The sequence below is a fragment of the Orcinus orca genome, chromosome 10 (assembly GCF_937001465.1).
Source record: "Orcinus orca chromosome 10, mOrcOrc1.1, whole genome shotgun sequence".
Lineage (NCBI taxonomy): Eukaryota > Metazoa > Chordata > Mammalia > Artiodactyla > Delphinidae > Orcinus > Orcinus orca.
Genome location: NC_064568.1, coordinates 66,241,434 through 66,380,920, shown reverse-complemented (window position 1 = coordinate 66,380,920; position 139,487 = coordinate 66,241,434). Strand labels below are relative to the sequence as shown.

Sequence of the window (139,487 nt, the reverse complement as noted above, 5' to 3'; positions counted from 1 at the left end):
TGTAGAATATGTGTATCCTTAGTGAGAGACACTGCAGGAGAGAGTCATTACGGACGGTGTGCTCGGCGCCCACCTTGGCCCTCGCACATGGCCCCATGGGACCCGTGGGACCAGAAGAAACATGCAAACATGAAACTTGTGCCGCTCGCTGTGCTTTGAGTGCAAAGTCCTTTGTCTCTGACCCAGGGCGCTCGCATCCTCTGCCAGCATCTGTGAAACGGTGACCAGTTAATTTGTTAGTTTGCAAGTAGGGCAAAACCTCGGATTCTTCTCAGCCTTTCCCAGGGTCCTTATTTTTTAGATTTTTTTTTTCTCTCTTTTTTTTTTTGCGGTACGCGGGGCCCTCACTGCTGCGGCCTCTCCCGTTGCAGAGCACAGGCTCCGGACGCGCAGGCCCAGCGGCCATGGCTCACGGGCGCAGCCGCTCTGCGGCACGTGGGATCCTCCCGGACCGGGGCACGAACCCGTGTCCCCCGCACCGGCAGGCGGACTCCCAACCACTGCGCCACCAGGGAAGCCCCGGGTCCTTATTCATACTATCTGTAGCGGCCCTTTGACATGCCTTGTGGCTGCTCCAGCATTAAAAATTTCTTTTTTAAAATTGTGGGAAAAAATCCGTGTTTTCTATGATACGGTTCGTTTGAGGTTCTTTACGTGGTCACCATTTGCTTTGCTCGCTATTTCTTCATGCATTTCAGACTCTCCTGTGATCATTTTCCTTCCTTCTGAAGTCCGTCTTCTAGGACTGATAGCGGTATGCGCTCCCAGCTATGTTTTGTTTGGAACTTTTAAACAATTATAAACTATAACACATGTATAGAAAATGCATAAGACAAAAATGGATGGAATGATTATAAAATGGACACTAGACCCCCAGCGTGTTCCTTTTCCAATCGTGTTTCAGGAACTGTCCTGAAGGATGTTAATCACATCCTTGCTTTTCTTTTTAGTTCTACCTATATCTCTATCAAACTCTTTATTTCCTTGCCTCTCGGTACCATTTGTCAGGTAATTTGAATATAGCTTGAGCTCACTAATTCTCTCTTCAGCTCTGTCTAATATGCCTTCAATAAGGTTTTTAATTTCAACCATTATATTTTTATTTCTTGAATTCTATTTTATTTATTTATTTAATTTTTAATTTTTTTTTTTTTTGGCCGCAGCTTGTGGGATCTTAGTTCCCCGACCAGGGGTTGAATCTGCGCCCTTGGCAGTGAAAGCGTGGACTCCTAGTCACTGGACCGCCAGGGAATTCCCTTGAATTCTATTTTAAAATCTGTCTGTTCATTCCTAATTGTCTTTTGTTGAGTGGTTTATTTATAACTGCACCTTTTATTTCTTTAAGTATTTTATAAATATATGTTCTATATTTTGTATATGAAAACCTCCCGTCTTCAGTCCTTTGGGATTTAAACCTGCAGTTCATTTCTTCTGCTGACTCACAGACATAGGAACTGCCTCCCATGTGCCGGTGATCTTTAATTGTGAGTTCATTGTTTGTTTAAAATTGGTAGGAGCTTTGTGGGCCTTAGGTGGGCATTGGGGAAGCAGTCCTACAGACAGCATTTGCTTTTCTACTTCTACTAGTACCAGAAGCACCACCGATCTGGGGTTACTTCATCTCACCTTGAATGAGGGACCCGAAGACTGCCCTTTCCCCATCTGGGCTGGCTTGAGCTTCAGTTTCTCAGCAATGGAGGGAAATTTATTACGCTGCCTGTTGCCCCAGCCCTGCCAGCCCCTGGTCCCTTGTCCAGGTTGGGGTATCCTTGGAGACATCCCTTATCTCTTGTCAGATCAGCCACATGTCAAATAAATATGTTTTTCAGAGTTGGGCTGTTCTCCTCAGCCATGTAATTCCTGCAGCAGAAGACCATTTACGTTCTCCAATAATTTCCTTTCTACTTAAACCACGCCGCATGGGTTCAGTTGCTTGCACTAAAGACCAAATGTGAGGGTGGGGGTACCTGTGGGAAGGGGGGCCCGGCGTCTCGTTCCCTGGCTACACATCTGCTTCCTCAGTGGCCAGGCTGATCTTCTCCCATGACCACGGGAGCAGGGGAAAGAGGAGTGGAAAGAGGGCGGGTGGGGCAGTGCCAGGATGCCTGAGTCTCCCTTGGCCCAGCGGACCCCAAGGGAGGGTTAGGGCCATTCTGCTCATCTTCCCCGGGGAAGGGCTGGCCACTGGGCAAGGGACCCTCAGCAACAGCAAAGGTGGGGTGGAGCCTGGGGTGGTGGGAGGGGCGGAGCCAGCACTGCCAGCACAAGACATCAGGCGCACATCAGGGAGACTTGACACCCCCAAGGAAGTGATGACGGCAGGGGACTTTGAACCCCGGCTCCTCACCTCTCCCCTCCTCCTGCAGGCCCCTTGGCAGGGACTGTGACCGGAAGAAGGGAGTGACCACTGCAAGGTGAGTTTCAGTTGCCGCTGGATGGGACTGGGTTTGTTTGCGTCTGAAAATCACCAGAAAGGCACCGGATGTGCCAAGATGGTGGGACGGGATGGAAGGAGAGGCTGAAGGCTGGATTTGGGGGCGAAAATCAAAGCGTTTTGTGGTAGAGCTCCCCTGAGCTGAGCCGCCTCCGGGCCCAGTGACCAACGCAGCCTCCCTGAGGGCACCCATTCTGTGCCCCAGCGGCCGGCTCAGCGGGAGCCCTCGTTGGGGGGCAGCACAAGGAGCCAGGGGTGAGGGGCCCTGGAGCAAGTGGCCCTGCTCTTGCTGGGCACAGCGTGGCCACTGCTGACGTCTGGAGGGGACTCTCCTGGGCCGGCAACCCCACCCAGGAAGCCCCATCCCAGGGGCTGCTAGACTGAATCCCCCGGACACGGGGCCAGATGCCCCCTCCCTCCCTCCCTCCCTCCCTCCTTCTCTAGGGCTCAGGCTCAGGCCAGGCTCCGCCGACAGCAAAGGGTCCTGGAGACCCAGAGGAGCGAAGCCCCTGGACCTGGAGCGCAGGCTGAGGCCCCGGCCAGGGCAGAGAGACAAGACGGGGCTCCCCTGGTGGCCCCGAGCCTGGGCCTGGCTGCGGGCCCGGGTCAGGAAGCAGCGGTGTGGGCCGCCTCGGGCCCCAGGGCCCCAGAGAGGGCAAGGCTGGAAGGACCAGGATGACCCCTGTGCCTGGGGCCAGCTGAGGACCGCTGGCCAGAGTGAAGGGGATCCCAGAGGGCCCCCGCCAAAGCCTGGTCTCTACAGTTTACGGCCTCTTTGGTTGGTGAGTTTCCCTTACCATTGCCTGTGTAAGGAAGGCCTTTTAGTTTAAGCCTCCAGCTTGCCGAGTGAATGAAGGTGGGCCCAGGTGTGTCCACCTGGTGGAAAATGCTTCCAAAGACAAACTTTCGGATCCTCAGTTTCCTCCCCTGTAAATGGGGTAATAATATTTACCTGAAGGGGTTGTTGTGAGGGACTGTGAACTTGTGAAAGGGTCTAGCACAGGGCCTGGGCCACAGCAGGTGCTCAGGCAATGGTCAGTTATTATTCGACCTCCCATCACACCTGCCCCAGTTGCCAGCACCTTAATGAAGGAGTGGGTGGAAAGGAGAAATGACCTAAAGGGCTGTCAGAGCGCCCTCTGCTGGTCAAGAGTGGTCAGAGGCCAAGTTGGAAAGTATTCCAAGGCCAGAAGAGGGGCTGCACCCACCTGGGGAGAAACTGATGACAGTCCTCCAGGGCCCAGCGTGGGGGCCAGTGGAGGACAGAGCTGTCCCGTCTACTGTCCTGAGATCCCTCATGGGGAGGAGGGAGCAGCTTCCAGTCCTGTAGATGCATGTGTACATCTGCAACAGCAGGGACAGCCAGCCCCCAAACCTGACACTTGCACTGTGAGCGTCTCCTGACTGCCAACACTAGCTGAGGTGTGGCTGGGGGAAGGGGGCTCTGCGCAGGCCTGGAGCTCCCGGTCGCCTGGTCTCAGGCCTGTGGCTTCCCCTCTCAGCTTGTTTCCTGCCCTGTGGACCAGATGCCGCCCATCCCACTCAGTCCTTTGGAATTACCATGGTTTACCTTCAGCCTCCCACTCCATCCTTGGCAGCCCCGTGAGAGAGAGGTTTCCACTGCTACCTGACAGCTGCTTTTCAGAGAGGTTAAGTGACTGGGCTGAAGCCAACTTTGTGGTTGAGTCTGGGACCCCAGGTCCCAGCTCCAAGTCCTGCGTTCTTCGCGGGATGGTGGACGGTGGTGGAGACCCTCCTCTCTGCCCACCTTCCACCACCCACCCTGGACTTCAACCCTGCTGAGTCACTCCTCCCAGCTGGTTGGTTTGGCTTTGCCCTCTTTGCTTTGCAAAGGTGAGGACCTGGGCTGGAAGGAGCAGAGACCCCTTCAGCTGGCACAAAGGAGAACTGTGGTGAGCAGCAGGGAGGCACACGGCCAGGCTGCAGCAAGGGAGCTCCTTTCTTCCTCCTTTTTCTCTATGGATGGGGGATTTTCCTCCCCGCTTAGGCCACGGGGCAGTTCATAATATTCAATCCAGGCACATTATGATCTCTTTTTTTCTCTTGTCCAAGATCCTGGGGGGAAACACACACACACACATCAGGCTGAATGTGCACCCACTGCTGTGTGGGGCAGGGGCCAGGCGAGACAGCCCCAAAGTGCCCACCACCATGAGATTCTCTGAGATCTGGAAGATTCCATCCTTGGTGTCTGCCTGACGGCAGCTCCCCCAACCCACACCCCCAGCTTCCTTGATTTACTCGGTTCTGAGCCTGGTTCCTTTCCTCTAAGTCCCCAGGGTATCTTGAGTTACCCTGCTCAGAATCCCCCTTCTCTAGAAATTCCCCCCATAACATGTATAGCAGGCACATTCTTATATGATCTCAAATCCTTGGCCATGGTGATGGGATCCAGGGGAGGCACCTGACTGAGATTGGACCAAGCATATGACTATAACACTGGCCAAAGCCAGCTGGATCCAGGACTGGATAAAGCCCTTCCCTGTGGATTGCTTATAACTGGGGTCCAAGGAGTAGTGGTCAATCCTTTTCTCATGTGGAAAGCAGCACGAATTCAAATTCAGAAACTCTTGAGGCCACGTGGAGAGAACATTTGTGTTTTCTTCCTTCATCCCCAAGTGATAGCCTGCTGATTTTCTTTTGGGAAGTGTCTTCTTCCCTGTGGTCTGATAGGACTGGCAGACAAAGGTGTAGGCCCAGCAACTGGGCTGGACCAATGGGATTCTCTCCTGGGGGTTTGGAGCTTGTGCAGAAATTCACAGGGAGGTGAGGTGGGTGGGGCTCAGCAAGTCCCCAAAAGGAGGATCCCTGAAGCCCCTGCTTCCTGTCCTCCCTGAGACTTGGTTAGTCACTCTTTGTTTTTTTTTCCAATTCTGTAAGCCAGGAGCTTCCAGTAAATTCTGCTTCTCTTTCTGTTGTTCTTCAATGCCCCCACCCCACCACATGCACATTGGAAATTTTCAGAAGTGGCAAAGTTGGAAGAATAGTGCAGTGAAAGTCTTCTTCCCTTCACTTAGGTTCACCACCTGGTAAGATTTTGCCACATTTGTTCACACATGCACAATCAACTTTTTTTTCTTTCTGAATCATTTGCAACAGTTCAGCCCTAAATCCTTTTGCAAAGTCCCCTGAGAATGAGGACATCCTCTTCCATAACCACAATACCATGATCACATCTTCCAGTTTTCTGTTGTTGCACAATCACCTCAAAACCTAGAGGCTAAAAACAACAATTATTTTATTATCCCTCTTGGGTTTTGTTTTGTTTTTTTAACATAAATAAATTCATTTATTTATTTATTCATGGCTACGTTGGGTCTTCGTTGCTGTGCGCAGGCTTTCCTCTAGTTGTGGCGAGTGGGGGCTACTCTTCATTGCGGTGCGTGGGCTTCTCATTATGGTGGCTTCTCTTGCTGTGGAGCACGGGCTCTAGGCGCACGGGCTTCAGTAGTTGTGGCTCGTGGGCTCTAGAGCGCAGGCTCAGGAGTTGTGGCGCACGGGCTTAGTTGCTCTGCAGCATGTGGGATCTTCCCAGACTAGGGCTTGAACCCGTGTCCCCTGCATTGGCAGGCGGCTTCTCAACAACTGCGCTACCAGGGAAGTCCTCTCTCTTGGTTTTGTGGGTCGACTGGGCTCAGCTGGGGGGCTGTCTCTCAGGACCTCTCTTGTGGTTGTAGTCAGATGGGGGCCGGGGCTGGAGCCGTCTAATGTTCCTCATCCCCATGGCTGGTGGTTGAGACTGCCTGCTGGCTGGGACTCAGCTGGGACTGTTGGCCAGAACACCTCTGTGGGGATTCTCTGTGTTGCCTGGATGGCCTCACAGCGTGGTAGCTGGGTTCCCAGTGTCAGGGTCCCAGGGGGCAGGAAATGGAAGCTACCAGGTTCTTCAGGCCCCTACCAAACACTGGCAGAGCATCACTTCCACCTTAGTATATTAGTCAAGGAGTCACAGAGCCCAGATTTAGGGACAGGACAGAGTCCCATCCCTTGATTGGAGGAGTGTCCAAGAATTGGGGGGCTATATTTTAAAACTAACACACAACCCCATGAATTCAATGTCAACACAATAATTTTACCTAAAACACAGTCTGTACTTAAGCTTGTCCCAATGATGTCCTTTTTTTTTTTTTTTGCAGTATGCGGGCCGCTCACTGCTGTGGCCTCTCCCATTGTGGAGCACAGGCTCCGGACGCGCAGGCTCAGCGGCCATGGCTCATGGGCCTAGCCGCTCCGCGGCATGTGGGATCTTCCCGGACCGGGGCACGAACCCGTGTCCCCTGCATTGGCAGGCGGACTCTTAACCACTGCGCCACCAGGGAAGCCCCCAATGTTGTCCTTTATACCTATTTAAACAAATCCAGGATTCAGTCCAGGTTATGCCCTGCATTTAGTTGTCATGATTCTTTAGTATTCTAGAACCCTCCACATGTATTTTGTCTTTCAGGACATTGCTATCTTTGAAGAATCCAGTTGTCTTGCAGAATACGCTACAATCCATGTTTGTCTGGTGGTGTCCTCAGGATTTGATTCAACATTTTTTGGCAAGAATACTACCGAGATGGCATTGCATACTTCCTGCAGCACATCTGGGGCACATAATGTCATTAAATCAAAAGACATATGAACCCTCCCCCCACAAAACATGTCATTCATTGATTTATTAAAAACTTCACTTCGCTCTACCTATAGGACAGGGTGCTCTAGAACTAAGAAACCTAATAAGTCACTCAAACCTCCCATCCTGTCTGAAAATGTCTGTTATTGCTAATCAAGGGAAACAGAAGATAATTCAACATGAACAGAAAGAAACAGACAACGTCCATTCAAAGAAAAAAAAAATAGAAAATGAGAATCAAAACATTTCAGCTGATGAAAATTCTCCTCCAGAAAACCACCACCAGGCAGTCTAACATAACACTTCAACCTGTGCTAAATATCCTTAAACAAGCTTTTGCAGATATGAAGAAAACACTGTAAATCAGAAATTTTAAGACATCATACAAAAATGGACCCCAAAATGAGAAGCAGGAAATGAGAGTTAGCAAAAATCAGGAAAGCAATAGAAGAAAAAGTCAAAATCATCTCACAAGTGAAGATTAAATTGCAAGGTACGGGACTTCCCTGGTGGTCCTGTAGTTAAGACTCTGTGCTCCCAGTGCAGGGGTCCCAGGTTTGGTCAGGGAACTAGATCCTGAGTGCCACAACTAAAGATCCCACGTGCCACAACTAAGACCCAGGGCAGCCAAATAATAAAATAAATAAATAAATATTTTAAAAATTGCAAGGTACTCAACTGAAAATATCATAAGAGGCATTCACATCATAAAAGGAATGAAAAAATCCAAGAGAACAAAAATAAAATCAATCACAAAGTCAGAAGTGTCAGAGAAAAAGAGATGGTTAAATATAAGCAAAGATGGTCCAACATACACATAACGAGTGCTCAGAGACAGAAAAACAAAACAATAGAAGAGAACTAAGATCACACAAAAGTGTAACTTCCCACAGAAAAAAGAAACTTTCTAGAAATAAATGACATGAACATAATAAAAGGGCCTATCGGGTTTTCCCTGGTGGCCCAGTGGCTAAGACTCTGTGCTTCCAATGCAGGGGGCGTGGGTTCAATCCCTGGTCGGGGAACTAGGATCCCACATGCTGCACGGTGTGGCCAAAAAATTTTAAAAAAATATATAAAAGGGCCTATCAAGTACTTAGAAAAAATGACCTGGAATGGTCAACTCTGGGACAAATGTTAGTAAAACCTAGAAAAAGAAGAAACGTGTCCTGGTCATGCTGAAGGTGGGGGGCCTGGCAGTGTTATTTACTCTCCCTGTTGTTTTCAATGGCTTTGGGAGGATGTGTGGAGAGATTTGGATTTCAGCAGCTGCCATTATCTAAGGGAACCTGGAACCCAGCTCAGGTCTTCTTGGTGAACTGGCAGAGACCACTGGGAAGTTACATGTGAGTTGTCAAGTCAGTTCCTGTTACTTTGTTTTATTTTTGCTTAAGTTGGCCAGAATCATCTTGTTGCTCGCAACCAAAGGTTCTGAGCTGTAATATCGTGTTTCCTGCTGACTGGATGGAGCTGGGTTGCAGAGAGAAGCAGATGTGAGATAGAGAGGTGAAGGAGTTTTGGAGCCTGTGGGAGCCCTCGTTTCAACCCATTCAGAATTCTGTGTATTTACTGAAATTTTTGCTGAAGTACTACACACTTTCACAGAATGGACACACCCATGTCATTAGCATCCAGATGAAGGATGGAACACACAAACCCCGAGAGGCCCCTCACATACCTTTGGGTCACTGCCCCCCCCCAAGGGTAACCAAAATTGATTTCTCTCACTGTGACCTGTTTTTATACTTTGTGTTACTGTGACCTGTTACTGTGACCTGTTTTTATACTTTGTGTGACCTGTTACTGTGACCTGTTTTTATACTTTGTGTGAATGGAATCACACAGAATCCCCCAACATGTATACTCAGGTCTGGCTTCTTCTGCTCAATAGGATGTCTGTGAGTTTCACCCCCGTTGCTGTAGAGATTTAGGATCCATTTTGGAGGTGGAACAGGTAGGACTTGGAGATTCATCATTTGCCCAGTGCCCTTGGGCAAAGCACATCACCTCTCTGAACTCAGTCCTCTCATCTGTAAAATGGGACTGATGCTCATTCCCGGCTGTTAGTGCTGCAGTTTCCTCACTGAGCTCCTTCAAAGGGCCTGGAATAGAGCAGAGGCCACGGGAGCCCTCTCCTTCCTCTTGTCTAAAAGAGTGTAGCTGTGCAGTTTGTGGGAATGTAAGTTGGTGCAGCCACTGTGGAAAACAGTATGGAGGTTCCTCAGAAAACTAAAAATAGAGTTACCATATGACCCAGCAATCCCACTCCTGGGCATATATCTGGACAAAACTATAATTCAAAAAATACATGCACCCCTATGTTCATAGAAGCACTATTCATGATAGACAAGACATGGAAGCAACCTAAATGTCCATCGACAGAGGAATGGATAAAGAAGATGTGGTATATATATGCAATGGAATACTGTTCAGCCATAAGCAGGAAGGAAATAATGCCATTTGCAGCAACATGGATGCAACTAGAGATTATCATACTAAGTAAGTCAGAAAGAGAAACAAATACCATGTGATATCACTTATATGTGGAATCTAAAATATGACACAAATGAACTTATCCATGAAACAGAAACAGACTCACGGACATAGAGAACAGACTGGTGGTTGCCAAGGGGGAGAGGGTTGGGGGAGGGACGGAGTGGGAGTTTGGGGTTAGCAGATGTAAGCTTTTATATATAGAATGCATGAACAACAAGGTCCTACTGTAGAGCACAGAGAACTATATTCAATATCCTATGAGAAACCATAATGGAAAAGAATATATATAAAAAAAGAATGTAGTGACTTCCCTGGTGGTCCAGTGGTTAAGAATCCGCCTTCCAATGCAGGGGACATGGGTTCGATGCCTGGTCAGAGAACTAAGATCCCACATGCCTTGGGCAAGGAAGAGCCAGCCATAATGAAGACCCAGCGCATGCCCCCCCCCCAAAAAAAGAATGTATATATGTATATATGTATAACTAAATCACTTCGCTGTACAGCAGTAATTAGCACAACATTGTAAATCAACTATACTTCAATTAAAAAAAAAAGAGTGTAGCTGTGGCTGCTAGCACTTGGGCTTGGTCGTCCCCAGCGTGTGAAACAGGGGCACCTCTCTCCACCCACACCCCTCCCCACACTGCACTTCCCAATTTGGAAACAGCTCTTTCCCTGGCGTGCTCTTCTCTCAGTGCTCTCCTCAATCCCCAGTCCTTGGCCCATGGGAGGACGTGGCTGTGCTCTCAGTAAACATATTAGGCCAATAATGATGCCTGTTAGGGATGACTTCTTGCAGTTGAGGAAGCCTTAGCTTGCGCACGCCAGCGCAGGGGGCTGAATCCCAGCGCTCTTTCCGCTCTCTGAGCCTCTGTGAAGAGCAGACTGTCTATATACCTCTCAGGGCTGTGATGAGAGCGACAGGAGCAACCTCGTGACAGAGCCAGCCAAACTTGCGCCTGTAATGCCCGCACCGCGGGAGTGAGACGCCGTGCACGTTGCATCGCTGGGATGATTACACATGGGCCCTCCAACACTTTGTGATTTCATTGGTTTGAGGTGCGGACGGACATCGGAGCTCCCCCAGGTGACTCTAATGTGCAATAGAGTTGGCAACCGGGGCCAGGCACACAGTGAGAGCACGGTAAATGTTGACCTGGGCGGAGAGAGGCCGGAGCCGGCTGGGAAGGTTGGAGGGTGCAGCTTCCTGCGGCTGGCGCGCCCCCTTGCTCCCCTTACGCGTCTCCTATTTGCGCCTCCAGCTCCCTTACTCTGCCTTCCTCTCACCCAGGAATCCAGGACATCCCTCACCTGCCGCCTCCTGTCCGGGGTCAGCCCACTTCCTTCTGGATTTGGGGGTAGTGCCCCCCTCCATCCCTGCTGTCAGCGCAGGTGAGCCCAGCCACGCACGAATCGAATCGGAGGGGGCGGTAGCCCAGCCTGGAAACAGCCCTGAAATAGACACCCCCGCCGCCCCCGCTGCCTCCTCCCAGGATCTACTCGAGTGAAAAACAACCCTTTCTATCTGAATGTCTCTCCAGGCGTCGAAGTGGGGAGGCACCGAGTCCTGCTGGCCGCGTAGACCCGGGCGTGGGTCCAGCTATGATGCGCGCACGGACCCTCCCCGGGCGGGCCAGCGCGTGCAGTGAGGGCGCCCGACCACCGGGCGGCGCTGCTGGCCCGCGATGGGAGCCTCGCGGCGGCTGGGGCTCCGAGCCGGGCCGGTTGGGAAGGGAGAAGGCCAGCGCTGTGGCTCTCCAGTAGGGAGGCTCCTCACGCCCCTTCTCCGTCTGGGGCGTCCCGAGAGGTGATCTCCCCGCATATCTGGGGTGGAGCAGGGCCGAATGGGCCCTTCATCCTGAGGAGGCCGGGGCAGGGGGCTTGTCCAGGCCAGTGATGCAGCCTTCTGCAGGAGCTGGCAGGGAGAGAAATGGGGCCACCGTCCCCACTCTCTTGAGTCTTCTTTTTGTCTCACGTTTCCCACATGCTTCCTGAGTTCTGAACTTTGGTGGCAGTCGTGGGGAGGAGGTCAGGACCATCTATACATCTAACTCTTAGTCTGTGTGTCCATCGACCTGTCTACCCAGGTGACATTTGTTCCCCACAGGCTCTAAACCAGCTGGACTGAAGAAATGGGAGGTGGGTAGAAGATCATCCCTCCCAGTCTGGGGAAGGCAAACCAGCGAACGGGATGCCCTGGAATTCCGGATCCAGGTGATGGTTAAGCTGGGCCTTGAAGGTCAGGGAGAGGGTTTCTGGGTGAGAAGGGCAGGTGATTCAGCCACAGAGGTGAGAGGGAGGATGGAGGGCCCAGGGTCACAGGCTGGAGGGAGCCAGGAGCTGCATGCACGATCTCACCCAACCATCCATAGGGACAACGCTGGGGGATCCCCTCCTGATCCATGAGGAAACTGACAGAGGTCAAGGGACTGGCTGTGGGCCCCCCCGGTGGTGAGTGTTCAGCTGGGGCTGATGCAGGTGTATGAGGCTCAGGTGGAGAAAGCACCGGCCTTTAACCACAGAGCACGTTAACCGGGCATACAGGGCCAGGGTCAGCCTGCGTCAGCTCGCAGTCCTGAGCACTCTGACCCTGGCCTCCCAGGAGCACAGGGGCTCTTTCATGCTCCTGCCTTCTACTCTGTGCTCCTGAGATTTCTCCTGCTCTGCTCTCCTCCCCACTCACACATTGCTTTTGGGAGGGGGTCTGTCTGCCATCAACCATGACCTCTGCAGTGTGTGGGAAAAGCCCTTGCCCCTGGTAAGGGGATTCAATTCAGGCTCTACCAGCAGGTAGGGGACACCGGGTGGGGCAGAGTCCATGCTGTAGGAGCCCTGCTCCTCCTGTGACCACCAGGGGCTGGGGCCGGAGAAGCCATGGGCCAAGGGGCTAGGGGCTCAGAGCTGGGGCTGTGCAGAATTGGGGCCAGGGTCAGAAGTCAGACTGAGCTCTGCAGTGAAACTGCTGTGCAGCCCTGGCCTGGTGGCTCCCCATCTCTGGGCCTCAGTTGCTCCCTGAAGGGGTGGGGCAGATCCCTGAGGTGGGGAGGGCAGAGGGGAGGCCCAGGTGTGGGGACGTAGGGGTGGAGCGGGGTATGGGGGACAGATGGGGTGGGATGGGAAGCCCTGGTTCTCTGGGTTGGGTGTGGCCGCCTGTTAGCACACCTGGCTGAGAGGCCCTATCTCCCCACCCAGCCACTGTCCCATCTTGCTTCTGCCTGTCCCCCGCGTATCTCCAGCTGTGGGGCCTCATACCCCACTCCAGCTGGTTGGAGTTCTATTAATATTTCAGTTTGATGAATTAAAGATTCTTTCTCCCCTCCTCCTTCTGATGTCCCAGGTGGGAATTAAAAGCACATCCGATCCGGTCAAATGCCATTAAAATGCAGCCCACGAGGGTAGGAGCTGGCGGGTGTGGGCTTTTCTTTCCCAGCACTGCTTTCTCCTCTTTGGGGGTGTCTGGGTGATGGCTGGTCTTTGTGGGTATGGGAGGCAAGAGAGAGCCGAGGTGGAGGAGCAGGAGGGGTGTTTGCCTAAATGCTGCTGCTTTAGAGGAAGCTGCACCCCCTGTGTGTGGGGCTCGGGTTCCGGATAAATGAGGATGTGGGGATGGGGCAGGGCAGGGCCCCTGCAACCCCTGCCCCGTGACCTGACCAGGACACTCCCATGGGGTGTTTTCCGGGTCAGCCCAGCTGTCCCGGCTCTCCCCGGGTGGCTGCTGCAGGCACCCAGCAGTGAGGATGAAAGCCTTGGAGTCAGCGTGGGCGGGACCGATGCTCCTTGAGGCTCCACTAGCAAGAGGTCCTGCGGGGTCCTTCCCAGCTTTCTGTCCTGCCAGCTGTCTGGCTCCACCTTAGCAGGGAGCAAATGCTGGGACTTCCTTCCATGCTGTCCAGGAGGTTCCTGAGGAGGGCCAAGGCTGGAGTGTGGTGGGGAATGATGCAGGGCCCGCCAGGGATTGCCAGCCTGGTTGTCAGCCAGCCAGCCAGGCTGTGTGGCCTTTGCCCCAACCCAAGGGCCTGGGGCCCGTTTGGAGGACAAGCTAAGGCTCCAGTCATAGGGATCCTTAGACCTGAAAAGCGCTTCTCAGCCCCATCCTTTCCCTTCAACCCTGAAGAGCCCCCAGTGGCAGCAGCATAATGGTCCACATTTGCTGGTGGAGGGAGCTGAGGCTCAGCGTAGGCGAGGCTCATGGGACACATGCCCTGTAGAACAGGGTGGGGGGCATGCTGTGGACAGTGTGTGAGGCCGGGGTGCTCCGTGGCGTGTGTGACGATCGGGGAGGTGTGTGGTGGGCATGAAGGAAAGGACGGGTAGGATCTGGAGAAGGCACTGCAGGTGGGGCACGGGGAAGCAAAGACATCCCCTTTCCAGGTCACCCCCCCACCCCTGTCCCCTGGCCTGGCCTCCTGCAGGCCTCCTCTCTGGGCCAGCTGGACTGCATCCCCTCCTGCCCCGTCACCTGGCTGCTCTCCTGACGCCCAGAGCCCTGCCATCAGCGGAAGGAGCAGGCCTGCCATGAGGCCCAGGGTGGGGCAGGAGGGCTTTAAAAAGTTAATTGTATTTTGATCTCGGCTGTGACATCCATTCTAATGCTATTGGGCTCACAGCTGACAGCCCCTGACATATGGAGGGAGAGGGATAATAAGTAGTTTTAAATTGCAGCATGGCAAAGAGGCTGGAAAACCCAGACTCTTAAGAAAAAAGAGGGAGAAAGAGAAGAGAGAGGAGGAGAGAGTGGAATCAAGGAGGAGGAAGTATCCTTCTCTGGGAGGGGCGGGGTCGGTCATCATTCATTTGTTTAACAAGCCAACCTTTATTGGGCGCCTGCTGCATGCTTGGTACAGGCTCAGCCCGTGGAGGCTCAGATGCCCAGTCAGGCTATGGAACCCCCCTCCCTCCCCCTCCCTCCTCCTCCTTCCCCCCACCCCCCCCCCCCCCGCCCCCCTCCACAGCACTCAGCTCTTCCAAATCCTACTCCTCTTTCAGGGTCTAAGTGATAGCTCCCCTGAGGGCCCTGACCTCCCAGCCTCAGCTGCCCCTCCCTCCCTGACCACCCAAGAGCCTGGGGCTGTGCCACAGCCTCCCCTGCTTTTCCTTCCTCATATCCCCTCCCTCTAGCAATCTGGTGCCCACTGTCCCCTAAATCCTTACCTACCTGGTCTGGCTCCTGCATCCGGTCCCCAGCACTTGGGTTTAGCAGAGCTGTGTTCAGAATCTGCTCTCTCTGCTCCGTCCAGCTTCTCTCCTCTTCCCACATGTCAGGGCGGGTTGGGAGGGTGTAGATACAGCTGTGCTGTGGACCCTGGAAAGACTTTGGTCCAAATGGGATGATTACAGGTGCATAGGTCGCTGGGGCCAGATGGTTTTGGAATTTAGAAAGATAATATGGCACAAATATGATATATTGTGCAACAGCGCCAGGGGGCCTGGGGCAGCATCCCCCAAACAATACACTGGCTCAGGTTCCTGTGGTGAAACAGAGTATCTCCCACCGAGGGAGAAAGACAGTTACAATGACTCGCTTTCACATCAGGTTTTGCAGCCAAATGACTTTGCCTAAAATTTATGGACAAACTGGTTTTCAGAGCCTGTTGGATTTTGGAATTGTGGAAAGGGGATGATGGCTTTAGCCAACTAATTAGTCCAAGTCAAAGGTCTGAGAAAGTTCCGGGGGTTGTGGGAGGATTCCTGAGGTTGGACCCATACCAGCTTCAAAGGAGGGAGTCACTCCCTGGCCTGTCCCCGAGCCTGGCCTGGGGGCAATTTCCGATTACCTGTGTCCTTGAGACTCAATATCTCTGTGGGGCAAAGGAGAGGGGCTGGGGTGGCCCTGGGAGGCTAAGTAGGGGTGACTTACCCCAGGGTGCTTAACCCTGGGCCTCACCTCTCACCCCAGCTCTCCTCAACTCCTCTGAGCCTGCAGGGTGACTTAGGACTCTCTGCAGAGCCTGGGGCCACGCCTTGTCTTGTAGTCAGTTCTTCATGCTGGAAATGTCCTGCCAGGGGACAATCATTGTTTAAACAAATTCCCCTATCAGAGACATTTCCATCTTATGGCCTGGTTCAGGGGAAATCAAAATTGAAACCCATCCGACCCCCAGGCTGAGGCGGTGACTGGTTTCACTCCACATGGGGACCATTTCTCAGGTGCTCCAGGCCTGCCAGGCTCCCCCCAGGCCCCTGCACCTTCAAGCTCACTTTGATCTAGTTCAACAAATTCTAAACTTCAGGATTTTCAAAGACAATTGCCCTCTCCTATTAGGAATCTTCTGAAATGGAGAAGTCCTAGAGCAGCTTGGTGAGTTTGAGTTGCCAACCCAGTGGGTGGGAAAAGGCAGGCAAGTTGTTTTCCCTTGCCAGGGAGGCCAGAATGAGAGCAGGAAGAAAGAATCTGCTGCAGCAGGAGGGAGTTAGGTCAGACCTCAGGAAGAACTTCCAGGTCATAATGATATAAAGTACGGGTGCAGGACTTTCTATGATTCTTTCCTCTAGGACTACCTGCCTCTTTCTCTCCCCCCGAAGCCATCTGTCCATCGGTGCTGAGATGGTGTCTCCTTTTCTCTGGGGAGGCCAATGTGTGCAGGACTGGTGGATTAGAATATCCCCCCCTGAGGACCCCACCAGTGTCAATCAGGTCAAGTTCCTTAAAGATTTCAGAATAAGACCCAACACCAAATCCCAGCATCCTTAGAAAGAACTCGGCCCAGCCCCTCATGTCACTGATGGGGAAACCAATGCTCAGAGAGGCTGGGCAACTCCCCCAGGTCACACAGCCTTAGCATCGAGGCCCTGGCCTCCTGCTTTCAGCCCTGTGCCCCGCTCCCAGTCAGAAAACAGCTCTGAGGAGTGGGAATGGGACGGCTTGATGAAGAGCAGTTTGGAATTTGGGCCCTCGCAGCTGGCCCACGCTGGGGCCCTGCTATGTGATTCCTTGAGGTCACCTGTGGTCACTCTTCTCCCACAGAGGCAGCTCTGTAGTTCCTTTGTCTCCAGGGCAGGGGACAACAACTGATGTTTCTGGAGGTGTGTGTGAGTGTGTCTGTGTGTATGTCTGTGTCTGAGGATCTCTGTGTGGGTGCGTCTCTGTGTATGTGTGTACATATGTGTCTCTGTGAATGTGTATCTGAATGTGTCTCTACGTCTGTGGCGGGGGTGTGTCTGTGTGTGTGAGTCTGTGTGTCCCTGTGTGTCTGTTACCGTGATAAGTCAAGTCAGCCATGAGTCAGCATGAGGGAGAAGATGTGTCCCAGCTGGACCAGGCTGGGGGTCACAGGTGAGGGCTGGGTGGCTGACCACTCTGCGGCTGGAGGCCTGGAGGCCTGGGAGGGCCCAGGACGGCTGCCCAGAAGACCTAGGCCTCAGGCTGAGACCTTCAAACTGGACGAGTCCACAAACTCAGCCATCTGCCAGCCAACAGTGTTTCTTTTTTTAACCCCTGAAAAATATAGCCTACCCAGGCTTCTGCGACACAGCTGGTGGGGGGTGGGATAATTATGGCCAGAGTGCAGGCAATGCTGAGGGCCAGGGGGTGGGGAGAGCGGCTGGGCTCCTTTTGGCTCTCAATAAACCATGGCCCCTTTATGTTCAGTTCCATTCATTCATTCATTCAACAAAAGGCTATTCAACAAAAGGGTATTGAGGACTATATTCTGTGTTAACTGCAGTGGCTCCCACTTCTGGGCACCTAAACACAAGACTGGGTGCCCTGCATCCATTATTTCATTCCCCCTTCATGATGGCCTTGCCAGTAGGGCCCAGGCTCTGGCCCTTACGGACCCTTGGTAGGAATCAGACAAAGGACCCCCATCTTTTAGGCAGACCCATCCTCAAGACAGGATGTGTCCCGTGTCAAGCCCAAGGCAGGCTGAACTCGAACCTCCCAGCACCCCTAACTGGGTGGCTTCTCGCACAGCAACCCGGCCGCCCTGCTCTGAGGTCAGCATCATGGTCCTTGTTGTACAGGTAGGAAACTGAGGGACCCTGGGCAGGAGGACCCAGGTATGCTCGGGGTTTGGTTGGAACCTGGGCAGGCTGTTCTCAAGGCCACGGCCTCTCCAGGAGTGACCTGAGTTTCCTGTAAGCCCAGAGCAGCGCACACGTGGTTGGGCAGAGCCGGCAGACAGAGACAGCGGGAGCTTTGGTGGCCTCAGCTCATTCATGCCTCTCTAAAATGCGTCTGGCCGAGGTGCGCATGGCCATGGGTGCACACTTCAAGGGCAGGGTGCTCTCTTCAAGGGCAGGGTGCTGTGCTGCCCTCTGTGTATTCCTGGGACTAGGAATGCAGCAGTATCTCGGTCAGTGCTGGTTGCATCAAAAAAAAAAAAAAAAAAAAAGGCATGAATGAATGCATGAACGAATGCATGATCACCGCCCTCCCACCAGAGACTTCAGTCTGACTGGGTAAATGAGACATGTATTTGGGGCTATCACATGAGACAGTTACAAAGAGAGTTCATGTTTTGCCAACATGTGTTCATTCACCAAACAGTGACTGAGCTTTCACTAGGGCCAGGCATGGTGCCAGGCCCTGGATGAACCATGGTGAACAAGATATGGTTCTGGCCTGGCAGTGTCTGGAATTCTGGAGGAGGGAGTGCCTGAGTGGGTCTTTGGGAAGGTGCCGGGGCATTGGATGAGGAGCAGGGAGGGAGAAAGGGCAGAGTAGGGGAGGGTCAGACCCTGCTATTCCCAGGCCCTCCCAGACATTCCCCTGATCTAGAAGAAGAAATTATCTGTGGAAATGAGGGGTTGGGCTGTGGGGGGCATGAATCCCCCCAGGCCTGGGCACAGTGGAGCCCAGATGGCACTCTGCAGGTCAGCCAGGATGACTGAGGTACTGACGTGGAGGAGGGAGGCCGCTGGTCAGCCACTCTCCCCCCCAGCTCTCTGGCACTGTGCTGAGCACCCTCCCTGGGACAAGGACAGTCACTTGTCATAGCTCTAACGGAAGACACTTCTGCAGTCTGGGATGGGATGCTCTTGCAATCCTAAGAGGGTTGCAAGTCTCCCTGCCTCTCTTCCTCTCGAAGGCCAGCGCTCTCCTGGGATTTTTCACAGCCCCCCTGGGGAGGAGGAGAGCTGGGGCTCCAGCTCCTCGCTGGCTAAGGGATTTTTCCCCAGGCTCGCTCCTGTCTGCCAGCCAGGCCACCTGTTAAACTTTGCAGACCAGTGCTGGAGGGAGACCAGTGGGCTGTGGGCCATGGAGTGGGAGTTCCCCAAGCCTGGTGGAGTTCTGGGGTGGAAGGGACTTCAGTGGGAAGGGGCTCCTGAAGGCTGTGTGACCAGGGGCAAATGGAATCCCCTCCCCCTCCCGTCCTGTGTCATATGCTCAAACCAGGAGCAGTGGGCTGTGCAAATGAACATGCCACATGGGGGCACACGCCACGTGCGCGGTGCAGATGTGTGATAAGCTGGCCTAAGGTGGGGGTCTTAGTGATGCTCAGGGAAGATGGGGGTGGGGGTGGGGAGGAGTGTGACCCCTTGGCATCACTGTATTTGCTGTACTTCTCAGGGAGTGTGTCGGGATGCTATGTTCCTTGACCCTCGACCTTTGGGGTCAGGAGGGGTCCCTGCCAAGTCCTCTGAGTCGAGGAGCAGACATCCGCCCCGGGGGAGGGGGGAAAAGGGGGCTTCCAGGAGAGGACGCCGGTGGGGCGTGATGACAGGGGGAGCAGAAGGCGGGGCTGTTGCGGAGGGGTGGCGGGAAGCTGGGCAAGCCCCAGCCTTCCGGCGGTGGAGGTGTGGGGTCGGTGGTGGGTTCCCAGGTGCTCTCTTTTTAAAAGGCCGGCGGAAGCCGCGCGCTCGGCCGCACCTGCAGAGCAAACTTGGCGGGCAGGGCTTGCGCCTTCCCGAGTGTGGCGGCAGCAGAGTGGGCGTCGGGCTGAGCGGCTGCGGTCCCCTCGCCCCCTCGTGCTCCCGGCGCCTGCCCCCTCCCGCAGCCTCCCCTCTCGGCGTCTTCCTCGCTTGCTCGCTCGCTCGCTCGCTCTCCAGCGCGCTCTCAAGCTCGCTCTCTTTTTTTCCTGCTGCCGTGCGGCTGCCGCGGCGCCCCCGGGCGCCCGCATCTCAGCCGGCTGAGCTCGCTGCTCGGCTCACGTTCCACTCCCTTCCTAGCCCGGAGCCCTCGGCCAGACCCCGCACCCCGGAGCCGCCTCCTCTCTCCCTCCGGCTCGGACGTCGGGCTCCGCGGCGGACGGAGCAGGGCTGCCCGCCGCTCCCTAGCTCGCTGGCTCGCTCTCGCCGGAGCAGCAGCAGACCGCTGCGCGATTGGAGGCGGCTCGGGCCGGGCGGCCGCCTGCTCCTCCCCGCTGCGTCCCGGACTCCGGGCGGCTCCGCGCCGGGCTCGGACCGCAGCGTTCGAGCCGCCCGCCGCGGCCCGGGCTCCGGCCACCGCGAAAAGCCAGCCTCCGGCCGCCGCCTCCCTGCGCCCCCGGCGCGGGCGGGTGCGCCACCGAGTCCTCGCCGGCGCGCGGTGAGTTGTGGCCCGCGGGGAACGGGCAGAGGGGACCGTGCCCTCCGGCCTCTGGGGCGCGAGCTGCGGCGGGGACTCCAGGGTTCGGGGAGGTGGCCTCTGACAAGCTCCCGGGCTCGGGGCTGCCCAGAGGGCCGGCGGACCGGAGCTTTCGGGGCTGGAGGGCGCGGGACCCGGGCTAGAGGGTCTCCCCTCGGGGCTGGGGCCGGCTGTCCCACCGCCCCGAGACAGGCAGTAGGGCAGTGGCTCTTTCGCGGGCCTGGGAGAAAGTGTCTCTGTGCCTGGGGTTGTTTCGGGTTCCCCCGACTGGGGGGTCGAGCCCGCGCTCAGGTGGGGGCGGCGGCATCAGAGCGCCCCCTCTGCGGAGAGACAGGGCGGGCGGGGGCGCGGGCCGTTCTTTGCCCCGGTTCCCCACGGTCTCCCGGCGGGAGAGCAGCGTCAGCCTCGCGCGCCTCTGCTCCTTGACCCACACCAGCCCCGCGTCCCGCTCCCGTGGCCGCCCCAGCGTCGCCTTCGTCTCCGACCAACCCCGGCGCCGGAGGCTTGCTCTCGGCGGAGGCGGGATGGGACGGCACCCCAGGGTCTGGGGTCTCCCCGCGGCCCCGGGACTTCACGGTCAGGTGCTTCTCGGATATTCGGGACCGACCCTCTCCGGGACCCTGATGAACCTTTGCTTCTACGCGGCCGCGGGGCGGGCAGCCGGGCCGTGTCCGTGTGTGTCCGTGTGTCCGTGTGTGTGTGTGTGTGTGTGTTGGGGGGGTCCCTCCGGGGTCGGCTTTCCCCGGCGCTCAGGAGCTGAAAGCGCCCCCTCCCCGCGCGGGGGCGGGGCTGGGAGGGGGAGGCCCCGACTGCGAGAGGCGCCCCCGCACCGGGGCGGTCTGACGCTGTTTGTGCTGAAATGGGGCGGCAGTGGCGGCGGCAGGGAGTCCTGAGGCCCGAACCTAAGAGCGACCCCTCCCACAGGCCGCGAGTGACACCCCCGCCTTCAGACTTTCGGTCCTGTTTGGAGGAGGCTCCTTGTCTCTTTCCCTACTCCGGTCACCCTCCCTGCCCCTGGTGCGGGAGAAGCTGCCTTGCGGGACTGAGCTGGTCTTGCTTAATGGGGTGCCCCAAGCCGCGTGTCTGTTGGAGCCGTGGTTAGTCTGTCTGCCCCTCTGTCAGTCTGGCAGAAAGCCAAATGACGGTGGAGGGAGGATTGTGTGTGTGTGTGTGTGTGTGTCTGCCTCATAGTCCCTCCTCTCCTCCGTTCTGGGGTGAGGTTGGGGGCTGAGGGCTGGCAGGGCGGCCAGCTCTGTAAGAGTCTCCATACTGGGCACCCCATTCCCACAGCCTCCCACCCCTGGGCCAGCTCATGGTGGAAGTGAAGAATGTTCTAGTTGCCGTTGCCTCTTCCCCAGGATGTGTCCTGGGTCTGCCTTGCTTCCTCCCTGGCTCCACATTGGATGCTGGGCCCCGGGCTCTGGGTGGGCACCTCTGCGCCTCAGAGGCCTCAGGGCATGAGGTGGTGGGAGAACTTCCATGAAGAGGTGAGGACTTGCAGGGGCTTTTCTGATGACCTCTCCTGACGTGGCAGAGAGAATTCCCACGGAGCAGTCTGGAGGCCCCTGGGTGTGGTTATCCACCGGACAAGGGCAGGGGGCTTATCTCCTCTCCTGGGCAGGCCCTGGGACTAGTGGCAAGGGCCCCCGAAGAGGCTACAGCGGGGAGTAGGGGTCAGAGCCCTTGCCCCTCTCCCTGATCCCCAAGAGGACCACTTCCTGGAGGGCCTTCCCAGCCCCTAGTGTTCTGTGCTGGGGATGGGGTGGGGAACCTTTGGGGATGGTGCCTCTGAGCCTCTGCTTAGCCCCGGATGGGCGTGCCTGTCCACTTGTGAAGTTGGTGACCACTGTCTTCATCTCCCCCCAACTTTTGTCATTCTAGCCCTCAACTTTCCCTTGAATGTCAACATCTTCACACCTGTCAGGGACAAAAACATCAAAAAGCACTTCCCCCCTGAGGTCTTGCTCGCTTCTAGGGCTACCCATCCCAGGGGCATTTGCTGTGAAGAGAGATTCAGAGACGAAGAAGGCAATGCTTAACCCAAAGGAATGCTCTACCGGTGGTGGATTTTCAGGAGAGAGATGTATGGGATGTTGGGGGCGGGGCATGCAGCACATCCCATAAAATAGGTCCTGAGCTGGCAGAAGGGGAGGAGGGAGCAGGCCAGGAGTTGAGCTGCCTTCTTGGCTTCAGTGGTCCAGCACAGGCCGCTCCTCCCACCTCCCTCCTCTCTCCTCCCCCAACTTTCCTCTATGTGGCTTCATTCTGTTGGAGGCTTGACATCTCCAGGAGGGAGCGCCTTGCACAGCGGCAGGCAGCCAGCTGAGGTAGGTGAGAGAGTCAGCGAGCAAGCCTGTGGACGAGCAGTGTGCTGGCCAGACGGGTCGGGGGCGGGCCCAGACCAGAGGGGCTCTGCAGCCCCCACCTGTTTCCTGAGGGGTCCCCTGCCCAGCTTCCAGGATGCTTGGCCACACCCGAACCTGTTCCGCTGCAGGGGGACAGCTGGCAGGAAACGATGGCCCCAGGACCATGGACTTCTGAGCTTCATAATTACAGCCACTAGATACATCCTCTCCCCTAGACAAGTGTGGGGCCGGCAGCCCCTAATTACCACTGACCCCAAGACATCTGCCCACCCCTGCTGTCCTCCTCTGCTCAGTCTAGCACCCCATTTTCCAATGGGCAGGCCCCACTGGCAGCCTGGGTAGCTGGGCCCGCCAGCTGCTGGATGGGATGTTATCTCACTTCTGCAGAGTGAGACCGCCTTTGCCACCTGGAGAAGGCGCGGGGGAGCTGGCATCTGGGCTCTGGCCCTGCTCACTGGGGCTGGCAGAGCTGCTGGCTGCCCAGGCCAACCTGAGGGAGGAGGCTGAGGGGCTTCCCCTGGTGGGCAGCGGGCCCGAGTGGAGGGCACCAGCTTTCTGGTCCTCCCCACCCCCCCCCGCAGCCTGGTGCTGGCTCCTGGAAAGAGCAGGGAGGGCTTGTTTCCGTGTCCACTCTGCCCTAGTTAGCAGGGGAGTATCAAAAATTAATCTCAAGATCTCACTGCCTTTGGCCCTTGCCGGAGTGCAGGCTGCCTTTTCTCTGGCTCCTGGGAGCTCTGTTTCTTTCCTGGCTGTGCAGCTTCTGGCCTCCCTCTGTCCTCTGCTCTGCTTCTCTTCCACTGTCTCCCTGCTGCCTCTCAGCCCAACCCCAGGCATGTAGCTTTGCCTTCCCAGCGGGCTTCTGCTCCCCGCCAGTCCTGGAGTCAAGCTCTGGGGGCTTTTGCCTCAGTACCGCCCCCCCTTCTGCTCCCCCAACCTCTCTTTCCCTGCCTGAGCTTTGCTCCTGAAAGGGAGGCTTATAATGGGAACTCGCTCAGGAAAGATGAAGCCTGCCCTGCAGCCCTGCCCCCCAGCCCCCCAGCCCCCCAGCGCACAGGGCAGAGAGAGTCTCTAGCCGCCTGTCCAAGTTTCTCTTGGCTCCTTGGAAAAACGAGCACCACAAGGATAGCAAAAATCACCCTTAAATGAAAGCTGATGACTCCCGTCGAAATGTTTTATAATTAACCTCACTGTTTAGCAATCTCGTGGCAGCAGTGAGGCATAAATATATGTGTACACACGTATATTAAATAAATTGGGGAATGCGGTGCATAATGCCATTATCTGGACCCCATTCAATTAAGGTAGATATTATCTGCAGTAATTGGGAAATGCCAGCCCATAATGACAGCCCGTGCCATTTCGGCTCGAGCCATGCTGACGAGCAAGCTGTAGTGTCTCCTAAGCCTCCCTCTTCTCCTGGAGAAAGCCCTGGCCGCCCGGGGGCTGTGATGACGCCCTGGGGAGCTCAGCTGCCTGGCGGTCCCAGGCTGGGCCACCTGCATCGGGACCAGGAGGTTGGAGTCCTCCCTGGGTCCCCCACACTCAACCCTCCCAGCCATCCCTCTGTCCCTCAGGGGGACAGACTAGTCTCTGGACCCGTGTTCTGGCTGGGCTATGACTTCTAGTAACACTTCATCGCTACAGGGTTATTTTTAGATTTGAAAATAGAAATAAAGATTGGGGACTTGACCTGGATGCTTAAGTTTTTGGCCAGTGATCGCTTCTCAGATGTCATGGCCCCTTCTTTGTGCCTGGCCTCAGGGTGCCTTAGGGTGGGAAGTCTCCACAGCTGTGGTTCTGTTCGTGGCTGTGCAAGGCAGTAGGGTTTGGACATGGACTCCCTAAGCCAGTGGGCCCCAGGTTTCCAGGGCAGTGCCGGGGTTCAGTGAGGGGGACAGGAAGAAGGAGGAGAGAGGAAGAAACAGCATTAGCAGGAAGCCCACATTAGCAACAGCTGCAAACAAAGGCACTTGCCCGCTTGGATGTTGTGCTGGAAAACTGGATGGTCCTGGAAAGTGGGGGTGGGGTGAGTTGGGGCCAGAAGGAGAGGCCTGGGGGTCTGCATGGGGGCTGCTGGTTGGAGGAGACCTTGAGCAAGCGTGAGCTTGGTGGCTGGCCCCCTGGCTCTGGGAGAAGGGGAAGGTCAAGGCTGGGCATTTTCTGAGCTGAATTGGTGGGACCCAGTGCCAATGAGATGTGCTTTCTTTGCCTTGCAACTGATGGGAGCTGCTGTGGCCTTAGCAGGTGGCTGCCTTTGAGCCTCTGGTTTCTCTAGTCCCGAGTCCCTGTCTGCTGTGCTTACAGTGGGCCCTCCTTTCTCCATCCACACCATGGCCCACAAGGTCCTGCTTGATCTTATGCTCGGAGCCCGCTCTGACCTCCTCTCCTGCCTCTCTCCCTTCCCACTGCCCTCCAGTCATGCTGACCTCCTTGCTGTTCCTTGAACAATGAATGCTAATCATATGCCCACCCCAGGGCCTTTGCACTTGCTGTTCTCTCTACCTGGGATGTTTTTCTCCCAGATACATGGCTTGTGCCTTTACTGTTTTTAATCTCTGCTCTAATGCCACCTCCTCTGAGAAGCCTTCCCTGACTATCTTTTTCTGAAAAAGCTCCTCTGGGTCATTCCCTTTCTCCTTACCTGCCTTGTGTGTCTTCATAGCCCCTTGATCCCCTGAAGTGCCACCCATCTGTGTGTAGATGTATTTATTGTCTCTCCTGCGCCACTCCCCCACTGGGATGTTGGCTTCCCAGGGCAGGTGTTTGTGTCTGTTTTCACTTCCAGCGTTTCCCCAGTGCTCAGAACGGAGTCTGGCACACGGCAGGAGCTCAGCACGTATTCGGATGGCACATTGAATAACCGAATGGTCATGGATTATATTCCACGCCTGCCCACACAAGAGGGTTGTAAGAATTCAGGGCAAGGTCTGAGTCCCACTCGGGAACCTGGAATGCTGCTGCAGACCCCCACTCCCTGCCCTGGGCTCCACACTGGTGAGGGTGGTGCTGTGCTGGCTCTGGGCAGGGACCTGGCTTTGTCTGGTTGTTGATTGAGAATTTCCTGCATTCTGAGCCTTGGGCTGGGCACTGGGACACCGAGATGAGGGCGGTGCTGTGCACCCAGGCCCTTAACGTGCTCCGAGGCTTATCAGTGCCCAATAACAACACACAGAGAGAGGCCTTATGGCACTAACTGTGGAGGAAGGAGATAACAGGAACTAGAATCATCAGGGCAGGCTTCCTGGAAGAAGAAGTATCTCAGTTGCTCACTTGAAGGGTAAGCCTCACAGGGAGGAGGCTGGAGGGAATCCAAGGGTCAGGGAAGCATGGGCAACTGGTTTGTTTCCCCCTTCTTAGTTTCCGTTGGCATGAAGCTCAGGAATTATGTCCTCCATCCCTTCCTTCGTTCCTTCCACACGCATTTCTCAGTACCCACCGCATGCCCAGCACAGAGCCAGTCACTTCTGAACCAGGCCCTTGTTTTGGAACAGGGAGAGGATGGCTTTTGAAGTGAGGTCTGGGGTTTCTGAACTTGAGAGGTTCCTGATCAGGCCAGGGAGCTGGAGCAGCTCAGGGAATTGAAGGGAAGGGGGCATGGGGTCCAGACCCCCACTCTTCCCTCCTTCTTGCTCTTAGAACATGGCTCGGGCTGGGTCAGTGCCTGGAGCAGGGCTACTCTTCCTATTATTCTAGAACTAGATTACCTGGGAGAGAAAGATGGAAAGACCCCAGGGATCATTCAGTCACTTCCACAGACCCTAGTGGGGGATGCCAGGCACCGTGCAAGCTGGGATGCAGAGATATCAAGATGAGGATGACGTGATCCCCTCAGGTTGTGGTCCAGGTGGGGAGAGGGTTGTGCTGCCGGGGTTTGAGGGAGATAATTGGTCACCCCCTTTCCTTAGGGACCCAAATCATACAGGTGGAGGTTTGTTGCTGGTGCAGCAGGGGTGGAGCGGGCTTCTGATGACCTGCTTCCTGGGTTAGGCTTTGTCCATTTGAAAGGAGACTGTCTAGCAAACCTCACCTCTGCCCAGCCAGCGCAAGTCCCCAGGGGTCAGGAGAGAGGGGGGCCTTAGAGGTGACCTGCAGTCCCAAGGGGGTGGGGGTGGTGTAGGAAAGGAGGGAAGAGGCCTCAGGTTCTCCCTCACTGTCCCCTTTGGGGAGAGGAGCTGCCAGCCCCTCCTTCCGTGGAAATGTGAGATGTGGGCGATGAGGCGTCTAAACGGCTCAGGGGGTTCAAACCCCACTCCACTCCTCCATTCACAGTCCCTGAGTTCTCCCAGCACCTGGGCTGGGCCGGGCCCAGCAGAGGTCAAGGTGAAGAGAGCTGAAGTAGGTGCTGGAGGGAACCGGGGCAGGCAGAGGGGGAGGGCCACCATAGGTCCGGAGGCCTGGCTCAGGAATGTGAGGAGGGTGTGCTGGGGACCCCGGGCAGGCGGGGAGTCCTTTCTGGACCTGGCTTTCCTCGTTCCACCCGCTTAGCCCTAGGGGCTGGCCTGCTGGCCTGCAGAGGAGCCAGGAGGCTGAGCATCCCCTCGGAGGGCTGGAGGGGGGACTGAGCCGCTCTGGTTGTGGCCCCCACCCCTGGAAGCAAAGCGCAGGGTCCCTCCCTCCGACTCTGCCCTTTATTTCGTGTTTGGGAGAATTCTATTTCTTTAGCTTTTGGAGAAGAAAAAGCAGCTCAGTGAAAACTAAATTGGAGCTTATTAAGTCACAGTAGCTCTCTTCTGGTTGTTGTTTTGTGGTTTGTGGTTCTTTATGGCCCAGGCCCTGGCTGGAGAGGGAAGGGTTGAGGTCAGGCAGGAGAAAAGCCTGGAATCCTGCTTGTTAAGACTCGGAAGGGGTCACTGAGGTAGGTTTGGCCAGTTCCTCGGGCGTCTGAGAGACCCTCAGGTGGTGGGGCTGGCTGGGCTAAGGGAGGGGTGAACTGCAGCTCTCCCCCCAGCCTCCCCTTCCCCATCCCCTTTCACTGAGGAGAATGTTCTGGAAAATGCCATTGGCCAGTGAACTATTGCTCTACCCTGTGCTCCTCATCCCTTCCTGGAGAAAGGATCTAGCAGGGACAGCAGGGGGAAGTGAGTAAGGGGCTGAGGAGGGAGGTGGGAAAGGGAGACTGAGGACGGGAGAGGAGACCCATCTGGGGGTGGGTGGCCATCCTGGTGATTTCACCTCGGGCGGGATCCCCCCTAACTGTCCCAGTTTGAGCTTTCCTGGCTGTTTTGGACCTGGGGGAGTGGTCTGAGGGCTCCCAGCCCCACCCCCCAGCTCCCCCCTCCCCTGCAGGTGGAGGTGCCCCGTGGGGGAGGGAGGATCAGCCGGGCTCCCCCTGTCCGCCCCACCCCCAGCCTCTGCTCTCCTGGCTCCTTTCACTCCCAGGTATTTTTACTTTTCCCTGGGGCCTGTTATGCGGATCAAAGGAAGGAGGGGAGATTGAAAGAGGCGGTGGTTTGCCCAGCTCTTGGAGAAGCTCGGAAAAGGCAGGCCTGGTAGGTCTGAGGGCTGGAGGGGACTCGCTGCAGGCAGGCTGGGACCCAGTCCAATGGAGAGAGGCCTTGCTGGTGTCTGAGCAGCTTGGGGCAGGGCCCGGGGCCTTGCGGTCGTGATTCTCATCTTGCAAGTATTTGCCTTTCTCCTCACTGAGGCCTTCTTCCCCTGTGTGGCCTCTGTCCTTCCCCTGCCTATGGTGTGTGTGTGTCTGTGTGTGTCTGTGTGCGGGCACTGATCAGCCCAGAGGTGCTCAGGCTTCAAGAGAAGCCAGTGTTGAGCCCTCACGAAGGATCTGGAAGCCTGAGCAGGGCCTGACTGTCAGAAGCTGCTGTGCGTTGGTTTCCCAGCCTGAGTCTGCCCTGTTGCAGCCTCGGCTCACCACCTTGTCCTGATGCCAGAAATCCCTCCATTTGAAATTCAAGAGAACCAAGCCTGGCTTCCTAGGATGCGGGAACTGGGCAGGGCCTGAGAGACCGTCGGGGCTAGCGTGGTGGGGGGGGTCAGGGCCTGGGCGGCCTGCCCAAGCTCCGTGTCCCTGGGCTGTGTCACTGTTTGACGTTTGGCGCCTCAGCTTCGTCATCTGTATGACGGGGATAAAAATCCCACCTGGCTCGTAGGGATGTGAGTGTCACCTGAGAAGCACCTGCGTGGTGGCTGGCACACAGCGCTATGTTGTCCTTCGCTGTTATTTCTCCATGGGGCACAATTGGCGTTTGAACAAGACAGTGTTTCATTGTGCGGGCTGTCTTGCCCATGCCATCTCTGACCCTGCCTGGATGCAAGCTAGTAGGTGACTCTCATCATTGTGACAACTGAAATGCTCCCACAGGGACAGGATGGCCTCCAGACTGGGTCTTATTCCAGCCCATCCATTTTACAGATGTTGAAACTGAGGACTCCCTAGGGGACAGGTGTGGCCTCCAGCAGGGCAGCAGCAGGACTGCAGGGTGGTCTGAGGCTTCTGCTGTTTCCCTTCTGAATCCCCTAGAACTGGCCTCAGCAGCTAGTATCCCCCATCCCCTCACTCCCCACGGCCCCCTGGGAGAGAGATCTGATAACTCACTCACACAAAGGGGTGAGTGCTGATGAGGGGTCCACACGGGTGTAGCTGCGCCTCTCTTGTATTTTAACAGCTCTTAAGCCTTCCCCAAAGCACTAACCACCAGCCCTAGGTCACTGAGTCCTGGCTTCCCGCCAGCTTCCCCAGGCTCTCTCAGTGTGACTGGGGCTGGCTTTGAGTCCTCACCCGCCATGACTTGCTGTTTGACTTCGGCAGAGTTATGTGGTCCCTCTGGGCTACTGGTTCACCTGCAGAAGGGGGCTGAGGAGAATTAAGAGCCATACTCTTGGCCTCTGAGGAGCTAAACGGAGGAGGGAGCATTCTGATGCGGGGGTAAGATGTGAGGTGAGGGCTTAGAAGAAACCCGGGAGCTGAGGCTGGATCCTGGGGTGTGCCCCCTCTCCTCCTCTACCCCTTGTGCAGACCTGGAGCAGTCAGGGCCTCTGTGGGGTGGGGGATGGGTGGTTCTGAGACCACCACTTGGTCTTGATAGAGGGACCATATTTCCAGGGACACCTCCCAACCCAAACACAAGCTCTTCTTCCAAATGGCTAGGGAAACTGAGGCACAGAACGGGTGAGTGGCTGCTGGTCTTCATTTGACAAACCCATGGGGAAGGGGGCCTTGGGGTCGCCCCCTAGCCAAGCCCTGGCTCAGCTTTCCGCCTTTCTCCCTGGGGCCTCCTGAGTCGAGGGCAGGGAGGTTGCTGGTGGTAAGGGAAGGCTGGGCCCACACGAGGAAGTCCTGGGGAAATTAGCCCAAATTAGCCATGAGAATGAGGAAGAGCTGGTACTCCCTCCTCCACCCTTGCAGGTAAATATTTAATCACAACAACAATAATAACGACCATCATAATGTGCACTAGCTCAGGCCAGAACCCAAGCCCCACTCGCAGAGGGAGGAAGTGGGGAAGAGAGAAGGAGCAAAGGAAACTAAGAGAGAGAGAGAGACCCTTAGAGAGGGGGAGGGGAGGGGAGGGGGAGGGGAGGGAGGCCCAGCAAGAGAAAATGAGCCTCAGTTGGGTTGACCGCCCGCCCCCCTCCCCCCCCACCCGCCGGCAGGGGCGGGGCAGCTGGGGTGGAAATGGAAGGGTCCACCTAGCCCTCCCCAGTTCAGCAGGAGAACCGCAAACCCCCGGCAGCCCCAGCTTCTCCCTGGCCTTCAGGCTGAGCAGCTCTCAGCCAGACTTCTTCTCCTGGGGCCTCGTTGGCTTTCCTTGTCTCTGAGTCCTCAAGGAGCCCAAGTGTGTCTGGTTCCAGAGCTGGGAGCCAGAAAGCTGGGTTCCAGGCAGCGTTCTGCTGCTTGCCCCCTGTGTGACTCGGCTCAGGTGCTCTCCTGCTCTGGGCCTTGGTTTCCTCATCTCTGAAATGAGCTGTGCCCTGTGGGACCGGTTTCTGCCTGCTCCTTCCCGTGGGTGAGTGTTGAGAGGGGCCTCTCCTCTGCCCAAGCCTCCCAGGCTGTTGCCTGGGGAGAGGGCTCTCTGAGGCCTCGGGTCTGATGGTAGTGGGCACAGGCCTTAAGAAATCTTCAGACACCACCCAACTTCTGCCTCAAATTCTCCCATTTGGACCAAAGTTGAGCAGCAGCTGGGAGGAAACCAAGCTCAGGAGATTTGTGGAGTCTTTGGCTATAACCTCCAGCATCTCCTGCTCTCAGGCTCCTGATGAGAGATCCGAATTGCTAATGTCTTCTTTGGGCTTCTCTTTGATTCTCTCTCTCTCTCTCTCTCTTTAAGGTTGGTAAGAGGAGAGCATTGGAGCTGTTTTCCCCTTGGTGCCAAGATCTGCCAAGCTAGGAGCACTCTCCTCCTTTCACAGTCATCCACCAAGAACAGGCCTGCAGGACGTGGGGACCAAGCCCAGAGCTTTGCTGCACCCCAGGCACTCCCTGCCGTCTGGGAGCATGGCCTGTGCCCGTAACTGAGCGTTGCCTGCGGGGCGAGGAACACCAGCATGGTTCAGCCTGTTGGCTGCCATCAGCCGCCCTGCTGCTGAAGTTGCACTGGAGAGACTTGTGGGGGCTGCTCTGCCCCTGCTCCCCCAGGCTGTGGGCCAGGGGCCCACACGGCTAGGAGGGAGGCCTGCCATTCATGGGTCTCTAGGGATTTCCGAGATGCCTGGGAAGAGGGGCTGGGGCTGGTGGTGGGCCCGGCTGCTCCTTTGCCTGCTCCTCAGCCTGTCTGGGCCCTGGGTGCCTTCCTCCCTGGGGAAGCCCAAAGGCCACCCTCAAATGAATTCCATCCGCATAGATGGTGACATCACTCTGGGAGGCCTGTTCCCGGTGCACGGCCGGGGCTCAGAGGGCAAGGCCTGCGGAGAACTCAAGAAGGAAAAGGGCATCCACCGGCTGGAGGCCATGCTCTTTGCTCTAGATCGCATTAACAATGACCCGGACCTGCTGCCCAACATCACGTTGGGCGCCCGCATACTGGACACCTGCTCCAGGGACACCCATGCCCTGGAGCAGTCGCTGACCTTTGTGCAGGCGCTCATTGAGAAGGATGGCACGGAGGTCCGCTGTGGCAGCGGCGGCCCGCCCATCATCACTAAACCTGAGCGCGTGGTGGGTGTCATCGGTGCTTCAGGGAGTTCGGTCTCCATCATGGTGGCCAACATCCTTCGTCTCTTCAAGGTTAGTGCCTGCCCAGCTCCTTTCTCTTCTTCTCCTCCTGAATCCGAGGGAGAGAGTGTGTTTCCCAGCTCCCCGAGCAATCTCTGAGAATTTGGGAGGTCCCTCTGAGGAGGGACCCAGCTCCGTGGTGCTGACCATGGTGCTGAAACAGCACCTGCTGCAGGCAGCTCCTTGATCGACTCTGCTCCTCTGCGGGGAATTCTGAACCGGGAGGGGAAAGGAAGTACTGGCGAACAACAGAAGGGAGGAGGAGATGGGCAGACAGAAATATAAAAAACCCAGACAGATGGACGAATAGAAATTTAGGTAGATAGAAAGGTAGACAGATTAAAAGATAAACATAGAATGGGAATGTGAACGTTGGAGATTGCCAGGGAGAAAAGCAAGACTTTTGTTTTGACATTGTTTTTCAATAATTGCAATTGCCAAGAGAGACCTGTTTTTCTCCTGGGTAGCTGAGAAAGCCCCGCGTGGCCCTTCCGCTCCACCTCAGGATTATAGTTAGAAGATGTGTCCTGATTTTTTGGATGAGGTGTTGGCTACCGCAGTGAATGGAGATGAGGACGGGAAAAGGCCTGGAGGAGCGGGCAGTCCCTGTTTCTGGTGCCCTTGGCCCTGAGCTTAGCCTCCCTGGCTCATTACCTTCCTTCTGCCCCTCTTCCTTGCACACCTTTCTCCCCTTCCTTCTGGAATCCCTCCCTGCCCCCTCCTTGCCGCCTCCCTTCCTCTCTTCCTGGGGCAGGAGCTGCTGATTTGCAATTCAATTGGAGCCAAGTGCTTCGCTAAGCTGCTAAAACTACTGAAAGCTACTGGGTAGAGAGAAAAACATTACAAGCATTTTACCAATAATTATGTGCCTGCTTCTCTCTGGGAGCCTCCTCGTTTGCTGTGTGTGCGTGTGTGTGTGTGTGTGTGTGTGTGTGCGCGTGAGAGAGAGAGAGAGAGAGAGAGAGAGACAGAGAGAGACAGAGAGACAGAGAGAGAGGGAGAGAGAAGAGGGTGAGGGAGGAGGAAGGTGGCACAAATGGAGCCTCTGGGTCCCTTCTTCACTCTGGTGTTAGATTCTTCGCCTCTGGAATTGGCCCCTTGTCTCTTCAAAGGCTCCAGAGTTAGGGAGTAGACAGAGAGAGGCTGTTTGGCCTCATGCAGGATGGGAAGTGCTGAGGCTGGAGCCGTCTCTCCTGGACCCTTTCTGGAACACGTTTGCCCAATCCCATGATGCATCAGTACTTGGGGGGCATTCCTGGGGGCCGGGGTAGAAGTGGGGATGAACGGTGTGAATGTCTCTGTGTTGGCTGCGGGGGTAGGTGAGTTGTCCTGTCACAGCAGAGGCGGGGTTGGAACTTTGCCATAGGCTGGTCTGGGCCACGTGTGCTGTGCAGTCCTTGCCTTGGGGCCTTCTTGCTGTAGTGTTGGTTTTGCTTGATGATCCAGATGAAAACATTATTTTAATTTAAAAACAAATGGATGCATTCTGAAGGATGCAAAATCACGCTGAAGCTGGAGACTTGAAGGAGACTTTGCCTTTGTAGCGGGCAATTTGAACAATCCCTGGGGAGCAGTGTTGCTTGTGGACATTCGTTGGTGGGATGGTTGGGGAATGGGAAACTGGTCCAGTCCCTCCATCTGCCCAATTTTGCAGTGAGGAGTAGAGACCCAGAGGGGAGGGGGAGCAAGGCTTTGTGGTCCCAGGGCCTAGTGATGGCTTCGGTGAGCTGTGTCACCAATTCAGCCTGCCTTCCCTGGGCTTGGGAGGTGAGGCGACCTGGGTCAGCAGCTGTCATCCTGTCTGAGTGGGGCACAGCCCCCCAGCCTTTGAGAAGACCAGACTACAGGTGGGGCTGCTGCAGTGTCCTTTTCTGACCTTTGTATTAAACACCTTGGTGAGTCTGGGTGTTTTAAAAAGTGTTTTATAAAGATGATAAAACAACGTGATTGGGCCCTTGGGGCTATGACATTGGTAAGGGTCCTTCCCCACCATGTCCCAGAGGGGAACCAGTATGCACTTTATAGGGAGGTGGAAAAGATGAAAGGAGCTGAGAGGTGTCACCAGACACATGGCCAGGGCTCTAAGAAAGGTCGCTGTCAGCATGAGGCCTTGAAGCGGGTTCTTGGAAGCCCCACACAGCAGTGGGCTGTGACTGCTGTGCTGACCTCTCCCAGGATGGGGAAGGTCGCTGGTGGGGTGAGGGGGTCTGGGGCCAAAGGGCCTCACAAGCCAAGGGCTCTTCCGCTGCCCATCTGGTCACATATGAATGTGGCGTGGCCTGGGTTTTGTCCTGCACGGAGAGCAAGATGGGACTGGGAGGTAGAGGCCTAGGGAGGGGAGAAGGAAGGGGGACGGAAGGGGCCTGTTGGGAAAGGAAAGGGGATGGGCGGTGGGGGAGATGGGGAGAGAGGCAGAAGGAGACAGCTGGCTATGGTCCGAAGTCCCTGGGTCCCTTTTAAGAGCGTTAATGTTCCAGGCTGGCGACAAGAGGGCTCCTCAATAATTAAACTGGTAGAAATGAGAGGCTGGGCCAGAAACTGAAAAGCCATTTACAGAGACAAAAAGGTTGAACTTTGAGGAGGGAGGTCAGGTGCAGATCTTCAGACAGGGAAGGATGAGGGAGGGGCATCTTGGGGGCCAGGGGAGCTGCGGTGTCAGGTGTCTGTTTCAAAGGGCATCACTGCGCCCCAGCCCCGCTCCCTGCCAAGGCTATTAGTGGGGTCTGCTGGGAACTTCCCCCAGAGGCTGTGATTACAGCTCTCTTTCCTCCGTGAGGTGGATTTCCTGTGCAAAGCTTAGAGAGGAGCTCTGGGTTTGGGGGCACGTGGGGTAATTTCCTGCCTGGAGAATGCTGATGGGGTTCTGTCAAGGCCAGGGTATGAGCAAAACTCACACCTGCCAGAGCTGGGAGGGGCCAACTTCCTGTCGTACAGTTGTGGAAACTGAGCCCTGATTAATGGACGGGCCAGGGCTGGGAGTCAGGTCCCAGCTCCCAGAACTGACTCCTTCCAGACTGCCTGCCCAAAGCAACTGGGTTGGAAGTGGGGCCTCAAACCCAGGCCTTCATTAGGGATCAGAAGCCCTGACTTCGGGAAGTTGTGGGTCTGACAGCTTATATCCTTTACTCCCCTGTTCCCACCCACTCCTTCATCTTCATTTTGGCTCCATTCTCCTAGTCAAGGGAATATTGATGGAGGTAAAGAATACTTTTCAGAGGAGAGCCTAACGCAGAGGATGTGACCTGTACAATGCTGTGTCGTGGGGACAGCCCAGGTTCTGAAGCCAGTCAGATCTGAGTTTGAATCGCTGTGCCACCAGAGTTACCTCACCATATCCACCATATCTACTCACCATACCAGTCACTTACACCATAGTATGAACGAATCAGTAACATCTTTCCCTGAGAGCAGTTATTGTTGGGGGGAAAAAGAACATAGTAAGTGCCCTGGAAGGAAACAGTTTTCCAATCCTTGACCTGTAAGAGCTCAGAAGGATCCAGAAATCATTGCATTGAGTCCCTCATTAATTTTGCAGTGGAGAAAAAACAACAAAAACTGAGGCTTGAAGATGGGAATGTGGCCTAGCATGGTGGGTAAGCATCTGGAGACTGGAGCCAGACAGCTTTCGCCACCTTGGCAAATCGTTTAGCCTGTTTGTGCGTCGGTTTCCTCCTTTGTAAAAAGGGGATGACAGTGGTCTCCTAGGCCTGGTGTGGGAATTAAGGGTTAATGTCCAGAAAAGGCCTAGCCTGGTGCCTGGCACACAGTCAGCCTGCAGAAAATGTCATTGCACAGCTTGTAACTGGGCCTTAAGTCAGCATGAGAGGCTCCGTTGATGTGGAAGAGGCTGGGCCGGGTGGGCAGGGACAGATGGTGACCTTTGAGGCTGATCCTGGAGAGGACCGACCATCTGCTGGGCCTCAGGTGTCTCCCTGTGGTGTGGAGACTGAGTGGCCAACTTAACTTGCAGGTAATGAGGGTTTTCTGGCCGTCACCACAGTGGGGTTTGAGCACTAAGACTGGGCTGGAGTGGAGGGAGGGCAGGAAGGGGCAGGTGGGAGAGGGGATGCCAGCCAGCAGGTGGAGGGCAGGTGGCCAGCTTCCTAGGAGAGGCCGGGCCAGGGACACTGGTGGGCGACATTGGCTCTCTGTGCCACGTCAGCCTGGCCTGTGAGGGCTTGTCCCTCGCGGGGCTGTGAGTGCTGGTAAGGGTTTGTGGTGCCTTTTAGAGAAAGCTGCCTGCCAGGTGCTTGGCTTGTCTGCCCCTCAGTGCCAGGCCCAGGGCTCCTGGGGAACCTCTGTGGCTCAGCTGATACCCCATGTTCTGCTTGAAAGTGTTTTCACTGCACAACCAGGAGGAACTTTCAAGAGGGTCCACCCACTCTCACACAGCCTGCCTGTCTTCCTTGAAGACAGCTCTGTGCTTGCAGCGCCCAGGCCAAGAGACGTGGTGGCATTTTTGACCTCTGCCTTTCTACCATCTGCAAATCCTGCAGGCTCTCCTTTAGGACACGTCCTCGAGCTGGAGTCTCCTCAACCCCCACCTCGTGCGCTCTCACCCGGATCCGGCAGAAACCTCTCTCCTCTCCCTGCTTCCAGACAGGCCTTTCCACAGCCCAGCCTTTGCTCAGCTAACAGAGCGATCTTGCTAAAAGCCAAATCCAACCTGCTCCCCACCCTGCTTAAACTTGTTCTTGACTTTGCATTGCTCTTAGATTAAAACGCAAACTTCCAAAATGCTTGCCAGTCTGACAGGCCCTGTGCTACCTGGTGCTCTGACCACATCGTTTTGCCTCTCCTGGGTACACTCCATACCAGTCCTACTATTTTCTTTATGTTCCTTGAAGACACTGTGCTGTTTGCCCACCACAGGGCCTTTGCACCTGCTGTCCCGTCTCTATTGGAATGTTCTCCTCCTACTCCTTGAGGCTGCATCCTTCTCATTCAACCTAAAGTTTAAGTGGACTCTCTTCAGAGAAACACCCTCCATCCCCCAGTTATTCTATATTATTTTCCCATCTTCCCCTTCATGACCCTCACCACAGTTTGTAGTCACGTCCGTATTTCTTTGTTTGTTTTCATGTTTCTCTTGGCTTCCCCTCTGGGCTGCTGCCTGTTTTTGTACGGCCCATGAGCTGAGAATGGTCTCCGTGTTTTAAATGGTTGAAAAAAAATTAAAAGCAATATGTCATGACACAGGAAAATTATATGAAATTCAAATTTCAGTGTCTGTAAAGTTTTATGGGAGCGCAGCCATGCCTGTTCATTTACATATTGTCTAGCACTGCTCTTGAGCTATGCCCTTGGAATTAAGTAGATGAGACAGAGACCATCAGCTGACCCCTGCTGGCCTCTAAGTTGCGCCTGTAGGACCCCAACAGATGCCAGGTCCATGGGGGACCCTCAGGAAATCATGGCTGAAGGGACTCATGGAGAGTGAGCCATTTACAGCCCCCATGTCTCCCCAAACTCTGCAATGACAGCAGGGTGGCCCCCGTCTGCAGAGCCTGCATGAGCTCCTGGCTGTGGGGATAAGTGTAGGTAAGCTCACTTTACCGTGGGGTCCAGCCACTGGCCACCAGTGCCCACCACTTTGGTGACCCCTGGGCCACCTGTTTCCTCCTCCCAAATACCTCCAGCCCCTTGCTGACTTACGGAATTCTTTTCGCTTAATGCTTTGTTCCCCGTTAAAGGGTATCCCCGTGTCCCACTATTGGCTGTTATTAGAGATTTGTCCCAAGAAGGTTCACTCAGTGAACGTTCGGGGGTGAATGAGGGACCCTCCTGAAAAGATCGTTGGGGTAGAATAATCGCAGCATTTACATGGCATGTGTCCTGTGTCAGGGTCTGCCCCAGTCCTCACAGCAACCCCCAGGGGTAGGTGTACAGTGGTTATCCCCACTTTACAGACGGAGAACTGAGGCTCAGAGAAGCTAAGCAAATTCCTCAAGGTCACACAGCTAGTAAGTGGTGGAGCTGGGATATGAACCCAGGCTATTTGACCCTGAATCTACCCTTTTCATCACTCTGCTCTCCTTTCTCTTGGTCATCAGACAGTCTTGGGTGAGATCTGGCCCAATACTCACTGTGTGGCCTTTCTGAGTCTCAGTTTCTGTATCTGTAAGAAGGAGTGTGATGATACTCATTAGGCAGCAGCGATAAAGTACGCAAAGCCTTTAGCGGGTGCTTAGGGGTTGCCGGTGTTACGAGAACAGGTTGGATAGACATTAAGGTGTGAGAGGGGGTCGGGGAGGAGCGGAGGAGGTGTAGGAAGTGGTCTTGCTGAGGGTGACTGTCAGGGCCCGTTCTCCTGAGGTGAGGACCACGCAGCCCTCCCTCTGCTTTTACAGCATTTCTCTTTCCCCCAAACCCTAGGTGTCCCTTTGTGGTGGGAGTCTGGGGAGGGGGCCTCAAGACCCAGGGTCAGGCCAGCACCTAAACAGAGTGGGGAGGGAGGGGAGGGGAGGGGAACAGCCCTGACCACTGAGTTGCCAATTCTCTCTGTGCTTCCGGCAAGTCCTTCCCTGTGGGTGGGGCACTGGGGTACAGCTTGCATCGCCTGGTGGTTCTCAAGCCTGGCAGCTCATCATAGTCACCTGGGGAGCATTGGCTTCCTGGGCCTCCAGTGGTGAGGAGCCCTGGGGCTGGGTCTGTATTTGCACACCTGCTGGGAGGCTCAGCTGGCCGCTGGGTGGATGCTCTGAGTCCTCCTTGGTGTCCCGGTATTCCTGTCCCCTCTGGCTTCCCCAGCGAGTGCCCCCGCCCACCCCGCAGCCCTCTCAAGCCCACTTCCTCTGATGCGTACCTTCGGGTTGCAGGACCTCTCTGAACATGGGAAGTTTGGGAGTGGAAGCAACAGGGTTTCAGCTCTGATCACTGGACTGGCAAACAGGCTCATTACTAGGAATGAAAAGGAGAGAGTGGAGGCCTTTGGGGGGCCTCTGGGTAGACTTCCTGGAGATGCCCTGGAGGGAGGCCTGGTGGGCTCCTGGAGCCTGGGTAGGGCTGACAGGGCCCCTGGGCAAGGTGTGTGACATTGTGGAGGGGCCGAGGTGGGGCTGAGCCTGGGGAAGCTCAAGGTCATGACTGCTGGTTCCTGGCTCGCTGTCCCCCACCTGGACCTTGGTTGGCCCATCTGTAAGAATCCATTCATTCATTCACTCACCAGGTGTGTATTGAACATCTCCTCCGGGCCTCGCCCTGCTAGAGCTGTGGCCTCCAACTGGCTACACATTGGAATCAGCTGGGGAGTTTAAAATTCCTGGGTATCCGAGCCCCACCCCAGGATTTTGGATTTAATTGATGTGAGATGGGGCCTGGGCTCCCCGGGTGATACTCACGTGCAACCCCAGGTGGAGAACCACCACGCTAAGCAACTTTACAAAGCAGGCAACAAAGCAGAGGGAGGCCTGGCCCTCGTAGGCTTCCACGTTTGAAGGGAAGGCAGGCAGCGAACAGGTAAAACACATAAACGTATAATTGTCACGGGAGAGCACTTCCTTGTAGGACAAAGCAAGGAGGTGGCTAGAAAGCCATGGTGGGTGGGGGTGCCAACTTAGACAGGATGGTTGGAGGTGGACTTTTCGAAGGGGGACATTTGTGCATAAACTTGAGTCGAGTGAAGGAGGTCGCCCTACGAATATCTGGAGGAAGAGTTTTCCAGGTAGAGGGAACAGCAAGTGCAAAGGCCCTGGGGCAGGACTGTGCTTGGCTGCTGACTTGACCCAGGAGCTCAAGAGGGAGGACCCAGACAGCCCTGGGGCCAGGGGGAGGAGGACCAAGGGGGCTCCAAAACCCACAGCTGCTCCTTCTAGCTGCAAAGGGTATTGGGGGAGGAGGGTTACCAGGATTCTGGTGACCTTGGGCAAGTCACTGGGCCTCTCAGGCCTTCAGTTTCCTCACCTGTAACATAGGTAGGTGGTTCTTGACCAGTCCTTGTGAAGCCACAGAGGTGATGGGGAGGAGATGTAAGGGTAGAGCCCATGTGAGAGGCTAGTTCTTTCTCCTGGCTCTCCCCGTGCTGGCCTCTGGCCTCCCCCTCCCAAGCCCCCTGTACCTCTTCTAACTCCTCCCCCTTCATTTCCCTGCTCCCCGCTCCCTGACCTGAGGATGAACAGAGCTGGATACAGGAGGGAGGCAGACGGGGACCCTAAAGGGCAGTAGCTTTCAGTGGTCAAAGCGTGGGCCCTGGGCCAGATGGCCTGGTTCATACCCCTGCTCTGCCATTATTACCTGGGAGCCCCCTCTCTGTGCCTCAGTTTCATTGTCTGTAAAACTGGGGACCCTTGTAGCCCCCACCTCATAGGGCCTTGTGAGGATTACATGAGGATTACACAGAAAGAGCTCAGGGCAGTGCCTGGCATGGGACTCAATATTGGCTGAGTGCCTGGCCATGGGGGAGCAGCCACACAGTAGGTCACTCAGATCCAGGCCCCAGATCACTGGGCCTCTCTGGACCGCACCATCTCATCTATAAAATGGGCAGAATCACATGCACCTTTCAGGGTGTGGATGCAGAATAAGAATGGGAAGCAGGTGGCAGGCTGGGCGCACAGTAGGGTCAATAATATTTGTCCTCATCTCTTGCTGACAGAGTATCCAAGGGGCCTTCGAGGAGGCGTGTGGTCTGGGCCATGAAGGGTGGGGGGCTCTGTGGGGCGGAGGGGCAGGTTGCTGGCTTTGGGCAGAGGAATGACTCTGGTGAGTGTACCCGAGTCCCCCTGTGTGACGGTCCTGGGGTCCTCCCGACCCTCCCAGTTAGGTGTGGGGGATGGTAGGGTGATCTCCGGCTCCCCCCTTGGGGAGGGCTGAGGGTCCCCTTACCAGAAGTCTCCCATAGCTTAGGGACCTGCGCTCTGGGCCTGGCTCTGCTGCTGACTCACTGTGTGACCTTGGGTGGGTTGGCTGCCCTCTCTATGAGCCGAGGGCGTTGGATTAGGTGGGCTCTGACCCCGGTCCTTTACCTGGAGCCTTTCCTGCAGAAGGAGCGACGAGCTTACTCCTCAGGTTCAGGCTGACCACCCGTGGCCTTCCCTGGTCGTGGGCCGTGCTTTCCAAAGCCTGCCTCCCGCCTTTGCCTGGGCCATGCCCTCCTCCTGGAATGTCCTCCTTGATGCCTGACGGGCAGAGTCGAGCTCCTCCCCCAAGCCCTGACTCAACATCCAAGACTTTCCTGACCCTCCAAGGTCTGAAATCCTGGGGTACATGGGGTTTCTTGTGTGGCATTCTTGGGTCTCCCCAGAGTTCATATGCACATTGAGGGCAGGACTGGGTTGGACCTCTCTTGGTGCCCGGCCTGGATACAGACAGAAAGACAAATCCGGGAGCCTGCCATCCTTGGGACCAGGAGTTGGATGAGGGAGCTGTGCCTGCCGCATGGGTGGGGCTCACAGGCCGCAGGGCTAAGCCCACTTTACTTCCCCCTGCCAAGCCCGGTTTGAACTGTGTACTTTTCGGTTTCCCCTGAATTACTAAACTAGCATTTTTATGACCAAGACATGTTGGAAATGAAAAGGAAAATTCTGCTTTATATTCCAATTGACCTTTCCACTTGCCACCTGTTCAGGGGGCCTGGGCTGGGGCGAGGTGATGAGAGAGAGAGAGGCGGGGGGGGGGGGGGGAGTGAGAGAGAGAGGGAGCCTGGTGTGCTTGTGGGGGCCTGGCTCTCCCACCTGCCTGGGGCTGCAGGAGCTGGGCCTGACCAGGCGGCCGCCTTCCCCACAGGGGTCGCTCTAGACAGCAGGATGGCCTTGGGTCGAAGCTGGAAGGGGTTTATGGGAAGCCTGAAGTGTGAGGAAACGTTAAGTGCCTTCTAAGTACTTTGATTATTTTAAATTGCTTAAGTGGTTTCTAAGACGGTCCTAAGTATCCTGGTGACAAAATCAATTAGGAAAGTACAACAAACTCAGTAAGAGGAGAGTAGCCCCCTCACCTGCCTTCCCTGCCCCCATTCCCACCTGGGCCTGGCCGCTCAGCCTGGACCAGGACCCCCTCCTCTCGCCTCCCAACATCAGACTGGGGCTCCCCCACCGCCTGTGCTGGGCTCTCCTGGCCTTGAGTCCTGACCCCTCTCTCAAGCATTTCAGTTGGTGGTGGGGGAGAGAGGGTGTGTGTGTTTGGGGACTTGACAGGGTCTCCTTTAAAGATGCTTCTCTCTCCGGAATGAGCCTTTTGTCTGGCCGCTGGGGGACCTGGAGCACCGTAGGCACGGCCTCCTTTTCAGTGACAGCATTACTGTGTGAGTGCCTCAGACCTTCCCCTGGGTGTTCAAAGGAGCCAGAGGACGTACCCCAGCCCCTGGAGTACAGCCTGGAGGCAGCCACCGCTCCCTGCGTGCCTTCCAGAGAGCTCTCAGCCTGGGCGTGGCTGCCGTGTCACACACTCCAGGCAACATTCACCAGCACGTCGGGGGGGCTGCACACGTGTGTCCTCCCCCTCCATTTTCACACATCCGCAGCCCCTGCTGGGTGAGCTCGCAGTGCTCTTGGGGTTCGCCTCTGTCGGCGCAAAAGGGCTTTGTGTGGTCCCCAGGACTGCCTGCTTCCTGTCTCTTCAGGACGGACACTTGGTAGTTCCTGATCTCGTGCTTTAACAAAGAGCTGCGATGGGTAACTTTGTGATTGGCCACTCCGCAGGTCTCTGTAGGGTGAATTCCTGCAGACACGTGCTGGGGCAAAGGGCAAGCGTGTTTATAATTTCTTGGACTCTTGCCAGCAAGGGGTGACGGCTGGACTCGGTGGCGCCCCGTGGCCGGGACCGTGGCCCCAGAGGAGGTCCTGTGGCTGATTCTGACTTGGCCCCCGTGCAGCCTCGTGTAGTGGATCGTGGGAGGTAGGGCTGCGCTGGCCCCTGGGCCTCAGCTCAGGAGCTGCCCAGAGGAGCGAGTGGGCTCATGTCATGTCTCACTGGTGGCTGGTGGGGTGTGAGGTTTCTGAGCCGCTTCCTCGGCCGTGTCTGTGCACGTGCAGGGGGCTCTCCCTCCACAAGGAGTCGTGGCAGTGAAGGCTGGGGTGCTGGGTGCTGGGAAGCAGGAGGTGGCAGGGCCCTACTTAATTGGAGCGGTTATCCTGGGAGTGACAGGTGTTCAGGTGCTCCCTTTGGGGGTGGGTGGAAAGGTGGATGTGGCAGGTGCAGCGTAGGAGGCAGAACCAGGTGTCCTCCATGATGCCATGGGCATAGAGCACGGGGGTGGGGAGAGGTGCCCAGCTGGACTCTGCCAGCCTGAGGCCGGGGGACTGTGGCTTCACTTGATTCCTCCTCAGGAGGAAAGCCCCCAAAGCCCAGGAAATTCAGCTCCAGGATTGCAATCCAGCATGGTGGCTGAGGGAGGGTGTGGACAGGGGGCCAGTCCAGCAGGGAGGGGAGATGACATCACTTGCACCATTTGCTGTGGGCAGGAGGGATGCATGGCAGGAGGGGTCTGGGAAAAGGAGGCAGGAGCCCCAGGGCTCCCAGGGTGGCCTTGCCTTGGTACCCATCTCGTGCACCTCAACTCCAGCCCTCCCTCCAGCCCCTGCCAGCTCCAGTCCAGTTCCCCAGGGTCATTCCCTGACCACACCCCTTGCAGTGTCCCATCTGCTAACCTCTGCTTCTGATGTCCCCTCAGCCCCTGAAGAATGCTCTGTCTACCTTTTCTTTACATAAAAAATAATTGAAGTATAACTTATACATGGTAAAGTATACAAATTTCGAGGGCATTATTTGATGAGCTTTTATAAATTAAGATACAGAACATTTTCAGTTCCCTAGAACATTCTCTTGAGCCCCTCCTAGTCCACATCCCTCCGTCCCCAAGGCTACTTGGTAGCCTGATTTCTAAAAGCATAGATTAGTTTTTTTTTTTTTTTTTTTTCCAGTACGCGGGCCTCTCACTGTTGTGGTCTCCCCCATTGCGGAGCACAGGCTCCGGACGCGCAGGCTCAGCGGCCATGGCTCACAGGCCCAGCCGCTCTGCGGCATGTGGGATCTTCCCGGACCGGGACACGAACCCGCGTCCCCTGCATCGGCAGGCGGACTCTCAACCACTGCGCCACCAGGGAAGCCCCCATAGATTAGTTTTGTCTGGTTTTGAGCTTCACACAACCAGAGTCATACAGTCAGTCTTTTGTGCGTGCCTTCTTTCACTCACATTACCTGTGAGATTCCCCCATGTGGTTGGGTATTTTGATGATTTGCTCTTTTTCATTGCTCTGCACTATTCCACTGTGTCATTGTTTGTGTAGTTCTGCATTCATTTACCCATTCTGCTGCTGCTGGACATCTGGGCTGAGTTCAGTGTTTGGCTATTAGGAATAAAGCTCTTCTGAACATTTGCGTACATGTCTTTTAGTGGACATTAGCGCTCATTTATATTATACATATAAATATGAGTAGACGTGATTGCTGGCTCTTTGGTTGCATGAATGATTAGATTTAGGAGAAGCTGCCAAACATTTCCCTAAAAGGATTATATTCCCGCCACATTGTTTTTTGCTTTGGAAATTCCACCTGTGCTTCAAAGGCCCATCTTGAATGCCACCTTTCCTGACACCCTGATGGATAACAGCATTGGTCACTTGGATGTCAGCGCTTCAGGGCACGGTTGTGTCCCTTTTCTTGTCTGCTCTATCTCTAGGGCCTGGAACCTGACAGGTGCTTCATAAAATGAATAGTTGAATTTATGTGACTGGCCCTGTATCAGGAGTTTCACATAGGTTATCTAATGCAAGTCACTGGCTAGGAAGTCTGTCGCACTGGCCCTATTCTACAGGTGAGGAAACTGAGGCTTGTCCAGAAAGCAGTGGAGGCCTGCAGCACTGCCTATCCCTGAAGCCTCTGCTCATTCCACAGTTCTCAGCGGCATGTGTTTGGAATTTCTTGCTCTTTTTCAGCTCGCCCACTTTGATTTCACTCGGCCTCATATTCTAGTCCGGGGGTTGTTGAATTAAATCTCGTGGGTGACCTAGTTAGCTTGTGACCCAGCCAGCTCCTGAAGGATCTGTCAGCTTTTTCTTCATCCTGAGCCTGTGCCCTAGAATCAGGGTTTTCCAGGTTGGGATGGGGTGGGAAGGCTGAAGAAACCCACCCGTATGAAATTAAAGCCCTCTTCTGGCTTTGTCAAAGTCCCTTGTCCAAATCCCTTTCCATTGGTTGTGACAATCCCTGAGGTCACAGCCTGGCCACCGTCATTTGCATTTTCCGAGTGAAAAAATTGGAGCCCAGGGAGGCGGGGTGACCTGCCTAGAGTTGTCAAGGAGCCTGGGGAGGAGCTGAGGTGAGGGCCTTGAGCTCCTGCCTTCCAGCCATGTGCTGTAGGATTGTAGGGGTGTGCTGGGAGTGGATGGAGAATGGGAGTTAGGCTAAGAACCCACCAAAGCTTGTCCCAGGGCCGCTTTGGGGAGCTGGAAAGGCTCTTTCAGGTCATCGGTTTACTAAATGGTCTTTTAGAGCCCTGAAAAGTGTGCTGGGGTGTCTCAGGGGCAGATCCCTAGAGGAGCCTGGAGGCTACTGTCCATGGTGCTGAAACAGGACTTGACTGTTGGGAAGCAGAGGAGGGGTCAGTAGAGCCGGCCTTGGGGGCGCTATAGCTTCCCAGGAGGTGCTATCCTGTCAGTGTTGGTGGGAGCTGGGCATGTGGCCGGGCAGACGGTGCAGGCGCCTTGATATTTTAATTGAAGCCTGGAGACACGGTTACTCTCTCTGCTGTGCTAACAATGTACGGAATAAATAATTCATTGGTGGCTGTGTTGTGCCTGCTGTTCTCACCCATGGGGGTGGCCACACGTGTGCTCAACATGCAAGCTGCTGGGTGGGCCAGGACTGCTATTATGGGCTGGTGGATGGACCAGAGGCGGTGCGTTGCCATTTTAACAGGGCCCTGGTCACCTCTCAACCGCCGTGAATCCGTTTCCTCCCAGGCAACCCCCAAGGAGAGGTGAGTGGAATGCGGGGCCAGCTGCTCCTGTGTGCTGCAATTAAGTGGCACTTAAAGGTCCATTTGTCCTCAGAGCAGCCTGAAATGGCAGCAACTTGGAGGAAAGGCCCCTCTTCATGGGCACTGTCTCTGGGCTGTGTTTGAACTGGTTCCATTGGATTCAGCAAATACGTATGGAGCTCCAAGTTTGTGCAAGATGCCGGAGCAGGTGGTGGGGATGGGAGAGATTGCCAGTGAATAAATCTGGGTCCTTCCTGGATGCGGAGGTATGACATGCATATGATTTGTCACAGCTCAGGTTGGGGGTGTGGGAGGGCTGTGGTGGAGGTACAGGCGAGGGTGTGTGGGGGCTCAGAGGAGGGAGAGGTCGGTTCTGACAGGGCATACACGGGGTGGCTGCCTGGAGGAGGTGTCCTGCAGGCAGAGAGGGAACCATGACAGTACTCCAGTGGAAAGGACAGGTATGGTTGGAATTTCAGGTATGTCTGGCATGGACGAAGCAGGGCTCCTGGCATGGGAGAGGGTCAGTGGAGAGGGAGTTGGGATGGATTAGGGGCTGAGGCCAAGTGTGTGGGCTTGATGCTGCAGGATGGTGCCTTGGTCCGATTTGGGGGTTAAAATATTCCTTTGGGTGTGGAGTGGAGGTTTGGTTGCAGGCCGAGGCCTGAGGCTGAGAGAATGGTTAGGAGACTGATGGAACAGTTCAGACCGGAGGTTATGGTGGCCCGAATGATGACCTTAAGCATAGTGTCATTCATTCATTAATTCATTCAGCAATCAGATAACTAGTGAGTCATATGTTAGGCTAGGTTAGGAATAGAGCAGGGAACAAAAACACACGCAATCCTTGCCTACATGGAGCTGACCTTCTAAAAGGGGAGAAGGACAGTAAGCAAGCAGTAATTCAAGAGGTGACAGGTGCTGTGGAGGAAAATTGCGGAGGGCCAGGGGTTTCAAGAGTGATGGAGGAGGTGAAGAGCTCTTTTAAACCAGGTGGTCAGGGAAGGGGCCTTTGAATATAGGCCCAGGCAAGTGAGGAAGGGAACCAGGTGCCTGGGTGGTATTGTGGGTGAGGGGCACAGCCAGTGCCAAGGCCCCGAAGCAGGAACATGCTTGGTGCATCTGAAGAACAAGGAGGCTGTTCAGAGAGGAGGAGGAGAGGCGGCAGGGCTGGGTCAGCAGGAGCTCTGGGTCCCAGGACAGAGCGTGGCTGTTCACTCCAGATGCATGAGTTGCCTGTGGAGGGTTTTAAGCAGAAAGTGATGGGATCAGATTTATGGTGTCAGAGGCCCTCTGGCTGCCCTGTGTGGGCTGCAGGTGTAGCCGTGTCAGAGGCAGGCATGGAGGAGTTCATGTGTAATAACCCTCCCTCCCTCTCCCCTCCTCCCAGGGGGCAGTCAGCCCCCAGCCCTCCTCCGCAGAAAGCCCCTGAGGAGGCTTCCAGGAAGCCTGGCAGTTCTGCAGAGCCCTGTTCGTCCCGCCCCCCTGCCCCACGCTCCTGGTCCCCAATCCCTGACGCGCTGCGGCTGGGACCCTCAGCCACTGCTGGATGTGCCCTGTCCAGGGCCCTCTCTGGACCTCAGCCACCATGAGGCGAGCATCGTGGCAAATGTCTCCCTCACTGAGTTGATGTGAGGTTTAAATGGGAGAATGTCTGTGAAAGCTGTCGAGGGAAGGCCATTATTATTACAGATTTCACAGCTAGAGGGCAGACAGAAGGGAATGGTTGAAGGGGGCCCTGAGAGTAGTTATTTAGGAACCTGTGGCTGCAGGTGGCGGTCCTGGCTGAAATATGCCTGGATTCAAAAGCTGCAGGGAAGAGATATTTAGGGAAGCACATGCCGGACAGACTGCCCAAGGAAGTGGTGGGTGTGGGGTGCACCCTTGCCCTGAGGGTGCTGCAGTGACCCCCTGATGTCTGAGCCCTGGGGTGAGTCCTGTCCTCACAGGAGGTCCTTCTTCGGCTTCCGCTGTACCCTGTGCCCCCTCTGGCCCCTTCCCACCAAGAGGTTGGGGCCAGGAGGGTGTTTCCAGCTGGAACCTGCTGTGGGCCCCAGAGTGTCCTCATCTGGGGAGTTGCTCACGCTCCCCGCCTTCCATACCAAGCCTTTCTCTCCCCCACGGAGAACCTGGGGACTCCCCAGCCTCCAATCAGCTCAGGCCCAACCGCAGGAACCTCCCTCCGTCCCTCCTCGGGAGGGTGGTTGAGTGATCTGCCGCTCATATGTTTGGCAGAGAGCTGGCGGTGAGACCCAGACTGGGAGTGCGTTCAATGTGGGGCTCCTTCTGGGGGAACCCCTCTGATTGCTGTCGGCAGCCGTGGATCTGCTGAGGCCCTCCAGGAGCTGCTTATAGAGCTGTGAGCGGGAGACACTGCCTCCCTGGGGTAGGGGAGAGGACTCAAAGAAAGGGCCTGTTTAATTTAATTGTGTTTTATTGCTTGTTGGATAAATAACCTTCATTGAGATGGAAGGTGGGGGGGATGGACAGGGAACTTTGATTAATTTCGAGCTGGTTTCTCATTTCTTAATTTTCTCCCAGTTCAGCAGGATTATTAAAACAAATTACCAACACTGCTCTCTCCTCCCTGGGCTGGAGCGGGGCTTGGTTCACAGGAGTGATCCTGCCCCCCTTTTCCACTACAGTTATTTAGGTACGACTTGGGGCAAGTGATGAGGCCTCCCCTGTCTCGGGGTCTCTGGGCAAGGCCCCCATTTCTTGTTGGGGATCTTCACGTCCCTGCAGCCTCATGGAAGTGCTGGGCACCCAGGGAACGGTGGGAGGTGCTAGCCAGCCAGGGCGCTCTCCCTCCAGCAGTGCCAGTTACCTGGGTGGGCTGGGGCCTGGAGTGAGGGACAGGCCTGCCAACTCCAGCCCTCTCCCCAACCCATGGTATCCAAGGGAGCGGGACAGGCGGACGAGCATGGCAGGCGGGCTCATAGTCTCTGGGCTGCCCCTCCCCCTGGTGCCCAGTACCTTCGGTCCTCCTCAACCCCCACTGACCCTGTCTAGGCTCATCAACCCTTGCCCACCTTGAGCTCTGCCCCTGCCAGGCTGGATCTCCTATTGGTTGGATCAACCTGCAGAAAAACCGCCCCTTGACGGGTGGTAATGGGGGAGAGTGGTCAGCACTTTCCTGCTCGCTGTGGGCAGTTGAGAGTTCCAGCTGCTCGATGGGCAGCTGGGCAGGGCGGTGACAGTTCAGGGGGTGTTATGAACATTCTTTTGTGCTCCCCAAAATGCACAGTAGATGCTGCCCCTGCCCATCCTGATTACACAGGAGTGTGTGTGTGTGCACGGGCACACACACACACATTCAGGTATACTTAGCACCGTGAGCCACTGTCAGCACTTGTGCTTGTGTGTCCAGGATGTGTGTGTGGGACTCAGGGCGTGCTTGTGTGAGCTTGTGCTCCTGAATATGGGGGTGGGTGTCTCAGGTACGCTCAGGTAGACCTAGTGGGCATGCCTGGCTCAGAGCGTACCATGTGTCTCTAGGTGTATGTGGGTGTGACGCATGTAATTCTGTGTGTGTAATGTATGCTCTCGTGTCTGTGTACCTGGGTGTATGTGGAGTGGGCAGGGGCAAGCACTCTGTGTGTGTGTGTGTGTGCGTGTGTGTGTGTGTGTGCGTGTGCGTGACGCCCTCGGCACATGCACGCGAGCGGGTCCTTTTGTTTTGGTGGACTGAATCTGCTGGCTCCTGGCAGGGCTGCCAGGTGTGTCCACGTCTGTGTCCGTGTGTGCATGTTTCCTCCTCCCTGGCCCCTGCCCCCATCGGCTGATGCTCTAGAGCATGAGATTGGATTACCTGGAGTGTCCACCTGGACAGGCCTTGGCTGCCCTGAGGGTGACCGTGGGGAGACCTGTCTCTGCTTGGCTCCGCGTTGCTTGGGGGACACAGGGGTCCCCTGGAGAGAGGCTGTTCCCTGTGGCCTCCTGACCCTCCACTCCCCCAGCCCGCCCTAAAGGACCTTCTTGCTGTCTTCATCTCCAGGCCTGAGCTGGAGGAAGGGGCGGGTGAAGGAGAGCTGCCAGACAGGATAGATGGCCCTGAAGCCTGGGCTGGCGGGGGACACCAGCTTGACTCCTAACTCCTGAGGCTGGGCAGTGGGTGCGGGACGCCTCAGCCCCTGTGACTCACAGGCTGTTGAGGCTGCCAGTCCTGTGAGGCACAGCTCACTCCAGACACTTCCTCCGGGAGAAATGTGTTATATCAAGTCGAGTGAGAAGGGCCATGGGTCAGGGGACAGGGAGGGGTGTGGGGCTGCTTGAGATGAGCTGTTCAGTGACAGCGTCTCTGAGAAGGTGATGTTTGATCAGAGATGTGAATGAGTGAAAGGGTGTACTCTGTGGCTCTGCCGGGGGAAAACCAGCCGGGCAGAGGGCACGGCACGTGCAAAGGCTGTGAGGCTGGACCATGCTTGGGGCTCAGGGGCTGTTTAAGGAGGCCAGTGTGGCCAGAGGGAAGTGAGTGGGGGGAGGGTTGGTAAGAGCTGAAGTCGGCCAGGCAGCAGGTGTTGGGGAGATGCTGGGAGGCTTTGGGCCCTTCTGAATTGTACCTGTGGGTGCCCGCTGTCTGCTGGGCCTGGCTGTGCCGGGAGACGGGACCCCTCTCCGGGCTCTGCTCCCAGCGGCTGCTCCCAGTGGGACCTGCTGAGGCCCGGGCTCATGGGCAGACCTTTGTCAACTCTCTGGCTTTATGGAGATTCTGGGGCAGGGCCTGAGTCGGGGGGGACCAGGTGGGAGGGGCCAAGATCCGCTCCGGGCTTTCCTCTCAGAGAGGAGTGTCAGCTCAGATCACCAGTTGCTGGAAACTGGGCATGTCCTGCCTGTCCGCTCATTGTCTGGACAGGCCCCAGATGTGCTGGTGGCTCTCGCTGTGGGCTTGGAGGGAGGCCAGGCAGCAGGATGGAAGGATTCCTGCTCTGGCATTGGTGGGCCTGAGTTTCCATCAGCAGCTGAGGGATTGAGGGCCAACGACTTCTTTCCTGTCTCCAGGTCCTTGCCCATAAAGTGCAGAGAGCAATGTCCACCTGGAAGGGGTGTTGTCAGAATTAAATTAGTGAGGTTAGAAGGCCCAGTCACAGGTCAGACCCCAGAGCAGACCTGAGATGAGCATGACGGGCAGCTTTCCTGGGAGGTGCCCTCCGGATGGAGGAGAAGTAAGAAGGGAAGTTCCAGGGCCACTGCCTTCATAAGCTGTCACCTCGTTGGGTGCCCAGGACTCATCCCACTTGGGCTTCTGGGGGAACAGCGTAGAGCAGGTCCTCAGTACTGGGCTGGACCGTGCTGTCCCCATCCCATCACGGTACCAGGCACACTGTGGTCAGGGGGACTGTGGTCGCTGAACGGAATCAGACATCTGCAGGTTTCTGCAGTAGATGAAAGGAAGCAGAAGGGTCTGGGGAGAGGTTCCCCCCCAAATCATACCTGCCATCCTTTGGGAGGAGCTGGGCCCTTCCAGGCTGGAGGCCGAATTTCTGGGCTGAGAGGCACAGAGGCAGCACAACAGAGCTGGGGTGTCTCAGAGGTGATTCAGGTCAATCCTTACTTCCACGGGGAGGTGGCAGAGGCTGATGGCAGGTGGAGCCCAGCGGCGAGAGTTCAGATGCATGTCTTTGGGCAAGTAATTCAACTTCTCTGGGCCTCGGTTTCCTCACCTGTAAAGTAGGCGGAATGCTAGTACCTTGATGACAGGTGTCTGGTGAGGATGAAATAAATGAGTGCTGAGAACAGAGCCTGGCACGTAGTAAGCATTCAGTAAATGTCAGTTATTACTGTGATTGTTATTTTATGATTATTAGATGAGAAACCTGGGGCACAGGATGGAAGAGGGTCTAGTTTGAGGTCACACGATGAGTTAGTGACAGACTAGAATTCAGGCTCTTTCCACCCTGGCCAGCTCTCAGAGCGGCAGAAGGTGCCGGCAATGGGGGTGAGAGGCGGGGTAGCTTCCCCTCCGCTCTGGGCTGAGTCCCTGGCCCCTCTTCAACATGCTATGTCACTGGGGCAGCTGGAGAATCCCCAGGAGCCCAGTTATCTTGAAGGAATGGGCTTGGCCCAGAGGAGAAGCAGGCAGCTGACCCCGGAGAACTTGTTTGCCTGGCTCCTGGCTTGAGACTCTTCTTTTGGTCTCGGGTGCGCTCAGAGTTCAGGGGAGGGCTCACCGAGAGTTTTGTCATGGAGGGAGACACTTGGAGCTGGAGGGCTTTTGGGGGGGGTCATACTTCTATCTCCACACACACCCCTGGGCCAGGCCACCCTCACCTCTTAACTGGACTAGTGCAGTAGCCTTCCCAATGCTCTTGGTGGTTCCCATCTTGCCCCGGATCTGTTTCCAATACAACCGTGGCTCATGCTATATCCTCCCATCCTCTCTGTGTTTTTGCCTTTCCTTGAACCAGCCACAGGGCCTTTGCACCTGTCTCACCTTCCATCTGGGTTGTTCTTCCCTCTTTACCTGGGTATTGCCTACCCATCCTTCAGGTGTCAGCTCACTGCCCCTCCTCAGGGAGCCCTCCTTCGGTGCCCTGACCAGATTCAGGCCCTTATTCCAGGCTCTCACAGGTGCCCCCGCACCCCCCCGACCTCTTCCCAGCCCATCTCAGAGGCTGTGATTATGTATGTGTTGGTGTGCGTATCTGGTTAGAGACCGTCTCTCCCACAGGACTCAGCTCCACGGGAACAGCAGTTTGTCTGCTTTTGCACACGGTGGTCTCCCCGGTGCCTACCACGGTGCTGGGCACAGAATGAGTGCTCAGTAAATATATTTTATTTTTGTTTAATAAATTTATTTGTTTATTTTTGGCTGCACTGGGTCTTCGTTGCTGCGCACGGGCTTTCTCTAGTTGTGGCGAGTGGGGGCTTCATTGCAGTGTGTGGGCTTCTCATTGCGGTGGCTTCTCTTGTTGTGGAGCACGGGCTCTAGGCGTGCGGGCTTAGTTGCTCCCTGTGGGATCTTCCCAGAGAGGGATTGAACCCGTGTCCTCTGCATTGGCAAGCAGATTCTTAACCACTGCACCACCAGAGAAATCCTGTAAATATATTTTAAATGAATGCATGATGGGATGGAAGGCCCATATCACCTCCACCCTTGCCAGGGCCCAGAAACCCTTGTTTTGCAGATGGAGATGGGACTTCCACAGCAAACGTCCCCCAAGAGGGAACCCTGGGTTAGAACAGCACCCCAGGTACACCTGCATGGGACCCCCTTCTTGGGGGTGCTGGTGAGAGATGGGTCAGAGCCAGGGGCTGCCAGTGCCTGAGGACAACGGTGGGCGCAGCCAGGAATCAGAGGAGCCCCTGGAGGTTGGCGGTGCCCCCTGCAGGCTGGGTTCTCAGAGCTGGCTCCATCGCAGGGCCCCGGGAGGCAGTGCTGGGTCAGAGCGGGGTGGGCAGGGGAGAGATGAGCTCTGCAGGTGGCTCATTGTCAGCCTGCCCTGTGGTCTTGGCTAAATTGCTGCACTTGGCCTACCCATTCCCCTGTCCACCCCAGGGCTCAGGCTCCCTCGCTCCAGTGGGGCCTCCTCCCTGCCAGCCTGGCTGTGGCTGAGCTGTGATATAAATTACCTGGAGTGATGGTGATGTGACTTTTATCGACTTGTGTGTTCGATAATGTTTGTACATCCCATTATATCATATTATATTAATACAGAGCCATATATTCCACGCAGCGCGGCACATTTACCTGACTTGGGAGAACACTGGGCAGACGCCGTGGTTCATCTCTCCCCGCCTGGCCACGCCCCCATCGCTGGCCAGCAGGACAGTGCCATTACAGATGCTCCAGGGGCACCCCGTTCACTGAGGTCGTCCCGGCCCCACCCCCGATGCCCACAGCTTGGGGGTGGGCTCAGCGGGTTCTGTGGAAGAGGCTTCTGGATGTCACCCCCACATCGTGGAGGCCCCGTCCTCTGTCCTTACCTTGTGAGTCCAGGGCTCATTAAATCTCCATTGAACAGATGTGGAAACAGGCTCGGACATGGGAAGTGTGTGTCCAAGAGATGTAGTGAGGAAAGGCCAGGAGCAAGGACTCTTGGCTCCCCATCCTGGCTGCTTCCCAGGGGCAGGGATGGTGTGGGCACAGGGCAGGAGGCTGGCAACGTAAACGGAGTATGTGCCAGGCGGGGCATAGGGGTGAGAGCGCCCAGGTGTGTGATTTTGTTTCCATATTTTCTTGGGCCTCAGTTGTCTTGTCTGCAAAATGAAGGTAATAATAGCATTCACTTCGTGGGGTTATTGTGTGCAGATTAAATGAGAGAATCCCTGTGGAGTGCTGGGCATGGTGTAGGAGCTTCTGAAATGGTAGCTCCTGGACCTGCTTGGATTCCGCTAATACCTGCGCAGCCTCCTGCCTACTGCTGCCCCACCCGGCTCTCAGGATGCCCAGCCCCAGCCCGGCCGGTTCTGAGTGCCCGGTCCCTGCTCAGCCGCACCCTCACCTCGACGCCCTGGGGTACGGCAGCCCCCTGGGCTGGTCCCGAGCCCCTGCCCCTTGGACACTTGGGTGTGGCCTGGTGCCCGGTGCTGCCCGGCTCCCTGGCCCACAGGCAGCCTCATGGCATGGAGAAAGCCCAGCTTGGCCATTAGGTGGGCCTGGGTGTGGCTCCCGGCCCCAACGCTAGGTGACCCCAGGCACGGGCCTCAGCTCTGAGCTGCAGCCTCTCGTGTCAATCAGGGCGAAGGAAACCTTCGCACTCCCTCAGGGTGTGGCGAGAATCAACAGGAGAGTCTGTGTCAGTAGCTGCCGTACCTGGTGTGTATCAGACACAAAGTGATGGCTCCTGGCAGCTTGGATGTTCGTGTCTCTTTCCAAGCTTCCGTGTCTGTTGACAGAGGCCGGTTCTCCCCACTGTGCCCACTGGGCAGATGAGGAGACTGAGGCTTACAGGGGCAGTGACTTGCCTGCAGTCTTGCAGCGAGGCAGTGGGCAGAGGGTGTGGTGGCCTGCTTCTCACCTCCGGAAACCTGGGCTTTGGGCCCTTCAAGGAGAAGGGGGTGCAGGCACTGCAGCCCCATGGGGCTCCCCTGGCCCCTACCCTTCCTCCCCAGACTCTGGGCTCCTCCGTCCCTCGGCCTCCCCCCACATGTCACTCTTGACAAGGTTACGGAGTCAGCATGTAAAACCTGCAGAAGTGAGTGTAATTTATTGATCTAAATTTTGCTTATGAAATAAGACAAGTGCTGATTTGAGGATCTTGTTTCCTCTTGCCCTTATGCCGCCTGCTCCCCCGCCCGCTCTTATCTGCGGTAATTCCCCCGAGCCTGCACCAGAACCCGCTCCTTTGTCAGCCCTTCACTCTGCGCCCTCTATGCTTTTCCAGGCTCTGTGCCGTATCGGCGCCCGCCCCCCTTTTTTCCTGGGCTCCTAAGAAAACATATAATGTTTAAAAGGGTGAGACAAGGTACTGAATAAAGCACTTTCTGGGGAAATATTTGTTCAAAGGCGTGTTGCCTGCATCTGTCTGGTTCTCTCCTGGAAAACATAATTCAGAGCAGGCCTGGAAATTAATCCAAGTGTCCCCTTGCTTTCCTGATAAGAGAGTGGGTGGTTTCCCGGGAGGGGGAGACATAGGTGGGTGGGGGATGGCCCCCCAACGAGTGCCTTCTAGGATATCACTGTGAAATCAGGGGGGTAGGGCCCCAGGAGGTGCATGAGCTGAGCCCTGGGGTGGGAGGAGGGATACCTCAGAGCATCTTCCGTGAGCAGGGCGCTGCTGTGGAGCGGCCCCCTTCCGCAGAGCAATGCCCTCCACTTACCCAGGTGAAGTGTCAGACCATGTGAGAATCAGAACTCGGTCGTCTCTGTCGCCTTGGCAAGGCCCCAAGGCCTCGGCTTCCTCACCTGTCTAAGGTGCTTGGGGCCCTGCTGAGCTTGTCCTCAGGCTGGCTGTGTGGAGGGAATGAAGTGGTCTCTGCGTTTATTGAGCCAAGTTCTGTGCCAGGCATCCGAGGACACAGTGGGGCATAAAAAAAGGCCCCTGGATTCATGGAGCCGATGTTTTAGGGGGAGGCGGATAATAAATGAAATAAGCAAGTAAATCTAGAGCATGTTAGAAAGTGATCATTGTTATGGGGAGAATCAAAGCAAGGGAGGTGGAGATGGGGTGCAGGAGAGGGACGCTGGATTGGTATTAAATAGGGTGGTCTGAGAAGGTGATGTTTGAGTAGTCTTGAAGGGAAGGATGTGAGAGGGCGAGCCACATGGGTCTCTGGGGAGACCTGGGGGAAGAGCAGTCAGGCAGTGGGAACAGCCAGTGCAAAGGCCCTGAGGCAGAGTGTGCCTGGCATGTTCAAGGGAACAGCAAGGAGGTCAGTGTGGCTGGAGCCACGTGAGTGAGGCCAGGATGGTAGCTGGAGATGAAGTCAGAGGTAATGTGTTGAAAATGCTTTGTTAAAATGCCAAGTGTTGTTGATCATTTTGACAGATGGCCCTAAGCTGAGCAGTAAAGGGCATTTTATTAGCACCCAGCAGGGGCTCCCAGAAGAAGGCTGGTGTGTGAGTTTCTCAGGAAGAGGGGAGACCTGTTATCTCTCCTGTCTTCTGCCACCTTAAACATTTCAGTCCTTCCAGCTGCAAGATGATACGAACTCTTCCCATACTATTTCCCCATTACGATGCCAGCAGGAAAAAGATGCCCCTTGTGACTGTGGGGCCGTGCTGTGGGTGGGAGGTAGGTGAGGGTCCTGGTGAGGGGCCCTGACCTGGGCAGTGGGGCCCTGGTGTCAGTGGAGGGACCTACACATGCTGGCTGTGCCTGGGCCCTCAGGGGGAGTCGGGGGCCATGATCCCACTCTCTGGCAGCCATGGGTGGGGTTGGTGACCCTAATTAAAAGCTTGGATCCAAAAGGCTTGATGATGGAATTTCTAATTAAATCAATTTCATCTCGTCTGGGAGACAGAGGTTTGCATATGATAAGCATGAAATTAATAATTATGTTCAGAAATTAGCTGTTGCTCAAAGCAGAGCCATTTACACAATCCTCTGGGGCCCCTGGCCCCCACCCTTGCCCGATCCTCTGTGATGGGGACAGATGGACCACTTCAGCCCATAGTGTGGTAGCCAGGAGTGGAGGTGGTGGCTGAGCACAGAGGGGTAGTGGGGCTGGCTCTCCCCGCTGCGGCCACAGTCGATGTGGGCGGCCCTCCTTGTCACTGGAGGCTACTGCCGTCACCCTCAGGTTCTGTGTATGTTTGTGTGTGTGTGTGTGTACGTGTACGTGTATGTGTAGGCCCACTTGTGAAGGAGGGAGGCTGAGGTTTTACCTGACAGTAAAATGGGCTCTGGAGCTCGTCCCTCTGGGTTCAAATCATAGCTCAATCACTAGCTGTGTGCCCTTGCACAAGTTACTTAACGTCTCTGTACCTAAGTTTTGGGAAAATGGGGCGAATAAGAGGGCCCACTTCATATACAGTTATTGTAAGTTTAAAGGTGTTAGTCATATAAAACCACTTTGCACAGTTCTTGGCACACAGTAAGCACTCAATAAATGCTCATTCTCAGGATGACGATGATTACATCTGTGTGTGTGTGTGTGTGTGTGTGTGTGTGTGTGTGTGTGAATTTAATTCAGTTCAGCCCAAGCCAGCTTGTGATGGGTGTGAACCAGACACATCCAGGCTCTTGAAGTGGAGGTAAATAAGACCCATTCCTTGCTCTCCTGGAGTGAGAGCTTACGCCCCCTGTGTCTGTCAGCATCAGGAGGAGGTGCTGCAAGAACAAACAGCCCCCGCATCTCTGTGGCTTAAAATACGTAAACTGAATACTTGCTGTGTTACATGTCCACATGATTTGTCTGAGTGCTCTGCCCACCTCCTCAGGGACCAGGCTGGCCTGGAACATTGCTGGTCACGGTAGCAGGGGGAACATGTACCCTGTAGGGTCTCACAATGGCAATGAGATGCTCTGGCCTCGAAATGGTAGCATTTTCTGCTCCCAGCTCAGTGGCCAGAACATGGCAGTGGCCCCGGCCAAGCATGAGGGGCAGGTGGTTGGATTTTGCCAGGTGCCAGGAAGTCAGGGAGATGGAAGTGTCTCTAAGGACCAGCACCCACGTTAGTCACGTGTGGGCTCATTTAGTGTCATCTCTCCTGCTGGAGTGTCAGCTCCATGAAAGCAGGGATTGGTCTCTGTGTGTTTGCCCCAGTGCCAAAGATTGTGCGAGGTGCTTAGTAGGTGCTCAGGGAAGCACTGAGTGAGTGAATTCATGACGGAATCAACAGAGTTTCTGAGGGGTGTGGGTGGGCTGGGAGCCTGTGGGGGGAGGGGAGGCTGGTGGCCACAGGGCGGCCCAGGCGAAGGGACCATGTGGCTTTGTGGGCAGATTGCACTGTCTTTTAAGATAGTACTTGCAGCCTTGGAGACTGATGTCCATTTCTCGGTCCAGGAGGGGAAAGACTGCTGGCCTGAGGGGCCTGTGTGACTCGGGCAGAGGAGGACACCCCATCTCTGAGCCTGGGGAGGGGCAGAGCGGGGGAGGCCGAGTGCCCTGGGCAGGAAGAGGGGCAGAAGGCCTAGTAGGGCACCCAGGGTGGGCTGGGCAGGCTGATGGACTGTGCTGGGGCAGAGGTCGGCAGGCCCAGGCCAGGCCGGGACACATGGCCCGGCCCCCAGTGACCCGGTGCTCGGGGTCCGGAGCTGGCGGCTGGGCTGTGTCCGCAGGGTAATGGGATCTGATTGATGACGGCATCCTGAAGTGAGTCACCCTGGGCCGGCCGGGCCTGAATTCCCACAGGGTCTGTGGGAAAGTGGTCGGTGGCCCCCAAATGGCCCAGTGGGTTGGGGGGAAGGTGGTTGTTGAGGGGAAAGACCCCATCGTGTGGCTGGGATGAGGCCCAGGGCAGCTGGCAGACCGTCCTTCCATCTGGGGCCCATCCCAGCCCTTCCACAGACCACGCTGACCACAGACCACCCAGACGCCAGCCCAGCCCCTGCCCAGGGCATCCCCCACTTTCCAGGCTTTGGAAGCCTGCTTCTCTGCTCTTGAGCCCTGGGGTCCCTCTCAAGAGTCGGGCTGTGTCAGGACTGAGAGCAGGTGCCCGTCTGCGTGCTGGGTCCCCCCACTGCACCCCCCTCTGCCGTACCCCAATTCCTTCACCTGATTTCCCTTCCCAGCTGCCTTGAACTCCCCCGACCCCCCTCTCTGCACCACCCCATTTCTCCTCTTCAATCTGTCTACACCCTCGACCCACCCTGCCAGCCTCTGCTCTCTCCTCAGGACCCACAGTCTGACTCTCCCTGCAGTGAATCCCTGTTGCCCCCAACCCAGCACTTCAGCCTGGAGGCATTTCACTCCGAGGACCTCCTCCCCCACCCCCCCAGCAGGCTGGTTCTCTGAAGGTGGGTTATTTATTTATTTTTTAAAAATAAATTTATTTACTTATTTTTGGCTGCGTTGGGTCTTTGTTGCTGCGCGCGGGCTTTCTCTAGTTACAGTGAGCGGGGTGCTACTCTTCTCTGCGGTGCACAGGCTTCTCATTGCGATGGCTTCTCTTGTTGCGGAGCACATGCTCTAGGCACTCAGGCTTCAGTAGTTGTGGCGCAAGGGCTTAGTTGCTCCGCGGCATGTGGGATCTTCCCGGACCAGGGCTCGAACCTGTGTCCTCTGTGTTGGCAGGCGGATTCTTAGCCACTGTGCCACCAGGGAAGCCTGGAAGATGGGTTATTTAAATCCGTGTCTTTAGCGCCTGGCTGAGAGGAGGTGGTCGCTGATCCACAAGGGTATGGGGGGCGCCTACTGTGTGCCTGGCTCTCAGTGAGATGCCCTCCTGTCCCCGAGGTCCCGGGGAGGGAGAGAGGTGGGCTGGCAGCACCTCTGCTCCTCCCGGGCACCATCTCTGAAGCAGAGGGCACGTGGCTCAGGCCATGAGAGGGGTCGGGTGGGAGACGACGGCGCCCCCGGCCTTTGGAAGCTGGGCTTCTGCCCTCTCACTGGCTCTCTGAACCATACATTCCTGCCCGAGCAGCTTTCATGTACCTAAAACCTGGCTGGCTGCCTTTTATCTGCAAAGAAAACAGCCGATGCTGAGAGCTGGGCAGTCGAGGCCTCACGCAGCCAGGATCAGAAGGGCAAGGAGCAGGCAGCCACCCCGGGGTCTGACCTGCCCCATGCAGGGTCCTCTGCTCCCCGAGTGAGAGGGGCTGCGCCAGGCAGCTGGGGGTCCTGGGGTCTGCCTGGGTCCCGGCCTGGGTCGGGCTGGTGGCCAGAGGGGGCTTCAGGATCCCGGCCTCAATCTGTGGCTGCCCGGCCTGGCTTGTGGGTGGAACAGAAAGAGCAGAGTCGGCTGGGAGAGTGTGCAGGGTCTGAGGCCAGGACTGGGGGACGGTGAACAGGGAGGCAGGGGAGCCGGGTCTGTGCCTCGTTTCTGATTTCTCCTGGCCCTGATACTCAGAGGGCACTTTCACCTGTCCGAGCCTCAGTTTCCTCATCTGAAAAATGGGCACTGCGGTCCCAGTCTTGCCTCCCTCTCTAATAATATCTGGTATTTGCTGAGGGCCCCCATGTGCTGGGCACAGTTTTTTTTTTGTTTGTTTGTTTGTTTTTTTTTGCGGTACGCGGCCTCTCACTGCTGTGGCCTCTCCCGCTGCGGAGTGCAGGCTCAGCGGCCATGGCTCACGGGCCCAGCCGCTCCACGGCATGTGGGATCCTCCCGGACTGGGGCACGAACCCGTGTCCCCTGCATCGGCAGGCGGACTCTCAACCACTGTGCCACCAGGGAAGCCCATGGGCACAGTTTTCAGCCCTGTGTGTGTTCTCACTAATGCAGTCCTCTCTGTTGTTTCTGTGACTGCTTTATAGGGGTGGAAACTGAGGCCCAGAGAGGCTGCCTGCTTGCCTAAGGTGGCACAGCTGGATGGCAAAGCTGGGTGGCACAGCCCTGGGCAGGTTGGCTCCAGAGAGTGCTGAGGCGAGGGTTAGGGAAGAGGAGGGAGGAGGAGGGGCTTTTAAACACGCACGCTCACAGGAAGAGGGTTGGGATTCCTGTCAGGTGGCCCTAGGTGTCCGTGGTGATGGCCCCGGACATCCAGCTGCTTGACTCGGGGTTCCCCAGGCCTTGCACAGGTCAGGGTGGGGGGTTCACCCCTGACTGCTGTGAACAAAACCCTGGCCTTACAGAGCCCTGGCCTCCAGAGGCCGTGGGGACGGGGCCCTTGGGGCACTCTGAGATGTCGGGCACCTTGCTTATCCCCCCGACACTCCTCTGGTTGGGGTGGGATGGGGACCGGCCACTCTCAGGGGGTCCTCAGATTCTGCTGGTTGGGAAGCCAGTGACCCAGAGCCTGAGCTGTTGGCACTTGGGGCACCACCTGCATCCCAGCCAGTGTCTCTGTGCCCCGGGGGGTGTTTGGGGCTGCTGGCCAGGCCTGGGGCAGGTTCAGAACAGATTCAGGTTGGAACACACAGATACACATGCGTGTACATGCGTACACACACGTGCATACACGTACATCCACGTGTTCCCTCTGCCTAAAAAGCCCTCCTTCAAATACCTACGGGCTGCCTCCTTCACCTCCTTGGGGTCTTGACTCAAATGTCACCCTGCCAGAGGGGCTTCCCTAGGCCTTCTCCCTAACAGTCCCCTGAACTTCCCTGATTTCTTTTTTCTCCTGGGCCCCATCCCCATCTACCAGCCCTGCATCGCCTTTCCATCACCTGCCCCTGTCGACATGGGGTGCCCCACGGGGCAGTGTCCACCGCCTACCCCTGCTCTCAGAGCTGTGCCTGGCAGGTCGTTGGCACTCGGTGACTATTGGTAAGAGGAATAAATCAACGAGTGTGCTGTGTGCTCAGGGCATATGCTCCAGCATGTGCTCGCACGTGCACGTGTCACACAAACACACATGTGCTTGACATTCATCTTCATTGTTGCTCAAGCCCGGAAGCAGCTTTTGTCTTTCCCGTGTGGCAGGGACCTCCTTGTCACTCCAGAAGCCAGAGAGAGAGAGAGAGGGAGAGAGGGAGGGAGAGAGAGTGTTTATTCATGTATTTCCCCCTTCAGTCACTCACCCTTTTCGTACTTTTGTAAGCATGAGGCTCTGCGGGGTGCCAGCTGCAGACACACTGTGTGCCACTCATGGGCATCCCACCTGCCTCCTCTGCAGGGTGTCCCCCAGATGCAGTGAGTGTTGGGTTTGGGGGTGGGTTGAGCCCAGTTCCCCTCGGTGTCTCCCCAGTGGCCTTGCCCAGCACAACGCGGGGCGCCTCAGAACGCTTGTTGAATTGATAAGTTGGCCAAATACCTAACACATGGGAGGACAGGGAGGATGTGCTCGGTGCCCCTGGGGCAGCCCTACTTGGTGCTGAGGGAGGTCTGAGCAGGCTCTCTGGAGGATGAAGGCTCCTGGGGGGCTGCTTGGAGGAGGTGGCACTTGAGCTGGGCCTTGATGCACCAGGAAGATTTGGATGTGGGGAGATGAGGTCTTGGGCTTTGTGGGCAGAGGAAGGCAGGCAGAGAGGAAAGAGAAACAGGCGAACAGATGGCCCCAGAGTGGGACAGCCGTCGTTGGTCAGGGCCGCTGGAGTCTGACTTCTTGCTGACTCTTGTCCCGTGAGGGCGCAATAGGAAGGTGTAGCCTCCCCAGCACCTGGAACAGTGCCCAGCACACAGTTGGGGCTCTAAGTGTTGGGCGACAGCAAGAGGGAGGCAGAGAGGGAGGAGCTGGCGGGGGGACAGGGTGGGCACGGCTGTTGTGAAGGAGAGGAATGTTTTCTGAGGAGAATGTTAATCCAGTGCCTCCCTCCCTCTCGGCTGGGCTGCGGGGACAGTGAGAGCTGCGGAGATACCAGAGCCCCACTGGGGCCAGGTTGTCACAATCCCCCTGCCCATGGGGTCCCCAGGGCGGTCCTTGCCTCTGCCCCTCCACTCCAGGCTGGGGTGGGGACGGGAGGGAGGGGAGCTTGGGGGGACCTGCCAGCCCCAGGAGATGTCCTCACTAAACAGTAACTCTGTGACTACAGAGAGAGAGCTGGGGGTGGGAGGGGGAGGCACCAGGGACAGTGCTAGAGGGTAAAAACAGGGAGAGAGCTGCCAGGAGGAAGTGCAGGGGGAGAGATGATAGCCCACATCAGAGCTAACCCTTGAGCGCTGACTGCCTGCCAGGCGCTGCCCCTAGCACCTCCTGTGAGTTCCCACACGTGACCCTCACGACCTTATGAGAAAGGGATTGGAATTATTCCCATTTTGCAGAGGAGGAAACTGAGGCCCAGAGAGGTGAAGTAACCTGCCCCAGGTTTCCCAGCCGGTGCACGGCAGACCTGGGATTTGAATCTGAGCAGTTTAACTCCCAAATCACTGCTTCAGGCCATCCTCCTGGGCACCTCAGGAGGGCCTGGAGCTGAGGAGGGAGCCTGCAGGGGCCAGGGTAGGAGGAGCTGGCAGAGGCGATGTTTACGAGGATGCTGGCTTATCTCCTGGACCCTGTTCAGGAAGCTGGCTCTACTCCTCTGCAACCCTCATCATCTCAGGGCAAGGTCCCTGTTTTAGGATCTCAGGAATGGTTGGGGGCAGCGCAGGGGCCCCTCCTGGGCTTCAGAAATCAGAGGCCCTGAGCACTCCTGCAGGCTGACACACACACACACCTGCAGGAACCCCATGCTTGGCCCTCCCACCCTCTATGGGAATGAGGGTGTGCGGGGGGCAGGGGTGGCGCCTGGGTCTGAAGCCGGCTGACGCAGGCTGAGCTCACTGGGGGAGGCTCTGAGTCCCGGCACCTGGACAGCCACCTGTCCATCCGCTGTCCCTGCCCAGGCCGAGTGCCCGGATGGGAGGGGAGGGGGGAGGTGGCTTGGGAGGAGGACCGAGGGGTGAGCAGTTGCCTCGTGTGGGCTGCTCTGCCGCTCTGCCCCCAGCCCCAAGACCTCCCCGGACCTGCTGCCCCTCCTCTGAGCGGGCACTTTTGACTCCGGCCCTATGGCCCTCTGTTGGGAGAACACATCAGAAGTAGGAGAGAAGCTGCTTCTAATCAGGAGGCGAGTGGATTTCTGGGTGTGTGATTAGGGCCGGCAGAGGTGAGCTGGCAAACGAACACGGCCATCTTCTCTCAGGGGCCTGCTGTGGTGGCCCTGCATCTGCGCTGCCCGCTCCAGATTCAGGGCGCTTCTCTTCAGAGGGATGACCCCAAGGGTGACATTTATTTTGTTCTGTTGTTTTACTGTCAAAAATTTTAAATGGAGGCATTTCAGACACGCACAAAAGTGCAACAAACAGGGCAGTGTACCTTCGCGTCCACACCGGTCAACAGTTGTCAGCGCTCGGCCAGTGTTATTTCTTCTTCCACACGTTCCCACAGCGATTCTTTTGAAGCAAATCCCAGACGTCCTCATATCACTTCATGCCTAAATATTTTAGTACATATCTCTGAAACGGTGGGTCTCAACTGGGGACAGTTTTGTCTCCCGGGGGACATTTGGCAATGTCTAGAGACATTTTTGGTTGTCACAACCGGGGGAGGGGTGTGCTACTGGCATCTAGTGGGTAGGGGACAAGGGTGCGGCTAAACATCCTACAAGGCGCAGGACAGCCCGCCAACAGAGAATCACACCCCACTCCCCTCCACAAGCGTTAACAGCGCTGAGGTGGGGAAACCGCGCTCTAAGAGCTAGGGACTCAAAAACCAGCCAGCCAACCGCAGCTGTAATACCCTCATCAGACCTTAAAAATAACGATACTTTTTGAATGAATCACCAAATGTCCAACCAGAGTCCGCATTGCAGGGGGCGCTGCTTTCATGCTAAGTGCCCTCCAGGGCCGAGAGGACTGGGCTAGTGTTCAGACACTGCTGACTCAGGCAGGCAGAGGGACGCATGTGCTCTGGGACGTTCCAGTGAGGTCCGCTTTCTAAACACGTGCTGTATTTGCGTAGTTCTACGTGGAAAACATACAGAGAGTCTAAGGTGGGAGGTCCTGCCCAGCCCCACCTCTAGCCCCTGGCTGTCTTCCGGGAGGCAGCTTTGCCCCTGTTTAGTTTCAGAGCAGGTTGAGTATATACCCCAGTGGAAGGTGGACCCCCGCACTGTCCCTGGGGATAGGCACACCCTAGGCAGAGGCCAGGTGGGCAAACCCATGTGCAGGGGGCTCCCGGTGTCCTCTGGCTCCGGAACATTTTCCCACCCTCAGTTGCCATGTGGACTAAAATTCTGGCCATTAATTTTTTTTCTGCCAGGATTGAATCTTCATTATTCCTTAGGGGGAATCAATCTTCGATTTGACATCAGCCCAGATCAGTATGCCCAGCCCTTCACCCTGTCACCGTGGACGACTGAGGACAGGGTAAAGGGGACACAGGAAGGGTACATGTTGGTGTGGACTAAAGCAGGGGGTGGAGAGCACGGGCCACTGGCCGGTCCTGGGGAGCCGGGGCAGACGAGAGCCCTGTGAGGAGGGCACCCGGGATGTGGGCGGAGGGAGGTGGGGGAGGCTCAGGAGGGTCCACACGACCCCTTTCACGTCCCTTGGGGATGTTGGATGTCAACCACAGGAGGAATGGCACCTTGAGAGCTCCGTGTCCCACCTTTGCCTGGGGGGCCAGGTGGGAGGTGTGAGGGCAGGAGGGTGCCCTGTGACTGGGGGAGCCGGGCTGGGGCCAGGAGGCCCGGAGTCTGCCGTTGAGAGGCTGTGGCACCGGGTGGGCCCTGTGTCCCAGGCTGCGGAGAGACGGTTTCTCGGAGGCCCTAGTCTCTCTGGCCTTCTGGGATTCAGTCTGTGGGGTGGGGCGAGGGCTGCGGGAATTGGAACCTGGGCTCTGTCCCCACTGAGCTGGGCAGGAGGAAGGAGCCTGGGCCCAGAGAGAGCTGTGGGGATGGGGTCTGCTGGGTGGTGACAAGAAAGGCTGCCTGGGGGCAGGGAGTGGACCAGATAAACCCTCAGGCCCCTCTCACCACCCTCATCCCCACCCCATCCCCATTCCCACTCCATCCCTGGGCCAACCATCTGGGGATTCTCTCCAGCTAGGATGTTCCAGCTCTTTATGTAAATTGAGGCACCCAGAGGATCCCGTGGTGTATGTGTGTGTGTTAGCACGTGCGTGTATGTGTGTACAGGCATGTGCGTTATCCCCTAGGACTCTGGGGTGTGTACGTGTGTGTTATTGAGGGACCACCGGCCACAAGACCCAGGTGAGGTCTAGAGGAGGGCTTGATGCTGACATGCCTCTCACTTCTCACCCTGATGCCAGCCTCGCTCCTGCTGGGAAAAGGGAGAGGCCCGGGGAGAGACAGGAGCAGGGAGCTGAGAGGGGGTGGGAAGGATTGGGACCCTGGGTAGAGCCCGGGGCGGGGCTGACCAACCATTTGCCCCACCCTCTCTGGGCCTCAGTTTCCTCCTCTGTCAAGTGCGGCTGGGACCTATTCAGCCCATGTCAAGGGGTCTCCCCCAGGACGAGAGGAGGCAGTGCCCATGGGAAGGGCTGGGGGTGGTGGTCCCAAGGCCATGGGATGGGAGGCAGGTTGGGGTGTAGGGGCTGGTGCTGGCCGGGCAGGGTGAGATGCCAGCCGCCCCCATCAGTGGCCCCTCTCGCCCCCAGATCCCCCAGATCAGCTACGCCTCCACAGCCCCCGACCTGAGTGACAACAGCCGCTACGACTTCTTCTCCCGCGTGGTGCCCTCGGACACGTACCAGGCCCAGGCCATGGTGGACATCGTCCGTGCCCTCAAGTGGAACTACGTGTCCACGCTAGCCTCGGAGGGCAGCTATGGCGAGAGTGGCGTGGAGGCCTTCGTCCAGAAGTCCCGTGAGGACGGTGAGTCCGGCGCCCGCCTTCAGGGTCGTGCTTGGGGACGGGGGGACGTCACAGCGTGGTGGCCGAGCGCTGCTCGGGAGCCGCTCCCTGGGTTCTGCCTTGGGCTCTCCTGCCCCGGGCCACCCCCTCATGGGCCTGAGTCTCTCCTCTGAGCCTGTGGCCTTGTGGGCGGGTGGCTGGGTGACTGCTGGGGGCTGGGGGTGGATGTGAGTGACTTTTGCGGACATGGCTGGGCAGACGGAGGGACTGTCAGTATCCCCAGCATGGGAGCTGATGGAACAGACCCTGTTCTCAGGCAGAGAGGAGGAGAAGGAGGTGGGGATGGAGGTGGGCTTGTTCAGTGGGGTCTCAGGGACCCAGGGGCCAGAGGCCAGCCGGCAGCTTCTTGGAGCAAGGACTTGTTTGAGGGACTGGGAATTCAGAATCCTTAAACTTGGGCCGTGTGGTTAGGGGCAGGGGCTGCGGTGGGGCTGTGCCGGCCTCAGGGAGGTAGGTGCCCTGTGGGTGGGATTCGGGGAAGGGTGGGAAAGTGACGTGCTCTCCTCGGATCCTCCGCACTTACCACAGGCCCCCTTGCCCCGCCGAGCTCACTGCGTTCCTGAATTGCCGTCCCCAGAGTGATAAGCTTCTAGTTACCAGCAAGCAAGGAGAGGCTAAGCAAGCAGGGGTTACCTCCACGGCAGGCCCAGACCTGGGCCTCTGGCCGGTCCTTTCCGATGGTCACACTGAGGCAGGACAGCCTGTGTGGGACTGTGTGTGTGGGCGTCCAGGGCAGCAGACAGACCCCTGGATCGGGGGCCCCACCTGGGCTGGTGAGCCCTGCCAAGCTGATTCAGAGCTGTGGGGGCCAAGGGACGGCTCCCGTGCTGCGTGGGGCATGGAGGGAAGCAGGGAGGCCCTTCCGCTCCTGGCGGACCCTCCTCCCCGCAGACAGGGCCCCTCTGCCTCCTCTCCTGGCCTCTCCCAAGGCCCCGTCTCTAAACAGCTCACTGTGGCGCCCTCGACCTTGGGGGATGGCGTCTCTATATTTATACCCGGAGAACCCGGAACTCTAATTGCTTTTCCTAAGGACCGCAGAGTGTCCAGAGGCTGGCGCTGGTAACACCCTGCGGGCATAATCCTGCTATAAATCTCAGACAAGCCCCTTTAATTGTACAGCCGAAGCAGCTCGGGTGCTTGTAACCTGGCGGCGAGGGCGGCGGGGGGGTGGAAATGGGGTAGTGCTGACTGATGACTGCGGCTCCAGCAGCTGGGCCCCCACGGAAGGAAGCAGGGGGTGGACAGACCCCACTCCCACCTGCAGGCAGGCTGGGCAGTGTCAGTCCAGCGCCCCCCCCCCCCCCGACTGCCCACAAATCCTTTCTTTCTTTGCTCAGACTTGGGTACCTCTCTGCACTGGCTCCACCCATCCTGCTCTGCAGGCTCCTCTCCTCCCTGACGGCTTGAGTCCTTCCCCAAACAAGCCCACTGCCTTTCTGATTCAGGTGCAACCTCTGTTGGATTTGGGGACAAAAGTGCTGGATGGGGGCAGGGACAGAGGTCCAGAATCTTAGTGTTCAGTTGTGTTTGGTCCCTGCCATAGGGACCTGGAAGCCGCCCCCTGTACACAGCCTTCCCTATGCCGCTGGCACATGCCGAGCCCCTGTTTATACCGGGTGTTCTGGGTAATCTGCCCCACCAGATGAAGCAGGTACCCTCGTTTTCCAGGGAAGGAAGCTGAGGCTCAGAGACACCAAATAATTGGCACCAGGTCACAGAGCAAGTTAGAGGTGGAGAAGGGATTTGAATCCAGGCGCGCTGGCTCCAGGACGAGAGGTCTTAACTGCTTTGTATTTTTGTCACTCTGTCTTCTGCCCATTTCCCACTGCAGTGACTGAGACCCATGTGGACCAGTCCTGTGCAAGGGATGGGAGTATGACAGTCACGCGTGCGCACGCGTGCGCGCGCGCGCACACACACACACACACACACACACACTTGGCCTGGAGGGACACATGCTGATGTGTTAACGTGGGAGAGGCATGGGATTGGGGTGAGGTCAGGGCATTGCATTTTGGCTGAAGCTAAGGCTACTCTTTGAATTTTCTGCAAGCATCTAATCAGGCATTGAGTAGTTAGAAAATAGAAAGTCTACTCAAGATTTTTAAAAGGACCCCTAGAAAAATAAGAGAACTAGGTGCTCTGCCTGGGCCCAGCACAGGGGCACAGCTGTGCCCCTGCCGCCTGCATTCCTTCCCATTGCTGAGGGTCTGGCCTCCCACCTGGCCGGACCTCCCTCATCCGCAGACCCCCTGGCAGGGTGTGCAGCCCCGGGGCCCTGGCTGGGCAGCTGGGTCTCCCTGCCCCGCCTGCTAAATGAAATTTGATTTGGAGAACCATCTTTAGGCAAATGAAAAGAAAAGGAGAGAGAAAGCCACGCTCCAGCTGCCCAAATTGAAATCAGAATTGAGCGGCCAGTAGAAAGGGGCCGCTGTACCTTTCGCCTAATTCCTGTGAAAGATTAAAGATGTCTTTGGCTATATATTGTATTGATTCGTCCTCTGAAGTATAAATCATCTTCGCGTTGCTCAGAGGAGTGCCGGGGAGCGGGGAGGACGGGAGGGTGCGCTCGCCAGGCTGAGGGTGTACATCAGAGCCCTGGTGAGAGCTCAGTCAGCAAGTCCTGGGTGCCTGTGTGTGCTGGGCTCTGGTGGGTCCTTCAGGGAGCATAATTATGGCCTTTTTTTTTTTTTTTTTTTTTTGCTGTACGCGGGCCTCTCACTGTTGCGGAGCAACGGGCCTCTCCTGTTGCAGAGCACAGGCTCCGGACACGCAGGCTCAGTGGCCATGGCTCACGGGCCCAGCCGCTCTGCGGCATGTGGGATCTTCCCAAACCGGGGCACGAACCCGTGTCCCCTGCATCAGCAGGCGGACTCTCAACCACTGCGCCACCAGGGAAGCCGATGGCCTTTTTATAGATGAGGAAACTGAGGCCAGAGAGGGTAGGTCACTTTCCCAAGGCTACACAGCCAGAACGTAGAGGAGCTGGGATTGGAGCCCAGCTCCATCCTCTGGGTGGGGAGCTCCTGGGTAGCACCCAGCACCATTGCACTATTGGGCCGTTGGCACAGGGCTTAGAGAAAGCTCTGGCGCTGCACTTTCCAGTCCCCATCAGCAGTGCCCTCCCACCCCAGTCCCTTGGTCATGTGGATTACCCCTGAGCCAGCCTATGGCCCTTGACTGAACCCTGCACTGTGCCAGGCAGCCTCACTGCACTTTCATGAATCCTGATGACCGTGTTTTGTCCCCCTTTTACAGATGAGGAAACTGAGGCTCAGAGGGGTGAAGTGGCTGGCCCAGGCTCACACAGTGAGGTGTTGGAGCAGGACTTGGAGCCAGGCTGTCAGCCCTAGGCCCTTTCCCCCACGCTATCCGTCTCCCCCAGCTTATATCACAGAGATGGCAGTGCATGGTTAAGGAACAGGCCTCGACAGACAGACCTGGGCTCCGACTCAGCCACTTGCTGGCCACGTGATTCTGGGAAGGTCACTCAGCCTCTCTCGGTTTTGGTTTCCTCATCTGCGAAGTGGGGATGAAACTGGTTGTTATCAGAATGAAACGTGCTCCTGGCCTGTGGAGGTCGGCGCTCAGGAACGCACATGGGAGGGTTATGATTAGGGGTGTGGCTGCCTGGGCCCCAGCCCTCCCTGGTGCCAGCCGCTCTTGGGGAGGCCCGGGGAGTGATGGAAGGCCCGAGGGGGTGGTGCTGGGCCCTGCGTGGGGCCACAGGCAGTGTCCAAGGACAGGATGAGGGACAAAATCACAGGAGCCCAGGCCAGCCTGCTTGCCCTGGTGTCTGCAGCAGGTCGTGGGCGTGTGTGTGCTTTTGTGAGGTGTCGGGCGCATCCCCCATCTGTGTGGTGTGCGCTCCTTCTGGCTGCAGGGCTCCCCCTCTCCCTGCCAGGCAGAGGCTGCCCAAGGGAAAGGCTAGGGACACAACCAGGCCTGGGATTAGGTACGTAGAGCAGGCCCTGCCTGGGCTCTGGAGATAATGTGAGTGAGTGACCCTTGGAGGGAGATGAAGGCTAGAGGGGGTGGCACAGATGGGGCCCTGCCCTCGGTGCCCCCCACCACTGTCCTGGGCGCTCTTGGGGGTTGGGGTCTGGAGTATGAACTTGTATACCCCCACAGCCTTTCCGTATCAGTGGGGCCTTGTGTGAGCCTCAGTTTACTTGCACTAGTGCTCCATTTCACAGATGAGGACAACCAAGGCTCAGGGAAGTCAAGGGGCCTAAGATCACAAGGAAGTGTTGAGTGTCAGAGCCCAGGGCTCCTGTGTGGGTGACAGGACAATGGATAATATTAGTAGGTAACATTTATGGAGCCCTCCTGTGGACCAGACCCCATTTTATGTGCTTCATACATGTTAACTCATTTGTCTTTCAAGACAACTCCATTATACAGATGGCAATACTGAGGCTCAGAGAGGTTAAGTAACTCGCCTGAGGCCACACAGCTGGAAAGTAGCAGGAGTGGGATTTGAATCCAGCGTGGCCTCCTGATCTCTGGTGCACGTCATAGGAAGGACACACAGGTCAGCTCTGGGCAGGGGCATCTCCACGGGGCCACCTTGGGAGTTTGGTTCTCTAATGAGTGATTCCAGCACGCTGGGCACATCTAGGCCTGTACTCCTAGGGTGAGAATGGGAGGGCCTTTCTGGGTGTGGCGGGAAGGGACGTGGGAGCCTCAGGCCTGCTCCTTGAAGGATGTCCTGTCCCTCGCACGGTGGAATATTTAAAGTCTCATCTCCCTGCTGTGTCCCCGCATCCCCCATTGGTATTCCGGAGATGCTGGTGAGTCAAGCTGTTGCTGGTCTGACCTCCAGGTCCAACTCCCAGGGCTGAGCGTCAGACTTGCATTTAGATGGGCCCGTCCTCGCGGCGGAGTGGCAGGGCTGGCAGCTGGAGGCCCAAGGCTGGGGCATCTCATCCCTCTGGCTCTGTGACATCTCTAGACTCAACTTCTCCAGCTGTAAACAGAGGCTCCAAGGGGAGTGGGGAGGAGCTGGCCAGCTGGAAAGAGCCGTGCCACCCAGAGGGGATGGCACTGCTCATCCTTCTGGGAGACTAGAGAGGAGAGAGGTTTGCCCCAGGGCACCCCCAGGATCCAGCAGCTCCCCTTTCTGCTGCCTGCCCTCCCGGACCTTGTCTCCTTCCACTCCCCTCTCAGGCTCTTCTCCAGTCACACCAGCCTCCTCACGGCTCCTCTAACACTCCAGGCACAAGCCCACCTCAGGGCCTTTGCACTGGCTTCTCCATCTGCCCAGAAAGCTCTGTCCCTGGTTGTCCATGTGGCTGCATTCTCAGTGCATTCAGCTGCCTTCCCAGGGGTCCCCTCTTCAGAGGGGCCTCTCTGACCACTGAGTCCCCAGTCCACTACTCTCCATTCCATGCTCCCTGCTCTGTTTTTCTTTATAGCATTGACAAGTACATTTTTATTTGTTTATGGTTCATGACAGCAGAGATTTTTTGCCTGTTTTGTTCTCTGGTACCTCCCCAGCCTCTAGCACAGTCCCTGGCACACAGTAGTTGCTCAGTAAATGTTTGTGGGATGGGTGATCATGAAATCCAGCCGCCTACTCACTTCTTTAGCCCTTCTTCCCATCCTAGGCCTGAAAGGTTGCTCTCCCAGTCTATAGAAGGGCAGACTGAGGTGACAGAGCACGGGCTTCTGGGGTCAGGCTGCCCTGGGACCCTGCCCTCCCCTCTGAGCTCCTGGCTGCCCCCAACCCTATCCTGACTCATCGAGGACAGATATCCTTTCCACCACAGCGCCTGCCTCGGGATGCTTTGTTCTGAGGTGCTGCCTGCCCCAGAGGGCAGGAACAGGAAGAGGCTCAGCCTTCCAGACCCCGCTCGAGTCTCCCACTGGCCTGGACTTCATGGATTTATTTCACATCCACTGGGTACCCAGCCCCTGCGCGAGGAGAGGAGAGAGGCAGTGGGCTCTGCCAGCTCTCAGCGGGCGTGGGAAGAGCAGTGCCCACCCAGATCTGGCACCCTGCCCTCCTGCAGGAGGTGCCCAGGAGAATTTGCCTTAATAATTGAATGAAGGGATGTGATGACGCATGTGTTGAGGTGAAGAGATAAACTCCAGGGTTGCAAGAGGCCCAGTGCATCAAGATGGGCAGTCCAGCAGGGCTTGGAGGAGGGATACTTGGACAAGTGGAGAGGAAGGAAGGGGTGTGCCAGGTGGGGAAACAGCGTGAGCACAGCCTGGAGGAAGGAGTGAGCAGGCAGATGGGACCCCAGTGAGGGGCCTGGCCTGGTCCTAGTAGCCGTGGGATGGCGACCCATGTGAGATGGAGCGGAGCTGTTTCTTTCAGGTCAACCCTGCGTTTAACAGTTTTTTGGCACTTGGGGTTGTTGTGTCCACCTGCCATGTCCAAGTTACATAGGGCCCTGGGGAGTCTTCTCTGCCCATCACGGCTCAGTGCCAAGGCCCCTCCTCCCTGCAGACTTGCTTACCCAGGGAGGCATATGATCTTCCCCTAGGCTGGCCTCCTGGGAACCCCAATCATACCTGTCCCAGTGCTTGTTGAATTCCCCCTCTTCCTCCTCCACTTGACTGGGCCCCTTGAGGCCGTGGAAGGAAGGACCCCCTTGGCTCTGTGTCCTTCGCTGTCCCTCGCCCACAGTGGGGCCTCAATAGATGTCTGTAGGATGAACAGATGACCAGCCCTGTGCCCTTGGGCACGTCATTGCCCTTCTGGGGCCCCCGTCTCTCATCTGTGACAGGAGTGGGCACATCAGCTCATCTGCAGGGTCCAGCTCTGACATCTGGCAGGCTGGGTCCTCCTAGCCCGAGGCCCCTGACTCCAGGCATCCTTCTCATAAGCAAAGCCTCATCATGGGGTCACTTCAGGCTTGGTCTTTTGGTTCAGGGATGAGTGGGTCCAACTGTATGGGGACAGAGCCTGGAGCATGCGACCTTCTCACCCTCAGTCAGGTGAAATGTGGTTGAGATTAGCTGATGGGGCAGGGCGCTGGAAACAGGGAGGCATCCTGCCACTGGCTTTGGGTTGGTGTATAAGAGAGCAGGGTGGCTTGTAGCATCTTCTTGAGGGGAGACCTCTGGGCCTTACAGCCCAGGGACCTTCAGCCCTGCCCACTGACCAATGCATTTTCCAAGAACGTGGGAGGGGAGTGGGCCCCACCCCGGAGCCAGTCCCCACCATTCTAGCTTATCACCCAGGCTGCCCCCAACTTGAGACAAATTGCATCTTCCTCTCCCTTGCTCTGCTGCCCGTCACTGCTCTGTGGGTGGAAATTCAGTGGACTTGGTATGGGCATCCCCTGCCAAGCTGTGAGGCCCACCACGTGCCAGCTGGGTCTCCGGGATGCTCTGCGAGATTGGCAAGGTGCTGCCATCAGTGTGGCTGCTCAGTGATTACCCAGTCAGTCTCTGTCCCGCTTTGAAGGTGAACCCTGCGCTGTCTGGCCTGCCGTGGGGACTTCGCCTGTCCGCTCTAATTGCTCCGCCCCCTCGGCCTTCAGTGCGGTGCTGCTCTAATTGCTCCGCCCCCCTGGCCTTCAGTGCGGTGCTGCTCTAATTGCTCCGCCCCCCTGGCCTTCAGTGCGGTGCCGCTCTAATTGCTCCGCCCCCCTGGCCTTCAGTGCGGTGCCGCTCTAATTTCTCCGCCCCCCCGGCCTTCAGTGCGGTGCTGGCACCTCTTGATTTCGTGAGTCCCGTGGGTTGGGTGTCATCAGGCCACTTTTCCTCTCTCTCTGACTCATCTCTGATGTGTTCGCCCTGGCCTATCACAATGGGGACATGCTCCCATCTGAGTTCGCCTCTAAGCTTGACGGGATTGACAGGAGGAAGGAGACAGAATGGACACTGAGCCCTTTTTGCTCTGAGTTTGCATCCCTTCCCTCTTGGACAGGAAGCAACATTTTCTTTCACCAGGCTTTTTTGTGGAACATGTTTGAAGATTTCTTCCAGGTCTAAAAAAGTTTTCCTTTGCTGGTTGCGGCCCCTTTGTGAATCCTGTCCTCCCTGGATGATGCAGTAGAGTGGAGGGCTTAAGAGCCCAGATGCTGGCTTGGCCACCATGAACTGTGCAATCTTGAGCAGTCACTTGGGGGCGCTGGGCTTCAGTTTCCACCTCATGAAATGGGAATATTTATAGCACTTCCCTGGACTTCCCTGGCAGTCCAGGGGTTAGGACTCCGTGCTTCCATTGCAGGCGGCCCGGGTTCGATCCCTGGTCAGGGAACTAAGATCCCACAAGCTGTGCAGTGCTGCAGGAAAAAAAAAAAAAAAAAAAAAGAAGCACTTCCCTTCTAGGTTGCCATGAGCATTAAATGAGTTAATACATGTAAAGCACTAATTAGCACAGTCTGGGCCCTGCACTAAGCGCTAAGCTTCTGGAGGTGTAAGTTTCATCATTATACATCAGAGTGGGAAGTGAGGATCGGGACCCAGTTCTAGTCCTGGCTCTGTCTCTGGGTGGCTGTGTAACACTGGGCTGGTCACTTTCCCTCTCTGAGCCTCAGCTTCATCACCAATGTGAAGGCGATGGGTCAGGGGACCTCTGAGGTCCCCCGTGATGTGGGTCTTTGCATCTCTCACCCATCTCTCTTGGCTTTTCTGTCCTCACCACATGGAGGTCCGGGTACCATGGGGTGGGCCTCTGGCTTCTGCTGTGTCTATGTTCTTGAGCCCAGACCTGAGCCCACAGAGTAGCCACATCCGCAGCATCTGTTTCCTCAGCTCCTTTGGCCTCTTTGGTCTATTTATTTATTTTTTACCTTTGAGCCTTTTGGCAAACACATCTCTAAACCTGGTCTGAACCCCATTGTCTTCAAGTTCATTTTCCTGCCCTTGTTTATTTTTCCTCCCCTTCCTTGAACCTCTGCACTGGAGCATGTTGGGATCTATCCTCCGAGGCTCCCACATTTAGGGATCCCTTCCGATTTCTTCCCCTTTGTTAAAGAGCAGGTGGCAAAGGCCGTTGACCTTTCCCTGCCCCCCACCACCCCCAACTCCGGTCTGGGCCTTGACCCCCAGGAAGCCCTCTTCACCTGTTTGTTGACTACTGGGTTTGAGCCTGTTTTCCTATCTGAGGCAGGGTTCCAGCACCCCCAGCCCCCACTCTGAGCTTCTTGGAGGTGTCACCAAAGCAAGCCCCATCTCCCCTTTCCCTGCACTGTGGCTTCCTTCCCGCCCTACCCTGAGGCTCCTACTTCAGGCCAGTATGGGGCTGCTGAGTGTCCTGGGTGGGTTCTGGTTTCAGCCTCATCCCCTACTCCTCTGTGACCTTAGGCAAGTCACTGCCCCTCCCCAAGCCTCCAGTTCTTCATCGTAAGACCAGGAAGAGGCTGTGCGCCTTTTTCAATGGGCTCATGCATGTCGTGGACACACGGAGGGATGCCTGCAGCCATTTTTGCCTTATCCTGTGTCACCCACCCAGCCCTCTTCCCAGAGCCTCTGAGCCCCAGGCTCTGCCTCCTGCACCAGCCCCTCAGGCAGCCCGGCCTGGTCTGTGTGAAGACCCCTGGACCTCCTTCTGTTTTAATATACAATTTTCTAGGGAACATTTCATTACCCATCCTCATCGAAGCTACCAGACCCTGGCCCCAGCTCCTACACAGCCGCCCTGAGAATTGTCCCTGTTTTACAGAGGAGGTGACCGTGGCTCAGGCTGCCCAAGGGCTGGTGCAGTCCCTCACAGCTTGTCGGATGCAGAGCTGGGATTTGCATTCTGGTCTGTGTGACTCCCAGAGCTCAGCTGGAGGGAAGGAAGGTGGGTGGAGCCCTCCTTTCAATGAGCTGTCTGATGCCTTTCACCTGGCTTCTCCAGGGAAACGTTGGTGGGTCAGTCAGATGGCTGGACCTTGGAGGACCCCCCCTTCCCCCTCCCCCCCCCCACACCGCCGCACACAGAGGCCAGAGGTTCTCTCAGGGCCAGGGAAGGAGGAAGGGGAGTGGCTCCTGTGATGGACAATGTTCGTGTGACAGGAGTCACCAAGTCACGTGTGGCCTTGGATGAGCCTGTGAGGGGCTCTGTCTAAAAGTGGGTGTCATGGGGCCTGGAGATCAGGAGGAATGCATCCCCTGATGGTCACCTTTTCAGTGATGGCTTCCCTCGTGCTCCTGGGGTTTTTAGGGACTCAGAAGGAGAGAGTCCAGGCCTCCAGATCACAGAGCCTGCTCTGCGGGGATGTGGCTGGTAAGGAGGGCGGTGGGGGCATTTCTCCAGCCCTTTCACCCCTCACTTCTATACAGTAATTAATTCATTTGCTCTATAGATATTTACTGAGTACCTATTATGTACCAGACATTGAACCAGGACATGGGGGATACAGCAGTGAACTAAACAGATGAAGATCCCTGACCTTGTGAGCTCATGTTTGGGGAGAGAGATAGAGGCAGCTTATAGTAAACAAGTAAATACATCACCGTATAACAGAATTTCCGATAGGAACTGATGGGCATTTCTATGAAGAAGAACAAAGCAGCATAAGTATACAGAAGGTGCAGGTAGGGGAGACTATAACACAGGTGGTCAAGGAAGGCTTTTCTGCAGAGGTGACATTCGGGCAGAGCCCAGTGAGGGAGTGAGCCATGCAGAGATCTGTAGGAAGAGTGCCCCAGGCAGGAGAATCAGCAAGTGCAAAGGCCCTGAGGTAGCAGCCTGCCTGGCATTTGGGGACTATAGCCAAGAAGAAGGAGCAGAGTGAATGAGGGGGAGAGACGTAGAAGGGGAGGAGCCTATCACAGGGGACCTTCTGAGCCACTGTGAGGACTTTGGCTTTTGCTTCGAGTGAGATGGGAGCCATGGGAGCGTTGTGAGCAGAAGAGGGACGTGAATGGACTTGGGTTTACTAGGATCCCTCTGGCCACTGTGTGGGGCAGAGACTGTGGGCCTGAGGCAGGAAGGCCAGTGAGGAGGCTACTGCTGTCCTCCAGGGTAGAAGGGATGATGACTGGGACCAAGGGGCTGGGAGTGGTGAGAAGAGACAGATCTGGGGTATGTTTTGAAGCTCGAGCCCACAGGACTTGCTCCCGGGTCGCGTGTGGGCAGAGGGCAGGGGCGTCGCCCAGGCGTTCCTGGCTTCAGCACCACGGACAGCGCCAGCACCAGACACGGGGGAAGCCCTGGTTGGCTCAGGTCCCCAACAAACAAACGGCCAGTCCCTGGGTGCTGACCGGAGCCTCATCTGTAAAGTGCTGGTCCCTTCCCCTCGATTTTGTTATCCATTTCTCTTTTAGCCAAATATGTTTATTTCTGGGCACTGCTGCGAATCCATTTTGGGATGAGGCAGGTTTGAATGCAATTATATAGCTGGGATGAGAGGTTTGGAAGCAGTTGTATCCAAAAATCTCTGCATCTGGCTAAATTGTGTTGTATGGAGTGGGGTGCTAGGATGGGAACTGGGGGAAGGGGAGCTTCCTTGAGGAGGGGGTGATGGGAAGAGAGCCTTGAAGAACGGTGGGCCTGTCTCAGAGGAGCAGCAGGGTGCTCTGGGTAGGGGAGCTGAGTGACTGAATGTGGTTATTCATGATGCCCTCCTTCTGAGAATGAGGAGGGGGCAGCATTCCTGACACTGAGCAGGGTAGGTCGGCCCATGGAAGACAGTGCTGACCCTCAGGGCTTCCACGGACTTGCTGTGTGTCTGTCCTTCGGCTCTCAGTTTCTCCAACTGTAAAATGGGGTAATTGTAGTCCCTACTGTGCTGGTTATTGTAAGAATGACAAAAATGGGTGAATTAACCATCAGAAAGGCCAAGAAAGGGCTGGAGGGGTGAGGGGCTGCCTCTGAGGCCTCAGACCCCAAGGGTGAGCACTTGGCCTCTTCCTGGTTGGTTGTTCCCAGTCCCTTTGTGACCGTCCTCCTTGTTCTCCCTGACTCATGTGGCGGGTTATATCTGTGCCCCATTTTGCCGTAGACAGAATGATCATATGGATATTCTATGCAAATTCTTATTTTTAATGAGCCAGAAGGAAAGCTAACGACCATCTTGCAGATGTATTGGGGCCCGAGGGAGGCCTTGGGATGGGGGAGGAAGCAGGCGACAAAGTGACAAGCAAGAGGAGAGAGGAGGGAGGAAGGGGAGAGGAAATGGAGCGGGGTTGGGGTGGACGCAGTAGGGACTGCAGAGCGGTGGAGGGGAAGCACGGGCTCTGTTTACCATCTCTCAGAACTTCTCTGCCTGCCCCATTTTAAGATGGGGAAACAGGCTCGGAGAGAGGTGGAAACGTGCCAGATACCCCAGAAGCTGGGAGAGAGAGAGAGAAAGGCAGAAGAGAGGGAGCAGATGGGCTGGAGAAAGGGAAGGTGGAGGCAGCTGGGACTAGGCTCTGGGACTCGGTTTCCTTATCTGTATGATGGTCATAGCACCTAAGATGTGGGCTGATTGGGAGGAACTAATGAGAGAACATGTGCAAACATTATTCAACTGAAGAGTGCTGCCTGAATATGAGGGGCCGTGGAGTAATGTGTGTGTGGGGGAGAGGGAGAGGATGGGGCAGGGGACCGAGTCGGGGAGACAGGAAGACGAGGGTGGAGGGACGGGAGCTGGAGACGGGGGTAAGAGGCCTTCTGGACAATAGGCCAGCTCTTAATTAATTAGTCCATTCAGTCATTTGTTCATTCATTCCTCAGCATCTATAGTCTACTTCATAGGGGGAAGTCAGCTCCCAGAGGGCAGGATTCTTGTCTGTCCTATCCGTGGCTGCCCCCGTATTGTTGAGGGCAGCATCTGGCACCAGGAAGAGCTTAAACTGTTGCTGAATCAATGGATGTTCTGTGCCCGGCAGTGGGCCCAGCAGTGGCCATCTCCCTGGAGCTCAGCGGCATCTAGTCCAGTAATTTCCCTTCCCTGTGCTAAGTGCAGTGGTTGAGACATTGCGATCGTTACTGGCACCCAGGGGAGAGGGAGCCTGGGGACAACTACGAAGGCTTCCTGGAGGAGGGGGCCTGAGATGAATCTTCGAGAACTGACAGAAGCTGACTTGAAGGAATCTGGGAAGGGGAACTGGTCATAAAGGCAGAGGGAACAGTCTAGTGTTCTAGAGCACTGCAGGTGCTCTTGGAGGTGGGGAGTGGTGGTAGCTGAGGCCGCAGGGCCTGAGGACTGGGCTGAGGGGTTTGGATTTTGCCCTGAGCCCTGAGGGAGGTGAGAGCCAGCGAAGGTGGGAGGAGGGGTGTGCTGGGTGGGATCAGTTTTGGTGGAGAGGTGGGGTGGCCAGGCTGGGCAGGCTGAGGTGTGCAGGCAGGTGTGGGGCTCTGGTCTGGTCAGGCAGTGCCGACAGGAGTCGGGGGGCACAGGGGATTCGGGCCTGAGGGGTCAGCTGGCTGCTGCCAGTTGAGGCTGGACCCGCCCCCAGGGCATGGAGCCAGCCTGGAGAGGGGCCAGGGCTCTGGTTTAGATTAATTAAAAGACCTCTTGGGCTTCCCTGGTGGCGCAGTGGTTGAGAGTCCGCCTGCCAATGCAGGGGACATGGGTTCGTGCCCCGGTCCGGGAAGATCCCACGTGCCGCGGAGCGGCTGGGCCCGTGAGCCATGGCCGCTGAGCCTGCGCATCCGGAGCCTGTGCTCCGCAATGGGAGAGGCCACAACAGTGAGAGGCCTGCGTAACGCAAAAAAAAAAAAAAAAAAAAAACCTCTTAACTCTGGGCAGTCCCACCGGGGCCGGAGTGCCTGGAGAGCATTTAAATGTCAACATAAATATCACAATGACCCGAGTCCCTCCTGTTACTTAGTGTCTAGATTCCCAAGATGTCCCTTGTATTACAACATGGGACAGTCTCTCACTATGAAACATGTCCGACCCCAAATGCCTGTTGAGAAAAGCTAGCAGATGGTAGCATCCCCTGCCGCATCTCTGGCCTTCCACAGGAAGGGCAAGGTCAGCTGAGCACCCTTCTCCCACCTCCCCTCCCCGGATGCCCTCCCGAGGCCCACTCAGTGTTACTCCCAGGATCCAGGCCTGGAGTCCCCTTTCCAGCCCTCCCTGGTCCCTGTCTCTCCACTCCCAGATCTGGCCAAGCAGGCCCCCAGGCTGTGGGGCCCCAAGCTTTTCCCCAACAGCGTCGGGAAAGCCTGGGGCAGGTTTTGGGGGGTGGGGTGAGTGCTTCTCCAGCTCAGGGCCACATCTGGGCCTCTGCCCCTGACCTTTGTCTACCAACTCTTAACTAACCCGAGTCCCAGGCAGCCCAGCACCTCAAGAAAGCCCCCGACGGTCCACAGGGCCGGGCTGGTGTCTGCGCTGTCCTCACTGCCCTCCTCCACCACAGCCAGTTTGTGGAGCACACTCACGCCCACCGTCTCATCCTCGTTCCCGGCCGGGGGCATCAGCGGCCCCATTTTCTGGCCGAGGAAGCTGAGGCCTCACCCCAGGTACATCCAGAGCCAGGGCTGGGCCCAGACCCCCCATTCCTTGCATTTCTTGCTGTTCTGCCATCGAAAGGGTCGGCCTGGAGGAGCCAGAGCCGGGCTGCTCACCGTCCCTCCCCCTGCCCTGGCCTGAAGAGGACGGCTGGTGTGGGAGAGGGTCCAGGAGGACTTCATTACCCAGTGCCTGCTTGTGGCACGTTGGGGGGGCCTGAGCCCGCCGCCGGTGGGGAGACATGCTTGGCCTGCCTGGGTAATTACATCTCAACATTTCATTTTGCTTGTCAGTTTCCACTTCCTGGGGATGTGGGCTCCTAAATATTTCATCCCAGCCTGCAGCTGCCTGTTCCTTTCTGGCCAAACCGCAGGCCCGGCTGCCGACCCCGAGCCCTGGCCCCTCCCTGCCCAACTGAGCCTCACTTCCTGTTCTGGGCTGGAGCTGGCCAGAGGTCATCTTCTCCATGCCCCTACCCCACACGGAGGTCTCTACCACCAGCGCAACGCTGTCTTCTCTTCCCAAGGGATCTGGGGTGAAGAGGCCAGACAGACAACATTGCCAGAAATTAGGCTCAGTTCAACCAACATTGATTGAGCACCTCCTGTATGCCTGAGACTCTGATGGAAACCAGGGAGTTAGGAAAGAGAAAGATATAGTCAAGAAAGAAAGCCCCTTGAAAGGGCTTATGGGCTAATGGAGGAAAGGGACAACAGTGTTATAACAGCAAACACTTATTGAGTACTTATATGCCAGGCACTGTTACATGGATTAACTCACTTATTCTTCATGCTTTGTTATGAGGAGACAAGGCCCAGAGAGGTGAGTAACTTGTCCAGAGTCACACAGCTAAGAAGTGGCAGAGCCAGGATCTGAACTCAGGCAACCTGACTCCAGCCTTCATGCCCTGAAGCATGAGAGTCACAAACCGGCAGCCTAGGCAGAGGATGGCGGGTGCCAGTGGAGAGGGGTGAGGTGAGAGCCGGGCTGGGCAGTGATGAGTCCCCACTCGTGGGGGACGAGGCGCAGAAACTGAGCCCCGAGGTGGGGTTGGGCAGGTGGGGAAGCAGGAGGGGTATTTCTGGCAGAGGGACCAGCAGAAGCTCCAGGGTGGGAAGATTTGAGTTGCGTTGGAGAAAGTGGTCTTGCTGTAGAGTGTGGAGTGAGGCTGAGGAAGGGGCTGAAAAGCCACTATGTGATCTCAGCCCCTAGGTGTGTCACTGGAGCTGGGCTGTCTTGTTCTGAAAGGGGTTTTTCAGCAGAGGACTCTGAGCTAACACTCATGGCTGCTGGCTGGCCTGACTTGCTGTGTGAGCCTTGGGCAGACTCCTTTCCCTCTCTGAACAAAATCTGAGGAATGCGCGGGATTCCCTCAGTAGAAGAATGCCCGGCATGGCCACTGAGAGTGGGGGGAGGTGGGCCTGGGGGGAAGGGGTCTCCTGGGGGCCCTTGGGGTGGAGGCGGGCCAGAAATCAGTCTCAGGGCCCCTCCCTGCTCAGTCCCCTCCTGCCACCACCTGCCTCCACCACCTCTGCTTCCTTCTCTCTCTCTCTCTCTCCTTTTTTCTGCTTTTCTTGCTTCAAAGGTGTTTTACCTAAATGGGTTTGTGTTAAGATATTAGGTCGATCACTCAGCAAATTTCCCTCTGCTCAGAGCTGAGCACCATGAATAATGCAGCTCTGAGCAGCTTGTGCTGCTCAGCGGCCTCCCAGCGAGGGGACGGCAGCACTCAGCTCAGGGGCTCTGAGCCCCACAGCTGCCCTGGCTGGTCCCCCACACCCTGCCTCCCCCCCCTCCCCAAAATATCCCCCCAGGGGCCAGGTGATCCCTTTAATCCTCACAACACCCCTGCCACGTCTGGGGAGTGGCGAGAATGCCCTCCCATTTTACAGATGCAGATGTGGAGGTGCAGAGAGGTTGGGTGACTTGGCTCTTATCAAGTAAGGGATTGAGGTGGGATGAGGGCCCCATCTGTGCCCAGCCTCGGCCTCCTGTGTCACAGCAGGCCAGCTCTCTGATGCCTGTGCCCCCCGTACCTGCAGGTCCAGCCCGATTCTCTATGGGGGCAGGAGGGTGTGAGTGGACGGCCTGGTTTCAGAGGAAAGTTGAGGACTTTGCCCTGATGGGGGCACTGAGGCTCCTCGGTAAATAGTTGTACCCCTCCACCCAGTCACCACCCCATCCCCGTTAGCACCCCCCCGCCGGGCTCCCCTGCACCAGTAGCAAAGGAGAGGTGTTGATGGTACTAAGGTGTGGCTGGGCTGGCTGGTGGAGATGTGGACAGCTGACTTGTGTGCCTGGGTCTGCGGCTATGTGGCTGTGTGGAGGGTGTGACTTTGGGAGTTTGGGCGTGGTGAGTGTGGCTGTGTGGGGCGGTGTGGTTAGTGTGTGAGCCTGTGTGGCTGTGAGATTGTGTGAGGTTGTAGTGATGTGTGGTATGTGATTGTGTGAGGGTGTGTGTCACCATGTGTGTGTGGTGGGGCGGGGCTGGGAGTGATGCAGGGGTGGGGAGATGAGCTGAGTGTGTTCAGGAAAGAAAGGATGTGTGTCCTGCCTTGGATAGACCCTGGGCCTCTAGGCTAAGGCCCCAGGTTCTGCCTAGCACTCTGTCCCTGGGGACATCTCTCAGTTTTAGCTGGTGTCTCTGGTCCCCAGAGCATCTCTTACCAGCCCTGGGTCCTGACCCAAGCTGGGTGATGAGGTCCCTGCCCCCCTGCCTCAGCAGCCCCCACCCCCACTAGGACTTGCTCCCCAGTGGCTTTGGCTCCAGGAGGCCAACCCAGGCCTTCACAAACACCATCGCATTTGACCCTCACTCCAGCCCCACCGGGCTTTTTTCCCATTTTACTGATGGGAAGCCTGATGCTCAGAGAGGCTAAGTAACTTGTCCAAAGTCACACAGCCAGGAAGCAGTGGAGCAGGCGTCTTCCCCTCTGTCTCAGACTGGAGGGGAGGGGAAAGCCGGCAGGTGCAGTATCCACGCTTTGCACAAACCTTTGATGGGGTATATCAGGGAGACACCTGCAGGTGGGAAACCGGAGTGACTGTTTCCCCCTCATTGTCCCTTGGTACCTGGGTCTTCCTGGCTCCAGCCAGATCTCTCACAGTGGGCCCACCGTGCCCACAGGGCTGGAGTCGCCCTGCCCTCATGCCCTTCTCTACTGGCCCAGCTATCTTCGGCTCTGGGCCCTTGGGGCCCGGCCAGTTTGCATGGCTATCTTATACTTCTCCACTTGTTCTTTTGCATGTGCATTTCTTGAGCGCTCGTAGCAAGGAATTTGCCTCTAGGTGGAGAAGTAAGTTCCCAACAGAAGGCAGGACTGAGAGAGAGGTCCTGGTGTGCATGACACCCAGCACCATGTGTACTTGGAGCTCACCAGTGTGTCCTGCAGGCGCTGTGCATGGATAACCTTTGCAGCCCAGAGCCCGGCACAAAGTGGGTGCCCAGAGCCTGTGCATGCAGACATTCGGGCACTCCGTGTGACCAGGTGGTGGCTCAGAGGGGAGGTCATAGTGGGCTTTGGGGGTCAGGGAGGTTCCCAAAGGAAGTGGGAAGGTTTGAGCAGGTGGCTACCTCAGATTCCTACAGAGCCTCTGCCCCTCTGCCCGTGCCAGCGGCTTCTGCCCTGCCAGCCCTCCCATCCCTGTCAGTCGGGCACTCAGTGACTCATTCAGCCGGCAAGCGTGGGTCACTGCCTGACCCGAGCAGGCACAGCGTGTGTGCTGGGCCCCATGAGGGCTGGGGTGGAGAGACAGACACGGAGGAGAAACTGGGGCCCAGCAAGGGAAGGGCTGGCCGAGGGAACAGCCTCTGCTAAGGCCTGTTGGGGCAGCAGATGTGGTCGGATGGTGGATTTTTGTAGGGACCAGACCTGAGGAGGAGATGTGGCCTTGAATGTCACACACACACACACACACACACACACACACGCACACACACGCACACACGCACGGGTGGGGAACCACCAAGGGCTGCAGGCAGGGAGCCATGTGTCAGAGGGATTTGTGCTTTAGAAAGAGGATGGAGTGGACACCGGAGGGTGGAGAGTCGGGCCGGGAGTGGAGCAGACAGGGGGATGGTGGCCGTGAACCAGGCTTGAGCTGCCGCCTGGAGAGCCCTCAAGCCCTCTGTGGAGCCAGAGCCAGCCAGAGTGCGGGTCCACCCCTCGCTGTGCCCCCCAGCCCCGCTCACCCCGGACAGCCACAGGTTAGGGGGCATTCGCTCAGGGCCTGGGTGCCTTCCTGACCTCAGACACCCTTTTAGCCACAGCTCTACTGCCTGGAATCTGCCATGTGGCTCCATTTACTTAGACAAGGACTTCCTTCCTGGTTGAAAACAAAAGTAACACCATGTTAGTCACTGAGCCCTCTGAGTAACTCCCTTTCCTGAGAGATGGTTTGGAGTGGGAGGGAAAGAAGGGAGGACCAGGGAGAAAGACCTCTGTGTGTGTGAGTGTGTGTGTGTGTGTGTGTGTGTGTGTGAGGCCATACAGTCCCGGGTAACTCCCAGCCTCCTTCGTGCCTTTCCCCCAACTCCCTCTCTGGCAGGAACGTAGCGGAGCTGGGGGACCCCCTTGGGTTGCTAACAGTCCCCACTTTCTCTCCATGTTGCAATGTGCTGCCTTCACATTTTGCCATAATGTAGATTTTTCCACTTGATTTCCTAGGATTTGTCTTTCATTGTTTTTCTCCCATTTTAAATTTAAAAAGACAAAAAAAAAAAAGAAAAAAGAGAAAGAAAGAAAGAAAAGGGAAAGAGAGAGAGAGGAGAAGAGCCCAGTCTTGCTGGTCTCCTGCACTGTTTGAGCCCAGAGCCCGGGCTGCTGCTTGGGACGAGGGAACAGCCTGCGTTGCAGAATGTGGTCCCAGGGCTCTGGGTGTTAGAGCAAGAGGGCTTTGGAGCTGTGGACACAGTGCCCTGTCTGGGTCACCTTGCTGCCCACTGCCTGCGGGCTGGCTGCTTAGCTGCTTCCTGGCGAGGGTAGGTCTCTTGGTGAGTGAGAGAATGAAGGATGGGGGAACAAGAGGATTCCCAAGCCTGGAGGATGTGGCTGAGGGCTCTGGGAAGGCACAGGGGAGCCCAGGTCCCCGATTGCCCCCTACCTGGGGTGAGCTTGGAAAGAAGCGGGCTGCTCCAGGAGGAGGCTTTTCCTTTTTGCCTGCTCTGGGCCACCGGGTTAGGTTCAGCCCACAGGTTGGCGTGTCGTGCAGGCAGGGGGTCTGGGGGCTGCTTGGAGCGAGTGGGGAGGACTTATTTAGATGGGTGGAGTGGAGAGAGCCGTCCCGTGGGGGACAGGGAGGTGCCAAGAGAAGAAGGAAGCTGAGCACAGGTGCAGTGATCCTACTTGGTGTAACCCGAGTCCACCAGGACATTAGGGAGACACCTCAGGCGGGAAACTGGGCTGATGACCAACCCCCCGCTGCTCCCCTGCCCCCCCCCCGCCCCCCCGCTGAGTCCTTAGTGCCTGCAGGTCTCCGTGGCCCTGCCCTCAAATAAGCTCCCTGGGTCATCTGTGCTGATGGAGGGAGCCAAGTGTGGACAGTCCCACACAGCGAAGGGTAGAAAAATGAGGGCATTTCAGCAGCGATCTCTCACCTGCAGGTGGAATTTACAAGTCCAAAGTGTCTTCAATTCCTGGCTCTCAGGCCAGGCAGTAGCTCCTAGAGAAAAGTCTGAGTAGAGTCCACATGTGCTGCTGCCACTGCGTGGCCCGGCCTCCCTGCCCCCTAGGATGCAGCCCCCAGCCTCCCTCCATCACTTCACTCCACTTCTTTCCTCCTCTGCCCTGCAATGAGAGCTGTATGGGAGGAGGGGCTCTGTCCTCTTCATGGCTGCATCCCAGCATCTAAACGGTGCTCAGTAAACACTTGTTGACTCAGTGAAGGAAAAGCAGCGGTAGCACACAGGACAGGGTGCGTTGTTGGATGGCTGGTGTCTGGGGAAGCATGCGGTGGGCCTGGCACCCAGGGGGCCTTCCCCACCACCAGTGTGGCCAGCAATGCTGTCTCCTGAGCCCCTCCTGGGGCTGGTTGCTCTCTCTTCCTGTCTTGCTTCCCAACTAGACTGAGCTCCCAAGGAAGGGGTTTTACTTGCTATTGTTTTTCTTTTCTTTTAAATTTTATTTATTTATCTGTCTATTTATTTATTTATTTTTGGCTGTGTTGGGTCTTCGTTGCTGCGCGCGGGCTTTCTCTAGTTGCGGCGAGCGGGGGCTACTCTCCGTTGCGGTGCGCGGGCTTCTCATTGTGGTGGCTTCTCTTGTTGCAGAGCACGGGCTCTGGGCGTGAGGGCTTCAGTAGTTGTGGCTCGCGGGCTCAGTCGTTGTGGCTTACGGGCTCTAGAGCGCAGGCTCAGTAGATGTGGCCCACAGGCTTAGTTGCTCCGCGGCATGTGGGATCTTCCCGGAGCAGGGCTCGAACCCGTGTCCCCTGCATTGGCAGGCGGATTCTTAACCACTGCGCCACCAGGGAAGCCCTCTTTATTATTTTTTTTAATTAACTTATTTTTTTGGCTGCGTTGGGTCTTTGTTGCTGCGCGCGGGCTTTCTCTAGTTGTGGTGAGCGGAGGCTCCTCTTCATTGCAGTGCGCGGGCTTCTCATTGCAGTGGCTTCTCTTGTTGCGGAGCACGAGCTCTAGGTGCGCGGGCTTCAGTAGCTGTGGCACGCAGGCTCAGTAGTTGTGGCTCGTGGGCTCTAGAGCGCAGGCTCAGTAGTTGTGGCGCACAGGCTTAGTTGCTCCGCGGCACGTGGGATCTTCCTGGACAAGAGCTCAAACCCATGTCCCCTGCATTGGCAGGCGGATTCTTAACCACTGTGCCACTAGGGCAGTCCCTACTTGCTATTGTTTCTTAAGGACCAAATGTGCCAGGAACTGAGCAGGACACTTCTTGAATGAATGAATGAACGAATGAACAAACAAACACGCAGAGCCGGCCCTGCCCTTGGGGAGTGCAGCTGGAGGCAGACACTGACCCAGATATATTGGCTGGACCCAGAGAACACTGGGAAAGGTCACCAGACTGCAAATGGAAAGGGCGCAGAGACCACAAAATGCAAGAGGAAACCCATATCAAGTTTCACTAGTGGAGTCTCCATGTCACGTTCAAGTCAGGGCAGGTGCCTGGAGCCTGGGGGAGGCGCAGGGTTCCAGTGCCAGGGAGGGCTGGCCAGGAAAGAGCCCGTCCTCGGGGGGAGGTAGGATTTCGAGAGCCAGATGGCCGGAGGAGGAGGGCAGCCCCAGGTGGGCTCCCCATGTGCTTCCCCTCCAGTGTCCTGTGGATTCCACCGAGCCAGGAGTGGCCGAGTGACCTCGTGTCACAGATGCACAAAGAGGCTTAGGGCAGCGCACACAGGGACTGAATGCCTTCACTGTCACTCGTGTCTGAAAATTTGGTCTGGCCTGGGTTCTGGGGTCCACATTTACCAAGCATTTACATCTTTACATCTTGTATTTGCTTCTGATTTTTTTTTTCAAGAAATAAAATGGGGATTGCCTGGAAGCCCTTTCACGGAGCCCTCAGTCTTGTTCTATCCCTGCCTCCCTTGAGGTACCCTCTACCCACAACTCTGAAGGGGATGAGTTCCCTTCTTGTCCCCGTTTAGTCATTCAACAAGCATTTATGGAGCACCTAATGTGTGCCAGGCACTGGGAGATCGCGGTGCATACAATAGAACAAATCTGCCTTCATGCAGCTTTTGCTCGTATATATGTGTGTGTCCCTATAGAATAAATCTTATATGTGGCTTTTAATTTCTACATAAATGGGACAGATTGTGCTGCACTTGGCTTTATCAGCCAACTTTATGTTTTCAGGGTTTTGTCGTGCTGATACATGAGAGCTGTTTTATGAATCTTAGCTACGTAATATTCCATTGTGCAAACACACCACGGATTAGCCATTCTTCTGCTGTAAAATATTTAAGTGGTTTCCATTTTTTTGCTGTTTCAAACAGCGCCACAGTGACCGTCTTTGGGCACGTTCCCTTGCACCCGTGTGTGACTTTCTCTGGGAAGGATGTGGAGGGGGACACACTGGCCTGTAGGATTCTAGACCCCCTGGTGCAGTCTGCCCTCAGTCTCCTTGTTCCCAGAGCACTTGGGCCAGGAGCTCTCCCAGGTCCCTACTGCCCCCAGGCACTCAGAGGCTCCTGGCAAGTGCTTGCGGCTTCCTGCCCCCGGCCCTGCACGGAGGCACCGGCTGGGCGGACGGCGGAGCTTGCAGCTGGCATGTGGCGGCAACTGGTGCTGGACAGGGGGCTGGGGCTGCGTGTGGGGTGAGGGGCTTGCCAAGAGTGACCCAGGAAGGCCTAGGGGAGCCACGGGGAACGCCAGACTCCTTCATGCCCCCCTTCTTATAGTCCTGTTCCTGGAGCCTGGGACAGGTGGAGTGTTCCAGCTTCTGTGCAGAGATAGGGCATGGGCTCGTTCCTCGCTGCTTGGGTTTAATTGGATTCTATTTGCTCTCAGTATGGACTCATGGATTTTTTTTTTTATCCAAAGAGAGAGTCCGTGTGGTAAAGGAGGAGGGGTGCAGAGAAGTGCCCCCGCCCTGGTGGAGAGGTTTGAAGAGGGCGTCCCAGGGGGGTGCTAGTCATGGTGCTGCAGAGGCGGGGGCTGGACATGGGAGGGCTGGCGGGCTTAGCGTGAGACTTGGGATCTACCCAGGGGTGGGGAGGGGCTGCAGGGGATGGGGGTTAACAGAGACCCAGCGACTGGGGCCTTCCCTTTCTCTGCCGGAGGGAGGCTCTGGACACAGACCTGGATTACAGGCCCACTGACCGGCCATGTGACCTCCGTCAGGCTACTTAGCACGTCCGAGCCTCAGTTTCCACATCTGTAAGATGGGGCTGTTAGCCCCTGCCCCAGGTTGTGTGAGGATTCACTGAGTGCCAGACATGCCGTGGGTGCTTGGTAAATGCGGTCTCTCTTGGGCCACTCCAGTCCTCTGTGGCTGTGGCATGGGGTCAGGAGGGCCGTGGAGACACTTGGTTTCTCACTGTGGGACCAGTGACACCAGTGGTACTTAGCCCAGGGTAAGCCCTGTGCCCAGCCATATTTACGGGTCCCGGGTTGTCCCTGATTCCATGTGACCGGTCGTGACACATCGGACTGGGCGAAGGGGTGGTCTCGGGAGCCAGACAGCCTGCATTCAAACCCCACTCTGTGCCTGACTGTGTGACCTTGGGGAAGCCACTTAACCTCTCTGCATTTCTGCGTCCTCATCTCTAAATTGGAGCTGTGCTGATGATACTGACCTCAGATGAGTGAATCCATGCAAAATATGCCGAATCATGTTCAAAGGCATCAGGCACTTTATAAACGTTCGCTGGTACTGAGCTCTGCATAAACCCCCAAACTCCCCACCAGTCCCCCCACCCTTGTGGCTGTAAGAATAGCGCATTCCGCTCAGACCAGCTCTCCTCTCGAGTACCTTGCGACTCGCTCACATTTGAGCTGACGAGCTGTGGTCACCTCATTCTTCTTTCACCAGCAAAACGAAGGCTGCAAGCTATACCCTGGCGTGTCAGGTGGGGCCATCCTATGGAACTTCTTAGGGGAGCATTGCCCAGAAATATGACTTAATCTAAAAGTTTCTCCCTCCTTGAGAGCAATTAACTCCTATTCTATGCCTGCCTCCCCTCTGCCCCTTGGCCCCCTCCTCCCTCCTGGAGCCAGGTGGCACATCCTAACCCCTCAGCCAGCCTCCTCCTCTTGTCCATCTGTCTCCCCAGATGGGGGGGCGGAATGTAGCAATTGGCCCAACTTCTAACTGGAAAGGAACCATATGAAGGGTTTACCTGGGAGCTGAGTGTCTGCCCGGCCGCTGTTAGGGCAGAGCCAGTGCTGCGGGCAGCAGACTGGCTCCCCGGGCTCTCTGTGAGCCGGGACCGGAGGGGCCCCGTCCTGCCCCCAGACCCTCCCTCCTTCTCTCCTCCTCTCCCTCCCCCATGAGCCCCTGGTAGACCTGCTTTTCTCCTGTGCTTGGGGCTTCCTTGGGTGTCTTAGGAGGTCTTGAAGAGCTTGGTCTGCACGGAAGTGGCAGAAAGTAAGAGAAGTGGGTGCTGGTCAGGGCAGGGGGCAGGGGCCGTGGTTGCCTTGCCTGGTGCAGAGAACCAGGGGGTCTACTTTCCTGGCAACGTGAGAATGTGTCTGTGTCGTGTGGCTCCAGGCCTTGCAGGTGCCTGGCACAGAGCAGCCCCCATTCTAGTGTGAGTACGTTGTTCTCCCAGAACGCCCCACCCCCCGGCTGCTTGCGCCTCCTCCTGCTAAGACTCAGCTCAGGGTCACCGCCCTTGGGCAGCCTTCCCTGGTTGCCACCTACGCTCAGGAGTAGAGGGCTCTCCTTGGGTGGAGCTGGGTGCTGGCACCTTTCCCCGGGGGGCAGGTGGGTGTGTTACCTCTCCCTGTGCTGGGAGCCCCTTGCAGCCAGTCCTCCATGCAGAGGTGCGTGGAGTCTGCGCAGAAGGCCTGGACTGAGAAGCCATTCAAAGGCTCGGGGGTGCCCAGGGGTGACAGCCAGGTGCCCAGCCAAGGTGGATAGTTTGGCTGGGCCCTAAAGGGCTCCTGTGTGAGGTGGAGCTGGGCTGAGACCCCTGAGTGGGACCCAGAGGAAGGTAATGGTCTCAGATAAAGAATCTGCTTTCATCAAGAGAAATCCCTCATGTTTTTCCATCAGCTGAGCCCTGCCTCTGCCACCTGGGGTCCTGGGGGGGTCTTACTCCCTGGAGGCCCCCCATTCTGTACCTCAGTAGGGCAGGGAATTGTGTGGCTTTGGGTAAACCACTTCTCTTTTCTGAGCCTCGGTTTCCTCACCTGTCAAATGCAGTTGATAGAAACAGTGGTCCACAGTGCTTTTGTAGCAGGAGATGAGGGGAGATTGAAATACACACATGATACCTGTCCCCCCGCCAGCACTGGAGAGACACGTCTGAGGCTGGGGACTGGCTGGGTGAAGTGGAAAGTGCTCCCAGGGGTTCTGTAAGCCACATGGCCTGGCTGTGAATTCCGGGGTGTGTGTTGACTGCATCCTGGCTCCTGCAGACTTGGGGGCTGGGCTTCTCGCAGAGGCATGAGCTTGAGAGGCAGGTAGGCCCTGGGTCCCCTCCCCCAGGACCCAGCCAGGTAGGTGGTGGCCCAGAGAAGAAGGAGTGACAGGAGGGCCCCTAAAGACCTTCTGACCCCAATCAGAGCTCTTCCAGTCCTTCCACCCCAAGCACTCCGGTTAGAATGACCTTCCGGGGCTCTCCTGAGCTCCCTGCTAGGAATCTGATCACAAATAAGAAGGGCGGGGCCTCGAGTATCAAGGCACCCTGCCAGGCCAGGGTGGGAGCTGGAGAGACTTACACACTGAGTGGCCTGTGGGTTCGTGGAAGGGAACCTGGGAAGACCTGGATGAGGACTGTAGCTGGGTTTGCAGCATTGCTGCCCAGGATGTGTGGGCACGAGTCAGCAGCCATGCGCACTGCTCTTACCAAGGGGCCTGTTGATGAGTATGGGGCCCGGGAACAAGAGCCCTGGTTGGTGTGTGTGGATGTGGGTTCCAGAGGCACTAATGGCCCAGGGTGGGCAATTTGCTCTCGTTCTCAGATTTACTCCGCCAAAAAACCTTATGAGGTGGTTACATTGAAAAGAACCAATGTTTACTGAGCACTTACTATGTGCCAGATATTATTGTATTTATATGAGTGAACACACTTAGCTTTATAACAACTCTATGAAATAGGTAGTATCATTATCTTCACTTTATAGATGATGTATTTGAGGCACAGAGAGGTTCAGTAACCAGCCCGAGATCACACAGCGGTAAGTAGCAGAGCTGAGATTTGAACCCAGGCAGTCTAGCTTTAAGCACAGTGCTGCATTGCCTCTTGCTAACAACCTATTTTATTTATGAAAACTGAGGCACAGAGAACCTAAGTGACATGTCCAGGGTCACCAAGCTTGTGAGTTGTGGAGCCGAAATTCCCACTGTGGCTATTCTGACTACACAGCCCGTGCCCAGAGATGGGGACCTGGGAGCTAAGAGTCAGGCTACAGGGCCGTGAGCAGCCCCCAGGAGTGTGGGTTGGGGGAGAGACTCTGTCCGCCCCAGGCTGACTGGTGCCCTTCTTGCAGGGGGTGTGTGCATTGCCCAGTCGGTCAAGATACCACGGGAACCCAAGCCTGGGGAGTTCGACAAGATCATCCGGCGCCTCCTGGAGACCTCGAACGCCAGGGCAGTCATCATCTTTGCCAATGAGGATGATATCAGGTGAGGGCAGGTGGGGCTTGGGGCGCGGCTTGAGAGCTGGGGATCCCTGCTGGAGACCTTCCTAGGCAAGCCTGACCCACCCTGGGGTCCAGAGAGATGGGGTGGGCCAGTGAGTGGGTGGTGGGGAGACCCTTCTGGCTGGGGCACAGGCTACTGCTAATGGGCTCCCCTTCCCCTCGCTGTTTCCTGCCCCCATTCTGCCAACTGGGGATGGTAAGCAGGTACTTTTACAGAGGGGCTAAGGCCGTGGGCTTGGGGTCAGAGCACCTAGGTTCCTCGCCTGCTCTCCTTCCTACTAGCTGTGTGACCTCAGGCAAGTTCCTCAACCTCTCAGGGCTTCTATTCTGCTTTAAAAAAAAAAGAGAGAAGCTAATTATGCTTGCTTGATGGTGTTGCTTGAGTATTGAACGCAGGAACGTGCATAAGGGGCTTAGAGCAGAGGCTGGTAAGGTTGGCCACCTCTCAGCCCCTCCCTCCTTCCTTCGGTGAGCTCAGAGTAGCGGGAGGAGGCCTGGGCTGAGGTTTTAGTCCTGATTTGGGTACATACTCACTGTGGGCAGTATTGTCCCCTCCCTGGTCCTCAGTCTCCACATCTGCAGATTGGGGGCAGGTGGACTCCGGGTGCCAGAACCATGCAGTGCAGAAACCCTGGACCACCCCACCTCTCTGCACATCTGTCCCTGGGTCCTGAGTCGCAGGTCAGAAACTCAGGTGCCCTTAGAAGATGACCCCTGAGCACCCCTCCTAACCCACTTCCCTTCTTCCTGCCTTTTCTCTCACTACTACCCCTCCGAGACTGTATGTTAGGGCCAAGAGGGGCCGGCCTCCTTGATTCCCTAGTCTCAGTGGGAGACACAGCCCCTGCTCAGAGTCTGACTGGCAGAGGAGATGTGGTTCTCCCCAGGCCTCCTCCCTCAGATAGTTGGCCTGAGCTGTCAGAGCCCGCTGTGCCCTCCGGTCGACCTGCCCACCTGCCTAGCCCAGCCTGCCCGGTCCGCCCCCCGTGCATCCCCCTCCCCATTGCTAACCAGCATCTTCTCTGGGTCGCATTCTTTCCAGCACTCTTTCCCACTTGTGAGGACCCCATCCTGGACTCCTGAGTTTCAGCAAAACAGATATCCCCCCAGGAGACATTGTCGGGTCCCTGGAGGGGTGGAGGGGGGAGTTCGGGAAGGTCATTAAAGCCTCAAAAGCCACAAGGACCAGCTCTAATAGGTGTTTCTCAGGCCTCGAAGGACCAGGGCGTGGGAGTCCTCAGGATCCATCTGGCACCTCCAAGCTGAAAACAGAGGCTGCTCCTGACCCCCTCAAAGCTTTCAGGTCCCCTAAATTCCTATTGCCACAGGTCCGCTGGCAACGGGGGCAGGAGGGGCTCCTTCTGAGCTCTTTCCCTCCCTGCAGTCACCAGTCGCTGCCCCCGTGCCCCCACTCCCACCCCAGAGCCCAGCACTAACTTGGGTCCCACTACGCCCCGGGACGCACCCCACTCCAGGCCTCCCTTGCGGCTCTGATGGACCCACACGCGGGGAGGGGAGGATGAAGGTGCCACGTGTCCCAGAGAAGAGGCCCCTGGGAGAGAGAGGGAAGGGCCTGAGACTGACTCCCTGAGCAGCTGCGGGGGGTGGGGGGTGTGATGGAGGGGGGCGCATTTCTGGAAATCCACAGGCATTTCAGAAGCAAACAGAAGTAAAAATAAACCCAGGTGACCTTACAGAGATGGAGTCTTGGCAGCTCTGGTCGTGTCTGGCCGGCCGGATGCAGGCGGGTATTAATAGGTATTAATAGCCTCACCCTCACCTGCCTGGGCTGCGGTAGCTTTGGGGGTCTGGAAATGTCCATCAGGAGACGATGGAGGAGGGCAGGTGTGGGCCCCGGGGCTGGGAAACATGTCTCTCCCTGGCAGCCCCAGGCGGTCCTGCCCCAGCTGGCCACCTCCTGCACAGGCGCAGCGGCCACCCCAAGCCCCGGAGTCTGTCCTGGCTTGTCCATGGGAAGGGCCTGGACAGTTTCTAGTATCCTGGCCTCTCGCTGTGTGATCTCGAGCAAGTTGCTTGCTCCAGTCTCTCCCCGTGGAAGGAGGTGCGTTGCGAGAATTCTGCCCAGTCCCTCCTATTTTCCTCCTCCTAGATGTCTCTGAGGGGCCACTTAGTTCAAGCATCCGTTAAGCACTGACTGAAAGCCTCCTGTGGGCTGGGCCCTGTGCTGGGCTCCAGGGCCCCTGACTTGACTAGGACCACTGTCACTGTGGCCCTGCGGAGGGGTGAGGCCCTGGCTGCCCTCACCCTTTCATCCACCCAGGAGGGTGTGGGGAGCAGCTCTTTGAAGCACCTGGACTTTTGGCACAGAAGGAAGTGGCATGCAGAGGGGGAAGGGTGTAGTGGGGGGTGTGTGAGAGAGACAGTGGATATAAATGTGAGAAAGGGCCAAGGGATGTGGGTCTGGGCTTAGGACCAGGGTGGCATGTACCTGAGAGGACAGAGCCTGGGCAGATGTGGTTCTGGGGACCTGAGTCAGACAGGTCCAAACTGAGGGAAACAGCTGTGGTCTTTGCAGGGACTGAGGTAGCCCCAGGGGACAGGAGTGGGTCTGGGAAACAGACAGGGGCTAGGGCTGCCGTATCGGTGAGAGGGGAAGCCGTGGGCCTACAGGCAGGCGTGGGCCAGGGCAGCAGGGAACTGTGAGCCTGCGGGTATGACACGGAAGCTGGGGCGACTATGGGCCCTGGGCTCATGTGGCTCAGGATGGGGGATCCAGGCACAGGCTGGGAGGGGGACAGGTATGGGCCTCGGGGAAGGGGGTCAGCCAAGGGCAGGTGTGGCCAGGGTGGCGGCAGCCGCGCGGGCAGACACGGCTGGGTTGGGCTGGGCTGGGCTGGTGCGTGTTCCCACAGGCGTGTGCTGGAGGCGGCCCGGAAGGCCAACCAGACCGGCCACTTCTTCTGGATGGGCTCGGACAGCTGGGGCTCCAAGATCGCCCCTGTGCTGCACCTGGAGGAGGTGGCCGAGGGTGCCGTCACTATCCTCCCCAAGAGGATGTCCGTGCGAGGTAGGCCCGGCAGCCCGGACGGCACGCCCGCCGCCCTCAGCCGGCACCATCCACCACCGCTGTCAGTGTCACCCCGATCGGCGCCCCATGCCCTTCCTCTCCCGCTCCTTGTCTCCCTCCATCCTGTCTTTCCTCTTCCTTGGCTCACAGCTTCTTTGTGCTCGGGTTCTGGGATAGGAAGCCTTTCTGGCCACACTTAACCCAGCAGGATTCATATCCAGATTCAGGACCTTTCTTCCTCCCGTCTCAGATATTTGTGGGTGTGGGAGATGGTGGCAAGTATAGGAGGCTCATTTATCAAGGACTCTCCTTCATCCCTATATACTCTCATCCCTTCTCCCATCTGGGATAGAAGAGGTGAGATCCCTGCCCTGCCTGGAGCGCATCCTCTGCCAGAACGGGCCGGGCACTGCCAGCAAGCTACAAGAAGAGCGTGCCATGCCAGGGGGCAGGGGCCTCCCTGCAGAGCCCGCCTGGGTCTGGCGGGCCCTGGGTGTGGGGGTAGGCGTTGCGCCTGCCCTGCCCGGCATCCCTTCCTCTTGGGGCAGAACCCAGTCACCCTGGGCAGGAACAGATTGCTCTGGCCAGAACCTTGCTGTGCGTGAGGCGTGAAGTTCCTATTCATGGCTCAGTTTGGCAGGGACCTCACTGTCCTCCCCATGGGGGAGGCAGGCTCCCAGGGCCTTCTCCCCTGCTCTTGCTCTGGTCAATAGAATCCAGCACTGATGGAGGTGGAAAGGCCTGCAGACATCTGCTTCCACCAAACTTTCCAAGAGACCAAGGCCTGAGCAGGGGAGGGATGTGGGTCACACCGCCGTGTCCTCTACTCACCCTGAGGCAGAGGGAGCATAGGCCGCAGAAGTTTCCACACCTCCCCTCTCAGCCTCAAGCCATGATAAACACGAAATAACAATAACTGCGGCTCTTGATACCTGCAGACACCAGGCCCCTTACGGACATCTCATTCAGTCTTCCCTGCAACCTCAAAAGAAACTTTTATCCACATTTAGTGGGTGAATACATTTAAGGACCAGAGAGATTTAGTGACATGTAGTGGCAGTAAGTGACACATACTTGCTACTAAGTGGCAGAACTGGGATCTGAGCCCTGGACTTGCCAGAGAAATCCCTTTTTTCTTTCTTTTTTTTTTATTTTGTGGTACGCGGGCCTCTCACTGTTGTGGCCTCTCCCGTTGCGGAGCACAGGCTCCACACGCGCAGGCTCAGCGGCCATGGCTCACGGGCCCAGCCGCTCTGCGGCACGTGGGATCTTCCCGGACCGGGGCACGAACCCATGTCCCCTGCATCGGCAGGCGGACTCTCAACCACTGCGCCACCAGGGAAGTCCCCCTTTTTTCTCTGGGACATTAGAGGAGCCTTTAGAGCAGTGGTTCTCACCTGGGGGTGATTTTGATCCCCAAGGGCCGTTTGGCAACGTTTGGAGACATTTTCGGTTGTCACGATTAGGGAGTGATGCTTCCGGCATCTAGTGGGTAGAGGCCGGGGATGTTGCTCAATATCCTGAAATGTACAGGACAGCCCCCTGCCGCTCCAGCCCCCCACCCCAGCAAAGAATGATCGGGCCTAGTGTCAGTGGGTCAAGGTTGAGAAACTCTGCTCTAAGGCCAGTCCCCCACCAGTGCCAGCACCTCCCTGACAGCTCCGACAGTCAGACAGCTGTGCCCATGACACGGAATGATCACAATATATAGAGAGGGGGCACTGGTAGGAGAGAGAAGGCGATATTCACTCACCAGCCTGCCTACCCTGGGATGGGGTTTTCTAGGCTTAGAGCAGAGTGGGTAAGCCCTTAGGAGCATTTGGAGAAGGAGGCTGCCTCTGTCAGTGATGGGGAAGTTCTGGACTTGAAGGAGGAAGATCCAGCCCCCCATCTTATCTGTGTGACCTGGATCATTCCCTACACTCTCTGGTCCGGTCTCCTCTTCAGAACTAGAATGCTCAGGTACTCCCAGGATTGAGTGCCTGCCCCCCACCAGCCTCTCTGCTCTAATCTCTGGGCCCCCAAGTGACTCCTTCTCAAAGAGGCCCCATATTACCACTTTGGTGGTTAAGAAGCAGCAGAAACACCCTCATCCTGTACTTCGTCCATAAAGGAAGCAGTTGTAAGATTACACAGGCTCTCCCTGGAATTTAATACAGCTCTTTTCATTGTGAAGAAAATGAAATGGTCCACATTTTGTTTTTTCCGGCTGGGCCCTGGATCAGAGGATGTGCTCTTCTTCCCTTCCGCCTCCCTCTGCCTGGGCCACATGAAAGCTGTGGGAAGAGGGAAGGGGAGGGGGCGGGTGGGGAAGGGAGGCGTGAGGTCCTGACATCCTGGTTCCCTGTCAGGCTTCGACCGCTACTTCTCCAGCCGCACGCTGGACAACAACCGGCGCAACATCTGGTTTGCTGAGTTCTGGGAGGACAACTTCCATTGCAAGTTGAGCCGCCACGCGCTCAAGAAAGGCAGCCATGTCAAGAAGTGCACCAGTGAGCACGCGCGCGTGGGGGGGGGGGCGTGGGACTGAGCCTCAGGGGGCGGGGCCAGGGTGGGCCCTGAGGGGGTGGGGCTATGGGGGAGAAGGCTGAGAGTGTCAAGTGGGGTGAGCGGTGGCTACGGGACACTGCCGCAGGAGTAGCAGTGTCCAGGGGCCAGGCGGTGCTGCCCGGGGGTGGAGTTGGGGGCCAGAAGGGGCGGAGCCCTAAGGTGTGGGGGGGCATAAGGGGCGGGGCCAGGACTGACTCAAGGTCTGACACCAGGGCCTTGTCGGTGGGTGGGCTTAGGGTAGCTGAAACCTCGGTGATCTCTCAGACCATCAGCCGTAGGACGCTGCTGAGTAGGGGAAGGGGCTCCTGGGTCTGGGCAGAGGTGCCGTCTGGCTGCTCACCTTGGGCTTCATCTGGATGCCCCTATGGGAAGCCCACAGACCTGACTGACCCCAGCTGCCCTGTGAATCCTAACGCTCACCGGTCTGAGCACTTTACAGAAACCATCTCTAACCCCTTCAGGTTCCCACAGCCACTCAACAGACACCAGTTTGACTCCCACTCCCTGGCCCTTTTCTAAGCACCATGGTTATAGCAGTGAATGAAAGAGCCGAAAAGCTCTTGGAGTTTTTATTTTAATGGGGAGACAGACAATAAACGAGATATGTAAGTAAACTATAGACTATGTCAGAAGGAAAAAAGTGCAGTAGAAACAAAATAGATAAGAAAGAGGATGGCCCCCCTGCAAGGTAACGCTTCAGCAGAGTCCTGAAAAGGACAGGGAATGAGCCACGGGAGGATGGGACGGTGGGTCTGTTTTACAGAATGGAAAACAGAGGCTCAGAGCAGGTAAGTAAAGGGACCTGAGTTCCCGCAGATGAAAGGTGGTGGAGCAGGATGTGGACCCAGGTCTGAGTTCTAGGCCCTCAGACCCCTGTGGTAGCCGTCTTGGCGCGTTCACCTTTGATACAGTTGGACGTGGGTCCTTGTGCTCTCTTTGTCTGGGTAGCTCTGCAGCAGGACCTGGCGTCAGGGACATTGGGAGGGCTCTGTGTACCCCTCAACCGTGAGTGGTGGCCATGCAAGGATGATGAACTCCCTCTTACAGTCTCCTGGACTGATGGGTGCAGCTTGGGCAGAGGGCCAGATGAGCAAGGGCCGCTGGGTCAGCCGCAGGGACATGCTGCATGGAATCACTGGCAGTTGGGGGTGGGGGGGTGGGTCCACTAGGGCCAGGGGAGGAGGGAGCATGGTGAGGTGGGTGGGCCGGTGAGGAGCATGCTGACCTCTGGTGGCCAGGGCAATCGTGGCTACTTAAGACTGTGGGTGTCCCCTGGGGACGGAGGCAAAGTCCTGTGGGTGTAGGCAGCAGTGTGTGTACACCCTTGTGTGTGTGACTGTATGTGACTGTGTATGTACGTGAGTGTCTAAAAGAGAAGGTATATATGTGCGTGTCTGTCTTACGTAGGGGCGACGTTCTTGGGTGAGCTAATAACCATACACACCACTCTTTACTAGGCATTTACTATGTTCCAGATATTTTAACAACATCATCTCATTTCACCCTCAAAACAACTCTAGGGGCTCTTATGACCCCCTTGTTATGGAGGCTCTGGAGAGTCAGAGAGGTCAAGCAACTTGCCCAAGGCTGCACAGCAAAGGTCCTTATGAGGCAGTAATCACAACAAAGGTGTAAGAAGTACCAACATGCCTGGGCATGGGAGGCTGGGCCCTCATGGGTAGGAGCATCCTGTTTACTTCTCTCTTCCTGGCATAATTATTGAGAGCATCCCCTTTTATTCTCAAAAGTGCCCAAGTGGGGATAGAAGATTGTATCTTCACCCTGATTATAGGTCACGAGACCTGGCTTGGAGATGGGGATGGGTGGGACTGAAAGTGGGGGCAACATGGATAAGGGGGCGTCTCGGCCCCTGTGTCTGGCTCATCAAGGGAGAGGGGCTTTCTGGAGTCTCCTCTTGGTCTGGGAGGCGCAGGCAGGGAGAAGGCCTTGGTCAGTCCTTGTAAGCTCTTTCCAGACTCCCAGTCCTCTTCAGGACTCCCCGGCTGCTGGTGAACTGGTGGGGGGAGGGGGGGCGGGCCCTCTCTAGGTGCCCTCAGGGAGGTGTGTGGGCTGTCAGAGCAGGTGGGGAAGGAGGGCTTGATCAGGATTCAGGAGAGTGTAGACTCTCACTGGGAACCTGAGGCCAGCTGTACCCTGTCAGGACCTTAGCTTTCTCATCTGAGAAATGGGATTGGTGGTGGGCCAGCCCAGAGGGTGTCTGGGGATGCAGGTGAGAAAGCTGATTGGAGGCACTTGGTGAACTGTAAGAGGGTGGTGCTCAAGCCTGGCTGTGCATCAGAATCACCTGGAACTTGTAGAGCTCTACTAGGGCCCCCCCAGACCCACTAAGCATAACTTCAGGGGTGGGTTGTTTTTCAAGCTCTCCCAGTGGGTTTTATGTGTATCTAGGGCTGGGAACCTCACATCGAATCACCTGGGGATCTTTTCAAATGCTGACCGAGGCCTGGCTCCCAGCCTCAGACATTCTGATGTAACTGGCCCTGGGTACCACCTGGGCATCAGGATTTTTTTTTTTTTTTTTTGTGGCACGTGGGCCTCTCACTGTTGTGGCCTCTCCCGTTGCGGAGCACAGGCTCCGGACGCGCGGGCCCAGCCGCTCCGCGGCATGTGGGATCCTCCCGGACCAGGGCACAAACCCGTGTCCCCTGCATCGGCAGGCGGACTCTCAACCACTGCGCCACCAGGGAAGCCCCATCAGGATATTTAAAAGGTGCCCCTGTGGTTTAATGTGCAGCCAAGTATGGAAACCACTGCCTCAGAAGGAGAGGTGGGTGATGGAAGGGGTGCCGGCGTGCACCCCAGGCAGTGGGGAAGGCGTGAGCAAAGCACCAGAGCCTGGAATGAGCTTGGGGTGTGTGTCACAGGGAGGGCTGGAAGGACAGCATATTCCAGCTGACCTGGATGTTTCTCGCTGCATCTGAAGCCCCAGCAGAGGCTGGTAAGGGTCCTTGGGTGGCCCCACGTCAGGCACAGTGAGCCCGTCCATCTCTGGGTGAGGTGAGGGGCGGGGGAGCTGCTGGGAATGTTTGTGGGATCTCAGACCCACCCTGGGTGAGGGGGAGGCAGCTCTGGCTTCTCATGGCCCCACCCAGGTTTGAGCTGAGCTTGTCCCTTAGGCCAGGAGGGCTGGGGTGACACCCATGGAGTACGGGCTCTGGACCGGGCACCTGTCAACGGGTCAGGGTCTGGGTCCGACTCTGCCTCCTCCCTGCTGTGTGACCGTGGACATGTTATTTAACCTCTCTGAGTCTCAGAAAGGGCAGGGAAGTCACCACCCATCTCAATGGGCTGTTGGAAGGATTGGTGATGTGTTTGAAGAGTATGAAGAAGCTGGCTGAAAAAGGATGTGTATGATCAGCGCTGATAGAATGGTGGTTGTTGTTGGGGCTTCCCTGGTGTCGCAGTGGTTGAGAGTCCGCCTGCCGATGCAGGGGACACGGGTTCGTGCCCCGGTCCGGGAGGATCCCACATGCCGCGGAGCGGCTGCGCCCGTGGGCTGTGGCCGCTGGGCCTGCGCGTCCGGAGCCTGTGCTCTGCAACGGGAGAGGCCGCAGCAGTGAGAGGCCCGTGTACCGCAAAAAAAAAAAAAAAAAAAATGGTGGTTGTTGTTGATAGAGAGGGAGGGGGAGAGGTGGGATTTACCTGCAACTGGGTAATTTAACAGCTCAAGTCTGCTGTAAGGATTCTGTCCGTTGTAGGATCCCCGACGGGGAGGACAGCATCCTGAGGGTGGGTGGTGTAGGCTGTCACAAGTGTTGCCTCCATTTTACAGAAGGGGACGCTGAGGTGGTTGGTGAACATCGCAGTGCTAGAGAACTGGCAGAGCTGGCCTCATACCCAGGCAGCCTGGCTCTCCAGCTGGTGCCCCACCTGCCTCTCCCACTTCCTTTCCTCCCACGCCCCCAGCCACTGTCTCGCTTGCCCTCAGCTAGCCCTGTATTCTCCACCTGCCTCACTCTGTCTCCCGAGCCAAGCTCCACGCTCACTTCTTCCAGGCTGCCTGCCCATCCACACCGGGTGGGCCCACTCTGGTCCCCTCATTGCTAACAGTTTCAACAGCCAGCCTCTGCCTGTCTCAGTCCCTCAGGCCCTGCCCACGATCTCAGCATGAGCGAGTGCCACTCCTGTGTTCCCCTGCCCTTTGCTCTGCCAAGCCCATGCCTTCCCTCCTCAGGGCAACAGACGGGCCTGATGACCTTCTCAGAGGGTGGGAAGGACCTTCTCATGCTGGGGTCTTACACTTGGGAAGATCCCATCCATCCTTCAAGGCTGTGTTAAGTTGAATTCCCCTCAGGAATTCCCTGGTGGTCTGGTGGTTAGGACTCCGCACTTTCACTGCCAAGAACTCGGGTTCGATCCCTGGTTGGGGAGCTAGGATCCCACAAGCCGTGCAGCGTGGCCTGCATGAAAAAAAAGTTGAATTCTCCTCAAGACAAGGAATTGAGAGCCAGTCGTTTCTTTGGGAGAGAATCCCAGGAAACATTGGCAGGGGAGGGAAGGCAGACATAAAGGGTGTGATACCAAGCAGGTTACCACTGTGAGCAGCTGGAACTTTACTCCCCCGGGGGCTCTGGAGACGGAAAGGAGCACGCCTGGCAGTCATCCCGCTGGAGGTGTGAGGGAGCTGGGGTGTGTGTACACCAACTCCCGTCAATCACTGCTGGCTGTTCCCAGAGGGTGTTAATTCCTCAGTGCCTCCACATGCCAAATGGCTGGCAAAGAGGGCTTCTGTGGCCAGAGAGTCTCAGAAGAGTGGCAGATACTGGCAGTTGGAGACTGGGCTGGCGTGTCTCAAAGCGGCACGTGGTCGTGGGCACCCGTTCTTTCTCAAATACACAACTGTGCGAGTCCCCTGAACTGGGTGTGATTCCTAGTGCTGCCACTTCCTAGCCGTGCGACCTGGGGCAGGTCACTTCTTGAGGCCTCAGTTTTCTCACTGTAAAATGGGGATCATACTACCCACTTCCATTCCCCAGAGCCCTGTCCCTAGCAGAGCTGCCTTTCTCATGGTTTCCCAGAGAAGGAGTGGAGGGGATCTGCCGGAAGCCCTAGAAGGTGGCCTGCGGGCTGCTCCACACCTGAGCGAGGTAGGGGTCACGGAGCAGGGCGTCTCTGCAGCTGTCAAGGCCTGCGGGAGGGCAGTGCCCACCTCCCACCTCCTCTCCTGGCCCCCTCCCCAGGAGCCCGCAGAGCAGGGCTTGGGAATTAAAACTGAAAACAAGGCAGATGTGGCATCTGTCTTTTTGACAGGACTGCCAGCCAGGTGATGGCTGAGTGGAGGAAGGCCTGGTTTACGAGGAGACAGGAGAAATTTACTGCCTGCTGCTCCCAGGGGCCGGGAGTACTGAGAGGGAGGGTGGCCGCATGGCAGCTGGGGATGTGTGGGGAGATGCTGGTCACCCAGCTGTGTCAGCAGCAATAACAATAACAACAGCTGATATTTATATAGCATTTATTACATGTCAAGCTCTGTTTTAGTGTTTTGCATTTGCTTTTCACAGCAACCCATTTTACAGATGAAAAAACCGAGGCACAGAGAAGTTAAAGACTTTCCCAAGGTCATACAGGTAGTAAATGGCAGAGCTGGGATTTGAACTCTGGCCATCTGGCTCCAGGGATGTCCTGCCTCAGGCCAGCTGATGTCCCAGCCCCAGGGCCCTCTGGCTATTCCAGCCTGGCTTCGTGGCTCTTTTCACCTCCACATTCCTAAAGGAACCTGGGGAAAGGAAGGAAGACCCACATTTGGGATTACCTAGTATGCGCCAGGTTGTGCCACTCATTAGAGGAACTCACATTTGCCCAAGCCGTCAGCCACCTGGTGGCCACAGGGGTCCTGAGCCCTTCCCCGCAGTGCTGTTTCTTACTTGTTCAGCTGGCGTTTACTCAGAGGCTGACTGTGTCCCCAGCCCTGTGCTGGGCTCTGTGAAGGGGACAGACCTGCCCTGGGGGGCTCCCCCTGCAGGTGGGAGATGATATGGCCTTGGAGACAAGGTGGTACATGATGGTGTGGTCCCAGTAGTCAGAGCTGAGGGCCTCCAGAGAGCTTAATCATGAGACCAGAGAGGACAGATCCAGGAGGCCTCCTGGAGAGTTCTGGGAGACTAGGGTTGTTGCACCTTTAAATCAGGAGGTCAGAAGTCCTCACTGGGAAGGTGACTGGGAAAGAGCATGCCGGGCAGAGGGCACAGCATGTGCAAAGGCCCTGAGGTAGGCTCAGGCCTGGCAGGTCTGGGGAGCAGTGAGGAGACCCATGTGGTTGGAGCAGAGAGATCAACAGGTAGGAGATGGGGTCCGAGAGGTGGGGCGGGGTGGCACGGGTCTGTGGGCCTTGTCGGCAATTTGTAAGGATTTAGTCTTTTAATGCCAAATGAGACAAGGCCATGGCAGGGTTTGAGAAAGGATTGACGTGATCAAATTTATGTTGTAATGGGCTCACTCTGGCTGCCTCCTGGAGCAGAGATGGGGGTGAGGGCAGAGCTGGAGGTCAGTTAGGGGCCGGGGCTGTAGTCCAAGTGGGAGGTGATGGGAACTTGGAGCAGGTGGTGGCCATGGAGATGGTGAGAAGGAGTCTGATTCTTTATCAGTTTTGCAGTGTGGCCTCAGAGTTTGCTAAAGGATTTGAGGTGAGAGAAAGCTGGCAGAAAATCAAGGATGACTCTGAGGTTCTTGGTGGTGCACTGAGATGGGGGGGTGGGTGGAGGGTCAGGCTTAGCCACACGGAGATTCCTGGGAGAGGTGGGTGTAAAACCCAGACTGGGGTTGGTCAGGAGAAAAATGGAGGAGAGAAATTGATGACAATGAGTAAGGACAACCCTTCTGAGAAGTTTTGTTGTAAACAGGGAGAGAGGGATGCTAGCTGGGGGAAAAGTGGGGTCAAGAAAGGGTTTCTGTTTAAATGGAAGAAATTAAAACGTATTTCTATGTTGACAGCAAAGATCCAGTAGAGGAAAAACTAGATGCTCCTGGAAGGAAAAGGAGCATGGCTGGGTGATGGGGGAGAAGGGGCATCCACGTGGGGGGTTGGCTGTGACTTCGGCCCCGCGAGCTGCCTCCCCTTCACCCCTGGCCCCAGTCTGACCCTGTCTGGGAGAGCTAAGCCCAGGCCCCTGGGCTGGGCAGAACCAGTGAGGAGTAGAGAACAGCCTTCCCTGGGAGCTGGCCTGTGCGGGTGCCGAGTGTGGCTTCTGCTGCAGGTATCACTCTTCTCTAATGGTCCCGGGAGCCGACCTCATTACAGACAAGGGGATCGAAGCTCAGAGATGCTAAGCAACTCGGCAGGCCAGTGAGAGGCTGAATGCGGGATGGGGTGTCAAGCTGCTCCCATCTGGCCGGACGTCCACGTCCTGTTTCTTGAACTAGGGTCTGTGGACATCTGGGGATATGTTCTTGAGGTCAGACTCTCAGCGACCTAGGAGCTCCATGACGATTCTTGAACTTGGCATTTTCATTTGACGGCCTTCTGAGAGCGGTCTTTACAGATTGCAAAGATAACTTCTCTGCTCCTGTGATAATTTGCAGTTGGAAGTAGCTGTCACTGCCAGGGCTTCAGCCTCTGATGTCAGTATTTTCATCCTGGGCCCACATTCATCCTAGGATCATCCTGGGACAGAATTGTTTTCCTTCAAAAGGGGCCTGAGGCTGGCTCAAGTTCGGGGAGCCCTGGGCTGTACCACCACTGAGAGCCAGAAAGAGAGCACCTGGCGGAGAGTCAGGAGGCACCCCCCCCCGCCCCCGCTGCTGGGCAAGACTCTTCCCCTCCCCGCCCCCGAGGGGGTGACCGTTACGGGCCCCCACCTCAACCCCCCAAGACACTGGGGCTGGCTCAGAGTTCCCCAGGACGGGAGTTGGCGGAGAGCTGTGGCGGAGTTTGGCGGAACAGATCTAGGGGTGGGGGCACCAGGCTGAGTTGTTTAGAGGTGCCCTACCCGGAAAGGAGGGGGAGCCTGCTCTGTGACTTCTGGGGATGCCGGGGTGGTGGAGCCTGGCCTCCGGAGCAGGACTCGGGGACCCTCAGAAAGACCTGCGTGTTCCAGGGAGGTGACGAGGAGAATGGCTCAACCACAGGCAGAGTCAGGAAAGAGGGGGACTGGCCAGGAACCCAGGTGGCAGCTTCCTCCCCCATCTGAGTGTCAGTGGGTGCTGACCTGGGCCCCTGTCCGTGGGGTGGGCACCCCACGCTCATCTTTTGGGGGTCTGGGAAGACCCAGCACGTGCCGGGCTGCAGACAGGATGGAGGGGCGGCCCAGGGCTGGGGTGGAGGCCTCCAGGGGTGGGGAGTTTTCTGCGGGGAAGTGTTAGGGAGGAGAGGAAAACGGAGGCTTAGAGAGCAGTACGTATAAGGCATGATGCTGCGTGTTTTACGTCTGCACCTCCTTGAATCCTCTCAGTGGCCCCTCAAGGTAAGTATTATTACCCTGGATTTACATCTGGGGGACGTAAATTTTACTTGACCAGGGTCATATGGCTGGTCCAGGGCAGAACCACACACTACAGCTCTCCCTGGGGGTGGGGCATCCTAGGACCCTCTTATCCTGCTCCCTGGAAGTTTGCACAAGGGATGAAAACCGGTGTGTATGTTTGTGCATTTGTACGTAGGTGCAAGTTTATATGTGTGTAGACGTGTGTGGTATGTCCACACACCTACGCCGATTACACGTGTGGACTTGAACCTGTGGGTGTGTTGCCCCAGGTCCCCTCGGCGCTCCCAGCCCTGCTTTGCCAATGGAGTGAATGTCCCCGGGAGCAGTCTGCAGCCTGAGACTGGTGGGAGTGGGGCTGTTTATCCCCTCAGATGGGGCAGCCCTGAGGCATAGGCCACACAGTTTTCTAGAGCCCCCCACGGGGTTGAGCCTCACACCTGGCGTTAGTGTCTTCCCATCCCTTCCCGTCTCTGCCTCACTTCCTCACCCCCAATCTGTGCTTCCAGCCATCACCTCCCAGATGAAACACTTGCACTCATATCCTTGTCAGGACCTGCTCGTGGGGCTTCTCAGCGACAGTGAATCTGAATGACCACGTGCTTGTAGGACTGTCGTGCTCCTTGTGTAGCTGTGTATTGGGTTGGCCAAAAAGTTTGTTCGGGTTTTCGTAAGCTGTTACAAAAACCCAAACGAGGGACTTCCCTGAGGGGCCAGTGGTTAAGACTTCGCCTTCCAGTGCAGGAGGTGTAGGTTCGATCCCTGGTCGGGGAGCTAAGACCCCACATGCCTCGCACCAAAAAACCAAAACATAAAAACAGAAGCAGTATTGTAACAAATTCAATAAAGACTTTAAAAATGGTCCACATCAAAAAAAAAAAAAAAAAAAAAATCTTAAAAAAAGCCCAAACGAACTTTTGGTCAACCCAATATATAGAGTATGTGTTTATATGGACACTTATGTTTCTACATGTTTGAACGTAGATGCGTGTATAGGGATGTATATAAATGCATGCAGGTTTGTGTGTTGCTACTTTATATGTGTAGATGTGAAAATACGGGGGTGTATATGTGGCCGATTTTGTATACCTTTATGTGAGGGAGTGTGTGTGTGTGTGTACACATGAGCCTGGAACTCAGGAGGATTGCGGCTGGGTGGGGTGAGTAGTTGTGGAGAGGTGAGCAGGGAGACAGGGAGGAACTCTGATTATTTCAACCTTGAAAACTCATTTCAATTACAATTTACAACCTGCAGACAAAGGCTGCAGTCACCGTAGTAACCGCAGCTGCGGGGGGTGGGGGGGGGTTTGATGGAGAAAGTCCTCTCCCGGATGGTTCCGGGGCTCGCTGTCATCCGTGGCTAAGCCAAACACATCTCCGGCTCACTGTGCCTTGGGACACAATTAGGACATCTTCAAACTGTTGCTGCTGTCATTGTTGCCATGTGTCTGGAATTTATCTCCTCTAGGAGCTCTCGGAAATGTGTGTCTTGTTTCCTGCCAGAACTGTGGTTCCCCTGTCTGGGCCTGGGGGGCCCAACCACCCATGAAAGGGGATCCTCTGAACCCCCGCTTCCCTCCATGGCCATCTGCCTCCTCCGGCCCTGGAGACAGGGATCCTTAGCTCCTGGTTAGGCCTGGCCAGACAACTGGGGCAAGGCCTGAGCCCCAGAGAAGGGGGAAGGCAGGTCGGGGCTGGATGGAGGGAGAAGAAGGAGGCAGACAGTTCAGGGTGGTGGAAATTCTTTGGGAGCCAGAGAGATCCAGGTTCAAATCCCAGCCACGCACCAGCCAGGCCAATCCCCAGGTGGGTAGGAACACCAGCTGGGAGCCAGGATTCCCTCAAGACTCTGGGTACCTTAATCGACCACCTGCAAATCTCAGTTACCTCCTCTGTGACGGGGGCCAGTCTGGCCTATGTCCCAGAGGCTCGGGGAAGAGGAAGCACCAGCCATGCTGCAGGGTTATTTGCTGAAGGGTCGAGGGTGTGCAGAGAGCTGCACGGGTTATGGGCACAGCTTCCAACGTTCAGCACAGCACGTCTGGACCTTGTTTGACTTGTGTTTGTGATCCCTTCCCCCTCCCCCAAAGGGAGCGCACTTAGGCTCTGTCATTGTTGCTTCCTGTGGGGCTCAGGGGAAGTGCCCTTGGAGTTTGAGGGATGTGTGTGTGTGTGTGTGTGTGTGTGTGTGTGTAGGGGGTCACACTCAAGGCCCAAAGGCGCAGTGTTCAAGGGCCGCTGACAGCCCACAGCCCGCAGGACCCCAAAGCCCTTCCCATGGGAGCCTCCCCAGGCAGAGGTGGGCTCCCCTGGTGAGGACCTCCCGTGGGGTCATCTGTATTCCAGTGCCAGTGCAGGTGGCTTCGTGACCCTGGTGAGAGCACGTGGTCCTGGACCTGAGTGGCCCAGGGATGGATGCTTCAGCTGGACCACTGAGGAGGGACCCCTGGGAAGATAGGGAGAGGAGGGGGCTGAGGGCAGCTCAGCCAGGGTCCCTTAGCCTGGTGTGTCCTTGGCCCTGGGATAGAGCTGCTGCTTCTCTGCAGTGGCTGCAGCCTCCCCCTCCATCCTGGTTAATAATTCAGTCTCTCATCCTGATGAAATGAGGGCGTGATGGGAGCTTTGGGAGCGTGGAGCAGCGGGATACAGAGGGCAGGACCTGGGGGCGGGGGGTGATGGTGGGGTCTGGGGCTGGGGCCTTCCATGCAACCCTGCCCCAGGCCCCTCTGTCACCCTTTGGGGACAGGATTGTCCCTTGCGCTTCTCTCCTGGCTCTCAGAAGCTGGGATCAGTAGCCTTGAGTAAGAGGGCAGGCTGCTGAGGCTGGAGAACTTGCCTCTCCTGTCCATCCATCTCTGTTTGTGCCGTGGCCTAGAGAGAGCTTTGCCTGTTAGCAAAGCTCTGCCGTCCCAGGAGCTCCGAGGCAGGCAGGGCTTAGAACTCTTTGTACCCTTGTGTTTAACAAACTTCTGCAGCACCTAGCAAGTACCAGGCCCCTCTTTATGACCCGTTGTGAATATAAACCCATTTATCCTCATAGGGACCCTATCCTACTGAGCCCACGTGCTGCAACTACCAAAGCCCACGTGCCTAGAGCCCGTGCTCTGCAGCAAGCGAAGCCACCACAGTGAGAAGCCTGTGCACCGCAACGAAGAGTAGCCTCTGCTTGCCACAACTAGAGAAAGCCCATGTGTAGCCACGAAGACCCAATGCAGCCAAAAATAAATTTAAAATTAAAAAAAAAGTAAACAAGAGCAAGTTAAAAAAAAAAAAAAGAAGTTAGCAGTCCTTATTCTTCATCATCATTATTACCCAGGGCCCAGGCCAGGAGCTCCTCCTCCTCCAGAAAGCCTTCCTGGCCTGCTCTGGCCCCGGGACCTCTGTAGCCCACCTTAGAAACCCTCTATTCTGACCACTTAAACATAATAACAATGTGGCTTAGTCAGCTACTCTGTGCCACGTGTTTTCTGTTATCGCATCTCATTTAAGCCTCACAGCACTTCTGTGAGGCAGGATGATGATCTTTTTACCAAGAGGACATCGAGACCTCCGGCAGCCAAAGAGTTTGCACAGGGCCCAGAGCAGAGGGGTTGGGTGTGGCCAGAGCCCAGGGGGTGAGGATGGGAGGTCACAGTGCCCTAGGGAGCCACTGCTGTTTGCAGTGAGAAGGGGGTGAGTGGGGTGGGTTCCCCATTTTGCAAAGCTCACTCACCGTGGCTAATGGGGGGATGTCACTGACATGGGGGAGGAGTGGATGGGGATGATGGTGCCTTCTGTTGTCTGGGGCATCTGGAAGTCACTGAGGGCATCTGGTGTCCTGAATCTTGAGGGACCTGTGGCAGGTCTCTCACCCTCTCTGGGCCTCAGTTTCCCCACCCATACCCTGTGCTGGGGCTACCCATGGGTGAGCTGCTGTAGGGCACCACTGCCCTCATGGACAGTCACAGCTCCTGCCTGTGTGAGGGCCAGCTGCTCCCGTGTTTGGTCCAGGCCAGGCTGGGGGAGGGCAGGCAAGCACCACGGCCGCAGGGAGACCCGCAGGCTCACTGCCCTCCAAGGGTGATGGGGACAAGGGAGCCTGCCCTGGCTGTTCTGGGGCCTCAGGGCACAGGGTCCAGCGGTACAGTAGTGAGGGCAGCAGACCTCAGGACCATTCCCCGGGCCCTCCACAAGACCATCTCCTGGGGTGATGGAGCGAGCACTGGGCCAGGGGCCCGGAGACCTAGGTGTGCCCAGGTGGGCTCTCTGGGCCCCAGGGCACTCCTAGGTATGCTGTGGTTCCCACCATACACCTGTGAGGATGGTGGGCCTCATGGGCGCCCCCACTCTGAATATTTTGTTGCAGGCCGTGAGCGCATTGGGCAGGACTCGGCGTACGAGCAGGAGGGGAAGGTGCAGTTTGTGATCGACGCCGTGTACGCCATGGGCCACGCGCTGCACGCCATGCACCGTGACCTGTGTCCGGGCCGCGTGGGGCTCTGCCCGCGCATGGACCCTGTGGACGGCACCCAGTTGCTCAAGTACATCCGCAGCGTCAATTTCTCAGGTGGGGGCACCACCCAACCCTGGGGAAGGGGTCCTGGGGCTCCATGGGGTGGGAGTGCACGGGGGTCTCTTCAGATGCTTCCAAGGGGTTCCATACAGAGGTGTCTCTGCCCTGGGCTCACGATCCTTCCTGACTCTGGGTGAAGGCTCAGCAAAGAAGCTGAGCGTGTGACCCCCACGGGCCCCTGCAGGCATCGCAGGGAACCCTGTGACCTTCAATGAGAACGGAGATGCACCTGGGCGCTATGACATCTACCAGTACCAGCTACGCAACGGCTCTGCCGAGTACAAGGTCATCGGCTCCTGGACTGACCACCTGCACCTCAGAGTAAGCACCTGGCGGGAGGGCAGCGAGGGGTCCCGGGGGGCTAGGCGGCGGAGAGAGGCCACCCCAACCCAGGGAGGGGAGGCCAAGGGGAGGCAGCCGCCGACTGGCCCTGCCCCCCGGGTTTGCTGCTGCCAACTTGGGGCTTCCTTCCATGCCCCACCCTAGACCTCAGAGGGCCCTGAGCCCCCCAACCCTGAAACAGAAGAACAGGGTGGCTGGGCTTCTGCTGCCCTTCCTGCCCCTGCCCTTTCCCTTGGCCTGGGGTCTTCTTGCCTGCTGCCCCTTCGCAGGGCAAGAACTCTGGATAGATGAAGTCACGCTGGAGTTCAGGGGCTCAAAGTTTTGGGGGGGTTCGGGGGGGAGAGAGATGAGGAAGGGGAGGGCTGTGTCTGGACAGAGGAGGACGACGTCTTAAGGCAAAGAGCACAGCCTGCTGTTCTCTAAGCATGAACTCTCCTAAGAGCCACTTTTTTTTTTTTTTTTTTTTGCGTACGCGGGCCTCTCACTGTTGTGGCCTCTCCCGTTGCGGAGCACAGGCTCCGGACGCGCAGGCTCAGCGGCCATGGCTCAGGGGCCCAGCCGCTCTGCGGCATGTGGGATCCTCCCGGACCGGGGCACGAACCCGTGTCCCCTGCATCGGCGGGTGGACTCCCAACCACTGCGCCACCAGGGGAGCCCAGAGCCACTTATTTAGAACTGATGCTTTGAATACGGCTCCCAAGTGTAGTCAGGTTCCCTTTGCCCAGTGCCTGGAGCTCTATGGGGCTCTCGCTTACTTTCCAGAACTTTGTGACACATTCAGTAGGGCGTTCCAGCTCCTATCGCCTCTTAGCTTGCAGCAATTGTGTCTTCAGAGACATGTAACAGTGACTAGCACTCATTTAGAGCAAGATGCAAAGAAACGCTAACCTGTGGGCACACATTAGTGGTCCTGTGATTGAATCTTTATTCGTTGTTCTCTTCTGAACCCAAGTCCCTGTGCCGCCTGGAGGAGGCCCGGTGGGCTGAGCCATAGCACGTTTCTTCTTGAGGGTGCACAGGAGTCACCTGCGGGGTCTTGTTGAAACTCAGATTCTGTGTCAGTGGGTCTGGGGTGGACCAAAAATTTCCATTTCCAACAAGCTCCTGGGTGATGCTGATGTGGCCGGTCTGGGGACCACTTTGCATAGCAAGGCCTCATGGGGCTGGGAGTCGGGACTGCTGGGTCCTCTCCACTCTGCCGTGTGACCCTAGGTTGTCACTGCCGGTCTCTGGGCGTTTCTCCATACGACCCTCGGGAGTTTTGTATTCGAGCAGGATCCCCCGTGGTCAGCTGGGTCTGGAGCCTGCCCCGGGGAGCTTATTTAAATGCAGCTGTTGGATTCAGCTGATGCTGGCAGGGCCCGGGCAGCTGGATTTTACCCATCTAACTAAAATCACTAACTAAGTGATTCAGATTGGTGCCACCAGTGGGGCGGTCCAGGGCACTTGGCGGCATGTCCTGAGGCCCTCTCCTCTGCACTGTTGTTGCCAGATAGAGCGGATGCACTGGCCAGGGAGCGGGCAGCAGCTGCCCCGCTCCATCTGCAGCCTGCCCTGTCAGCCAGGAGAGCGGAAGAAGACGGTGAAGGGCATGCCCTGCTGCTGGCACTGCGAGCCCTGCACGGGGTACCAGTACCAGGTGGACCGCTACACCTGCAAGACATGTCCCTACGACATGCGGCCCACAGAGAACCGCACGGGCTGCCAGCCCATCCCCATCATCAAGCTTGAGTGGGGCTCACCCTGGGCCGTGCTGCCCCTCTTCCTGGCTGTGGTGGGCATCGCTGCCACGCTCTTCGTGGTGGTCACCTTCGTGCGCTACAACGACACGCCCATCGTCAAGGCCTCGGGCCGCGAGCTGAGTTACGTGCTGCTGGCGGGCATCTTCCTGTGCTACGCCACCACCTTCCTCATGATCGCCGAGCCCGACCTGGGTACCTGCTCTCTGCGCCGGATCTTCCTGGGGCTCGGCATGAGCATCAGCTATGCGGCCCTGCTCACCAAGACCAACCGCATCTACCGCATCTTCGAGCAGGGCAAGCGGTCGGTCAGCGCCCCGCGCTTCATCAGCCCCGCCTCGCAGCTGGCCATAACCTTCAGCCTCATCTCCCTGCAGCTGCTGGGCATCTGCGTGTGGTTTGTAGTGGACCCCTCCCATTCGGTGGTGGACTTCCAGGACCAGCGGACGCTCGACCCCCGCTTCGCCAGGGGCGTGCTCAAGTGTGACATCTCGGACCTGTCGCTCATCTGCCTGCTGGGCTACAGCATGCTGCTCATGGTCACGTGCACCGTGTACGCCATCAAGACGCGCGGAGTGCCTGAGACCTTCAATGAGGCCAAGCCCATCGGCTTCACCATGTACACCACCTGCATCGTCTGGCTCGCCTTTATCCCCATCTTCTTTGGTACCTCGCAGTCGGCTGACAAGGTGAGTGGCAGGGGCTGGGGGTGGGTGAGGGCGGCAAGCAGGGGGCAGCCTCCTGGGGCTAGTTGGCCTCTCACCTTGCTCTGGAAGTGCCTTCATTCCTGCCTCATTCTGTCTTCTCTCCGTCTCAGTTTTCTCTCCAGGTTCTGGGTTTCTCTCCTCTCTCTCTCCCTTTCTCTTCTCCTGCCTCCTCTCCCGTTTCTCTCCGCCCCCCACCACCTTCCGCTGCCTCATCTCTCCTTCCTGCTGCTTCCCACCCTCTCTCTACCCTCCGCCTCTCCTCTCTCCCTCTCCTCTGTCTTTCCCTATCTCTCCATCCCTGCCTCTCCCGCCCCACCTTGTCCCCCTCCCCATCTCCTTCCCACCTTCCTCTCTCCTCTCTGCCAGCCTGGGATGCTGCCCCCGCTTTCATTCTTGTTTTTGGCTGTACCACATGTCTTGTGGGATCTTAGTTCCCTAACCAGGGATCAAACCCTGGGCCCTCGGCAGTGAGAGCGTGGAGTCCTAACCACTGGACCGCCAGGGAATTCCCCATTCTTTTCTATACGCTCCCTTACCTCTCTCCCTACTCAGCCCATCTTCCTTTCTGTCCACTCCTCTTTTCTTCCTCCTCTCTCCACCCTCTTCTCTGCCCTTGCAGGATCCCCATGGGTCCCCGAGGTGGGTGATGTATTGGGCACTCGCTCCCTCTCTCCCTGGCCCCAAGCCACCCCAAAGGCCAGGTGGGGATACCTGGCAGCATCAGCTGAGGGTCCACCCTCCACTGGCTGGAGCTGCCGATGAGCTGCCTCTTGCTGGCTCTGTCAGGCCATCCTGCCAGCCTGGCCTGAGGGTCTAGATATACCCCAAGGGCCCCGTGGACTCTGCCCACATCACTGCCCCAGCGCTGCCTGGGTGCTGGGGGGTTTTATCTTGAGGGATTGGGAGTCACTGAAGTCAGAGGTCAGAGATAGGGAGAATCAGAGGGACCGAGGACCCCAGCTCTGTGTCTAACTGTGGGATCCTGGGCAAGCCAGCTGGCCTCCCTGCTTCAGTTTCTTCATCAACAGATTGGGGCTATGACCCTTCCTCTGCAGTCCTTACAGGTGTTGTAACAATCACACAACATGAGGGGTGTAAAAGCCGTTTACCCACCGTAAGGAGGCTGGGGCTGGGGAGGAGGGTGGAGGGGACGAGGTCAAGGGGCAGACAGAGCATATGGTGTAGGACCCAGAGGCTGTGAGAAGGTTGGTGGCTTTTACCGGAGTGAGAAGCGAGCGGCTGTGGGGTTCTGAGCAGGAGGGATGCGCTGGGACATAGGTTTAAAAGGATCCCTCTGGCTGCTGGGTGGAGCCCTGCTGGAGGTGTTGTAATGATCCCGAAGGGAGCTGCTGGCAGCAGGAGTGGTGAGGTGCGGGGGATTCCTGCTGTGTCAGGGGGTGGCGCTGGCTGGGTTTCCAATGGAGTGCATGTGGGATGAGAGGCGCAGGGGGGAGTCAGGATGACTCCACAGTCGTTGGTGTGAGCGATGGGAAGGAAAGAGTGTCTGCACTGGGGTGGGGGGGTGCGGGGCGGGGTAGAGACGGCAGCGGAGCCTATAGGGGGCGGAGATCCGGAAGTCCTCTGGAGGTGCTGAGTTTGGGATGCCCGTGAGACGTCCAAGTGCAGCTGTTGAGTCAGTGGTTGACTATGTGAGTCTGGGGTTCAGGGACGAGGGCTGGCTTAGATCTGTACCTGGGGGAGTCGCCATCCTGTGGGCAGCACTTAAAGAGTGAGCCTGGGTGTGAGCTCCAATAGAGATGCTGGCCTCAGTGAGGCGGCCGTCAAAGCACCCACGAGGGCTGCTTGACTTGGGTTAGGCACTTCACCTGGTGGTCAGCAGACACCACAACAGTGGGCTCGGGTGGATTCACCATCCCTGCTTACAGGTGAGCACGGGGAGGCACAGAGAGGTGAAGTGACTTGTCTAAGGTCACACAGCCAGTAGGTCGCAAGGCTGGACTGCTTGAACCTACTCTGTCTAACTCAGGAGCCCCTCCCAAGCCCACACCACTCCCTGCAGCTCTGGGGCGCCTCTCCCCCTGGGCCTTCCTTGGTAGGTGCCCACCCCTTCTCCAGCAGCTCCTCAAGTGCAGGAGCTGCGCCCTCCACCCCAAATCCCTTGGGTCTGGTGTCTTCCAGTGGTGACCCAGCAGGCTGGGGGTTCTGAGAAGCAGACCTTGAGGCTGGCAGTGAGCGCCCCGAGGTCTGAGACCAGACCTGGCTCCAGGCCACCCTGCACACTTGAGCCAAAGCCACTGCCACTGAGGAACAGCTCGCACGGTGGGCTGGGTCTCCACCCCCAGCAGGCCAGCGAGAGGCCTTCCCCGCTGAGGGCAGGCGCAGGCAGAGGCCCGCACGCCCCGCAGCGCCCAGGGGGCCCATGGAGCCACCAGGGGAGGCCGCCCACGCCCCAGGAAGCTGGCAGCTTGAGACATTACCCTCAACAATCCCAGGAGGCCCCTTCCCTCTCCTCCTCAGGGTGTAAAGGTGCACAGCCAGGTGGCCGACAGCATGGTGGTTCAGGCCCTTGCTCTGCCTTCCCATAACTTCCCCTGGCTGCCTGCCAGCACGCTGCTCCCAGTACGGTCCCTGTCATCCTGGTACCAGACCCTCCCACCTCCAGGCGCTGGGGCCCAGCCCCCCTCTCGGCACCCTCCCCCCATCTCTCCAGGCCACCCCACCTGTCTCTGATTTCTCCCTTTTTAGGAGGCTCCTCTCAGTACAGATTATGAAAAGGAGCCTCTGAGATGATCTCCTCTGAGGCCCAGAGAGGGCGAGGGACCTGCCCAGGGTCGCAAAGCAGGCTGGCCCACACCAGCGTATGGTCCTGAGACCCAGCTCTGCCCCTGATGGTGTCAACATGGGATACGCCCCCTCCTTCTCTGGGCTTCTGAATGAGGCGAGGGTGGGGAGCGGAGCTCTGAAGTCCCTCCAGTTCAGACCACCAGGCTTCTTAGAGGCTCAGGCAACCCTGGGGCTCTATCTGTGCTGTGTCATGTCTGAGCTACAAACAGCCCCAGTGACTGCCGGGTCCTGGGTGCTCGTGTGTGTGTGTGTGTGTGTGTGTGTGTGTGTGTGTGTGTGTGTGTAGATGGAGTGGAGTGGGGCTACTATGGGGAGTTGTGTTATGGGTACAGAAGTGTGTGTGTAGAGAATGTGTGTGTGCCTTTCTGTGCACATTGAGCCGTGGATGGGCAGTGTGTGTGTGTGTGTGTGTGCAGATTGAGTGGGGATGGACAGGTGTGCCCTGAGGGGTCATGGCTGCTAGGGTGTGTTTGGGTGTACAGATTAAGTATGCGTGCTCAGCAGTGTATGTGCAGATGTTTGAGTGTAGGTGTGTGTGTGCACAGGTGTATGTGTGTGTTCAAGTATGTGTGCAGGTGTGTTGAGTGCCTCTGTGTGTGTGCACACAGGTACATGAAGGGGTGTGTGTGTGTGAGAGCCCAGGTGTATCTGAGTCAGGTGGGAGTGTGCGGCTGTGAGTTCAGGTGTGTGTGTGTGAATGCAGAGGCGCATGGGTACATAAGTGTGGATTTGTGAGCATCTATGCGTGCCCTGGTGTGTGCGCACGCGTGCTTGCAACCCCGCCTGTCCCTCAGGCTGCAGGTGGCGCCGAGCGAAGCTGTCCATGTTGCTCTGGCGAGCAGGTGACCGGATCTCCCACGTTGGCCTGGAATTCCAGGGCTCACCTGCGTAGCCGCGTGCCGTTACCCTGAGCTGGCTGGGGCATCGTCTCTCCACCGGTTGGGGTAACTGCTCAGCCAGGCTGGGGCGGGCCGTGGCCTCAGAGGCCGGCCAGGTTGTGGGGAAGGTCATTTGTCTGGTTTGTTAGACTGAGGATCTCAGGACCCACCAGGGTCAGCCTGGGCAGAAACACGAAGCAGGCGGACTCCTCCGTGCCCCCCACCAGACCGAGCACAAAACAGGAACTTCATTGTCCACCTCCACAGCAGCTCCTTTCTTTGCCTTTTGCCCCACCCCAGGTGACCTCTGTCCTCTTCCATCAAGCCCAGCTCTGACAACCTGCTTCACTCTGGGGAGCAGTGACTCGTGAGGCTAAGGCAGGATTCCTTGCAGAGGACGGAGTGTAGCAAGGGCCTGACCAAAGTCCAAGAGGGGAGCAGGCAGGGTGGCAGTTCAGGCTGGAGGATGGGTGGATGGGAGAGAAGGTGAAATCACATCCTGGAAGCCGCCTCTTACTCTGCATCCGTGAGACACCTGCATCTGCGCCTGGGCCCCATCCCTGTAGGCTAGAGGTTTCGGAGGACCGCTGCTTCTCTGACAGGGTTAACACACTACCACCTCCTGGTGATGACATGCACCTTCACCCCAGGGGGCCCCAGAACAATGCTGGAGCCAGTGGTGGGGTGAGAACTCCAGACCCTGGGGCAAGGAGAGGGGCTGGGGGTGCGCAGCCCCACTTCTGTGCACAGGGCCAGCCGCCCCCAGCCTGGGCATGGCTAGAGGAGCCCCCAGGGCCCATGCTGGCGGGGAGGGGCCCCCGCTGGGGGGGGCAGCTTTGTCCAAGTTTGATCTCTTTACACCCCTCCTTGTATTTTGTGTGCAGAAAGGCTCCTAGGCTGAAAAACAGATTAGAACAGAGCCCCGAGGCCTGTGCTCGGGGCTGGCTCCATGGTTTTCAGGGTCAGGAGCCAAATGAAAACGAAGGCCCCTTGTTCAAAAATTATTCAGGATTCAAGCTGGCGGCCGCAAGGTGTTAAACCGAGCGTGCGTGCCCACGGAGCGGACTCTGCCTATATTGGTGGAGGGGGTTCAGCATCCCTCAGTGAGTCAGGGCAGAGTGAAATCTGGAGCCCAGCCCCCTGACCCCCATATAGGGCTGTGTCCACTGCAGGCCTCGCTCTGCCCAGAGAGGGTACTTGACCCCTGTCCCACCATCCCCATATTGGCCCAACCATACCTCCTTCCCATCAACAAGTTGGGGGCAAAAGACCTAAGATGGATATCTGCCCTGGAAATACACCCTTATACTCAAGAACCCCCAGTGCAAAAGGAGAGACACCCCTGCCCTCAGGAAACCCCCAGTCTAATGAGGGAGACACATTTGTCCCCACGGGACCCCCAGTCCATAGTGAAGACCCAGATAACAAGCCCGTCCTTGCTTAGCCCAGATTTCCACTGTCTTCTCCAAGGGCCTGTTATGATATCCTGGAGACTGTCCCCCTTCACTCCTTCCTCCCTGGCCCGCAGTGCCATCCAGGGGGTGGGAGAGGTGGCCAGCACCCTCCTACTGGCTTGTCATGACCTCTCCCGGTCCACATGTTGGGCGGCAGCACTGTGCCTGTTGGTGAGAGTGTGGGTTGCGTGTGAGGACAGAGGGGTGTGTGCTCACTAGGAAACAAGCTCTCATTTCCCCAGGCCTGTGACATTTTCTGAATGGTGGCAAGTGAAACAGCCTCTCTACACTCCCAGCCTCCTTCCCCCACACCCTGCTCTGGTGCCCTGTAAGTTTCATGTGGCCTCACAGTCTGCACTTGGGTAGCCTCATGGTTTGGGTGAGGTCGGTGCTATTATCCCATTGCGCTGTTGAGAAAACTGAGGGCCGGAGAGGGGATGAGACTTCCTCAGTGTCACACACCTCTCTCCTCTCAGACCCTAGAGCTTCTCCAGCCCCTCTCCCAAAGGAGACCCGGGGAAGGGTGGCTGGGATGAAGGCCTTCAGATCCAGGTCATGAGGTATTTATGAGAGGGGCGAGAGATGGGGAGGAATGTGAGAATGGGAGGACCTGGCCCCTCCTTTCGGGAGACTTCCAGATGAGCTCAGGGCTCCTGTGACCTCAGGAGGCAAGTCCAGACCTCGGTCCCCCACTTCTGGGCTTGGTGCAAGGAGTGAAGGCTATCATGGGGGATTGGCTAGAGCTGAGAGTCAGGGAGAGCTTCCTGGAGGAGGTGGTACATTAGCCAGGCCCCAGGGGAGGGGCCCAGGCCCGGAAACGGCAGATCTGGGGGCAGAGCATTTCCTGCTTTCCCATACCCAGACCAGGCTGAGGGGGCCAGAGGGGCAGCTGAGGCCTGGAGGACCCAGAGGGAGGGAGGAGGTGGGGAGGGCATCCCAGGCGAGGGTGGTGGGAATTGTCGGGCCCTGCCTGGAAGGCCCCACTATTGAAGAATGGATTACCCGACACCCAGATTAATGGACTTTCATTTTGCTAAACATCTGTCAACGTTAGTGCTGGTGAGTGAGCGTGAAATGAGCTTTGACTGGGCTGCCGTCAGTGGATCACGGTCAGGCCACAGCTCCTGTGCCAGCGGCCTGCTCTGCACAGGGTGGCATGTGGGGGGGCGGTCACTGAATGGGGGGCCTGGCCAAGGGGCTGTGCCACGGCCACTGGGAGTTACTACAAGGCACCGGCAGATGTTTATCTCACTCCTCGCCCTGTGCAGGGGGCGCTTCCCCCAAGGAGGGTCAGCTGTCCCCTGAGGGCCCCTCCCCAGGGGCCTCTACCCAATAGCACATAACACTGGTGAACACTTCTGTGCACTGACCATGTGCCAAATATTATTTTACATGTTTTTGCCATTTATTAAGTCATTTCAAACTCACAACAGCCCTATGAGGAAAGGGCTATAATTATCATGCCCATATTATACCCGAGGAAACTGAGGCCCAAGGATGTGACTTGTCCCAGACCACACAGTGACAGTGGTGAGCCCGGCTGAATCCAGGGGTTCTGGTCTAAAGTCCCAGCTCTATACCACAACTCCCTTCTGCCAGCGGGACACAGGGCGGTCCCCGGGTTTGTACCCCACTGTGTCTGTCTAGGGCGTGGGCTTCAGACAGGGCCCCCGAGAGGCCGGGGCGGAGCCCGCCCTGACACCGCCCCCGGCCCGCCCCCAGCTGTACATCCAGACGACGACGCTGACGGTCTCGGTGAGTCTGAGCGCCTCGGTGTCCCTGGGGATGCTCTACATGCCCAAGGTCTACATCATCCTCTTCCACCCGGAGCAGAACGTGCCCAAGCGCAAGCGCAGCCTCAAAGCCGTCGTCACCGCCGCCACCATGTCCAACAAGTTCACGCAGAAGGGCAGCTTCCGGCCCAACGGCGAGGCCAAGTCCGAGCTCTGCGAGAACCTGGAAGCTCCAGGTGAGTGCCTGGCCCCGCTCCTCTCCCCCTGGGCCCGCCCAGGCCCCGTCCCCTTCCTGGAGAAGGTCAGCCCCCCCCCAGGTCTGGACCAATGAGGGCACTGGGAGAGCCCTGAGGCCGCGGGTGAGCCGTCCCCACCCAGAGGCGAGGCTTGAGGCTCTAGCTTGGCCCCCTCTGCCCCACTCTGTCTGGGTAGTGGGGTCTCTCCAGGTCCCGCTCCACACACCCCCTGCTCGCTCTAGCCTCTCCTTTCCAGGGATCCCTGCCTACCTAGGGAGAGGCGGGGGGTGGGGTGGGGGGGTGTTGGGGGGGCCTCGGTTCAGGCAGAGTGACCTGAGACTTCGGGATTTCTCTGCCCTGGAGTCCGCATCTGGGCCTGTGCCCTTTCAGTCTCCCTGGGGAAGGGATTGTCTGGAGGGCCGCTGCTCTGGGGCCCTTTGGTAGCCTGGGAGCTGTGGCCCTGGTGCCAGAGCAGTTGAAACCCCTCGGCTGGCTTTGCCCAGCCGCCCCCTGGCAGGACCCTGAGAGATGGGGACTCAGGATACGGGCCCTGGGATGGGTAAGTAAGGGCTGGGGCTGGGAGGAGGGCCCGCAGAGCTGTGGTTCTCAGGGGGGTGTCCAAGGAGACCTCAGCTGTAGAGGGTTGTGCTTTGAGAGGGCTGGGGGAGGATGTGGGACCCTTAGCATCTGAGGGGCAGACCCAAAGCCTGTGCAGGACTTGGTCCCTCAGTGGTTGAGGGATGTGTACAGGAGGGAGCAGGGCCACCATCTTTGCTTACCTTCCTGTGCCCCCTGGAGCCAGCCCACAGTGTGACGAGAAGGGACAGAGAGGAGAGAGGGGCAGGGCATGTGAGGGGCAGGTTAGGCCTTGGGGGACCAGTAACAGTGGTGACCATTTCTTGAACCCCAACTGTGGGCCACACCTGCCAGGAATCAGTTTTCATTTTCACAGCAACCTTGAAAGCAGTGATCTTTAATTATTTGCTGCTACAGGTGAGGAAAGGGAGGCTCAGAAAGGTGAGGGACTCACCCAGGTCACACAGCAGCAGGTGGTATCCCCGCTGCCTCTGAGCAGAGACCGAGGCCTCCAACCTGTGGGCTGGGCCTCCATGGGCCTCTGGTTGCTCCCAGGTAGACAGGGTTGAGGGGTTGCTATGGTCACCCTGCCCCACTGCACACCTGACTCCCTCCCTGGACACCCTGTAAGTGTCCAAATGGTTAACATGGCAGCTCCTGCTGCCTCCCCGCTCTCTGATAGTCTTGGGGGGCTTCCGTTGGTGGGGGAGGAGGAGAAGAGCCCCTCTCCCCAGGAGAGTTTCAGATCCTGGTGGCACCTGGGGTTAGCACTCTGCTTTCTCCCTCTAGTACTGGGGGAAAGGCCAGAAGTGGACATTGTTGGTGGCAGCAGGAGGGACATTGGTGAACATAGGCTCCAGAGGGGAGCCCCTTTGTCACCCACCAAGAGATCAGGAGAAACAGGAGACCTCCCCTCGCAGGTGTGTTTGGACTGGGACAGCCCCTCGTACAGGCTCCCCGCGCTGGGGCTCTGGGTGAAGCATCTTCCATTCTCAACATCATTCCCACGTGTAGAAGGAGTATCAGCCGTGCAAAGGAGGAAAGTAGCTTCCCACATCCAAGCAGGATTTTTCACTTCCCAGAGCTCTCTCCCCTGTGAGTGATCTTCACAGCAGTCCTGTGAGGCCCAGATTGGGCTGGATCCCCAGCTGAGGCCCAGAGAGGGTGAGTGACTCTCCTGAAGTCACATAGCAAGGTGGTGACTGGCTGGCCCCACCCAGTGTCTTTCCCTTGACCCTGACTTCATATGGCCTCCCTCTCTCTCTGTGCTGAGCAGTGTACCTGGCTTCCAGCACCACCACCCCCCCTTTGATGGACACCCCTGATGACTCTGTTGGCCACACCCTCCACCAGATGACATCTGGTTCTCTCCAGTCCTGCTCTTCCTCCCAGAGCACCAGCTTCCCTGTACCTACAGCCTGGGGCTCCCTTCAGATGCCAGGTGGGCCCTCTACTTGCGACGGGAAGGGACAGTGTCTTTGTGGGCCTCCCCATCTCTTGCCTTTCTCGTCCACGCAGATGTGCAGAAACCCCCACTGCCGCCCCTGACCAGGCCCTTCTATCCTAGGCACGGACCCCTCACCACTCCCTGCCCCAAGCTCCTGACTTAGATTTCCTCCTTCCCACGGAGACTCGCCCTTGCTGGGTCCCATCCCTCCAGGCCCTACTCTGCTCCAGGGCTCGTGAGACTGAGTGGGACATCAGCCCTCTGGAGACCATGGGTATCTAATAGGAGATAGCACCCTGACCCCAGAGGGTGGCCCTCATGGTGCTGTGACAGGCCAGAGGGTACCACAGGGACAGGGCTGTCACAGAGAGCGCTGATGTCGCCTCACTGACACTGTTGCCTCTGCCTCTGCTCAGACTGGTCACCTGGGGACAGGGGACAAGGAGGGGTATGCAGGCGAGGGGAGACCCAGCCTTCCCAGCCCCTGCTTCCTGTGAGGGAAGGGTGAGAGCTGCCCCTCCCCATGGCCCCCTGCACTGAGGACCAGAGGCCAGTGCCCCTTGCCCCCACCGTCTCAGCTCGGTGACAACAGGGGCCGTGGAGGCGCTGGGCAGGAGCTGGGTGATTAATTCTGGGAACAGCCAGATGGAGGGGGTGTGAGCGGGAGGTGCAGGGAGGTGTCACTCCCGTGGAGCAGGGACATTTTTCACTCTGTCCCTGGCAGGCCACGTATCTTTAAACAAACAACAGAATAAATAATTCAGGGACGTGATTGCAGGCAGATTAGGCAAGGAAACATGGGGCCGACAAATGGGGGCTGACAGCTCGTGCCTGCCGCTGCCCAGCTAATTGTTATCTGAGGCGGTGGGGACTGAAAGCCAGCAGCCAGGGCCTGTCGTCCGTGAGGGATGGATTGGGGCCCTCTGCCCACACCCTCCCCCCTCCCCGCATGCTGAGGCTGCCCCTGGAGCGTCGCTGTCCCCATCCTGTCCTCATCACTGGTTATTCAGCCCTGCCCCTTCGCCTGCCATTTTGCAGGGTTTAGAGAGTATTTCTACCCATGCCGCGGCTGAGAGCGGCTAAGGGTTTACGATCACCCCATCTTACATGAGCGAGCTGAGGCTCCGAGAGGTTCAGTTTGTTAGAAAGGCCGCGTGGCAGGTGCTGAGATCCCCTACACCAGTGACGGCAGGGCTGGACCTCAAGTGTCCTGACTCTTGGCCAGAACTCTTCCTTTTGAGCCTCACAGCTCCTGGGGGCCCTGGGCAGAATCATTGCTCCCATTTTCCAGACGGTCAGACTGAGGCTCTGCTGAAGGACTCTGGGGCTCCTAGCTTATAGCTGAGGGCCCAGTGTGCTTCTAGGTTCTGAAACCTACAGATTGGGTTTTTTAGAGGAGGCAGCTCTGGCGTTTCAGGGAGAAGAGGGGCCCAGCTGTCCCTCACCTCCCCGCCACTTTCTCCCGTCCCTACCGCTCTCGGTGCCGCTGTGGCTGCCCTCAGGCTCCTGTTTCCCTGCAGTCAGTGGAGATTTTGCCGCTGCTGCTGCTGAGGTTTTCCTTCACCTCTGAGCCGGGAGCTGCTGACAGGTTTACAGGTTTAGAAACTCAATAATTATCAGTTCACCCAAGGGGTGATGGAGCCCTGGGGAATTGATTCTCACCAGCCTGGCCTGCGGGCCCGTGATTCACAGAGCCAGCTGCCGGCTCTTTTTCTGGTGGTGCCGGAGAGAGTGGGGTGGAGAGGTGGGGGTGGCCAAAGCCCCACAGGAAAAGAAGTCTAGGCACAAAGGGCTACTCCCCTCCTGCTACTGGCAGGGAGACCACAGCCTCGCAGGGCAGGGGAGGAGCTGCTTGAAGTCACAGGGGGAGGCTGAGGCCCTGGTCTCCCACCTTCCGCCTCCTTTTCAGCACCTTCTGCCACCCCCAGGTCCCAGCCTCCTGTCGCTCAGCTCTCTTCCCCTGGTGCCCCCCAGCCCAGGCCCCTCCTTAATGGTGCCCGGTCTGTGCTCCTTCTCCGCTCTTGGTCCTCCAGCATCCTGGAGGGACCTGGGCCATTTTAGAAATGAAGGTGGGCATTCTTCACAAACTGTAAGGCGCTGTGCTGTGTCCTTCATGTTGTCTTGTGTGTCGTGGGCACCATTTCCTTCCAGTAGCACCTGTCCAGATGGCACCTAAAACGTGAAACTTCCCTGCCCAGTGACTGTTCATCTTCCGCTTGAATATTTCTGCTGACAGGGAACATTTCAGCTCACCTACCGCACAAAGCGACCCACTCCACCCTCAGCTCAGGCCAGGAGAGAGTTCTTCCTTTAGCTGAGCTGCACTCTGACCCTCATGCCTCCGCACTGGTCCCATGGTGTCCCCTCTGCTCACCCCACCCCGGCAACTTTGCTTCTTCCCACAATCGGGGGACCCTCTGAGAGGGTGACACAGCAGTCCTACCTGTATGAGTGGGCTTCTAGTTACGCTGGTGTGACAAAGAGGCCCCAGGACAGAGTGGCTCAAATCAGACAGATGTTTGTTTCTTTCTGATAGCGTAGTGCATGGGGAATGGGCAGGTGCAGGGACCCGGGTTCCTTCCATTTTGTCATTTCATCAGCTCCGAGAGGGTTGTCCTCATCATCGTGGCCGAGGCTGGTTGACCTCATATGTCTGTTCTGGCCCTGGAAGGGAAAAGAGAGGAAGTACAGGGGAAACAGTCTATTTTAATCAGATGACATGGAAGCGTCACACAGGCCTTGACACTTGTCACTAACAGGAATGTAGTCACACAGGGGCACGTGGAGCTGCAAGGGAGTCTGGGAAATGCGGTCCTTAACTTGGCAGTGAAAAATGGGGAAAGAGGGTTGGGGGTGTTCAGCGTGCAGCCACCACACTGCTCCCCTCCGTGTCACCTTCTCCAGGCAGACACCCCTGGCTGCACCTGGCAGATGTACCCTCTTTTCTGAGCTGTCAGGATCCTGATGGAGTCAAGGCAGTTTTATGGCCAAGGGCACCAGCGCTTTCCCCCGTCTAGTCTTCTCTCTCAGCACCAGCAGCCCAGCCTCAGTTACTCTCACTGAGCTGTCCCCAGGCCACAGAGGGAGACCCTGAACCCTGGCAGGACAGGACAAAAACCAGGACCTGGCTGGACTCCTCACCCCTCTGGCCTCAGCTCAATTGTTAAGTGGGGGTGCTGCTTATCTGGCCTCCTTGCGAGGCTGCCGTGAGGCGTGAACCCCGGCGGGGTGGAGGTGGGGGCACTCGTGCTGCCCAGGGGAGCTGACGTTGTCACCTGGCTGTGGTGGGGAAGGGAGACACCCAGAGAGGCAACCCTGGTCCCAGTGGGGATGAGCAGGGGCCAGGGTGTTGGGTGCAGATAAGAGAGGCTCAAGACTGAGGCGAGTCAGGACACCCAGAAATGGGAAACGTGGCTGCACGTAGGCCTGAGGGGCCCTGGAGGACTTCCGTTTCCCTTGGGCATGGGGAGAGGGCCGAATCAGTCATACGCCTCAGTTTCTAGCCTCGCAAGACCCCTCTCTGGTTCCATTATTTATCTCCTCTGTCCCTATTTTCCACTCACTTCCGCTAGGCTGCCATCTACGTATATTCTTCACACGTGCTCTTCCAGAGTGTGTGTTGAACTTCTGAAAAACTCCCCCTTGATTATACTTGAAGACTGTATATCACAAATAAAAACGATTCTATTAAAGTGTGGTGGAGTCAGGAGGTGGCAGGGACTCTGTGGGGTGTGACACTCACAGAGGGTTGGGGTCGGGAGGCAGTGCTCCTAGAGGGACAAAGTGAAGAGGAAAGGGCCCTCCCGGCCAGCAGCCCAGGTGTGGGTGTGGGTGGGATGAGTCTGGGGGAAGCGATGCGAGGGGCGGGGTGGGACCCTGCTCCGGTCTGGCGATGGGTAGGTGGGCAAGCTGCGGGCCATGGGGACGCACACAGTTCAGGGGTCCGAACTTGATGCGTGGGCAGGGCCACACCCCTGTGGAAGGGGCGTTGGAAGAAGACAGTTCCTGACTCCTTCTCCCCCCGTCTGTCTCCTTCCAGCGCTGGCCACCAAACAGACCTACGTCGCCTACACCAACCATGCAATCTAGCTAGGCCACCGGAGCTGCACAGGAGGAGCAGAACAGACCCTTGTGGATGGTGCATCGGGCCAGGGCCCCCCACCGCTGCAGGGGGGCCCAGCTGATGTCCTAACTGCCCGTGGGCACCCACGGACGTGGCTTGGTGCTGAAGATAGCACAGCCCCCAGCGGTCACTGTTGGGCTGCCTGGGCAAGCCGGGCTGGTGACAGGAGGAGGATGAGGGGCCGGGGAAGCTTCAGGCCACCCCAAGACCCTGTGTCCTGGACCAAAGCCCCTCCCAGCCCCAAACCACAGGAGGCCCCCCCGCGCTGGTTTTCTCTCTCCCTCATCTCTCTCCATCCTATTGGTGACCTTCTCAGTCTGTCTCCATCCCTGTCTTTATTTTCTCTTCTCTCTTTGTATCACCTGTTCTCTCTGTGTCTGTCTGCTTTTTCTGTATCTTCTTTCTTTCTGTCTCTGCCTTTTCTCTGCCGTCTCCAGCTTTCTCCTGTCTTTTCTCTTGTGCTCCACCCGGGTCTCTCCTCTTGTGCATTTTTGTTTCCTGTCCTCAGCCCCCTCCTCACCTTCATTTACATCCAACCTTTGTTCTCTCTCCCTGCCATCTTTTCCTAATTCACCAAATCTCACATGTCACAAAAGAGAAAAAAGGAAAAAAAAAAATCAAAACACAAAAAAGCCAAAACTAAAACAAATCTCGAGTGTCTTGCAAAGTGCTGCGTCCTCCTGGTGGCCTCTGTGTGTGTCCCTATGGCCCGCAGCTTGCCCACCTACCCCCGCCCGTCTGCCACGTGTCCTGCCCGCCTGCCCCTCCTGCCGATGACACGGAGTTCAGTGCCTGGGTGTTTGGTGATGGTTATTGATGACAATGTGTAGCGCATGATTGTTTTTATACCAAGAACATTTCTAATAAAAGTAAACACATGGTTTTGCACCCTGGCTCCACATCCACTGAGGGTCCTGCGGTGGGACCCCCGGCTCAGCCTAAAGCTGGAGAGCCTGGAGTTAGCGGGAAGGAGGAAATGGCTGATAGGGACATAGGGCTTGGGGGCAGTGGAGGCTGCTCCCTGGGCTAGCATCGGGTGGGGTCTTGGAGAGTCCTTGGGCAGGGAGGGGCCAGGACACTGTGGGAGGTTCCAGAAATCAGCCCCTGGTACTCCCCTAAGTAAGGGGGGTGTTCTGTCCCTGTCCTCTGTCCTGCAGCCCCTAAGGAGGGTACCATTTCTGCCCTGCCTCTCCTCTGGCTCACATCCCTCATGCCTGAGCTCCACCCCCCCATCCCATAACCTGAGCCGCTCCTCCCCTTCCAGCCAGGAAACTCACCTCTTGAGAAATCGCCTTCCGGGGCTGCCAGCATCCACAGCCTCCCCTCCTGCCTGTCCTGTCTTCAGGTCACAGGTGCTGGGACGATGTGTGACTGTCTTGGTGATGAGTGTGTGGTATGTGGCCAGGTGGGCCAGGTGCACGGCACAGGTGTGTGTGTGTGTGTGTCTTCCCCCAGCCCTTTGCGTGTCTGTTTTATCTGTGTGTGTGTGTGCTCCTGCACCTCCATATTCGAGCTTGTTTGTCTTGTGGGACTGTCTGTCTGTTTAGGCGCACGTGGATGTGAGTCCACATCACACCCATGTCGTGAGGATGCCTGTCCTGGGCAAGTGTGAGAGTGCGTTCACAGCAGCTGGCTTCCGTGGCAGATTGGGAGATAGGGAGCGAGAGCCGCTCAGGGGCTGGGCCCTGCCAGGGGTAAATTATCGAGCCAGTAACACAATGAGACCACAGGCAGCAGCTAGAGCCCGGGCTGCCTGTGCCACCCCTTCCTGCCGCACCCCCAGGCCTGTACCCCCTTCCACCTCCTCCGCTAACTGACAGGGGGGCGGGGCTTGGAGGGACCCGGTGGGGCAGGAGGGGACTAGGTGTGGGCGTGTGTGAGAGGTGAGGTTGGGGCATTCAATCATGCCACGTGTTAGTGCCCCTCTGTCAGCCCATCTACTCCTGGGGGGGTGGGCTGCACTTGGGAGTCCGTTCTTCCCGAGGGTCTGTGTGACACACACTGCGTTTTTGTGCAGCGCCTGCTGTATGCTCAGTAAATATGTGTGTAAGGGAAGGGGCAGGGAAGGCGGTCTCACGCTGATCATCTTTCGAAGAATGGTCCCTGAGACTGCCACCTGGCATAGATTCTACCCAGTGCCCCAGGGTAATCAGGCAAAACCAGGGTGTCAGTCCAAGAGCGTCGTCCAGAAGCTTCCAGGGCAGTATATGTGGGGGTGGGGTGGGGAGAAGCTGGATGTAGAAGTGGAGTGGGGCCTCTGATAGCACCCCCGGCCTGGGCACCTTGTTCCCTCTCTGGTCCATGTCCCTCTACAGTGATCGCCGTGCTGGGGCCCAAGTCTAGACTGAGGGTCTGGCCTGGAACTCAAGGGTTTGACGCTCAGCCCAGGACTTTCCCATGTCCTCCACATCTGTGGAGCCCCCTTCTAGGTTCCAGGGAGAATCACCTTCCTTCCAAGGCGGTGCTGGCCCCTCTGCTCACCTCCCTTCAAGGCCTCCTAGGGGGAGGAGAAGGCCGAGGGTCAGGCCAGGGTGGGCTCTCGGTGGGGCTTAGGCCCCTCGGGCATCCCTCAGGCTTGGCCTAGTCCAGCCTGCCTGGGGCTCTGAGAAGGGGCAGGTGGGAGGGGGCGCATCCGGGCCCTGCCCTCAGGAGGCCACCAGTTGGATGGAGGAGACAGCCCTCAGGGAGCCAAACAGCCCAGAAATGCTGATGGTCCCAAAGAAACATAATTATGGGAATGAGTGGGTTAAGTGGGGAGGGCTTGGGTGGGGTGTGAATGCTGAGCCACTGGGTCTGGTACAGAGAGGTGTGCAGGCTCCGTGGTCCAGAGCTGGAGAGGAGGGACCAGTCCCCAGCAGGACTTGTGGAAGTCAGGCCTGCAGGAGCAGTGTGGGATGGAAGACATCCAGGCCCGTGAGGCCAGGGCTGGGATTCCACAGGTGGGCCCAGGTGGGGCCTGCCCTGATGCACACGGTGGAGAAGACCTTCCCGGGCTAGTTGGCTGCCCCTCTTTGCTCTCCATCCCATATTCTTTTTTTTTTTTTTTTTTTTTGTGGTACGTAGGCCTCTCGCTGTTGTGGCCTCTCCCGTTGCGGAGCACAGGCTCCGGACGCGCAGGCTCAGCGGCCATGGCTCACGGGCCCAGCCGCTCCGCGGCCTGTGGGATCCTCCCGGACCGGGTCACGAACCCGTGTCCCCTGCATCGGCAGGTGGACTCTCAACCACTGCGCCACCAGGGAAGCCCCATCCCATATTCTTAATTCACCAGGCTCATGGGACACCTGAGAAAGGTGGACGGATATTTGTATCTTCAGGATTTTCTATTTCAATGAGATGGGGGGTTTGCAGTGTCCCTGGCTCCCTGGACCAAACCGGCGGCCCCCAGAAAGCTTTGCTCTGCAAGAGGGGTGATGGGGTCTCCACAGGCTCTGCTCTTACCCCTCCCCTGGGGCCTCATTGTCCAAGTGAGAGGCCCAGACCCCATGGCTGCTCTCCTCAGGGCAGGATGAAAGGATTAGGCTAGTGGAGATTTTATCCCCACCAGAACTTTTAGACTATGCAGATGCTGGGCCCTCCCCAGAAGGACTGGATCTGAGGCCCTGTGGGTGGGTGGGCACAAGTGTGCTTTCCAAGCTCCCCAGGAGAACGGGGGCAGTCTAGTGGGCCAGGTGAATGAACATTCCCACAACAGAACCTTAAATCAGCATCAGCAGCCCTGGGAACTTGTTAGGAAATTAAATTATGGGCTTCCTCCCCACCCCCACCCCAGGTGGGCTGAACTGGAAGCTCTGGGGGTGGGTCCTTAAGTCCATTTTATAGGCCCTGCAGGTCACTTCTGTGCAAAACCAAGCTTGAGAACCACTGCCTAAGACTAACTGTGTGTTAAAAGGCCAACGTGTGAGATTGAAATATGTTTGCGGGAGGGCGGGGGGAGGGGGGAGTTCAGGCCTAGGGCTCCTGGGGCCTGGGGGGCTCCTGGGGCCTGGGGGGCTCCTGGGGCCTGGGGGGCTCCTGGGATGCAGGACTTTCAGTACTAAAACCAAGAGAGTCCTGGAAAAATCTAGACAAATCCGATAAGACCCCTTTCCGCATTCATTCAACAGATACCAAGTACCTACTCCGAGCCAGGCCCCGGGTGTGCAGTGGTGAGTGAGCCAGGTGTGGTAGCAGACCTGGGGGTTTCTGCAGCCAGTAGAGAAGAAGGCCACTCAAGAGCTCTTTGAGGCTCAAAAGCAAGACCAGGCTGCTAGCTGCCCCGAGCAGGAGCTCGCTGAGCTCCCAGGCTGGCTGGGCACGCGGGACACCTCTGTGGAACTCCCAGGGTCCTGGGGACTCAGCTTCGGAAGCAGTATCCAAGCCTGGATACCTTCCAGCTCAGATGGGCTGGTTCTGAGTTCCGGTGTCCCATGGTCAGTTTCTCCCATCCTGTCTTCTTGGGCCCTAGAGGCAGAGGCAAGGTGGCCAGGGAGTGGCCTGTTAGCACCACGCCAGGTCCCCTGCACCGCTTCAGCCTCCGGGCCCAGGGAGGGGTCCTTGGGAGTCCGCAGGAGGAGGCCGCGCTTTTAGGAGGCTGCGCCCCTCCCTGGCCAGAGGTCAGACCATGGACCCCATTTTTTGATGCTCTCACTTTTTTTGATGCTGCTCCCTCCCCCCAAGCCTGGGGTTTCCATCCAGCCCCTGAACACTGAGGGGAGACTGAGGGGCTCTCCCTGGCACGAGAGCCCCTCTCTACCCCTGTGCCTGCCCTGCCCTGCCCCACTGCCCCACGGGCCTTGGCCCTGGCACTCTAGCTTCCCAGGGCTTCGACTTCCCTGCAGACACCCCAGCACCAAGTGGTACACGGTGCCAAAATCTCACTTCAGTTGGCAAAAGCAGCAGTTAGCATCTAATGAGGCTTCTTGCTTTATTTTTAGGTTAACCTCCAAGGCCCTGCCTGTGTAATTCAGCCTGCCATTGCTCGGCAGATAATTAAAGCATGTCACCGTAATTTGCCTTTTTTTTTTTTTATAAAGCCCATAATTAGAGGGAAAAACGCCAAAAAGAGGAGGGAAAGAAAACAGAGAGATTGAGTTGGGGCAGGAAACGGGGCTTGGCTACCCCAGCCAGGATCCTCTGCTCCATCGGCAGGACCAGGAGCCCCATTCTGGGAGCATGTACCCCTGGGACCTCCCTAACCTCAGGTGCCACCCCAGGTACTTCCTGCCCAAGACTCCCCCCTTGTTGGCTGCCCTTGCTTGCACTACTGGAGTCTTCCTCTTCCAGGTTAGGTTTGGGGGAGACGAGCTTCCTGTTCTTCCAGTTCTTTCCTTATAAAACCAGCCCCAGTATTCCAGTATTCCAGAAAACCAGAGGATTCCAGTGGGCAGAAAGGGTGTGGAGTTGAAACCAGAGTAGCCCTGAGTTGATGATTCTTGAGCTGCGCTTGGGCATCTGAGAATTCTTGATACTACTCTCCTGCTACAGATGTTTGAAAATTTCCTTAATAAATAAATAAAATCCCTTCACCAGGAAGGGGTCTGCTAACCGGGGCTGGCACCTGGTATCTGCTCTCAGGAGCACTTGTGACTTGGTGTTCTCTCTAACTCTGAGCTCTTTATGCACCAGGAACTGCATTTCAGTCATTATTTTGGTGCCGGTGACTGGTGGTGGGCGATCCTCTTGGAGCCTGTAGGCCGTGCTGGGAACAAACAGGGCAGCTGCCCATGTCGTTTCAGGGAGGCCACTGCCCCCAAACGTCTTCCCACCTGCCATCTATGCTACCTCAAATTCTACCGCTAAAGCCTCAGGCTTCTGGGTCGAGGCATGTTCTCGTAAAACACGGCAATGGTTGGCAACCATATAGGCATCAGGTTTCAAGACACCAGCTGCTCTGAAGGCGTGGAACGGGGTGGTGGTGGTGGGGACGACAGGTAAGTTTGTTTTTTTTTTTTCATTTGCTACTATTTTAGCATATATATATATATTTTTTACATCTTTATTGGAGTACAATTGCCCTACAATGGTGTGTTAGTTTCTGCTCTATAACAAAGTGAATCAGTTATACATATACATATGTTTCCATATCTCTTCCCTCTTGCGTCTCCCTCCCTCCCACCTTCCCTATCCCACCCCTCCAGGCGGTCACAAAGCACCGAGCTGATCTCCCTGTGCTATGCAGCTGCTTCCCACTAGGAAAGACTTGATTTTGAAAGAACTTCCCAGATCACCTTAACTCAAGTAGCAAGCATTCCCTCCACCACTTTCTGGAGACCACTTCACCCCAGACATCATCTTACGTTCATGTGGTTTGTTTCTTATCTTCATCCTCCCACCAGAAGGTCAGCCCCACCAGGGCAGGGATTTTTTGTCAATTTGATCACAGCTGAATCTAGAACAGTCCCTGGCACACAGCAGGCATATAATGAATATTAGTTGAATGAATGGATTGGGGGGACGGGGTGGGACTGGAGACCCAGAGGAACCTATTCAGCTGTATCCCCACCTTCACCGCCCCCACCCCCATCCCCCAGCACTCAGCTCTATCACTGAGTTCCTGCCCAAAGTCCAATGGTTCATTTCTTCCTTGTAGCTTCCCAAGGTTTTCCCCAGAGGCCTGAGGGGAGCATGGTTGTACCACTCTGGTCGCTGGATAGGGAACTGGCCCCCATCTGCCCCCTCACCCCCACCCCAGGATGACAGGCAGCCTGGAGTTGGAATCAGGAGACCTGGATTCTAAGTAAGGCTCGGCGGCTAACTCAACGTGTGCCATTGGGCAACTTGCTTTCCCTTTCTGGGCCCCAGTTTCTTCATCCATTAAATGAGGTATTGAGCTCTGAGCCGTCAGAGGCTGGGTAAGCAGCCAGTGTTCCAGCGGTACAGAAAGGTGAGGCAACTGCAAAGAAGAGTCTTTTGGGGTCAGTTGCTACGGCAACTGTGCACACACTAAGGCCTGCAAATCAGGCCCTTCGTTTGGCTTCCCCAGCCCTGGTGGTCTGTCTGTGATTGGAGCAAGAGCCTTTATTAACGTTGTGGGCAGTGGAAGAGGATGGAGAAATGATGGGGGTTGTTGGGGAGCTGGGGACCAGTCTAGGGTGGGCCTGCCAGCCCTGCCCTCCACCACAGTGTGGGAGATGGACTCGCTCGCAAAGTAGGTATAGAACTAGATGTCTAAGCTGGGCAGGACCCCAATGACCGTGCACTCTACCCCCTCACATGTACAGTAGCCGAGGAGGAAATTGAGCCCAGAGAGTCAAGGGGTTTGTCAAGATGTGAGAGGCCCCAGAATGACCCTCCTCACCACCATCCTGGTCAACCTAGGAAGTTAGGGGAGCAGTGCTTTTCAGGGAGCCCCGCAAACCATCTTCCCGGTAAACACTGTCCTTTCTGAGCTTGTACTTGGGAAAGCAGGGGGCCAAGCTTGGAGGGCAGGAGCCACCTGTGCACGCTGGCCAGGGAGGTGGACAGCTGTGCCTGGTCCTGGCTGTGCATAGGCGGGGGAGGGGACACAGAGCCACTGATGGGTCTGGGGCTAGAACCCAGGCATTGGTCTCTGTTACTTGGGCGCCAAAGTCGCACAGTTCTCCCAACTTTAGTTTCTCCATCTGCGAAATGGAGACAAATAGCTACTGAAGATGATTACAAAAGCATCGTGAAAACACAGGAGGTCGGGAGGGGACACGAGCCCACCCTGGAGCCCTGGCTGCCTTACCCTCCAGGACAATGTGCCCTCCTCTCCTTCTCTGCCCACCCACCCACCCTCTTCTGTGGTTTGGGGCTTCTTTTCTTCCAACCACTCCTCAAATGCTAGGGCTCCCTCTGGGGCTCCAGGCCAGTGCCCATTTGCTCTTTTCTTCTTCCACCTCAGTACTTTCCCAATATTCCATGTCCTCCCCCTACATGTCCCAGCCTCCTTTGCAGTTGGGTTGAGGCCATGTGACCAGTTCTGGCCAATGAGCTGTGGGCAGCGACAATGTCCATCACTTCCGGAAGTGCACAGGTGTACTTCCTCCAGGCTTTTCTTCTCTTGCTGCGGCAACCTTGGAAGTCACGTGTTGAGATGGTGGCACGTAAGATGGAGGTCACCTGGCTCCCTGAATCACCGATTGGAGGAGAGCTTCTGCCAACCCATGATGAACTTTGTATGCACAGGAAATAAATCTCTTTTTTGCTAGGACGCTGAGATTTCAGGATTGGTTTCTAAGTTATAGTTTTTCCTCTCCTGGCTAATAGATCATCAAATAAATGCCAAATTTATCTCTCTTCCAGCTTCCAAACCTCCTTCTGAGCACCCCGCTGGATACAATTCTCCAGGGCTCTCTCTCTGTGAATGGCCGACGGTGGAACTCAGTCTTCCCCTAAATGTGGCCCGCTTCCTTGCTTCCCATTTTGGTGATCAACAGCCATGAAAACCAGAAACCTGAACCTTCCCCTAGCCCTCCCCTTCCCATGGCTAAGTCCCCACCATCTTCTCTGTCCTCTCCTCCATGCCCACTGCACCTCACGCTCCCACCACCTCTTGCCCCTGGGTGGTGGGCACAGTCTCACAGTGCCTCTCCCAGCTTCTAGCCTTTATCTCGGTTCTTTAAAGATGTTGCTCCCTGTCTTCCAGTTTGTTTCCAAGGAGAAATGTGCCATCATCCTTATCTTTGTCCCTTTGTGTATAATGTCACTTTCCTCTGGCTGCTTTTACGTTTTTCTCTTTATCACTGGTTTTAAGCAGTTTGATTGTGACGTGCCTTGGTGTAGTTTTCTTCACGTTTCTTGTACTTGCATTTTGCTGAGCTTCTTGGATCTGTAGGTTAATAGTCTGTTATATTTGGAAAAATTTTGGTCATTATTACTTCAGAACTGTTTCTGTCCTCCCTCTATCTTCTCTCCTTGGGGGACTTCTATTACATGTATATCATACCTTGTTCCAATAACTCAGGGATGCTCTGTTCTTTTTTTTTCTTCAATCTTTTTTCTCGTTGTGTTTCATTTTGTATAGTTTCTATTTTTTAACTTAAAAATTATTTATTTAAGTAAAATTTATTTACAATATTATATTAGTTTCAGGCGTACAACATAGTGATTCGATATTTTTATACATTACAGAATGACCACCATGATAGCGAGTGGGGGCTACTCTGCGTTCTGGTGTGCAGCTTTCTCATTGCACTGGCTTCTCCTGTTGCGGAGCACGGGCTCTACATGTGCGGGCTTCAGTAGTTGTGGCTCGCGGGCTCTAGAGCACAGGCTCAGCAGCTGTGGCGTATGGGGTTAGTTGATTGGCCGCATGTGGAATCTTCCCGGACCAGGGCTCGAACCGGTGTCCCCTGCATTGGCAGGCGGATTCTTAACCACTGCACCACCAGGGAAGCCCCTCTATTTTTGAATTAAAGTTTTTGTTTTCTTTGGAAAAATGCCCAGAAGTGGAATTACTAGATTGAATGGTAGTTCTATTTTTAATTTTTTGAGGAACCTCCATACCGTTTTCCCAGTGCTGCACCGATTTACATACTCGCCAATAGCGCACGAAGGTTCCCTTTTCTCTCGCTGCTTTTCTCTCTTATTCTTTAATTTTTGCCATTTTAATGACCATGTGTCTTGGTGTGGACTTCTGAAGGCTAATCTAGTTTGTGACTCTCTGTGATCCCTGGACCTGGATGTTTTCAGCTCTTATTTCTTCAAATACATTCTCTGCCCCTTTCTCTCTCTCTTCTCCTTCTGGGACCCCTATAATTCAAATGTTAGTATGCTTGATATTGTCCCAGAGGTCTCGTAAACTATCCTCATTAAAAATAATTTTTTTTTTGTTCAGCTTGGGTGATTTCCGCCTCTCCGTCTTTCAGTTCACGGACCCATTCCTCTGTATCATCTAATCTACTGTTGATTCCTTCTAATATATTTTTTATTTCCGTTATTGTATTCTTCACCTCTGTTTGGTTCTTCTTTATATTTTTCAACTCTTTGTTAAGTTTCCCCCGGATTCATCCATTCTTCTCCTGAGTTCTTTAAACATCTTCATGATCATTACCTTGAACTCTGTTTTTTTTTTTGGTAGGTAAAAAGTGGATTTAGTTAGAGATACACATTCCATAGACAGAATGTGGTTCATCTCAAAATGTGCGAATAGCCCTGGGAGAAACACACTCCACAGACGTGGCCATCTCAGAAGGTGAGAGCACCTTGAACTCTTTATTGAGTAGATTGCTTATCTCCACTTAGCTTAATTCCTCTAAGATTTTGTCTTGTTTCTTCATTTGTAACATATTCCTCTGTCTCCTCATTTTGCCTAATTCTCTGTGTTTATTTTATGTATTAGGTATTAGGTAGGTTGGTTACATCTCCTAATCTTGGGAAAGTGGCCTTAGGCAGGAGATGTCCAATGGAGCCCACCAGCATGCTCCCATCCGGTCACCAGAGCTATATAGTCTAGGGTGCCCCCCATGTGGGCTGCACGGGCCCCTCTGTTGTGGCAGGGCTGGCTACTGTGGGTGCACTGGTGGCAGGGCCGATCCCTGGCCTGGTTGGCTGCCCCCTGCTGGGGGGTGGGGCCAGGTCCTAGGGCTGGGGCCAGCCCATTGGTGTGTGGGGCCGGGTCTGGTGTGGCTGCCTGCTTGGCCCAGGGGGTCCTTGGCCTGCTGGTTGGCAGGCAAGCCCCAGGCACTAACAGGAGAGATGGAGGACCCCAAAATGGTACGTGCCAGCACTAGTGTCCTTGTGGTAGAACAAGCCTCCCAAATGCCTGCCGTCAGCCTCCGTGTCCCCAGGGAGAGTCCCAGTTGCCTCCTGCCTCTCCAGGAGGCTCTCCAAGATCAGCAAGTGGGTCTGACAGTCCCTCTGTGCTGGGACTCGGAGCAGGTGAGATTTTGCGTGTGACCTTTAAGAGCAGAGTCTCTATTTCTTACAGCCCTCCACCTCTCCTGTAGGCAAGCCCCGCTGGCCTTCAAAGCCAGACATTCTGGAGGCTCGTCTTCCGGATGCAGAACCCCCAGACCGAGGAGCCCAGTGTGGGGCTCCGCCCCCTCACTCCTTGCGGACAACCTGTGCAGTCGTAATTACACTCCTGTTTATGTGTCACCTACCCGAGTGTGGGCGTCTTGACTATACCATGTCTCCAACCCTCCTACCATCTCATTGTGGTTCTCTCTTTCCATCGTTAATTGTGGAAAATCCTTTCTGCTGGTCTTCAGGTTGTTCTCATAGACAGTCACTCTGTAAATAGTTGTAATTTTGATGTGCCTGTGGGAGGAGGTGAGGTCAGGGTCTTCCTACTCTGCCGTCTTGACCACACTCTCCATTGTATAGTTTCTATTGCTGTGTCTTCAAGTCCACTGACGTTTTCCTCTGCAATATCCAATCTGCTGTTGTTTGTGTCCAGTACATTTTTAATCTCAGCGTTGTAGCTTTCTTTTACTCTAGAAACTTGATTGGGTCTTTTAATTAATTAATTAATTAATGTGACTGCCTCAGGTCTTAGTTGCAGCACGCGGGATCTTCGTTGTAGCATGCAGGATCTCTCCCTGCAGTGCACGGACTCTTTGTTGCAGTGCACTGGCTTCTCTCTAGTTGCGGTGCACCAGCTCACTAGTTGCAGCATGCAGGCTTAGTTGCCCCGCAGCATGTGGGATCTTAGTTCCCTGACCAGGGATCGAACCTGTGTCCCATGCATTGGAAGGTGGATTCTTAACCACTGGACCACCAGGGAAGTCCCCTTGATTGGGTCTTTTTTTTATATTTTTCATATCTCTAGTTAAATGTTCAATTTTTCCTCTACTTCCAGAACACATGGAATACAGTTATAATAACTTTTTGAATATCCTTGTCTTCTAATTCTGTCATCGTGTCATTTCTGGGTTGGTTTCAATTGATTTCTTTTCTCATTATGGCCTGCATTTTCCTCTGTCTTTGTATACCAGGTAATTTCTTACTGGATTCCAGATACTGTAAACTTTACCTCCTAGGGGGCTGGTTATTTTTCTGTACATACAAATATTCTTGAGGTTTGTCCAGA

The 139,487-nt window shown here is 56.6% G+C and overlaps 1 protein-coding gene across 19 annotated transcripts; it reads left to right on the top strand.

Annotated features, from left to right (window-relative positions):
- The first annotated feature begins 18,518 nt into the window (after positions 1-18,518).
- On the top strand, positions 18,519-128,162 carry GRM4 (glutamate metabotropic receptor 4). 19 transcript variants are annotated; one of them, XM_049693740.1, is made up of 13 exons: positions 19,278-20,034; positions 30,725-31,620; positions 66,046-66,262; positions 92,753-92,888; positions 95,779-95,933; positions 98,285-98,425; positions 111,267-111,467; positions 111,658-111,794; positions 113,308-114,243; positions 121,121-121,153; positions 121,232-121,367; positions 123,220-123,384; positions 126,295-127,396. In XM_049693740.1, exons 2-13 carry the CDS (start codon positions 31,102-31,104, stop codon positions 126,405-126,407), a joined length of 2,889 nt encoding a protein of 962 aa, XP_049549697.1. In that variant the 5' UTR covers positions 19,278-20,034; positions 30,725-31,101; the 3' UTR covers positions 126,408-127,396. The 19 variants fall into 19 exon arrangements, 16 of the variants coding, with proteins under 16 accessions (XP_049549696.1, XP_049549703.1, XP_049549697.1 ...); XR_007469905.1 differs by lacking the exon at positions 126,295-127,396 and adding exons at positions 122,733-122,863; positions 123,026-123,107 and having other exon boundaries at positions 19,280-20,034; positions 121,121-121,367; positions 123,220-123,358; XM_049693739.1 differs by lacking the exon at positions 19,278-20,034 and adding an exon at positions 18,519-18,986 and having other exon boundaries at positions 121,121-121,367; positions 126,295-127,393.
- Positions 128,163-139,487: the final 11,325 nt, after the last annotated feature.

Coding starts and splice junctions, on each gene's coding strand:
- GRM4 (XM_049693739.1), top strand. CDS start 31,102: ATGCCTGGGAAGAGGGGCTGGGGCTGGTGGTGGGCCCGGCTGCTCCTT. Junction 111,468..111,657: donor CCGCAGCGTCAATTTCTCAG/GTGGGGGCACCA, acceptor GGGCCCCTGCAG/GCATCGCAGGGAACCCTGTG. Junction 121,368..123,219: donor CGAGAACCTGGAAGCTCCAG/GTGAGTGCCTGG, acceptor TGTGCTGAGCAG/TGTACCTGGCTTCCAGCACC.